Source organism: Ictalurus furcatus, chromosome 2, assembly GCF_023375685.1.
Source record: "Ictalurus furcatus strain D&B chromosome 2, Billie_1.0, whole genome shotgun sequence".
Taxonomy (NCBI): domain Eukaryota; kingdom Metazoa; phylum Chordata; class Actinopteri; order Siluriformes; family Ictaluridae; genus Ictalurus; species Ictalurus furcatus.
In genome coordinates, this window is record NC_071256.1 from 23,586,340 (window position 1) to 23,701,237 (window position 114,898).

At 38.4% G+C, this 114,898-nt stretch overlaps 2 protein-coding genes and 1 long non-coding RNA gene across 5 annotated transcripts; all 3 read right to left on the reverse strand.

The window, feature by feature from the left end:
* Nucleotides 1-8,564: 8,564 nt before the first annotated feature.
* On the reverse strand, nt 8,565-10,795 carry socs3a (suppressor of cytokine signaling 3a). Its single transcript, XM_053654001.1, has 2 exons — nt 10,638-10,795; nt 8,565-10,070 (listed from the first exon to the last, which is right to left on the reverse strand). Exon 2 carries the CDS (start codon nt 10,019-10,021, stop codon nt 9,416-9,418), a length of 606 nt encoding a protein of 201 aa, XP_053509976.1. The 5' UTR covers nt 10,022-10,070; nt 10,638-10,795; the 3' UTR covers nt 8,565-9,415.
* A 19,938-nt stretch (nt 10,796-30,733) lies between these two features.
* cyth1a (cytohesin 1a) lies at nt 30,734-102,352 on the reverse strand. Of its 3 annotated transcripts, none has more exons than XM_053654012.1 (13): nt 101,852-102,345; nt 61,261-61,343; nt 57,692-57,756; nt 56,209-56,275; nt 56,006-56,124; nt 50,251-50,331; nt 49,739-49,851; nt 47,800-47,948; nt 45,697-45,808; nt 40,521-40,597; nt 38,813-38,881; nt 36,368-36,522; nt 30,734-34,272 (listed from the first exon to the last, which is right to left on the reverse strand). In XM_053654012.1, exons 1-13 carry the CDS (start codon nt 101,925-101,927, stop codon nt 34,194-34,196), a joined length of 1,245 nt encoding a protein of 414 aa, XP_053509987.1. In that variant the 5' UTR covers nt 101,928-102,345; the 3' UTR covers nt 30,734-34,193. The 3 variants fall into 3 exon arrangements, with proteins under 3 accessions (XP_053509987.1, XP_053509996.1, XP_053510005.1); XM_053654021.1 differs by lacking the exon at nt 101,852-102,345 and adding an exon at nt 87,554-87,968 and having other exon boundaries at nt 30,737-34,272; nt 40,521-40,599; nt 45,696-45,808; XM_053654030.1 differs by lacking the exons at nt 30,734-34,272; nt 36,368-36,522 and adding an exon at nt 38,208-38,656 and having other exon boundaries at nt 40,521-40,599; nt 45,696-45,808; nt 101,852-102,352.
* Nucleotides 75,254-87,547, reverse strand: LOC128625590 (uncharacterized). Its single transcript, XR_008388975.1, has 2 exons — nt 77,975-87,547; nt 75,254-77,357 (listed from the first exon to the last, which is right to left on the reverse strand). It is a non-coding gene; the product is annotated as an uncharacterized LOC128625590 (long non-coding RNA).
* Nucleotides 102,353-114,898: the final 12,546 nt, after the last annotated feature.

A 114,898-nucleotide genomic window follows, 5' to 3' on the forward strand; every position in this document is an offset into this window, starting at 1 on the left:
CCTTGTAACACTAACAAGTCACATGACACCGGGGAGGGAAAATGGCTAATTGGGCCCAATTTGGACATTTTCACTTAGGGGTGTACTCACTTTTGTTGCCAGCGCTTTAGACATTAATGGCTGTGTGTTGAATTATTTTGAGGGGACAGCAAATTTACACTGTTACACAAGCTGTACACTCACTACTTTACATTGTAGCAAAGTGTCCTTTCTTCAGTGTTGTCACATGAAAAGATATAATCAAATATTTACAAAAATGTGAGGGGTGTACTCACTTTTGTGAGATACTGTATGTATATATATATATATATATATATATATATATATATATATATATATACATACATACATACATACATACATACATAAGTCAATCCTATTAACCAAGATCAGCAATGAGAGCAATGCAAAACCCACACCACCTGACTTCTGGGAAAGCCCTTTCCACTGAATTTACTAATGATGATACATTACAAGCCTTAATATAGTCAATATCCTATCTAAAATTGAGTCATAAACGAAAGCATAATAATATTCCATAGAATTTCACATAAACCTAACAGGATGATAGAGGTTAAGGGGGTCTGCTGACCATCATATAATTTAAAATCCAGATTATATGCAGCATAAGAGCAACATGGTGGTGCTGGGGTAGCGTTGCGGCCTCACAGCTGCAGGGACCCCAGCTCAATCTTGAGCTTCGGTTATTGTTTTACATGTTCTCCCCGTGTCTGTGTGGGTCACATCCGTTCTCCCAAGAGCAGGTAGGTGCATTGGTTATACTAAACCCCCTTAGGTTTTTTTTTTTGTGTGTGTGTGTGTGTGTGTGTGTGTGCTTGTGCATGCTTGTGCATGTTGCCCTGTGACAACCCGGCATCCCATCCAGGGTGTATTCTCTCCTCACACCCATTGTTCCTGGGATTGTCTCATAATTCACCACAACCATGATAAAGCATTTACTGAAGATGTATGAATGAATATTTATTCACAGCTTTTGAGAGCTATGATCTCACTTTGGATTGATGTGTTTCACTAGGGCTGAGAGACGTTTTACACTGAAGACATCAGTAGCGGGAACCGGAGTGTAAATGTTTGCAAAGTCACAGGTCCACATAGGTTTCCTCCAGGTTCTCTTGTTTCTTCCCACCTCCCAAAAACAAACTAGTAGGTAGATTGGTGATGTTTTTGTCCCTATGTCTGAATGTGTGTTTTAATGGTGCCTTCTGATGGAATGACTTCCCATCCAGGATATATTCCTGTTTTGTATCCAGGGTTCCTGGGATAGACTCTAGATCCACTACAACCCTGACCAGGATAAAGTGGTTAGTAAAGATGAATGTTTGCATGGGCATGTGTGTATGCAGTGTAGGAGTGGCAGTAGGATTGGGCTGTTTCACTGAGGCATTTCTGAATTTAAACTGGTAGATAGTTTAAATTCAGTTTGCTAAGTTAGTATCTCAACTGTATATACTGTATACTGTATAGCATGTGTGTGTGTTCATCTGACTGAGACAGCTTCTGCCTGTCAGTGGTTTAAGACCGGTACAGTGACATTCACACATATCTCATGTCTTGCTGCCTTTCCCCTTGTGAAAAACTTGTGTAATTTCTATAATCATATGTGGAGACACATTCATATGACAAATATGACGACAGGCCACACATCAGAGGAGGGGAATTCCTACATTATGATTAACCGTTTTCTACTGCAGATTTGTCAGGTTACTACATATGTTTTTATCACAACACTCTTATCACTAAAACGAGATAAGCTTCCGAGAAGTGCTTTAAAATGGCGGACATGAGTTCTTGACGGCAAGTATCCCTGCAGCATGTTGATCTATTGGGACAAGTTTGTGTCATGAAGTCATTTAGATCCCGCTAAAAGAGTCTTCAGCGATATTGTTCAGCATGCTTGTACGCTTGGACACGAATTCAGATACACTGCAAGAAAAATCTGATTGAATCTGTTCCACTGGAAGTGGTTTTTGTAAAGGTGGAGCAATGTTGGTTGCATCACTTGTCTTCATTTAGGACATCTGCAACATTACCAGTGTAAATATGGCACTTCTTCAGAAGAGAAAGAGAATCAGGAGGCGTGTATTTATATAGAACAGTTAAACAAAGGTCACATAAGTTGGCAGAGGGTGAGAGGGAGGAGGGGAACGAAAGAGAGGAAACAGTGTGAGTGACACAGAGAGAGATAAACAGAAAGAGGGACAAGGAGGGAGGGAGTGTGAGATAGAGAGAGTGAGAGAGAGAGAGAGAGAGAGAGAGAAGGAGAGAGGAGAAAGACATTATTTGTGCAATCATGTTTGTACTTCTCTGGAATTTCATGCATGAGACATTTACCAAGGAATTTTAGTGTAATTGATTAATAGATACTGAGGAACAGTCTGGAGGCACTGTTGTGCCACTGATCCCCTTAAACTCAGAAGTCAAAGAATGGAACATTGGACTTTTTTTTTTAAATCCACTGGAATCCATATTTTTGACTCGCTCTTGTCCTATACCAAATCTAGAAATCTACAGCTCTACTGTGTGTATATATACAGAGGTGGGTAGCCAAAAACTTTACTCAAGTACAAGTAAAACTACTTATAAAAATAATTACTGAAGCAACAGTAAATGTATTAATGTTAATAATTACTTGAGTAAGAGTAATAAAGTATCCACTTAGAAAACTACTCAAGTAGCAAGTTAGTTAATTCAGAAATGATTCCAATGAAGGGAAAGTCCTGAATCTTGAATCAAGACCACCTGAACCACCTGAACAAGGTGCAGATTACACAACTGCATTTTGTGTAATGCAGTGAACCACTGTGCTGTATCCTTAAAACAGTACATGAACAGAACACTAATCATTAACTGTGTAGGACATTTATGCTTGAGATACAACTATATTTAGATTATGACATTTATTTTACAAGAAAAAGTGTCTTTCGAACACTTACGGTATCTCCTGTGCTATCTAGATTGCATTCAGCCGATTGAGTGCACAACTGGATATGTATTTCCTGCATTTAGCCTACTGCGCGCTCTCATGCATTGACAATAGTGTGCCCCATTTTAGGGGTGGTCAAATTTATATACTGACATTTTCTTTTCAGATAGCTTGAGCAGTGCAAACTATTTTTCACTAGCTATTAAAACTTAGCAGTATGTGAAAAATTGAAGACCCATTGTGTACACAGCACCGTGCAAAAGTCTTAGGCACCCTATTTTTTTTTTAGTACACACTTTATTATAGATTTTTATTTCATGGTTTCTAATCATTTAGTCAGTACAAACACATTTTAGATTTCCAGCACAAAATTTTATTTTCAGAAAAACGTTTGTATGTCATTAAAGAAACCAGCATATTAAGTGATGAGACAATTTTCAGACAAAAAACACAATGAAAGCTGCCGGATTTTGCTGCAAAAATAAGAAGTCTCCAGAAGAACCGTGGCTGGTTCTGCAAGATGCGCAATAAAACTTACAGCTTATTTCCTTATAAAACTGCACTAATTCTACCTGAGACTACCTTTTTTTTAAAGCGAATGGTCGTCACACCAAATATTGCCTTTGTTTCATTTATTACTGTTACTGCTCTTTATAGTATTTTTTTAATGGAGAAACATTTAATTTCATTATTTTGAAGGCATCTTTGCTCTACAGCATTTCTTTGCATGTGCCTAAAACTTTTGCACAGTACTGTATATACACTCAGAAAAAAAACATCTTTTTCATGAAACTGTATTTTAAAGATGTTTGTAAAATCCAAATAAGCTTTACAGATCTTTATTGGAAAGGGTTTAAACAATGTTTTTCATGCTTGTTTAATGAACAATAAACAATTATTGCACATGCTCCTGTGGAACAGTCCTTAAAACACGAACAGTTAGGCAATTAAGGTCACAGTTACAATAACTTAGGACACTAAAGAGACCTTTCTCCTGACTCTGAAAAACAGCAGAAGATGCCTAGTGTGCCTGCTCACTTGCGTGAACATGCCATAGGCCTGCTGCAGGGAGGCATGAGTACTGCACATGTGGCCAGAGCAATAAACTGCAATGTCCATAATGTAAGACATATTAGACGGTGCTATAAGGAGACAGGAAGGACAGCTGATCATCCTTGCAGTGGAAAATTACATGTAAACGTGTCCCCCAGACATGATTGGGAACTTGCAAATGCCTTGGTGGAAGAGTGGAGTAACATCTCACAGCAAGAACTGATAAATCTGGTGCTTAAAACAGCTGTTAATTTTAATACAAATATTTACATGTTAAGAAATTTGATGGAAATAAAAGCAGTTGAATGTGAGAGGACATTTCTTTTTTGCTGAGTATATACATATTACACACACACACACACACACACACAGACGTTTTAAGATGTGCAATTATTTTTCAGTTAATGCACAACTAAAGTAGTTCCAGGCAGGTCTTGACCACATTACAGTTCCATATCACTTCACCGAGTTAACTGAAATAACTGAAAGGTTAGCCTACTGTCCACCACAGCACACGATCTAACAACAAACATATATATATATATATATATATATATATATATATATATATATATATATACAGTGAGGGAAAAAAGTATTTGATCCCCTGCTGATTTTGTACGTTTGCCCACTGACAAAGAAATGATCAGTCTATAATTTTAATGGTAGTTGTATTTGAACAGTGAGAGACAGAATAACAACAAAAAAATCCAGAAAAACGCATGTCAAAAATTTTATAAATTAATTTGCATTTTACTGAGGGAAAAAAGTATTTGACCCCCTCTCAATCAGAAAGATTTCTGGCTCCCAGGTGTCTTTTATACAGGTAACGAGCTGAGATTAGGAGCACACTCTTAAAGGGAGTGCTCCTAATATCAGTTTGTTACCTGTATAAAAGACACCTGTCCACAGAAGCAATCAATCAGTCATATTCCAAACTCTCCACCATGGCCAAGACCAAAGAGCTCTCCAAGGATGTCAGGGACAAGACTGTAGACCTACACAAGTCTGGAATGGGCTACAAGACCATTGCCAAGCAGCTTGGTGAGAAGGGGACAACAGTTGGTGCGATTATTCGCAAATGGAAGAAGCACAAAAGAACTGTCAATCTCCCTCGGCCTGGGGCTCCATGCAAGATCTCACCTCGTGGAGTTGCATTGATCATGAGAACAGTGAGGAATCAGCCCAGAACTACACGGGAGGATCTTGTCAATGATCTCAAGGCAGCTGGGACCATAGTCACCAAGAAAACAATTGGTAACACACTACGCCGTGAAGGACTGAAATCCTGCAGCGCGCGCAAGGTCCGCTGCTCAAGAAAACACATATACATGCCCGTCTGAAGTTTGCCAATGAACATCTGAATGATTCTGAGGACAACTGGGTGAAAGTGTTGAGGTCAGATGAGACCAAAATGGAGCTCTTTGGCATCAACTCAACTCGCCGTGTTTGGAGGAGGAGGAATGCTGCCTATGACCCTGGAACACCATCCCCACCGTCAAACATGGAGGGGGAAACATTATGCTTTGGGGGTGTTTTTCTGCTAAGGGGACAGGACAACTTCACCGCATCAAAGGGACGATGGACGGGGCCATGTACCGTCAAATCTTGGGTGAAAACCTCCTTCCCTCAGACAGGGCATTGAAAATGGGTCGTGGATGGATATTCCAGCATGACAATGACCCAAAACACATGGCCAAGGCAACAAAGGAGTGGCTCAAGAAGAAGCACATTAAGGTCCTGGAGTGACCTAGCCAGTCTCCAGACCTTAATCCCATAGAAAATCTGTGGAGGGAGCTGAAGGTTCAAGTTGCCAAACGTCAGCCTCGAAACCTTAATGATTTGGAGAAGATCTGCAAAGAGGAGTGGGACAAAATCCCTCCTGAGATGTGTGCAAACCTGGTGGCCAACTACAAGAAACGTCTGACCTCTGTGATTGCCAACAAGGGTTTTTAAACCAAGTACTAAGTCATGTTTTGCAGAGGGGGTCAAATACTTATTTCCCTCATTAAAATGCAAATCAATTTATAACATTTTTGATGTGCGTTTTTCTGGATTTTTTTGTTGTTATTCTGTCTCTCACTGTTCAAATAAATCTACCATTAAAGTTATAGACTGATCATTTCTTTGTCAGTGGGTAAACATACAAAATCAGCAGGGGATCAAATACTTTTTTCCCTCACTGTATATATATATATACATACACATACATACATACATATACATGCAGTAATGTGCAAAAGATTTAGGCACATGCAAAGAAATGCTGTGGAGCAAAGATGCCTTCAAATAATTATTATTTTTTTATTATTAATGTTTCTCCATTTAAAAAAAATAAAGGCAATATTTGGTGTGACAAAAAATAAAAATATAAATAAAAACAGTTTTATAAGTTTTATAAAGCAATGAGCTGTAAGTTTTATTGAGCATCATGCAGAAGCAGCAACAGTTCTTCTGGAGACTTTGACTATCGCTCTCGCTGTTGAATTGCATAAATGAGAAATATATATATATATAAATGAAATTAACAAAATATATATTATAGCATACCTACCATTGAGGATGTTTATAATATCAATAATTAAGTGCTAGGATTAAGGAAGTGTACAGATGTGAAGGTACAGTAAGTCTATATTTCTGGAAGGTATGACAAGTTGAAATAAGCTATTGTTGACTGACTGGTTGCTGAGTCTTGTGTGGTTCTTCTGAGAAGCTATGCTGTAACGGGAATACCTGTTCACAGCAAGGTAGTCACATTCCTGTCTGTTGTGCCACACGGGAGAGACGAGAACAAGATCAAAAGCAAGTCTAACAATTCTAGTTGACAGGAAGTAGTTGGCAGTAACAATTTTACACTTCTTACATTTTGCAAATCGGTTCTGGTTTTTGGGTGAGCCGTTTTTTTTTTTTCTTCTGGTTTTTGTTTTTTACACCTGCTTCCTAGTATCAAAAGGACTCATAGTTCACATGTGTTTTGAAACAGGTTGATTTTCTTCTCTTTTTTTGGTTTCCTGTAATACCCCTGAGCAACAGGAAGAGAACAGTGTGTGCAACGTAAATGCAGAGGAAGTGATACAAGGTCTGCTCACTCCTGCTGCAATGAAACAGCCCATACATAAATTTCCATGGGGTTATTGAAATTAATGTGCAAAAAAGTGAGTAATCATCTCATGAAAATGACTTTTCAGTAATTTAGCAAGAAAAAACTGTGGAGTTTGGTGGAATTTTATTTGTAATAGGCTTATACAACTAGAATTATTAGCAACTTCTAAAAATGTGTGCTTACACTGATGAATCTCAGTACATTGACGTCACTTTTTGGGGAACATCCTATATAGAAAGGGGATTATCGATACCTTTCAGACTGTATACATCTTCTAAAACACAGATGTAAGGGCTCTTAGCCACTTACAGTCCCAGGCCATGAGTGAGTGGGGGAAATGGCAGCTATATTCTATTCATATTGTGTAGACCACAAAGCAGCTTTGACTGTTTATCAGAGTAAGCCTTAACTGGTTTCCCAGCAGACATGCCAGACCTCCTCATACAAACCACTTCAACACAGAGACGAGGAGCACCCGCCTAAGGCTAACAAGCACACAGCGGCAGCAGCACTAATCCTTTCTAGAACACGCCCCTTCCCAGCTCTCTTCATCTGAAATCATTATGTGTGTACTGTATACACTATACAAACAGGCAATGGGTGTGTGCCATGTCAGCCTGTGAGACATTTTTAGGGCTCTGATTGTGGGGTGTGGCCATAGACAAGCCTTTTTTTAATCATTGACAACAGGTTGAACAGTGGGAAAGTAGAAGTGCAGGTTATATTTAAGTGTCTAATTAAATACAAAGGTATAGCAACAAGTATTATAAAAGCGAAAAAAATAACTAACAATATCCTTTAAATGTTACTGATAATAGCAAGAATGCCAAATGCTGTCATAGTTAATTATACTGCTTTATCACACATCCCATGGACCAGCAGTCACACAGGTGCAAACTAAGTAAGTCATGAAGTATAAACCCATTCTGTTTATTTCCTACTTTTCATTGATGTATTTTTCAATGTTATTTTTAAAATCATATTATTGTATGATACAGCGATGATAATCTTATGTGGACAAAGACAGTCTTACTCATTCTAGTTAAAGTCTTACTGGAAATGCTGGGGGGGGGCAAATTCCCACTTTTAGCAGTGAATATCTCTGAATCAACACTCTGATTCATCCTGACAGGATGGGTTGCTTTGAGATCAGAAGTCTAAATAATTACACAAATATGTTCCTGTGTCAATGTGTGCGAGAGACAATGTTACTTGGATATCTTAAAAATTGAATTCCATATAATAATAATAATAATAATCACATTTTATTTGCCTAATCTAACTTTCAGTCATTGTTAGCAGTGTTAGCACCACTAGTATCATTTGTGAAGCTGAAGGAGTCACCACAAAAAAACAGAAAGAATCAATTTGTAGAAAAATAGTGCTCTTTAATATAACTTACTGAAATTGCTTAGAAATATAAATATGTGCAAAGTATTTTCAGTCTGCTTACTTTTGTTGCTGTTTCAATGTATTTTTTTTTCAAGCATTAATATGGAGTCACATTAACAAACATGGCATTAAAACAACAGCAGATTTTTTTTTTTTAAATCTTCACACGTAAACAATGTAAACAAGTACAAGAATAATACGAGTGTGGACATTGGCCCATTTAAAACAGTTAAGTTTCTCCATCTAAATACATTCATAAGCAAGCACTTTCTACTACTGCCTTCTCACGTTCTACAAAATACACTCTCTACAAAGATTACTCAATGAAGTAAGTAAAAAAAAAATTTAATAAATAAAAACCTCAACATTACAGTGCTTTTTTCCTCTTTCATTTAATTGCCTATTTCTCCATACAGGTTTTGATCTAAACCAGTAGAAACATTTCTTTTTTGTGGTTCTTTTGTGATTTCTCAAACTTATCTCCTGGCTTGCAGTTGCTGAAAGTATTAAACAGTGGACCACTGTCTTGATGTTAATTTATTGTGCAAATAAGAGTGTCCGAGAGAGTTCAGGGGGTCCGTCTCTCCCAACATGACAAATAGCAGCACTCTTGGTTTGTGTTGACTAATCCAAAACTCAAACCAACTAGTTACACACCAAATCTCTGCTCCCAGAAGTTAGATGAGTTTGCAGAGTTTCACCTTTCGGAGTTCAGTCTCCTGTTGACCTAGTCTATCTACGCCTAGCTTGTTTACGTTCATCACTTCAGTCATTCTCGATCTTCTTGACCTTCTCCCATGTGCTTGATGGCAGTGAGCCCACACCACACTGGTCATTCCATTCCCTCATTTCCATTCTCTTAGCTGCTCTACTCAAATCCTTGATAATCAGTGCGACTACATCACGTCACTTGTACTTGTCATTTAAATTGGAGCATCATACTCCTGCAGAAAGTCCTTTAGAGGCTGAGGCAGCTCATCCCTCTTGGCCAAAATATCCATGTGGCCATTGACTGTCTTTCTGCACAGGTGCTGCAATGAGGACATGTTGCAGGAGTAGGGTCTGCATAGTTCCAGAGGAACCTTCTCTCCTCCTGTGAAGATGTAGCATGCACTTCGCGAGTTGTCCTTGGGCTGTTTCGGTGAGTTCATATAGTGGTGTACAAGCTTGAGCACACAGTCAAACCGCGGTGCTGTCCTCTCACCCTCTGGATCTGTCTGCAGGAAAAAAGAGCGGTTGTCACACTGCACACGGACATTCTTGGTGCCCGATGATGTCTTGACGCTCAGCGTGAAGAAGTGCCGCCGGTCTGCGCTGTCACGGATCAGGAAAGTGCCACTCGGCTCTTGTGCCAACATAGCACCTGCCTCCTTTCCGCTAATCGAGGCCCAGTAGAAGCCACTCTGCTGGAGTCGACACCATGCCTGCTGCACCAGCTGGTACTGCAGCTTGGAGCTGAATGTCCTGTAGCAGTGAGGAGTGATGGCGCAGCTGCTCATTGCTGTGTCAAACTTGCTGTGTGTGACCATGGTGCTATACACACATATAATCTGGAATAAACGTCAGATGGAGAGGTACCTACGGAGAAGGAGGGGAGATGTGTTACAACCATACAGTAAGACAAAGTAAGAGGACAGACAGCATATTATGGATATTTTGGTAAGGTATCTCAAGCAGGGTGTGAAACAGGGAATAACAGACTACTCAAGACAACAGTGAAGCTGTTACGCTTAGATGGAGAGGTCTGATGGATCAGAGACACTACTACTATTACATAGATAAATGAGGATCAAGGTAACACAATAATCATCATCATCATTATCATCATCATCATCATCATCATCATAATGGGGTCAATGTTTAAGAAGGGAATCAGTTAGGAATATAACCCAAGGTTATTTTTAATAGGTGTTTCCAGTACAATAAACTGTAAACATGACCGTTCATACACATACATGCCTGTATGTGACTTAAACAGTTAATTATTTGAAATATTTAGCATTATTACGTGTCAAAAATACATAGGGGAACTTCTAGACAATTCGACAGTTTGTTAAGACTTCACCGCTACTTCAGTTCATTCAAACATATGCTCTGTTAAATATATTTCGGAAATAAATGAATTCAATTCCGGCTAAATCTTACCTGTAATGGTCCTTAGTATTGAATTATATCCGAAGAGTGATTGAAATCTGTAGTACTCTACAGGCTGCCCGGACCGCTGAGTAAAATCCTTCGTGACTCTGACGTTTCTCTGTGAACAGAAACGAATCTCTTATAACCTCCTGTTGTAGTGAGCTGAAGCGCCGGTGGATCTCTATATACACTAGTGTGAAGCCCCGCCCCCTGTGCACACGCCCCGCACATGTGTACACGCCCCGCCCCGCGAGTTCCTGTAAATTCAGACTGTCAGTAAGTTCTTTTAATGCGCAATTCCTGGTATTTGCGGGCGCTCGTCCTCCTTCCTCCATGTCCCTCCCTCTCTCTCTCTCTCTCTCTCGTTCCTCCTATGAGAAGGCAGCTCTTTTACAGGAAGTTTATATGTGTGCGATTATTTTTTCTGAACCAAAAAAATAAACACGCGGTGCGTTGGTAACATGGAAACGAGATGGTTGGGTAATCACAAACCCAATTTAGTTGCTAATACAAATTAGAAATATAAACAAAGTTGTATACATAAGAAAATGTAGCCCTACATCTAATTATTTTAATGACTCAACAAAAACAGAATTCCGAGAAGTTAACAATGAAACGTGGGCTTGTCCTGCAACAAGACAATAATCCAAAATGGAAGTAAGTAAGTAAATAAATAAATAAATAAACAAATAAACATAAATGAATAAGGGGTTTAGCACAGCGCCTCAGTTGAAGAATCTGACACAGTTAAAGTTGTTCACAGGATATGAAAGACACTGGATAGAGTTATAAAGGCAAAAGAAACAGGCATATATTTTATTAGATGTTTATTAGATATGATATTAACACATACAGGACTGCTGAAAATCCAACTTGGTCAAAACCAGCTACAGCTGCCACAACACAGGCAGAGCTGGCCAAATTGGTAAAATGTTTTTGGTTTTTTTTGGGGTTTTTTTTGCCAACTGTTAAGTTATTTTCCAGCTTCTTTTTTAAGTGGATAAATTGGCTGCTCCCCTTTCAGGGTTGCCACGGTGGATCACCCATCCGCATATTGATTCTGGCACAAGTTTTACGCCGGATGCCCTTCCTGACACAACCCTCCCAATTTTCCAGGCTTGGGCGTGGCACTGAGAGGCCACCGGCTCATGCAACACTTCAGTGGCTGAGGTCGGATCCCTGACCAGGAATCAAACCCAGGCTGTGGTGATGAGAGCACCACATGCTAGCCACTAGTCCAGCAGGCAACTTGTATTACTGTTGTGGTATTGTTAAACTTTATAAAATCGCATTAGTAATGGTAATTCATAGACTTTTTGCCACCACTTTACTACCAACTGGCCAAGATGGTCTACCAACTAAATAGCCGCCAGTCAGACTAAAGCAGGAAGAGAGAGGCAAACTTTTGAACTGATATCTGTTTGACCATCATCTATCTAAACCAGTTCATATTCAAAAAATGTGATTTATTTCTATTATCAACTATCAGTGATGTGCATTGTTTTTTTGTTTGTTTGTTTTTTTAAACTTTGTGTGCCACAGTCACCTGCAAATGTCAAATGAGAATCACAAATTGACATCTGTATGAATGATAAAAGTTGCTATTAAGTTGCCCTGGTTGGTTTTATTAAAAATAAATTTTTATTGTTGCATTTTGTTACAAATGCCATGGCAGATGCTAAAAGGTCAAGTTAAATGTTTGCATATGAAAGGTTTAGCTTGTTTTTTTCTAAAGAATGAGAACCACAAAGAACAAATATCCATTAAATTCTACATACCGTATAGCATCGTTAATAATGAGTTAATAATATGTTACAGCAGAGAATCAACCAACTGACAGAAAGGGGTAGTTCTTCCCTGAAGCAGCACAGCTGGTTCCTGTGACAAACACTGCTTACGTGAACTGCTTTGTATAATCCTGATAGCATGCCTTCCTTATTCCCATGTCGAATGTCACACGTTTGTTCCATGCAAATGATTAACTTACAGTACATAAATGTTAATCAGCAAGTCTCGGAAATACTACACCTCCCTGTTTGCCTTACTTACGTGCTTGGTAAGCAGGTTACTCACTGCATTCAGTAACTTGGCCTCATGGTTGTGGTAAATATTTGTGTGTATATCTATTTTAGAATGGGCATCTCAGAGTCTAAATTACGCAGGGTCACCAAACACGTGCACCTTCACACCTTCACACCATGTTTAGATTTTGACACGGTCCTTGCCAAAAGCACAAGCTGCCAGAATTACAACAGCTGTCGAAGTAGAAAGTGTGTGGTGCTTCGTCAGTGGTGTCTGTGCTCTATGGGTCACTGTGCTGTGCTTACGTCTCAGACATGGAAAGTCCTGTTTGACTCTCTAAAAAAAGAGTCAAACTTTCCCGTGGTGGGTAGATGGAATATTGGCTTTTCAGTGTTAACTACCTGATTCTCTTTAGTCCAGTTTCTGCTAAAACACTCAGCCTGTTTCGGTTCCCCTTTCTTATTTACATTATGTTTTCAGGAGCAACTACTCTAAAAATAGCCAATATGTATCTCTATAAGTATCATTACATGTTTCCAAGGTGTTACTAAGACAGTAATGAGAGGCATTCAAAAAATGAATGACACTTCTTAGCATGCTTGTTCATACTTATCATGTAACTGTGTCTTGTGCTTCTCAGCCCTCTAAACACAGCTGGTCTTCTGACGTTAGACCTCTCTCATAGCAAATAGTCTGGGCGAAAGAGCACTCTCAGATAATGTCTACTGCCCGAGAGTTGAAAACAATGTACAGTGTCAGCTGATTAGAGGACAAGCACTCCATTAATTTCATATGTTGAATGTTTGTTATTATTATTATTCATCCATCCATTTTCTGTACCACTTATCTTATGCAGGGTTGCAAAGGAGCCTGGAGCCTATCCCAGGGAACTCGGTGCACAAGGCGGGGGATACACTGGACGGGGCGCCAACCCATTGCAGAGAAAAATCACTCACACATTCACACACTGCAGACAATTTAGAGATACCAGTCAACCTACAACGCATGTCTTTGGACTGGGGGAGGTAACCGGAGTCCCCAGAGGAAACCCCCAAAGCACAGGGAGAACTTGCAAACTCCACACACACAGGGCGGAGGTGGAAATCAAACCCCTAATCCTGGAGGTGCAAGACAAACGTGCTAACCACTATTATTATTATTATTATTTTTATTATTGTTATTATTATTATTATATGTCTCCGCTAAAACAATTGTACAGAACAGACTTCTAGCTATACGGACTTGAAAGCTATAAATGTTTTAGCAGTAGTTAGTGTGTTGGCATCAGTGTTGTTAATTCTTATTCATATGACGTATCTGTACTCCCCTGTGTTCATGATTAACCAGTTATCACTTATCCTTTTGTCTGTGTCTCAGGTGTCAGCAGCTGGCTGGTGATTACTAAGTCAGATACTGAAAACTCGGTTAAGAAGGTCTAGTAAGTGTTGCCATTTACAAGAAAAAGAGACCACCCTGCCACACACACACACACACACACACACACACAACCAGACAATTAACACACCCACACACACACACACACACACACACACACACAGACACATATTACCATGGCTTTTGTGACTAATATCAAATCATGGCCAAGACACAGCACAGCATGTATCAGTGATCTTGATTACACAAAGATGAGCACTGTAACAGTCACTGACATGATTCAGATTTCTGGTACTTCATCTTATATTACCAATGTATTTTATGAAATGGGCTTAGACGTACACCGATCAGCTATAACATCTAAAGCCATCTGCCTATTATTGTGTAGGTCCTACTTGTGCTGTCAAAACAGCTCTGACATGTCGAGACATGGCCTCCACATGACCTCTGAAGGTGTGTTGTGGTATCTGGCGCCAAGTCATTAGCAGCAGATCTTGTAAATTGTGAGGTGGGGCTTCCATTGATCTGATTTGTTTGTCCAGCACATCCCACAAATGCTCGACCAGATTGAGATCTGGGGAATTTGGAGGCCAAGTCAACACCTTGAACTCTTTGTCACGTTCCTCAAACCATTCCTGAACAATTTATGCAGTGTGCCAGGGTGCATTATCCCGCTGAAAGAGGTCACTGCCATTAGGGAATACCGTTGCCATGAATGGGTGTACTTGGTCTGTAACAATGTTTAGGTAGGTGGTACGTGTCAAAGTAACATACTTGTGTGGGATTGGACCAGAGGCTAGCCTTCACTCCCCACGTGCATCAATGAGCCTTGAGTGTCCATGACACTGTCGCCGGTTCACCAGTTGTTCTTCCTTAGACCATTTTTGGTAGGTACTAACCACTGCATACTCTGAACACCCCACAAGACCTGCCATTTTCGAGATGCTTTGACCCAGTCTGACCCAGTCACAATTTGACCCTTGTCAAAGTTGCTCAGATCCTTATACGTGCCCATTTTTACTGCTTCCAACACATTAACTTCGAGAACTGACTGTTCACTTGCTGCTTAATATAACCCACCCCTTGACAGGTACCACTGTAGCAAGATAATCAATGTTATTCACTTCACCTGTCTTTGGTTTTAATGTTATGGTTGATTGATGTATATGTTTTTTGGCCAGAAATAATACAACCCCCTAAAAAAAAAAATACTCCCCAATTGTATACCTACAATTTGGATATGCTTGCTGCTGCACTGTTATTACTGTGTGGGGATTGGGCCACCACTTGAACGGTAGCTAATACACAGCAGTACATTTTGTGTTTATCAAACACTGTATGTGCACTGCCCTATAACTGAACGCCCTGCTAAGTATTATTCCTTAAATACAATACTGTTCTTTTTTGCCCATGATGGAGCCACCTGTTGCTGCTGGTCTAAATAATAGTTGTTCTAAGGAGTTGCTTAGGTTAATTAGGCAGAAGTCACTTGTTATTTGAGGGAAATTGGAAGGTAGAAACACCTAGACCAAGGGGAAACAACATTAGGTCCAATATTAGGTCTACATCTGCTATTAAGCCCTGAAACATGACACCTCTAACGCATCTGGCGCTGATCTGATACTCTGAATGATTGCTTATGTTTTATTATCCTTTATTATCTCTTCCATATTAGACTACATTAACTGCAAGTTCCATATCACACAGCGAGGTTTTGGAAGTGATTTATTACCTTCCTCTTGTTTGTGTACTCAGTCTATCAGCATCTTCCTGTTCTGTAATATCATTCTCTAACTTTACAGGAATAGGTTTAGCACACAGAACCGTAAGGACAGTCATCATGAGGCTTGCTAATTTTCCTTGTTCCTGTAAAGGGAGTTGTGCTGACATGTCAAAGTTAGAAGCCACACACACACTATCAAATTTTTTTTTGCTGTTCAGTAATGTTTTACCTTCTTTCTTTTCTTTTCTTTTCTTTCCTGTTACCTCAGTTGCAGGACCTACATCTACTGCTATAAATTGAAGTGTTGCTGATTCAGATGTTTTGAGACTGAATGGTTCTTTTGTAGCACCCTAGCTAACTGAGATGTCAATTGAAGGACAGATGGAGACATGAAAAACCTGTTGTGCTTAGAATGAATTATAAATTGTGGGAGAAATAACATGAACTGCTCAACAGGCTATACTTAGCTTATCACAGCATGATCTTCTGTGAATGGAAAATAGTGTATTCAGTTTCTCATCTGAACCAGTCCACTGACAAACAATATATAATAATGGATGCTGAGGTTTCTAACAGCAGGTCTGTGAGAAAGACATTTTTTCCTTTCATTTAACTAATAATCCAGTCATGTGGCAAAAGCACAATGCAAAAAAATCATGCAGATACAGGTCAAGAGCCTCGGGTAATGATTACATTAGACATCAAAATGAAGAAAAAGTGTGATCTCTGTGATTTTGATCATGCCTCAGATTCTTGTTCTTGGCTGACAGGAGTGGAATTTAATGTTGTAGCTCATTCATGTGTTGTGCATGCTGAGATGCTTTGCTGCTCACCACGGTTATAAAGAGTGATCATCTGAGTTACTATAGACTTCCTGTCTGGTCATTCTCATCTGATCTTGCTCATCAACAAGATGTTTCAGCCTATTTTTTCCCCCCACACCATTCTGTATAAATTCTAGAGACTGTTGTGTGTGAAAATCCCAGGAGATCAGCAATTTCGGGAAATACTCAAACCAGCCCATCTAGCACAAACAACCGTGCCACAGTCAAAGTCACAGAGATCACAGTTTTTTCCCCATTCTGATGTTTGATGTGAACATTAACTGAAGCTCTTGACCTCTATCATGTAGGGTAGTTCAGCGGTTAAGACGTTGGACTTCTGATTGGAAGGTTGTGATTTCATATCCCAGCACTGCCAAGCTGCCACTGTTGGGCCCTTGGGCAAAGCCCTTAGCCCTCAATTGCTCACTTCTATAAATGAGATCATTGTAAGTCGCTCGGGATAAGGGCGTCTGCCAAATGTTGTAATGTAATGTATCTACATGATTTTATGCATTGTGCTTTTGTCACATGATTGGCTGATTAGATAACTGCAAAGGGATGCAAATGTTCCTAATAAAGTGGACAGTGAGTGTACAGAACACGTAATAAAAATATTCCTTCCTGTTTTTCTGCTTCTCTGTCACTACCTTTCAAGGCAAAGCAAATTTCAGGAGAAATTTTTTTTAAGTATCATGCGCAGAAAGGAAAGTTTTCCTTTCCATGTTATCAGGTATTATCTCTGTCACTAACCTTTGGAAACCAATTATGCAAATTATGTAACTGATGGCTTCCCATTGGACCAGAGACTAGATACAGGAGTAGTGACTTTAGATCAGAAAAGGGAAGAGTTTTCTCAGATTTTCATATATATATATATATATATATATATATATATATATATATATATATATATATATATATATATATATATGTATATATACACACACACACACACACACACATTTTATTTGCCTCTTCTGGTTTGATTAATGAAATGATGACAAAAGCATATATTTAAAAGATTACTGGACAAAGAAGACTATGTTTATTTCATGGATTCCATGGTGCTAGACAAATGTGGTAACATAAAACACAGCTACACAAAACAAAACATAACCACTGCAAACTTATTTATAACCATAAACTAATTGTTCATTGTTAAGTTTTAAAAAGTATGTTGTCACTACTCTGTCATGTTAGTAGCTTAACCAGACATTTGTAAGCAAGGAATGGCATGTAGTTGGACCTTCAGAAATTTTAGTCTAATATTCCTTCTTTAGGGCGCACAGGGGCTTAGCGGTTCACCTCACACTGGCAGTGTTGGGGATTCAATTCCCGCCGCTGCCCTGTGTGTGCGGAGTTTGCATGTGCTGTGGGGGTTTCCTCCAGGTACTCCGGTTTCCTCCCTTAGTCCAAAGACATTGGTATGAGCAAAGTGTCCGTAGTGTATGAATGGGTCTGTGAATGGGTATGTGATTGTGCCCTGTAATGGATTTGCACACCATCCAGGGTGTACCCCGCCTTGTGCCCCATGCTCCCTGGGATAAGCTCCAGGTTCCCGCTGACCCTGAAGGATAAGTGGTATAGAAAATGGATGGATGGATGGATTCCTGCTTTAATCAAAGAGAAAATTCTACCTTTCCTCTACTTTATGCATGCTGCCTGTTTATTATTTTGTGTAAGGGGTGCTTGATCGCACAAACCGTGTGATTTTTATTTGTGTTCCTTTATTTCTTGCTAATGCATTATATTCTAATCATGTCTGTGTTTCATTCATTCATTCATCTCCAGTAACCACATTATCCTGGCCAGGGTCACATTTTATACCTGAGTATGATCAGACATTTATTTCCTAGTCATCTATCTGCCACTAATCATGTTTTTAAGCAAATTGATTTGTTCTTTTGCATCCTTTTGTCCTTACTTCCTATATTCTGTAACGCAGCATTACTGATACTAATCATGACTATGCCTGTATGACCTTTCAACCTCTGCACAGGCCATCATAGGGTTTCTGTCAGTATGAATAAAGTTAATGTTTTGGAATAGCCAAGTCAAAATCCTGACCTTAATCCAATAGAAATGTTTTTGAAAGATCAGAATGCAGTTTATTGAGGAAATCCACCAACATCCCAGAGTTTAAGATGCTCTGTACTGAGGAATGGGCTGAAATTCCTCCAAGCTGATGTGCAGGACTGATCATCAGTTACTGGAAACGTTTAGTTGCAGTTATTGCTGCACAAGGGATACACACCAGATACTGAAAGCAAAGGTTCACATATTTTTGCCACTCACAGATATGTAATATTGGATCATTTTCCTCAGTAAATAAATGACTAAGTATAATATTTTTATCTCATTTGTTTAATAAGGTTCTCTTTGTCTACATTGAGGACTTTTGTGAAAATCTGATGATGTTGTAGGTCATATTTATGCAGATATATATAAAATTCTACAAAACTTTCAAGCACCACTGTGCAGTAGATGTACCAAAGCTCTGCTTATGGTCATTTAAGATATTCTTCTCTATCTTTCTTCAAAAATTTTGAGATCCAGCACTATTTTAGTAATGTACTGGAACACGTTATATATTTAGTGCCAAATTTGTTTTTCATATTTAAACATGCTCCTACTTCCTTGTTGAGGTGATGTCATCATACCAAATGGATTGCCTTGGAAAGACAACCAGGAAACGATGAGTTCCCAGCACTGCTGCTCTCTTCTGCTTCTTATAACAGTAACTTTATTTTTACAAGGCAGCAAGTAAACCTTAAGTCATTACCTGAAATGGATCCAGTGTGACTCTCTAAACAGCAAGTGTAAATAAATTAAGAGCTATATATTGCCAGCCCTTAAACATTTACAAGACAGTGATAGAATCTTAGCAACATGGGGCTCACTATTTTCCATGCTTTAGCTAAGATACTGAATTAAATTTTTTTCATGATTCATGGGCAGATAAAAGAAAATACAACAGGTTTTACCTGAACTGCAGTGATAAAACCTCATGGTTTACATCAGTTTTTTTCCCAGTGAAATGTTCACAAGATTTATGCAAATTTCCAAAACAGCACAAAAAGTAATTGTGAAATGTTGCTTTCCATCATCTACTGTTAAACAAATATTCTGGAGAACTTAAAATGTTGGAGCACGCATTGGCCATTTATTTCCAAAAAAAAAAAAACCATCACTGTTTCCATCGTGCTTTATCAGCTTTTATTAATACTATAACTTGGAAATCATCTCTTCCAAGAATAAAGTTTCAATATTTAGGGGTTTTTTTTTTGTGTGTTTTTTTTTTTTTTTTTAATTTATGGCTTGGTGCTTTTCTTATTCATAAATTTAACATTTGCATAAAAACAGGTGAATGGAAACCATGCTAATGATTGAGGAACTTGGCTATCACCTCATACATGCATTGTGCTCAGTTTAGTTAAGGTCATTCTCATGAAGAAGGAAGTGGTACATTCTGTCAGTTCGGCCTTATGATATCTGTTCATGTGTCTGGTGTTTTTTATAGAGGTGTTAAAACCGAAATGAGACAAACTACACTGGAAGCACATGATGCTCACATCACTGTTACAGAGCACACAGAATTGCCTGAGATAGAAGGCGATGCTCTTACTGTGAATTATTAACTATAAAAAGTAGCCCGGTCAGTTTATTACTAGAACCTGATTGCTATAATTACAATAAGGAAGTGAATGTAACTGAATTAACATATGCAATAACTATTCTGGGAGAACTATCAAATCAGAAACTTCTTCCTTCTAGCACCACACTTTTGAAGTTTTGGAGTTTTGATGAAGGTTCTCAGAACTCAGAACATTTCCCCAGTTCTACATTTTGCATTAATTCCACAAGCCACAAATGATTAACTGAAAGTGTAGTCTGCCCTTTAAAAGTCATACTTATTTAATTTGATCATTATTTTCCTTGTTTATTAGTGTCTAGCTAAACTGAAAGTTTACAAACAAACAAAGTTACATAAAACAGTGGAAAAAAACAAATGACATCTGTGCTACATTATAACTGGTATTGTTTTTCAATATGAATAATCACATGCAATAACCTAATGAAATAAAAAAATAATAAGCACCTAACAAATGCTTCCATACTGCCACACCTAAAAATACATTGTCAACAGATAATGGCTGTTGACTGTAATCAATATAACAGAGGTTTTTCCTTTACTTTAAATGAGTCACCTATTTACAATCTTTCTACCCAATCTCTATCGCTCTCCCACAAGCACATTCATATTATTTGTATCAAAAAATCCAGACACCGCTATCCAAAACTCCAGCTGCAATGTATGCACTATACTCTGTTTCTAATGCCTGAGTGCCTCATGGGTATGTATTTCATCCTGCCGAGTTTCTACAGTTCGTGTGTTCTCAGGCTTTGCTTACACTGCCATGTTTAGGCTTGTCTTTTTTTGGTCACACCATCTGTAGGAGCACAGTGGAGCAGTGTTCTACACACACAGGACGTTTTTCACTGTCGTCAAATAATTTTACCTAAAAAAAGGTTGTTGTTTTCCCCCCCAACCAGTTACGGTGCAGCACTTCCTCACAGCACGCCCTTCTTTTCAGTGACCTAGTGAACATTGAGGCATGTTACCCTTTTGCCTGTTCCCTTTCTTCCTTCAAGTAACCATTTACCCACTGGATTTGGATAATTCTGGAAGGCCTCCAACTCGCTGTGTGTTAACTCAAAACAGACTAAAACAGCCAGTAAGGTTGGCCCTTTATAAGAACATTCTCTACTGTGTTATCAGCACTGTTCAGTAGTACTCTGGATTCCAGGCTTACTACATGAGAGTGTGTTGGTTTGCAGCAAGCAAAATGTTATTCCCTTGGGGTATTTCTGGAAAACCAACTATAATTTTCTCCTCATATAGCTAACCAGACTCAGTCATGCAGGTTCTGCTTTACAGCATGATGAGGATTTCTACCCCTGCAAGCCACACTTGTGCTTGTTCAGCAGGACAGTGGACATTGCTCCTGCGCTCTATTAAACTCCTGTACCGATCCAGAATAAAGCTGCTCAGCTTGTTTTCAAGTTCTTTTACATCACCCCATTGCTATGTCCTATTTACAGGCTTCCTATAGCTTAAGTGATACTTGCCTACAAATCCAAAAGTGGACCCCACTTACCTGAAGACACCCCGCTCTGCACCAATTTCACTTTGAGCTTCCAGCAAGGCTCGACCCACCATCCCTCAATAGTGAACTCTCCTGGCTGTCTGAACAGCTACGTCACTGGCAGTTAAATAAAGACTGACAACCTACAGCTTCACTAAGCACTTTAATGAACATTAATTAAAAACATTTAACTTGTATTGTTTTTCCTGCTGTACAAACTCCTCTCTAACAGAGTTTTTAGCTTGATGGTATTCTTAGATCCTGACCTATTTGTACTTGTGTGGGAATTTTTGTTTGTTATTGATGGAGACTACAAAGCACTTCTCTACTTTGATCTGGATAAAACCCATCAATCCATCCATCCATCTTTCCATTTTCTGTACTGCTTATCCTACACAGGATCAAGCCTGGAGCCTGGAGCCTATCCCAAGGAACTCGGGGCACAAGGCGGGGGACACCCTAGATGTGGTGCCAACCCTTCGCAGGGCACAAACACACACATTCAAACACTACGGACAATTTAGAGATGCCAATCAGCCTATAATGCATGACTTTTGACTGGAGTACCTGGAGGAGACCCCCAAAGCACGGGGAGAACATGCAAACTCAGGCGAACCATGTGCACACAGGGCGGAGGTGGGATTCAAACCTACACCCCCTTAGGTGCAAGGCAAATGTGCTAACCATTAAGCCCTGGATAAAAAACAAATGTTGTAAATGGTAGTCAGAAAGATACAGTGCCCTCTGAAAGTATTGGAATGGCAAGGCTAATTTTGTTTTTGCTATACACTGAAGGCATTTGGGTTTCAGACCAAAAGACTGGCCAAGTCAGTCACCAGACCTTAACCCAACTGAGCATGCATTTCATCTCCTGAAGAAAAGACTGAAGGGAGAAACTCCCTGAAACAAACAACAACTGAAAGAAGCTGCAGTAAAAGTCTGGAAAAGCATCACAAGAGAAGAATGCAACAGTTTGGCGATGCCAGTGGGTCGCCAGCTTGATGCAGTTATTGCAAGCATGGGATATGCAACTAAATATTCAGTGTTATTTACTTTAAGACAGTCTGTTCTATACTTTTGCTCACATAAAAATTGAGTGCTCTGCCACCAAAGGTGCCATGTTCTAAGCTGTTTAACACATCTAGATGTAAATATCAGGAAATGAAAGCTGAAATTCTGATCTATCATTTTATATTCATCTTTTGAACTCAAAACCAAATGTCTTCAGTGTATAGCAAAAACAAATGAACTGTCCTTACTGTTCCAATACTATAAGAGGGTACTGTATTTGCTATTGTTTATGAATGCCTTACTCATGAATCTATGTTCCGGTAAATTATTAATATTTGTGAGCAGATTAACCCTGTGCTCTAGCTCTTTCATGCATGAATTATTTAAAGACATATCCAGATAAACTGCATGTAATATGAATTGTCAATATGTAGGAATACCATGAGTTAAAAAGGGTACAGCATTATGCCTATGTTTAAAATTGCTGCTGTTGTTGACCAAAATTATAGAAAATGTCATTTGTTTGTTTTTAACCATATTTTGGCATGAGATTTACTGTTGCATGATGCAGCTGATTTCAAAGGTAAAAATCTTAAATAATAAAAAAATAATAATAAAAAAAAAACTAAAAAAAAAACCCCTAGTTTTAAAAAAGCTAAGCTGCTCACTGGATTATAGCACAAAAATATTTGTTAAAATTTAATTTGTGATTTTTTTTGTAGAAAGTTTGAAAAGAAATACAAGAGACATGCTGCTTTGAGAATGGTATAAGATTTGCATCTTATACTGTATTTTCCTAAAGACTTTAAATTGACTTTCCATAAATGTGGAAACTATACATGAAAGGGCCATGTTTTGTTTGCCTGCCACAGTCTATTTAAACTAGTTTTGGTATATATTTTTTTATCAGCTAGTGTTGGTAAAATGAAGAGAAGACTGAAGAAAAACAAACAAACAAACCAAAACACTATAGGCCTTTTTGTTTGCTAAAGGCCAAAATATGAACGCTTGTGATTTAGCAATCGGCTTGTATTGTACCATATCAACAGCTTTCTAAAAGGAGAAGGGGCCAGGTCTGAACTACTTAACTACTACTCAAGGCTGTATTTTATAATGAACCTTATAATATATATTAATAATAATAATTTTATAATGAACCTGGATTATTATAGTTTATTGGCCTGTATATGTTTTATTTCTCTTCCTGGAAAAAAAAAAAAAAGTTTCTGGAATAGTATTCCTGATTATGACATCCATAATGCACTATACGTCGTTCAGTATTATGCATAAACCTGCTTTATAACACAATAAGAAATTACTCTGTAAATCAACACTTTCAATAAATGAACCTGAATTACAGTCTGGTATACAATTAACATTTGGGCAGTTTCCAGAGGTGAATATCTTCTAAAATATTATGGTGCAAAACTATTGTACAACAGCATAAAAAACTATTATGGTGGAGTTTTTAAGAAGCTAAGCCAAAGTATTCAAGACATCAGAATTAAATGTAGCAATATTACATTAAAGGGTGTAAAGTGTATTTGCTGACTTATTGGTTGTAGGCCAAAATGACCTGCAACAAATCCCCTTGGCCAGTTACTGAAAAACAAAGAACATTTTTTTTTACTGGTAAAACCCTGTAAGATGAATTGTGGTATGATTAAACTACATTCTTGGAAAAAGAGGACGTGTTCTCCCACTGTTTGTGTGGATTTCCTCCCATGCCAGTAAGTGGACTGGCAAGTAACTTGCTCCTAGGTGGGAATGAATGTGTGTGCATGGTGCACTGTGATGGGCTGACATCCCATCCAGAGTCCATTCCCACATCACACCCAGTATTTCTGGGATAGGATACTGATCCATTGTGACCCTGACCAGGATAAAGCACTTACTGAAAGTGAGTGAGTACATATTTTGTGTTTCGGTCCTGGTGGTTTGTGTTGGCCCAACACCTTACTAAAACTCTTCATGTCGGTCTTATACTACACAAATTTTAGATTAGTATCAACTTCGGCTTATGGGCGTAGATTTTGGTGGGGCAGGACAACATTTAATAAACCTATAGAATCAAGTAAAATTAAGTAGAGAGGTTATTACACTTGCCTTATAGGCTACTATCTAGTGATTTATTTTGGAGTAACAGGAAGTTGAAAGTTGATAAGAATGTAGTTAAACATACAGTACTGCACTCCTGTGCAAAAAAAAGTGTACTAAGCCCAAAATGGCAAAAATATGAAGCTTTTAATAGTCTTAACAACAAATCACTGGTCAGAAAATTATCAAGAATTAAACAAATGAGCTACCATTTGCTTGTTTACTTTTGCTGCAGTGAACTGTTTGAACGGTTTGCAGTAAAATTTGTGATTTAAGATTCAAACTAACATGTCTGGATGTACAAAATGTCCCTTGTTCCTTAAAGATTAGTCGTAAGAAGACTATATATGTGAATTTCCCTGTTTCTAGCTTTTCCCCAAACAGTTCACTGCAGCAAAAGTAAACGAGCAAATGGTGGCACAGGAGGTCTCAGGAGTGCATTTGTTTAATTCTTGCAAATTTTCTGACCAATGATTTATTGTTAATACCATTAAAAGCTTAATATTTTTGCCATTTTGGCCATGGCCCATTTTTTTTTCTTCCAAGGAGTGTATATACACCAGTTTTTAATGAGTGAACAGAAAGATGTAGTCTGGCCTAAAACCCAGTGCCCCAGCAGAGACAATTAACCTAACAAAATGAAACATCTCATAACACTGCCACCTGACTGTTTAAGTTTCCTCATTTGTAAAGACATTTTCATCAATCTTTCAGAGGCACACTATTTCTTTTAATCATGGGTATACTGAAATCAGACAATATAATTTTATAATCAATTGGTGCAATTCTGATGATTTATGATTGCTGATAATAGCTATGCAAAGACACATTAACAACCTAGCTAGTTACAGCATGTAGCTATCTAGATAAAAGTGTAGATTCAATGTTTCCTGGCCTCTATTAGCACTTCTGCAGTTCCCATTTTGACCACTACGTACAATAATAACTCTCTGGAACTAAATGGGGTAGTAAGCATGCTGCCCCACAATAGAACAACATCTAGAAAAGTAAACAAGTCAACAAAACATTGGTTTATATCTGGCAAATAGCATTTTGGCACAGCACCAGGCTCTGACGGAAGAGCTCTGGTACCAACAAGTGTGACTGAGAGTAAGAGCATTTTCAGGATGAAGGCAGTAGGCAGCCTAGCACACATCCACCTGGCCTTCATACACAGATCACTGCATTCACAGAACTTAAAACATATTAAGTGATATTTATTGCACTATTATTATATTCCTTTTGTTTACTATTACTATATACACTATATGGTCAAAAGTTTGGGGACATCTGATCCAGAATATCTCAGTCCAGACTTAGTTCCCCTTTTTGCTGTTGTAATAACCTCCAGTCTTATGGGAAGGCTTTCCACTATATTTTGGATCATTGCTGAAGAGATTTGTGCTCATTCAGTGACAAGAGCATTAGTGAGGTCAGAAACTCTTCCTGGGAGAGGAGGCCTGGAGTGCCAGTTCATCCCAAAGGTGTTCAGCAGGGTTGAGGTCAGGACTCTGTGCAGGACACCTGAGTTCTTACACTCAAATCATGTTTTCATGGATTTCGCTTTGTACACAGGAGCATTGTTATGTTAGAACATATTTTTGCCCCTGAGTTCCAGTGAATGCAAACCTTAATGCCAAAGGAAACAAAGACATTCTAGAGAAGTCTGTGCTTCCAACTTTGTGGCAACAGTTTGGGGAAGGCTCACATATAAGAGTGATGGCCACAAAGTGTCTACAAACTTTTGGCCATATACTATATTAATACTACTATAACTTTTTTTTTTTTAAATAGTACTATAATTTTTTTTTAAAGATTATATATATATATATTACAAGTATTTAAGTATTTCATTTGAATTTAATATAAATACATGCACATTCTCATTCTGACAGTGGGTGTTTCTTTTAAAGTATGATGTATGTGTGAGAGTGTACACCTCTGCTCTGCGCACTTTGCTTCTTCTGGAACTCAATTAATGGATCTTGTATGATAGCACTACTTGTATTGTTCTCTGCTTGATATATCGCTTTGCTTACATTTTCTCATTTGTAAGTCGCTTTGGATAAAAGCGTCTGCTAAATGAATAAATGTAAATGTATGTAAATGTGTAATTGTGCTGAAAATTAAAGCAATATTATCTCTTCTAAAACTCCCCAGGGCCAAAATCTTAACTGGCAAAAACCTGCCAGATGAGGTGCGGTATGATTAACTCCAATGTAAGAAAGGGAGGGTGTGTGTGTGTGTGTGTGTGTGTGTGTTTTCACAGGAACTAAACAAAAACTTTATCTGACTCCCTATTGCATTGTCTTCAGGCGTGGGAGTAAATTTCTCATACAATTTATTAAATGTTACTTACTTCATAAGATCATCCATTAGCATTTAGAGATAAAAAGTAACTATAGTTCTTATTTGTCATCTAAAATAAAAGAGAAAATGTATATTGTAAGGTAAGTGTGTACATTGTTTTTACTTTCAAAAAGTTTATTTGTGTTTGAGTATAGTTCAGAAAGCAGCTAAAGAGCTAAAGCATTCAGGGTTACAAGTTATAATGTTTTGTTAAAGTATGCTGTAGTAGTGTGAGAATATGTGTGCTGATTTGCTCATGGTAGCCCAAAATGACCTCCTCCTGACATACACTTTTTCTTCTTCAGTAACCGTTTTATCCTGGTCAGGGTAACAGTGGATCCTGGAGCCTAGGGCATGTAACAGGAGTACATGGCACCACACAAACCCACACATTCACACACTCGTTCACACCTATAGGGACAATTCAGAGTAACCAATTAGAATTTTGAGAGCAAGTCAGGACTAGTCTGAATATAATGATCCAAGCCAGACAGAAAAACAAACCGCTCTTACATTCACTACAATGTAGATCCACAGGCACACATCACAAAGACTAATCACCTGGCTAAACAAAAATCAAGTTTTTTTCCTGAGTGTTTTGAGAGAGAAGCCACAATGTAATACCTGGTATTATGAAATATAAATGTATTAAATGTTAACATCAGTACACATGTAAAAGACCTAGACAACAAAATCCACACCACCTTAACGAATTGTTTTAACACTTCAGGAATTCGTTTGACGCTTTCAAATTAAAACACTGTGGAAGATATTTTAACTTTAGAGTAGGAATTCAGTGCTGAGGTTGTCAACCCTGTAAGAGTTCACTGAAGGTTCTAGGCATTCATTCGCCCTGAGGGTTTAGATACAGCATGTATTATGGCTTAGGGTGATATGATGTGATGATATTCATACTGTAATGTAATGACATCATCATACTCTGCTGTAAGTCAGAAATTCTTCATTACTCATTGTAAAAAGTCACTGATTGCACATTCACAAGGAACCAAAATTGCTTAATTTTTTTTTATATTGTGATACATATCGTGTATCAGGAAGATGATCATGTACCATAAAATTTTGTTAAAGTATTTAATATTTTAATATACAGTACTGTGCAAAAGTCTTAGGCACGCAATTTTTTTTTTAGTACAAAGTTTTAGATTTATAAATATTAGTTTTCCAGTGGTAAGAGACACTTTTCAAAACATAATGATGGATTTTGCTGCAAAAATAAGAAGCAAGTATGACAGTCAAAGACTCCAGAAGAACCGTGGTGGGTTCTGCAAGATGCTCAATAAAACTTACAGCTCATTTCCTTATAAAACTGCTCTAATTCTACGGCCAAAAAAAATATTTGACTCGATGCCGAAACTCCCGCTTCACTGCTGCTCACTTAGGTGTAAAACTTTAGCAGTGCAGAGCTTACAGAGCTTACAAACTGCAGTTTTGTCATCATTACACACAAGAGACATCTTCTTTACACACAGCACGAAATCGATGTTTTCCCACCCTCTTTTGATTGACAGGATATAATCGGCCCTGATCATCGGATGTTTTTAACTGACGTTCCTCACACCACGAGACAAAAAGTTGCCACTTGAGTGCATACAATTTTCTTGTGGATGGTGCTGTAGCACTCAACATGGTCTCTACAACCTCGGTTGATGCCGGAATCTATGAACTGGGGCCAGACAAACAGTTTCCATAGTTCTGACCAAGGGTGATAAATCAACCCTCTGGCTTGAGACAGTAGATTCCAAGGAGTGCTAGAACTTGTGGGAGCAGAGCGATCCCAGGAAAGGCGTACAGACGTGACCTTGGCCACGTGTGTACCATGGCTTCCAGCCCTAATTTTGTGGGAGGAGAGAGGGCAAACCACAGCAGGCAGTGTGTTGTCTCCTCAGAGGCGAACACATCCATTTCTGCTTGGCCGAACTTCCACTATATGGACTCCACCACTTGCAGATGGAACCTCCAATCACCAGGCCTCAGCCCCTGCCTCAACAGGATGTCTGTCCCTACATTCTGGTGGCCCGGAATGTACATTGGTCTATGGTCCCTTTGTCCAAGAGAGATATTTCTTTCTGTGCTAATGTCGGGCTCTGCTCTCGGGGATGCTGGGGTGAACTCGACATGATGGGGAAAGACCTGGCTGAATGCCGCCGATTGCTGTTTCACCTCGCAAAACCTGTCGGCAATGACGTTAACTGTGCTGCCGAACAGGCCGGAAGATTCAACTGAGGCGTCCAGCAGAGAGACCTTATCCTTATCCCCCATGTCCAAGAGATTGAGCCATAGGTGCCTCTCTGCCACGACCTCGCCCGAAGAGACAAATCTGTCGCCCGGTGAAGCTCCGCCACTTCCTCAGGCCCATTTCCCTTCCCATTGTCAAGCTCTTGCAGCAGGTCTGCCTAGTAGGTCTGCAACACTGCCATTGTATGCAGTAACCCACAAGCAAGAACCACTGCCACATAGGCTTTGCCAACCAACACCGACGTGGTCTTACACAGCTTGGATGGCAAAGCCGGCCGCCCTAATTTCCCTGCCGTCGATAGAGAGAGGTACCGCACAAGCTCCTCCTCCACCTTCGGTATAGCAAAATACCCGTACTGTTAATCCTCCACGATATAATCCGACGTTGTGTGGTTATAAAGATGGCTGGTGTACAGCTTTCCCCAGAAAGCAATATATTTCGTCATGCATTTCTGGAAAAAAGGGGAGTTTTCTGCAATTTATGGGAGAGTTACTTTCACTCGTCCAGTCTGCCATGAGCCACTTCCTCTACCCCAGGCCAGTCTAATTTCAGTTTCTCGGCAGCCCTAGTGATCACTTCGAGCAGCTCTTAAAAGGATTGAGAGCTGCTCTCCATTTTTAGTGCACTGGCTCCCCTCTCTGGCTCCTCGGAGTCAGAGAAGGTGGGTTGACTCTCCATACCGGAAGGAGTCACTACGTGAGCTCCAAAACCCGGAAGCGGAGAGTCAGATCCAGAGGAAAGAGCAAGATATAGAGCAGCGGTCGTTTCCAGTTCCTCCTCCACATCCATACGGGATCCCCAAAGCCCAGAGGTTCCGAAACCCAACTCCCTCCAGCTGAGAAGAGAGCATGCTGAGATTGGAGCTGGTTAATTGTGAAGCGTTCACAATATGTGCAGTCAGCCCCTTCAAGGGCTGCCACAGCATGCCCTACTCCCAAACACTTCACACAAAAAGTGTGTCCATCCTCCTCCCCTGTAATGAAACAGGAGCAGGGAGTAACACACTTTCTGAACTCTCTATGGCTCATTCTGTTTAACAGGATAGTGACAGAAGAGAAAAGAAATATATATATATATTTCCTGAAAATAGAGAGAAGTGAAAAGTTTTTAGGAATGTCCACACAGACAACCGACATGTGGATTCGCTGAAGACAATAAAGCTGATGACGTGGTTTACAGGCGCCTTCTTATAGTCACATGATGCGTGAAATGCCACGTCACGCCTATAAATAGGCGTGATTTTACACAGACATTAGATACCAGTCACATGCGAGCGCACTTCACACAGTTTGAAGCTCACGCAATGTTGAGTTCCCTTTGAAAGGGAACACTGTTATGAATTTAGAATCTAAAATAGTTTTATCCTAATTTTTCAGTTTTGACTTCATAATTCCAAATGTTATTTGATAGAGTTAGTGTCTTTATTATCATTATTATTATTATTGTTATTATTATTATTCTAAAACAGTACATATGAAGAAACCCCTTCAGTGTGTATGTGTGTCCAGACTTTTGATTGGTAGTGTACATAGGCACAAATTGTTCCTGATGTCCTAGACACACCCTTGGTAGTTTGTTTTCTTCCACTAAAATGCACAGAGGACAGTGGAAACAGCTGGCCCTCATGGAGAGTCACATTACAAAAGCAAAACAAAGGCATTCTTCCAGGCATTCACCCTGTGCACCCAGTGAAATGAAACCTACGCCTTGGTTTCTCGAAAACCATCCTACTGACCGTGTCATGTATAAACAAATATGCAAAACAGTTCTAACCAGCCCAAATGTAAAAGCAAGAATATGTGTAATAATGTTTGTCACTTTTATAACTAGTAGCTAAGAAAGAGGGGTTTCAGAGATGACCTAACCAAGCATCTCATCTAAACAGATAGCAGATAAAAGATCAAACTGAACATTTCTTCAGTGCCTCCTTCCTCCTTATCAGATGGAAAGGGGATGGAAATGTAATTTTAATTTCCTTTGTAGTGCATGAATTATATCTAAGAAGGATAGCAATTTCTGTTGAATTCCATATTTCATTCTACACAAGAAGTGCTTTTCATAACCCATCCGTTCATTCATTCAATTCATGACCTGCATGTCTGTTTTCTCTGGAAGAGAAACAAAGCTGACCACAGAAGCACTGTGAAATTGAGTTAGATGTGAGGTAATTACATGTTGCATTTTAAATCAACTTCCATTCACATGAATCTGGCTTTCCGGAGGTGTAGAGATTCATCTTTTGTTTTTGGTGTGTCATTGTGACTTGCAGTAACCTGAGATCGGTGTAATGATTATCATGGTGAGATAATAATAAAGGTCATTGCTTATCAGACAGGCAACAAAAGAGTCCTGAATTATAGCATCTCATGATTCGAAAATGTCGTATAATGAGTGTTTATTGGAGTGAAGGTGGTGAGACAGGCAGTAACATCAAGATTAGAGTTTGGTGAACAGGCAAATGATTGTTCTTAGGAAACAAAATTAAGATGGCTTATTTTTATTATTAAAGGGAATTGCCTTTAAAGGGACTTTTTCTTTGTGATGCCACTCTGTGCTTGGGGCTCAAACAATATGGAAATTAATATACAGTGCCACCTTGTGATCACCTTTTAATGTTTTTAATTGTTTTTTATTTCTTTCATGAATTTATTCATGTTCATTAACCTCTGTATCCTGATCGATCTATAACATATCTCAGGAGCACTGAGTACAAGGCAGGAATACACTCTAGGTGTGAAGCCAGTCCACCAAGCACACACTCATTCACACCTAAGGCAATCTGAAGGTAAACCATGTTTTTGGGAGGTGGGAGGAAAACAGAGAATCCAGAGAAATGTTATCAAATCCACCTATTGAAATCATAATGCAAGTTTAGATGATTACAAGACAAAGCGTTTGGTGTTTAGATTTTATTTTGCAATTTAATTATTTTTTTTTTTTTTACTAAAAATGACTGAGCTCACACACACCCGTGAGGCCAAAGGTACACTTTCAAGATAGACAAAAAGAAAAAAAAAAGAAAAAAATGGCACTCAGCTAATAATGTATTTGCTACACACATATTTATATAAAATGCATAAAGATAATCACTATACAATGAAGTATATACATCCTTGATAAATAAACCAATACTGCTCAGATGTATGACTTTGCTCAGAGAATGGAAACTGCTAGCTTGGTAAAATCATAAAGAAGGACACAGAAAGGAAAGAGTGACGTTAAAGCATGCACTCTGTCAGAGCAGGTAAAAAGGGGCCAGTAAGCTATTTAGAGCACACATTAGTTCAGACATGAGGGATCAATAAAGGTACAGGAAGTCTTGTCTGTGATGATGTGAAATTATCTTGGGTTTCATCCCTGACCTTAGATTTGATGACAATTTGCGGATTTAAGTTTTAGGCAGATTTAGAGTTCGGAACTCGCGGTTGTTGCAATGTTTCAGTACAAGTGACATGGACAGCATTCACGAAGCAGCCCAAAAGGAGTATGATTGTTATTTCTAAAACAGTTTGGCCTTTTAGCATACAGGAAGCTGGAGAAGCATGCACACACACACACACACACACACACGGCCTACATCGGCATTCCCAGCTTGACATACACTATATAGTCAAAAGTACATGGACACCTTCACACATTCATTTGGAGCTACAACAGCCTTCTCTCTTCTGAGAAGTTGAACCGTGGCTGTGGGGATTTGTGCCCATTCAGATTCAAGAGAAAGGACACTAATGCTGAGAAGGCCTGGCAATTAGTCGGTGTGCCCAGAGGCATTGTCATGCTGGAACAGGTTTAGACACCCTAGTTCCAGTGAAGTGAAACCGTAGTGATACAGCATACAAAGACATTCTACACAATTGTGTGCTTACAACTTTATATCAACAGTTTGGGGAAGTCCCACATATGGGTATGATAGTCATGTGTCCGCATACTTTGACCAGATAGTGTACGAGTGTACAACTGCTTCACATCCTGCATTGTGTACACTAAACACTGCCTCTTCCATTTCTCCTGAAAGCCATGTGGTGCTTTACAATGACATTTATCAAATCGACAAGAGAAGAAAATGAATATACAGAGGATATAGAAATGTAAAAAATACACTTATTGCCTGTACATAACTAAAGAAAAAAAAGCATTCAAGGGTCTTTCCTGTTTTGAAATCAAGGAGAGGCTTTTTTTTGGTAACCCACATTCTGTCAGACCTGCTGATTAAACGTGAACATGTGTGTGTGTGTGTGTGTTTTAAGACATGTTTAAAAGAGAGAGAGAGAGAGAGAGCATGAGAGAGAGAGATATGAAAGAACCAGGATAGATAGAAACTAGATAGAAACAGGGTAGACAAAGTGTGCATTTTGGTTCAGCATTAGGACTGAGATTGATTCTTTGGGGATTTTCAAGAGAAGAGCCTGAAGCAGAATGCCCTTGACGTGCACACACGCGCACACACACACACACACACACACACACACACTGAGGTGAAGGAGAGGTGAGGGACATTTAAACAGGAAGAGGAGCAGAAGCACAGTTCCTGCTGGGCACTATAGAGCCTAGTCCTGGCTTTTTTCAATCTCCAATGTGCTACTTAGTCCTTAAACCCCATTCTGTCCCAGTACAGACACAACATTATTGAAAGGGGGTAAGCAGTGGGAAGGAGACCAGTCTCATCCTCCCACTGCAAGTGTTAGTTCTCTCCACCAGAGGGAGCACTCACACAGCCCTGAATCACCCTGAGCAGATTTAGTGCCTCTTCATAGAGGAGACTTTCTTCTTCCTGGCAGCCAGCATCTCATAGAACGGGTCCCTGCTGATCGCTGCCCTGAGGGGGAGAAAACAGAAAATATCACACAGGGATCTAATTCCCTACAAAGAAGAAAAAATTTTGTACAATATAATAATGGATAATATAAGGCTAAATAATTGTCTGCATACACCTAGTTTAGTTTAGATTATTAACTCCCTGGATTAAAGGTTAGTTAAATTTACCAATAACAGTGACTTATTGTACATTATTCCATGGTCTGTCTGAATTTTAATCAGCAGTCAGTTTAATCACCGTTCTAAATTAATGCGCTGCCTATAAACAACTGTAACCATGGTAACATACAGTTACAGTTGCATACAATAGTTAAACTCACAGATACATTATTAGAAGAGACACAGCATAGTACAGGTCATTCACACACTCTCTCTCACTCTAACTATTTATTGTAATTCATTCAAATATATATAACACTACTTCACTTTATCACACTACTTTATCTCTGTGTATGACTTAGAGTGGGCAGAATTCTAGATCTAACGACCAGCATATAAAATAACTAATGAAAATTAACCGTTATTTTAATCCTTTCAGTCAAATTTTACACTGAAAACATCAATGACAGCTTTAATACTGGCAAGTGACCATGGTATAAGCGGGATAATCCATGGCTTGGTGTGCAATACATGATTTTAATGCACTCCATGGATTAAAATCATGTAACGCACACCAAAAAGTGGATTATCCCTTACATACACCACAACCCTGCTGAATTCTTCAATCTGATTAGTCAGATGGTGTTACTTCAGTTTAACAGCTGTAATTCAAACCACAGGTTTATTATTTATAGTAATAATGTGAATAAATAAATTAAAAAATGTTGTTTTTTTTTAACAAAAAAAAAAGTATAATCATTTTTATTTGTCATAATAATAATAACAAATATTATATAATATGATTATATTCAGAAAATAATCATTCTTTCTGTAAGACAAACGTTTTGGAAAGACTTTCCAGTGTCAGCGCTTTGCAGTCATTAACTGTAACTGTAGAAAAACACTTTGTTTTCTGACAGGGCAGAGAACCATGTCTAAGCAGAACACACCACTGACACTCCTACATTCTGGCAGAACAACTGCACAGTGCAGTGAAAGCACGATGGAACACTGGGATGCTCTGACTGAGCAGACCTGAATTCCATAGAAAATGTGGGATTATTTGGAACAGCAGATGAATCACCCCATGAACACAAGCTCAATTGTGTAGCAGGTCAGTGGACACTTTTTGTTTTTTTAACATTTGGTGTTTTAAAGTTTTATCTCCTTTAATTCAGGGTTCACACTGATGCCCCAAATTTGTAGTTGTAAAACTTTCCAATCACTATTTTTTTTAACTACCCAAGAGATGAAACTACGGCTGTCAGTTGCCAGTGTTAGGTCTGTTTAAGTACAAGTACTGATCATTTAGTTTGTGGGGCACATGTTATTATTTTATTTTTCATAATAGCACATTGCATATACCTATCATATTTTGACTTAAGAATTTTAAAGCACTTTAAGCATTTATTATCAAGGGCTATTTTTCAGGATGTACAGTACATACAGTTTAAAAAGTAATTTATTTAAAAAAAAAAAAAACATTGTATAAACCCTTGTCTAAAACAGTGGCAACAAATGTAAGACATGCTAGAATGACATACTGTAGTTTTTATATATATATATATATATATATATATATATATATATATATATATATATATATATATATATATACACACACACACACACACACACACACACAAGATCATACATCATATAAGAGATACATGCTATACTGCATACCGAAAAAGGGCATTTAATTATTTATTATTTTTTTTTAAATTAAAACCCATCAAAGTGTTTGTCCTGAGACACTAAACCTGTGTTGTACAGATCATATTTCATTTGTCAGATCAGCAGAAAGGATTATCAGGAAAAGTCATTAGTGACCCCTAGCAGTCCACATCACCACATACAGTATATAAATGGCTTTATTATGCTTCTTAGATATTAACTGGATTTTTCTCAAATCCAGATGATTGTGTTGGACTTAAACTAACTTCATTAATCCTTTATTGTCAGTAATAAGCGTCCCTACTGATGTGTCCACTCACTTGATGCTGTTCATCCACTCGTCCTTCTCCTCAGTGGTGGGAGCGGAAATGCGGTAGAATGTGTGATTACCCTCCACCACGCGCCCATCTGCCTCCGTCTTACACGCCTTAATCACCTGATCCTTATTGTCCGGTATGAAGAGCTCGAAGCAGTTCTGAGGAGCACAAATATAAATAATCAAATATAGATCCACAACAGGAACACTTGAGGCCTGATTTATACTTCTGCATCTGTGTATTTGTGAACAAGTGATGATGTCATGCACTTCATATTTGTACATAATGTGAACATGTTCACTAGGGGGCAGAAAGTAAGAAATGATTGAAAGCCTTACATTCCACTGTAGAAAAGAAAGTAACCGCAAGTGACAACATTGACGATCAATACGACTTACTTCCCTGTTCTAAAGCACAGATACCATGCAGTTAGGTGTAAAGATTAAATTATAGGAAACAGGTTGGGATATTTCAGATACTCTCCACAGAAAAATACAAGACAAGTATAGATATGTAAGGGATAATCCATGGCTAGGTGTACATTACACGATTTTAATGCACAACATGGAGGCAAAGAACCACCCAATGGGAAGCAGAGTGCATTAAAATCATGTCACGCACACCTAGCCATGGATTATCCTGCTTATACCATGGTCACTTGGCAGCATTGACAAGGGAAAGCTGTGTTTGATGTTTGCAGTGCAAAATTTGACTGAAAGAATAAAAAATATCGGTTCATTTTCATTATTTTACATACGGGTCATTAGATCTAGAATTCTGCCAACATTAAATCATACACAGAGATAAAGTAGTGCAAAAAGATTTATTTGAATGAATTATAATAAATAATTATTAGTGGGAGAGAGGGATTGTGTGTGTGTGTGTGTGTGTGTGTGAATTACCTGCGTCTGTCTCTACTAATAATGAAGCTGTGAGTTTAACTACTGTATGCAGCTGTAACTGTATGTTACTATGGTTACAGTTGTCTATAGGCAGCACATTAATTTTGAACAGTGATTAAACTGATTGGACCTACCAGTGCATTATAGGCTTTGAACGCACACCTTCCAGCCAATCAGGATCGACTGTCCAGACAGACCATGGTATAAAGCATTTTAAAAGACAATATGTTATCTAGCTTAATTACTTTCACTTAGTGAAAATGTATCTATTGTGCTTTCGTTTCTAATTCAATACAAATGTTTTCATTACAAGTTATATTATCAGCAACAACTTGAGTTAAAAGTAGAATCTTAGAAAGATTTCCATGAATTGGAACTCCAGATGGACTCCACAAGTTTGTGTAAAAACTGATTATCCAAGTTAGATCAAATCCATTGCCGTATCGTCTGAATATGTGCTTTAACAGAAGAGATAGGACGCAAATAAAATCTGAACTTTTGTACAAAGGAGTTAACATAGACAGCATCAAAATACTGAATATTTCTTTTCAAAATTCTAAAACTTTCTGTTCGCTGCAAGTGTCAGAGATATTTTTCTCTTATTAACGATGAGATGGCTTAAGAGGCTGTGTGACTGCTCCCTCTAATGGCGAGCACTGACAATTGCAGACTGAGGATGAGACTTCCTCTTGTTTACCCCCTTACAAAAAAAAGTTTATATGCTTCCAGATGTTGTGCAGATGTTTCCAGGCAGGTTTACTGCACAAAGGAATTAAGCATTTAACATCCTACCATGCTCTCTTTTATGGTCACTTGCATAAAAATGCTGAGCAGGCCCAGCTGATCTCAATTCTGGTTCAATGTGGCAAGAAGAAAATAGATCTATGTGTCAAACAAGGTTGGAAATTGTGGTTGAATACGCACTTTCAGTGACCGTAATGCTGTAGAGTGCAGCACTGTGAGGGTTTTTATAGTTGGGTTAAGTTCAGTGGTACCAAAACCACAGGCGCTAGAGATACGGAGATATATATAGCATGCATATCGTGCCTACACTGATAAGGAGGGCTCTTAACCTTCTTATCGTTTTTTGACAGAACATTCCAGGTGTTCATTATAGTGCTGGGTTTGCTCTCAGATTAAACAATTGTACTGGATGGAAGAGCAGTTTTTACTATAAATGAGCACATGAGAAGTTGCAAAATAACTTTATTGTCATTAATATACCATGTATGATTTTACTGTATTCCAATAAATTTCATTGTATTCCAAAAAAAACCATTTAGTATGAGATGTACACAAAAACAAAAGAAATCAGGATGAGGGCAAATACTTTTTCACAGCGCTGTACAACCAACTTCATCACTTACTTCTGTCTATGTGCCTCTGCAGTCTAAATAAACAGAAAATAGCTGTTTTATTACATTATCTAAGCCTATTTAAATTAAGGGACAGCCCGAGTATGAATGAGGGCCATGTCTTGAGCAAAAAGATAGCTTTACTTAAAGACCAATGCCAAAATTAGTTAAAGACCAAGAAGAAACCTCACCGGCTTCTTGTCCTCCACTTCTCGGATGCTCAGGTTTTCCAAAGGAATGATTCCTCTGGGTTCTTTGTCCTGGGAGGAGAAGAGTCACTATTAATGCATGTGTAGCATATAAAGTGAGAATGATTCCAAATTTAATGTGCAAGAATAGATTTTATCAGATGTAGGGTTTTTAATCACTTATTTTATGCAAAGTTTGTATTTGTGTACAGGAAGAAAAAAAAAACCCTGCTTAAAGGTATGTTCAAACATAGAGCGACTTGCAGTGACAACTCAACCGGAGACCATTTATTTTCAATGAGAGCTGGCGACTTACAGCGACATGAGCAACTGTGACCGTTGGCGACTAGATGTGGGTGTGACAAAGCTGAGAAACATTTTACTTGGAGCGACTTGGTGTAACGACTACCAATGGAACTGCTTCTCCTTCATCTCGTAGGATATGATGCATATATACACTGGTGAATTTTGTAGCCACACACTCTCCCTCCAGAAAACTGATTTGTTGTCAAAAGTAGAATGCTAGATGTGCCACCCACTGATAAACGTTACTATGACAACCAGTTGTAGGACCGCCTACTTACGACTTCATAGTACAGTGACTGGTGACTTGCAGCGATAAAATCTCGATAAAATGTTAACGTATCTTAAGTGTTCTGCTAAGCTGAGGTGAAAAAAGCTGAAATATTAATAAGGAAAACTTGTTATAAACAGTGATGCAAACAGATTTTCCAGCTAAATTATGACACATCATGGTTCTATTTGATTATGCTGTGTTGTGGCACCCTCTTAAGGATATTTACATTGGTTGATGAAAGCCAATTTAATTTGGGAAAACTGATCAAAATGCAACCCATCTCTATACAGACCTAGGGTTTTAAAAACAAACAAACAAACAAAAAGAAAAAAAACGGTGGGACTGAAAGTATTTTGCGTTATTGAATTAAATTTTATTTGCATAGCAATTTTAATAGACATTATCCATAAATCTAGATGTAGATCTCTAATGAGCAGGCCAGAGGCAACAATGGCTAGGAAATTAAAAAATTCATGAGGTCCTCAAGTTGTAGAATGTGGAATATATTACAATAACATTTTATTTACCTGACATAGAGCTTTCTCATTTGTGCACAGCATACAGTGTTTTTGAGAGAATTAATATACCTTTTCAGTACAAAACTAATTTGCCTTTGCACTGTAAAAAAAGTCATCTTAGCAAGTGGAAATATCTTTAACATAGACATTTCTTATTGTATGATTACAATAACCCAAATATAAGATCATTAAACCAATTTCTGGACATTATTACTCATTTCAAGCCTGAAGTGTTCTTATTCTTTTGGCAGATAGAAATAAATGCTAAAAATGAGCAAAATTATCTTCATATAGAACAATACTATTTCAAGCTTGAAACGAGTACAAATAGCTTGAAATAGGATTAATAATCTTATATTTGATTTATTGTAATCTTATAATAAGAAATACTTGATACATTTGACTATATACAAGGCATTTACACTTGCTAAGATGTCGTTTTTTTTGCAGTGTACTTGCTTCCATGTGACTTAAAATATGTTTTGTCTCTTTAGATCACATGACCTTTAAGCTGGTAAAAGACGCATCATGTGATACAGTCTGGTGGACGGTGACAAATCCTATAATGTGGTAGCACAGATATAGGAATATCAAAATATGCATTAAGTGCACTTACAGTAGTGTACTCAAAGTAGTAAAGGCAGTTGTCTGTGAGAATGAACCATCGTCTCTTCCAGGTTTTGACACGTCCACCTGTGAAGCGGAAGGAGTGGGGTTAGTTTGATCATGGCACCGCGTAACAAGGGAACCTCAGAGCACCCAGCAAGTTGAAGAGTGGAGCAGCCGGCAAGCAAGACAGACAGATGAGCAGGCAATTGAGACAATGAGAGCATTTCTATAAATATCTCCATTTCCCATCATCCCCCCAAGTACTCCATTCCTTCCCAATCCTGTATTATGGTCCAACAGTCTCTGTAGAATCTGGTCTTCAGGTAGAACCTTTAATTCTGGTTCATTCTAAGATACTGATCTTACTGCAAAGCGGAGATTATAATCCGGGACGGTTCAGTCATTTTTGTATTTAAAAATACCCGATTCAACTCAGCTGCATTATCAGATTTAAGACAGACGTTGGAATTGCATTGACTGCTAAATGGTATACTACAGTATATTAACTCTGACCTAAGGGGCCTACATCTTTTGCTCCATGTGAATGGAGAAATAAAACTCCCATGTGTAAATCTGGGGGCAAAAGCAACAAGTTATTCATAAACTCTAATAGCAGCAACCAGTGAGCATGCCCATCCCACTCGCTACTAGTCATTAATTATTACCACCATAGACTTGATTTTTATATTCTGTTAAATGCAATCTGCTAATCAGCTGAAGCGACTCTGTCAATGCAATTTAAAATGCAGACATTCAGCAGTCCATGGGGCTAACAACCTATACTGGGATAAGAAGGGGTCCAGCCATACCTGAGAATGGGTACAGTGCAATAACGGCCAGACACACTCGTCAACATGATCACCAGGCAAAAACATCTGTAGATTTCTTTCTAGCTGAATACAAGAGGTTCAAGACTATCCGCTGGGGTTCAGGGCTTAACGACACAGGAGCTCAGTGATCTGCAGTTAAGCTCTTAAGGGTTCCAAAAAAAATGTAGGCTGGAAATCCTCCTCTACAGTATATTTAAGGGATAATCCACGGATAGGTGTGCGCTACATGAGTGGAGTGCATTAAAATCGTGTAATGCATACCTAGCCGTGGATTATCCCGCTTATACCATGGTCACTTGCCAGCACTGACAAGTTAAAGCTGTCATTGATGATTGCAGCGCAAAATTTGACTTAAAAGTGAAAAGTAACAGTTAATTTTCGTTGGTTATTTTATATACGGGTCGTTAGATCTAGAATCCTGCCCGCTCTAAATCATACACAGAGATAAAGTAGTACAATAAGATTACATTTATTTGAATGAATTATAATAAATAGTTTTAGAGTTACATTTACATAGCGCTTTTCTAGACACTCAAAGTGCTTTACATAGTATGGAGGGGAGATCTCCTCAACCACCACTAGTACGTAACATCCACCTGGATGATGCAACGGCAGCCATAGTGCGCCAGAATGACCACCACACACCAGCTATTAGTGGAGAGGAGAGAGTGATGTAGCCAATTCAGAGAGTTCTTAGAGTGAGAGAGAGAGAGATTCCAGCTGTTTATAGGCAGCACATTAATTTAGAACGGTGATTAAACTGTCCGGAATTACTTGTGGTATATACGGCTTTAACGCAGACCTTCCAGCCAATCAGAATCGAGTAATCAGACAGACCATGGTATAAATACAGATATCCAGGCAGTCATGATCAGCTATCCGTCATAAGGGAGAAGTAAATGTAAATGCAAAACTCTTTCTTAATCCATATCTAAATAATTAATTAAAAAATTTTCTATAATTATTTTTGCAAAAATAGATTTTTAGAAACCTGAGTGCCTGCTCTTTCTAAACAAGGAATAACCAGTTTTCCATTTTCTATAATCCAGCTACAAACAAGCACACAGAGACATCGGGGAGAAGCATCAGGGAGAATATGTCCCAGATAGTGAGCTGATTGGTTGATTGGGTAGATGATTACGATGAATGATCTCTAAGAAGCACTAATGAGCACAGTCATTTGGCAGCGGGACCTGGTTAAGGGTTAGGAGGAGTGTCCTGGACTGTTTGGGATTGGAAAGTAACCCAGAGCACTGCCTAGCTGATGGAGCCGAACAGGGATACGGGGAATAGCAAACAATGTACCTACAGTACATGGGCCACAGTAGAACAAATGGGCTGCTAAAATATGAACGGTACTGATAACTAATCAGCCTTCTCCAGACAAGAATGTGCCAATGCTTTATATTTCTCTCACGACAGTTGTGTACGTTTTTATCTGGTGTAGGGAACGACACCATGTTTATAGTTGCTATAGTGTAAGTGATAACTTGTCTTGTGGATGTTCCACAACATTAAATATAACCATAAACTATTAAAAGTATTATTTCTAATGTATAAAATAGTAAATTATTCCATTAAAATTCATAGTAGTTGTCAAATGGCTGTGGTATAAGAGAAATAAAACACCTATTTGAAGTGGTTTACTTTCCCATAAGAGCACGTCTTGTCGCGTTTTATTCCTTATTTATAAACAAGGACAAGTTTAAAGAAATAAACAATGTGGTCTGGCAGCAGAAGGAGACAACTGCAAGCTTGAAATCTGAGACAATTTGGGTCTATAAATTGGCTTAATAAACTTATATAATATATTATTATAATATGTGATAGATAAATTAGCCAATATTTATGATGTCTTTTACTCAGATATCATTATTGCAGTGCAGTTATTTGTTTATTATATCATATAGCACATCCTTTTTGTGTATGTGTATGTTTAAGTGCCAACAATAATGCTCAGAATTTTCATTAATGCATTAACTATTGACACTTGCCCACCGTAAAACACAAACACACACACACACACAAACACACACTCTCACACACGCACACTCACACACTCTCTTGCATGCACGCACACACCAACTGCAACAGGGCAGGCCACGCACAAACATACGCAGACACACACAGACACACGCCTCTGCTTCATTGACAGCATGAAGAACAGCAGCACAAGCACATTGGTCTAGGTGCAGCATTTCCGCTCAGTCCAGATTAAGCATGAACACCACAAACTATCCTGATCAGATGAATATAAAATGAAGCACTAACATGAAGTGCTAATGATATAGTCATTCTTAATGCTATATTATGGGTGGTGCTTAGTCTTGCTAGGTGTTTGCTAGATATCCAGACTGCTGATTAACAGAAAATACTGCAGCTCCCAAAGTGTAAATAAACAAAATTGAACACCACAGGAAACAGTGAGAACTCTTTACTAAGGTGGTCACATGGAACCCAAACTGCAAGCACCCTGCAATCAACCGACAGAGAGAGCGAGAGAGAGAGTGAGAGAGAGAGAGAGCAGGGCACATTGGCAATCCACCAGCTTGATGGAAAACAACAATAACAGACAGCAAACAAAATTAGACCAAACTGATGATAAGGCTTAACTAAAATAAGGAAGAGTCCTAACACCAGAGAGAGGAGAGGAAAAGGAAAGCATGGCGGACCACCAGAAGCACCCAAGAGCGAGGAGATGGACTAGTTTTCTTTAAGGGGAGAGTGGAGGGAACAGGTGTACATACCTCCTGAGGGAAAAGACAACAGCCAAAATCATGGGAACAAACGAACACACGAGGAAGAAAAGAAAACAAAAAAAATTAAATTAAATCAAATCAAATGGTAAATTATATCCACTGCACACTGCTGATCAAAGGAAGTGCTTTTGTTTCAGAAAACTTTTTAAACAGCAAGCATGAGGGTAAGAAAGCATAACAAATGAACCAGGGTAAATAAATCTGAATGGGGAACTGTCCTGTGTGTCTGACCTATTCTGACCACAAGTGGGCGCTCTTATTTTACAACAAACGTCACACTTTATGTATTGACGTTACAATATTGGAAAAGGACAGCTGGAACCAATTGTGTTGCATTTTTCATCTCTGCACTCCTCGTCACAGCGGCAGCATTCTGATCAACACCCCGGGAGATTGAAGGGATCTGTTTCTCTGGTCTGGGACCAACTTAGTTCCTGACAAAACAACTGCATAACACTGAATCAGTGTCCAGTGAGTCACCTGAAGTGGTTGTTTGGTGCGGGCTCCGAAAGCAACCCAGCTTAAATCATTTGTTAACCAGAGGAACAGGACAGAAAGGACCAGTGAGAAGTGTTTTGCTGTATGTCAGCATAAAAAGATGCTCACATACAGCAGAGCAATGCACTGGAGTTCAACAGGGGTCACCAGAGGTACTGAATGTGTGTGAGTGTGTGTGTGTGTAAAGAGAAAGAAACAGAGCAAATATCTGTACCTGTAAATGCAATACACTTGCAATCAAAATTATTCAACCCCCATTGCAAATCAGGTTTATTGTGAAAATGTACAGACTTTCAGCTGTTTGCAATGAACAGCTCAAACAAAAGCAATTGAAATAGTTAAACACAACACATTTTCCAGTGGTTTACACAAATTCAACTGAGAATGCAACTTATAATGATTTCTCCAGTTTCAAAATTATTCAACACCTTCATGGCAAGCATCTTTAGTACTTAGGAAACCACTTGAAGCATTCGTTGTGTTGAACTATTTCAATTGCTTTTGTTTGATTTGTTCATTGCAAACAGCAGAAAGTCTGTAAATTTTGACAATAAACCTGATTTGCAATGGGGGTTGAATAATTTTGATTGCAACTGTATACAAATGTATACATTTGTAAATGTACACAATATACAAGTCAACAGTTCTGCTTAGTGCAATAGCAAAACTCAGCAATCTCAAAAACAGTAGCAAGGAGTGGTTCCAATATCACAGTTCATCAGATCTCCACATTAGGGCTGCAAATGCACCTGCTGGTGGGTTTACGTCTTCAGATGATAATGCAGATATATGAATTATTAATGATTCTCTAGATGACGTCAAGGTAACGTCAATTATGAATGTAGGGGCACGTGGCAGCCCTGTGATAACACATCTTTCGTTAAAATACACACTTGTAGAGAATTCATACAAGATGTTTTTATCCAGGCATTCTGCTAACAAAAGTGTACTTGCAAAATTTGAATAATTACTATTAATGTTAGTATTTGTAGATGAATATAACCACTTGGGGGAAAATAATATTATTAATGATCAAATATTACAAAAAAATAGAATTAATATTATAAGAGTACTAAGCTCCTTGCGTTTCACTCACCCAGTTTGAGCAGCCAGCCCTCTCGGTCAGGGTTAAAGAACGTGTGTGTGAGGTCGTTGCCGTCGTCCTCTGGGATTTTGAACGGCTCGTTTTTGATGCTCTCGTACAGGTTCTGAAGAGGATCAAGCCGAAGAGGACACAAAGACGCAGAAGGGGGAAAAACAGTGATTTTAGCAAAACAATAAGAATTCCAAGAAACATTACGAGGGGGGACCCAACAATTCCCAGAATTCGAATGTGCATCAGGAAGCGTCAATGAAACATATCTGGAGAAGTGGTGCACCCAGAACTGGATCTTGCACCACGACAATGCACCAGAGACAAAGTGGTTATCGGTTCACATCCACCATATTCGCCAGATCTTTCTCCTTGTGACTTCTTTTTGTCCCCGAAATGAAAGAAGAGACTGAAGGGGGAAACGATTCGCCACCATGGAAGAAATCCAGAAAAAATGCAGGAATCTCTGGACATGACGACAAAACATGACTACGGGAAATGTTTCCAGGAATGGGAGAAATGCTGGGACAAGTGTATTGCACCACAAGGATAGTACATTGAAGGGGATTAAAGGAGAAAAGCTGTAAGTTTTATAACACTCATTTTTTTTTTTTTTTTTTTTTAACAATTCCGGGAATTTTGGGGTCCCCTCTCGTACACTGGGGAAAAGTTATTTGAACAGTTAATCATGTGTATAGGATTAAAACAAAACAGTGCTTCAACTGGACAGGGACAGTGGGTAGTGAATTTGAGACTGAATATGTTTGTACATGGAGTATAGGCTGCTCGAAACACCCTAAACAAAGCTTCAAGTCATCGATTATGTCATTACAGAAAAACATTGATACAGACTTTCATATTGATATAGTCTTCTCAACACACACATCAAAGCTCTGGTCATCAGCAGAACATCACTAGTGCACACTAATGTCTTACAAATAATGATGAGAATTATGAAGGCAGTAGCATAGCCATAAGGAGGATAAAATCCCTGCATGATCTGCACAATTAAATTGAGAAATGCAACATGCTCATGTGCTTTGTGTCAATGCCAGGCACTAGTAGGAGCGGTGATGTCACGAATGTGTCCTTTAAGGCACGAACTACCATCAAACAATCTTGCCGTAGTAATAACATTGCCAAAAAATACCTGTATGAGAGTTCTTATAAAAGGCAGATCTACCCTTCTTTTTCTCCTTCTACAGAAGATCTATAGTGGTTCATTAGCAGTCATCTCGATATCCCTATGTTCAGTGAGTAGCTAGCTGGCTAGGAGCTTTCAAACAGAAATGGGAAAAAAGCATGATCCTGATTGTTTAATCCTGTTTCTCATTATAGCACCTGGTAGTCAATGTAATTGTAAAATGTAATTAAACAAACTAAAGCATGTGTCCATTTGATGCCTGGGCTGGTTATATATGCCAGTCCATACAGGATTTCGAGAGCTTTTTATTTTGTGATTGTTGCGGCCAAAAATGCTCTATTTTGCTGCGGCATTTTTATGATGCGATTTGCAGAGTTTTTGTTGCTTTTTATTTTTTTACATGAATCTACTTGAAATCTGCAGAAAATTTGAGGTAATGTTGAAAAATTGCAAGCTCCTCTGAACGCTGTGGAATTTGCTTGATTTTGCATTCATTTCTGCGATCGCAAAATCCTGGATGGACTGATGTGCGGAATCATAATGATTTCTTTATTGAACTTTTATCAACATCTGTATAATACAATTTCTGTGAGGAACAATGTTATTTCCCATGCTGTGCTGTATGCACAGTATGTTATGATAACCACCCAAAATCAACATTCGGATGGAGACATATGACAGACTAAACACCAGACATTTTTAAGCTTCACTACACCTTGGGACTGTCGGGTCAAAATGGCTTGAACACAATCCGTAATATAAATGTGCTTTTTCACATTGTTACACAAATGATATCTAATTGTTTAAGTTTATTATACTTCTTAATATCATACAATTTTTACTAAGCAGCTCCCTGCTGATAGCTGTAATAATAATCATGCAACGTCGAAAGGAGTCTTTTCAATGAAAGCTGGAGACATTAAGGGAGGAGGAGGAAAAAAAAATAAAAAAGGCAGACTGACTCGTAGCAGTTCCTCTGGTAGGTCTCCACCATCATTGATGCCTCTGTTCATGGAGATGAAGCGCTCCACTGTGGGCTTGTCTTTCACGTTGGGGTTGTGAAGGCTGGTGTTCAGCATGATGATGGCGAAGGAAAGGATGTAGCACGTGTCTGGAAGTACAAACATCAAATGTCTCTTCCTTAAAGTCATGGCTAAATGCATTATCGAGTTATAGTTAGTTCAAATAGACTAATGGGATAAAGGAATCAATAATGAAAAGCTACTTAACAGTTTTAGAAATGGATTTATAATGTGTCATGGCGGCACAGGTGATCAAGAAACAGTAATGGATTACACAGTATTAGATTTTCTGTTGTGTTATAATTCATTAAAAAAAAAAGGGAATGACTGCATTCGAATGGCAATATTCGGCTCATGTAAAACCAGAAGCATGTTTGTGTTTTGTTGTTGTCACTGACATTTATTTGTATCGGTGTTAAAGTCTCAATGAAGTGCCTTGAAACGCGTAGAATTAGTCGATGCGTTGACGTAACTTCCACTGACACAGGAAGTCAGGGTGAGATATATTGGGTGGCTCCTCCCACTTTTTAAATAGCCAATAGCGTTTAGCTTACCTCACAGCCTCACCGGAAATTTACCTCACAGGAAAGTTATGCTTCAGATTCTAAACAGCATTTGATTGGATAGAAAATCTGATGAGAAGCCGAAGTGCAGAATGATGTCGTTAAAATTGTTGATCTGTATTGGTGGTAGAGAGAGACTGTAAATTTTGAATGCAGAAAGAGAACTATTACTTAGTAATCACATACTTTACTGCAAATACTTTTTGTCCTAGTTTTTGTCAACAAAATGATTTTTTTTAAAAATCTGGTATATTTAGCTGAGTCTCATCTCATACCATACTCCAAATTCATGTTGATGGCTTGTCTTCAAAACTTTCTCATAGGTTGTCATTGGTCACAAAGCAGTGTTTCACACATATATGTAATACTTTCATGCTGTGCCCAGGTATATTAAAGACCAGCCAAGTATATTTCATCCCATTTTAGCTTTGCCCTAATGTGCAGTGAATTATATTATGTTAATTAGGATAAGTGAACAGACTGGACACTTCAAATCATAGACAGCAATGTAGTATAAGTGTTGAGAAGAGTAAGGAAAATCATGTTATATGAGATTCAGGTTGACTGGTGTGTGTGTGTGTGTGTGTCTGTGTGTGTGTGTGTGTGTGTGTCAAGCTGACACAGCAGCACTTTATCTTGTCTGCGCATCTCAGCAGAACATGAGCACATGAATAATGTAGTTCAATCTGTCTACAGTAAGACTGTCAGTCATGCACACACTGCCACAACTGAACACACACACACACACACACACACACACACACGCACACAAACGAACATAACACCTCCTAACCACACACAAGAATCAGAATTACACAGGCAATGTTCTGTAGCAGAGGTGTGCATCAGGACTGAGACCCTGTGAGACCCAACACAACAATGTCACAGTAAACGTTGCGGTTTTTACGTTCAGGGCTTAGGGAGGTCAGGTGACAAAGAAAGGCCGCATTCATTAACATATGAGCATGCCAGGCTTGCCTGGTTGCTCATGTGCGGCTTGTTAAATGCGTTCAATTATTCTTCTTTAGTAAATGGTTCAGATGGCTGTAGTTTAAAATAACTAATTCATTAGAAAGCATCAACACAAATATATGCGGAAATAACTGAGGGAACAGGCGGGATTGCTCAGAATTCCATCGAAAGTAGACAGGATTTAAAAAATAGTCCTGTGAACACGTTTGCGCTGCAGTGAAAAACTATATTCCTCTACGTTTCTAAAAATATATTCATGAATATTTGTAGGTAAGTGACATAATGACTCAGTAGGCACACATAAACCCAGACATAGACACATACACACACACTCATTGACCTACCAGTGGACTGGAAGACTCCCGGGTTGCACTGGCAGTAGCGTTGGGCAAAAGCCTCCATCATCCTATCGATCTTCTGTGCCTCGCCTGGCAGTCTGAAGCTCCAAAGAAATTGCCTGCACACATCACATCATTCAGAGCAGTCAGTTCAGTGTGTTTCTAAAATAGTCATGCTGACAGTACATGATCAGGAGAGTCCATCCATCCATACATCCATTTTCTGTACCGCTTACCCTGGATGGGGTGCCAATCCATAGCAGGGCACAATCGCTCACACACTACGGACAATTTAGACATGCCAATCACCAATCAGCCTACAACGCATGTCTTTGGACTGGTGGAGGAAACCAGATTACCTGGAGGAAACCCCCAAAACACAGGGAGAACATGCAAACTCCATGCACACAGAGCGGAGGTGGGAATAGAACCCCCAACCCTGGAGGTATGAGGAAAATGTGCTAGTGTTTAGTATTTGCTTATTTAGGTCCATCAAAAGGGCAGGGTGTTTGCTTTACCTGAGCGCCTGAACAAGGTTCAGATCTGTGAACTCGTGCAACTCCACAAACGCGTGCAGCACCTGGATGTTGAAGTCATCCCTGGAGACCAAAAAAGACAGGAAATTAGCCTAGTACATAAGAACCTGAGTTTTGCAAAATTCAACATCAGTATTTGTCTCTGAAGTCTTTTTCTTTCTAACTTTATCCATCATGTATTTATATTAGTCATGATCAACTGAGCCATACAGTATAGTCTGTGTCAATCAAGACGTCAGTCATGTCAACAAATACACACTCATATGAATTAATGCAGAGCTATCAAAGAACGAATGGTGTTCTATTAAATATGTTTTCACACTTGGTCCGAATACTCGAGTCCGCACTCATTCTGGACTGGGGCGGTAGGCCTGTCACGATAATTACGTTATCGACTTATTGTACGATATATGGACATGGCCTCAATCATTTCTGCTGGGCTTGATATTGCAGATCAGGTGACAAAACAGAACTACGATCAGTAAATTGGAGAATAACAACATAAAACAAAATGCTCAGCAAAGTCAAGCGGCAAAACACTGAACTGCACACAGCTCCCAGCACGAGGCGGAGATTCCTGACACACCCACATTTTAGCCATTCACTCTGCATCTGTCCTCTTGTATCCTCTAGGGCTGTAAAATGAACATTCGAACTTTGAATAGCCGTCAAATTTATAATAAAATACACATTTGAATGCAAAAACTGTGCATTTGAATTTAAGATGTGTAGCGAGCACTACCACTGATTTCAATTAAAACGTACTGTTGAAAAAAAATGACATGGAAGATATTAATAATGCATTAACAATGTTTTTTGAAGAAAACTCTAAGAGTTTTTATATAGTTTATATAGGAAAGAATAGTTCTAGTGTTTGAAATAATCCAGTCAAAGTCAATAACGTTGTGGTATTGAGCCGCTTAAGCTGCGTGAGCTGAAGCTGAACAGTGAATGAACACCAGTAGCGGGTTACTAACTCTCCCAAACGCATCCTATACAAAGGGTTCGTACAGATGCTTCATAATGAAATTCCAGGACTTTCAAGAACGTTTCAAGCACTATTTGTTTTTGTTTTCAAGGACTTTACAAGATATGTCATTCAAACATATTCTTTATTTCTTCTTTTCAAAGGAGACGTTTTATGCAAAATTCACTTATACATGGTGTTTGAACATAAGTGTGCATCAGCAGTGTGTGTACACAACATATATCATAAACAATGTCTCAAAACAAGTCATTTTCTCTCCAATGTGACGTCACATTAAAACAGGCCCCGCCCACAACTGGTGACGGACTCTGCCCTATTAGCATATATCCTCCCCTGAGTGAGCTGCACACAGTCCACTATGTTTTCCGCCCTGGTGCAGCTACAGTAAGCGTTGTAAGTGTTCTGTTGTTGGCTGTAAAAATTAACATAAGAGCCTTCATGTACTCCTGGAAAGTTGATTCTCAAGCATGGATCAGTACTAACTGTTCCCAATCCAGCTTCATATCCGGAAGATGTGAGTATCGCATTTTATATTTTGTGAATGTTGGCAAATCGACTTTCCGAATGTGCTTGTTAGCAGATTCCACGGCTAATGTGGCTAAAGTTACCATTGTCTCTGATTGTATTCACACAGTAACCATTCAGAAACGTCCTGGTTCATTCTCACAGTTGTTACTTCTGCCGGAGTCTCTCCTTCTGTCCGACTCTGGTTCATACATATAGGGCTGAACACCGGCATTCACGGTGTCAATCAATCTGTTTCTCCTGATTGGTTACCATAGTAGCTGACGCATGAGCTGTAAAGGCACAGCCCCCTTCCGGAAAGGGGGCTCACGATTTGTTTTAGGTGTTAATGGTTGTATATAATGCAGTGTTATATACACAAGTAATATATATCACGTGATAGCTCTTCTCATTCTAAACAACTTTGCCTCAAGAAGCATTGGTGTCAGTAAATACAGATAAAAACCTACTTTTGCAAACTAGTCCTAGGTTTTTCACTCCACTGAAATAAAACTATTGCTGGACAATTCTTTGGACTTCTTTGATAAATAGTTATCAAAGATGAACCTTTTCTTTACCCTTGCAAGGGCACATCAAAGTGTTTGAAGTGGGCGTGGCTTATTTTACTTAAATGGCTATAACTCTTAAACGAAATTAGATATTTTCACCAAACTTGATATACTTATGTAAAGACTCAGTCTGAGTTCACCTGACATAAATAGTTTGGCCACTTGGTGGCGCTATATGAGGAAAAAAAAAAACATGAAAATGGCTGTATAAATGGTGTGTAAAGGATTGTATATTATCTGATGTTTCAGACATTCACATTTTCTTTGTATCATATGTTAGATCTCCTCATTCTGATTAAATTTCCCTCTAGGAATACTGCTGTCAATCAAATCAGTCGTTAAATATTTGAGATTATTTAAAAAAACAATTTCGCGAAATAGTCCTAGGTTTTTTGCTCAACTGAAATAAATCTATTGCAAGATAATTCTTTGGACTCCTTAGATCAATAATTCTAAAAAAAAATGGCTGAACTTTTGATTTACTCTTACAAGGGCACCTCAAAAAGTTTGAAGTGCGTGTGGCCACTTTTACTTAAATGACTATAACTCTTGAATGGATTGAGATTTTCACCAAAATTGGGATACTTATGTATGGGCTAAATCTGAGGAAAGAAGTAAAAAAAAAAATACTGATTGTAACCAGTTGGTGGCGCTATAACAGAGAAAAACATTAAATTAACACTAAACGTGGGACCATTGGCCCAATAGACTTGATAAATAAATATTGCATGAATTGTCCTTGTCCAAGGTCCAATCAGCATATATGAGGACAATTGAGAATCTTGAAAAACATTGGTCGAGCAATGTTCAGCAGCTATTAGACAAGCTTAATGAAGGCCGATATTTCTTAAAATGATCTTGGTTTTTCTTTGATTTAGAGCTTAAAAGATTGCACGATAATGTATTTAAGGGCCCGAAATGGCTTGAACCCTGATAATTGCTGCTTGCAGCTATATTTTCTTGTTATTTCTCCTCTCTCCCCCTCACTGAAGAGAGTAGCCACAGAGAGAGGTGTACCTGTGGCAGGAAAGCAGGACCTCACAGTCACAGGGCAGTACTAACGACTCTCTTCTATGGAAATTAACTAAGGTTTGCTCAAAATGTCACTAGATTTGTCGCTAGGCGCTGTTTGGAAGGGGAAAAGAAAGTCACTAAAGGGGTCTGAAAAATGGACCGGAGCTATCTCTATCAAAATGAGTAAGTGAATAGCAGGAGGAGAGGGAAAGGGAGGGGCTGCAGCAGGGAGTCATAGTTTAAGTGAAAGGACTGTATTCGTGTTCTACAAAAAATAAACCCTTTAAATTCATTTAGCGATTTCGTATTTATTTACTTTTTATAATTCAAGCACTTTTTAAGCACCGCTAGATAAAAAATGGCTATTTTCAGTACTTGAATTTCAAAAAGCCAAATTCAAGCACTTCAAGCACCTTGTACGAACCCTGTATACACATATGAGATTAATTAGACATATACACAACATAAACCTAATATTACAACTTGCTTCTACACAAAATGACACAAATGCACAAGTGAGCCTGAACGTAAGTAAGACAAGGTAGAATGGTAAGTCACATTGTGCATACACTCTTCCAGAAACCATGCACTAAAACCCGGACAATGAATAACTAAAGCATAAAGAACAATATAATATTACAATAGTGTACCCATTGAAATACTTCAGGAGATCAGGTTTTCATAACAAGGGAGTGTTTATATTTTTGTTGATACATGATTAAGTTAATACATAAAATGTGTGAATATTGGGTTCATTTTTGCATTTTCTCATCAACTGAAACGCTGTTAACTAATATTTGATGCTATTCAGGCATTGACTAAAATGAATAAATATAATAACCAAAATACAACCAACCAACCGCATGCACGCATTCCTTTTATCAAAAGCATGACATCACATTTGACCTGCGCTATACTCAGGCAATGATATGCCCCAGGGGGGATTGTGGGATGCCATAATAGAGCTTTCTCTGACCCTTCTGCCTTTCCTTTCTTTCCGCTGGTATCACAATCTCACGGATTAAGTAATGCAGACCTCCCATCTCACCATCCGTCCTTCCCTGATAGACTAACTATGAAATGGAGATACCAATTTGCTCTTTTCCCTACATCTCATTTGGACACACCCACACACTGTGGTCAGTAAAAGCAGCAGAATCAGGGGAGAGGGAGAGAGGGAGAGAGAGAGAGAGAGAGAGAGAGAGAGAGACAGAGAAGTGGGGAAGAGGACGTGATATACTGTCCGTAGACAGAAAGAGAGAGAGAATGATAGAGGTCTACAGTCAATACAGAGTCACTGCATGTTGGCTGAAAGGAGACAACTGGAAAATATGTGGCTACGGTTTATTATTAGAACCAACATTCTGAAGTAATTTGTTCAGAAGGAAGCAAAGTAAGAAAATAAAACACAATTGGAGATGGGATTAATAGAGCAATCCACACCATCTGGTTCCGTCATCCCAAAGAAAGCAAGGGGAAGATACAGAAACAGAGCTTTCTCTTATTATGAGGAACTGAAACACAAATCTAAGTTAGATGAGACAAAAGGTCAATGGTTTAACACTGTAGAAGAGTATGGGTGGCTGATACGGCAAAAAATATCTTATCATAATACTTCATGACACATAACAGATAATTCTGCTGAGGTTTTGCCAACAAAGAGACAACAAGGACTACAACAGGTTCAGAATAGGGCTGGGTAACGTGATGATATAATACCGATATCATGATAAATTATGATAAATTATTCATACATGACTGGTTTCAACTGATTCACATTTTTGGTTAATCAGCTTCACTATATAAGTCGCGTTTTGCACTGCACAGTTCGTTTTGGGTTTGTCTAATGTCGCGTTTCTTTGTTTCTGTTTTTCTCTGCCTAGATTCCATAGTTCATGTTATGTGTGTTTAATCAATTGTGTTTGTACTTTTGTTTCGTTCAATTAAATCTGCACCTGCATCCAACTTGCATGCCGTGTCGTGACATTTAATAACAATAAGAAACTTTTTTTGATGGTAAAATATCATACTGAATCTACAGATTTACATTTTGTTTTATTTTATCTTCTTGTTAAATAGTGTTATTTTTAAATATTAATCATATAAAAATTAATGTTAATTCTTTTTCTAGAAATTAAAAAAAAAGGATAATAAAATTCAGCTGTTTTCCTACTTTCCTATCCCTACTACCCTGCTATACAGTAGGCGAAAAGCGGTATGCCAAAGGAGTAGTATGTCCAAAATCGCAGTATTCATAAAACAGTAGGCGGATGACCTTCTCCTTCCGCTGAGATTCTGCAGTATGGAGCCAATGGACATTGCGCTATCCCACAAGGCAGTGGAACTGGCGCGGAAGAGCAGTCTGATTCAAAAATGGCGGAAGGCAGTGTCGGCTCTTTTTAAGTTGTAGGTCACTGGACAGTGCCAACATGGCGGATGTTGTACGTCCAGACTGTATTCATGCTACACACTTATACTGACCAGTAGGTATTGTATCAACAGCTGAGCAGTAGGTACTGTCACAGTATGTGATTTCGAACGCAGCCATAATGTATTTATATCATAATATCTATATCATATCATATCATCATATTGGCCAGCCCTAACAAAGAAATCTTCAAAACTGATTTAAAAAACCTACATATAATACAAGCATACACACCTTTCTCCGAGGTAGTCCCCTATTGCTGTCTTATTCAGGCCCTCGCCCTTGTAGAGGAACTGAGCGATGTCATCACTGGTGTTCTTCAGAAGATCATTTTCAATCAGGAATTTAATCCCCTGGGAACCAAAACGGAGTTCATCATCAATATACTGCACGCCCTGCCCACATCAATAAAATCTTTAACGGCTCTAATTAATCACCTTCTTAGGGTCCATGTTGAACTTCTTGCGGCCCATTGCCACCTGCTTGTTCCTCTGCATGTTTTTCCTGATGAAGACATTCAGAGTTAGACAAAGGTAAGGTACATGAAAAATAAATAAATAAATAAAAATTGAAACAGCCATAGGTTTACTATCAAGAAATGGTTTCAATTTATAAGCTGTCAAAAGCCATGTTTCCTTCCAAGCTGTGAATTTAACTTATGCGAAAAACTGGAATATCGGCGCTTAAAACATTTGCAAATAAAGCACAGTTTCCGTCCCATGTGTTCAAGAGAACAAAATCTTCACTTCCATGGAAACTGGCACAAAGTATCAATACAAATGGAAGTTGTTGCAACCGGAAAAAAGGAAGCCTTTTTTTCCAATATAATTAATTGCTTGCGCTTCAACGAGCGTTTCTTTTTTCTCTCTCTCTTAAAGTTAATAAGGCAGTCACGTTTCTGAGAAAGCAAAGCAAAGCCCTCCATCCTGAAGACTTTCTTGTGTTGGAAGACTTAAAGGAACAGATTTACCTCTGACTGCTACGATGTACTGACACTGGAGATTCCTTCCAAAAATGCTAAATAAAAGTTTCCTCATAGAATGATTCACTATATCAATGATTACACTCGTGTTTTGGGCATCTCACATGTTGAACAAGAACAATCATGGCGGAATGCGGAGGATAGATTATGACACCAGCGAGTATTGGTGTTTGCAATTTTAATTTCTGAATTGAAATTCATATTCTGTTTTTTAGCCTACGTGATTGGTATAGTTTAGTGCTCAATGATCTTTTAGTCAGGATTAAGTTTTACTTTTTTGGATCAATGTTTGCGTTTGCGCACCTCTGAAGACTGTATGCTGATGTGACTTCTGGCCAAAAAAGATAATGTTGAATGTTACCATTTATATCGTTACTGCAAAAACATACCATGAAACATCGTGATATAGTTTTAAGTCTATATTACCCGTCCCTACTGTTAATATAGAAAAATATGTTTAATGCAAAGCATATTTTTGTACAAATCAGCTACAACATACTGGCTCCTCCAGGCAGACACAAAAACCACTGGTGGAACATTAGACGCAGAAAGATGTTCCATTAGCTAAAACAATCATATGCTTCTTTCTAACATGGCCAACTAATGGATCCTAAATGTGCTCAAATCCACTATGGTGCATGAACAGATCTAAAAAAAAAAAAACATGACAGCTTTGTAAATGGCTGTTTTGTGAAGGTAGAATCGTCCTGCACTCAGGCTCTCCTCTAGTGATTCCCTATTGTCTGTTTGGTGTAAATTATTCAAGGGGTTCCCATCAAAAGAGGGATTGAGCTAATGAAAGATTTACAGTGCTGTAGAACGTATGGGAATTTTGCACGAGAAAGTCATTTTGGAACAGGTCTGGAGGCCGGCGCTCCTGATTTAAGATTTAAGGTTAATGGCGAGGTTGGAGGGAACAAAAAGGACTAAAGTACTACCTCTCCTCAGTGGAGCCCAGGTTCTCGATCTCGCTGGTCACCTCGGCTATCTCATCCTTCAAACGCTGCGAGGAAGACAGGAAAGATGGTTAGTGTACAAGAAGCATAAATGGCATTTTATAGATAGAATTCATTTTAGGCTGAAGAACATGAATGAGATGGTGGAATGTGGGGAATAGACTCTAACAGGGCGTGCTGTAATATGAAAACAATCAGTGATGGTGTGGTGTGATGTGTCCCAAAGTTAATTACTTTCCACTAACTGCATGTCCTGAAGTTTTTATACCCCTAACCCTAACCACAGCGAATAAAATTTTTATTTGTTAACAACTTGTCATACTTTTTCACCATTTTATAGGTCAATATAATCCTGTTATCAGTTATTGTTCTCACTTACGTTAGAATGAGTTTTTTGTGTTAGTTTTTTTTTTTAACTTGAATTGACGAAATTGCAATTTGCACGAAATTGCTTTGCACGTTCTTTCACGGTGATGTTTGTTGGTAAATGAGACCTTTTAGATGTACTCATGTTTGATGCATGTGATTCGAAGAGGGCTTTGAGTGAATGTGCACTGTGATGACATCACATGATGATGTTGTAATGATGCAGTGGTGTAAAGTTTTATTACATTGTGACAAAGTATATGTAGAAATTCTGATGACGGAAGGCCAGTCAATCATCAGTTCATCAGCGTGATGAGAATGAAGAGTGTGTGGTACAGAGAGTGGAGGCCACGCACTCAGGACTCTAAAGAGTCCATGAGATCAAGAGAGAGAGAGAGAGAGAGAGAGAGAGAGAGAGAGAGAACTATCTATGCATTATACAGTTTTAATGCACAGCCAATCAGAATCGAGTATTCAGACAGACCATGGTATAATCAGGGATAAACCAGTGCTAAATTATTGAAACTCCCTCAGGCTTGTTTGATAGCTATATGAATCATAGGGCTGACATGACTCATGACTCAATTCAAGTCGTGATTCATTGTCAGTTTGATTCAAAAGCAGCTTAGGTGAAGAATGATTTAATGCAATTCAATACACTAAACATCAATTTGATTCAGTGATGCTTTAAGAAATATTATAACGCATTTTGAGCATGGTGGTGGCTCAGGGTTCCCCGTTCGATACCGAGCTCTGCTTCACGCGTTCACTCTGTGTCTGTTTCCTCCCACCTCCCAAACACACAACAGTAAGAGATTTATCTCTGCTAAATTGCCCAAATTGTGAATGAGTGTGCAAACACAGGTGTGTTTGTGTTTGTGTGTGTGTGTGTGTGTGTGTGTGTGTGTGTGTGATGGCCTGCATACACCATCCAGAATGAATCCCAGTGTTCCTGATATCTACTGGGACCCTGAGCAGGATAAAGAAGGTATTGAAAATGAATAAATGAATGAATTAAGCCACTTACATGCTGTACAGCTAGTGAGGTTTGTAAATGATGTGTGTTTATTTGTTTTATTCCATTTATTCGCACTTAAAAATATATATTTTTGACCAATGTGTTTGATTCATCAGGAATTGTATTCAGTGCACTGAGAACACGAATCATTACATCCTTTGCTTCTTCACTATTCTACCTTTGCTGCTTCCTGTGCGCTCCATCCCAGCCAAAGCAGGTCTGACTCAAATCTAATATTAACAGATGAAGCCCTTCTTTGTGCCCCAGGTCAGCTCCTTCAGATATAAATTACATTAAAGGGAGGAAAACTGACCAAGGGTTTCAGAATGATGGTGAAATTGGATTACTCTTTCTTAGGGTGTCTTTTCTGAGCTTAATCTCCTGCTACAGATCCTCTGTTATCCTCTGTCTGGAGACCACGTCTCACATTTCACAAAAAAGACCTCCCTCAGGACTGTAACAAAACACATTTATGTCTCACTTAGATTTAAACAAATATAATAAGTGGAATTTTCTGCATTTTTTTCCAATGTCCATTTAGATATAATCATCTTTTCTTTGCCTTGGATTGAAATTCACCACAAGTCAGAAAGGAAATCACTGTTTAATTCTGCTTCTTGTTTCCAAGACATTAGCAATCACAACAAATTCCTCAGATGCTTGTGTCTGCAAACAAAAGCGATGTTTGTAATGCCAGACCTTGACCTGCAGTTGGGAGGAGGAGGAGGAGGAGGAAGAACAGAAGGGTGAGGAGGTTTTTGAGACAGGGACACAGAGAGAGTTCCGTCACTCTCTCTGTGTCCCTGTCTCAAAAACCTCCTCGACAACCATAAAACTTTCTGCAATAGATACAATGGGCTAAAAGAGATGAGTGTTAAGACAATTTTGTCTTCACTGGAATTACTTTAAGACTGTGGAAGGCGACTTCACATAACTGCGTCTGATCAGAGCGACTTGGTTCATGTAATTGGTCTCTTGTACACATCTCCTGGATTCCTCTTCCTGTTACACTGACTCACGTCCTTGACATTTTGAAAGCTGTGTCTCTGCACTTTACTACCATTACTGGCAAAGCCGGTGTTTGGCAAATCCGAAGCACTGCGTGTTATATTCTTCAGATCGCAATCAGTACTTACAACCTCGATGCTTTGTAAACTGCAGCTGGTTAAACCTGAATGCAATTTTGACAGCTGTCTGAAATTTTTAAAAATTAGGAAAAGCTAATTTGTTGCTTGGTGCTGTATTTTTTTAATTCTAGTGAGAAGGTAGCAGTTGTGTGCTGTGCCGATATTACTAGTGAAGTTGCACCCATCCATTTTCCATACCGCCTACACAGGTCGCGGGGAGCTTGGAGCTCAGGGCACAGGGCGGGGAGGCAACCTGGACAGGGTGCCAACCCATCTCAGGGCGCTATTGCACACACATTCACACACTACGGACAGTTTGGAAATGCCAATCAACCTACAATGCATGGCTTTGGACTGGGGGAGGAAACCGGCGTTCCCGGAGGAAACCCTCAAAGCATGGGGATAACATGCAAACTCTGCACACACAGGGCGGAGGCAGGATTCAAGTAGCTTAGTCTAACCACTAAGCCACCATGCCACCCTAGTGCAGTTACAATGGTGTGTAATAGGAGAAAAAAAAAATGAAAGACTCTCAAATAGAATTATGCACCAAAAATTATGTTAGCTGTTAGCTCCTAAAAACAAAAGTATTAGAGTATTATTTTCCCACTCACCATTTTTTCAGAGACAATCAATGTCATTAATGACAAATCCAACATAGAAACAGTGGAGAAAGTAAACGGTGGACCCAAATTCCAATACAAAAATGTTAGTTATGAAGGAGATTCAGCTCGACTAGATAGTAATCTACCTTTGAGTGTACTGATGAGGAGGTAAGAGAGCTGGACAGGTTAAAGGACTAAAGCGCTGCTGCATCACTCTCTTTATGTAGAAGACACTGCCATACTTTCAGTATCAGTCAGACTGAGCCATTTCATGCTCATCAAATACAGATAATCTATTCAGAACAACCACAGAAACTAGGCTGCCCTTTAATTTTCAAATCAACTGACCCATTTTTGAATAATGCTGCATTCTAATAAACATATGTTCAGAGACTAAATGTCACTACATTTTTAGTTTAGAGTGAGCTCTGATACCTGAATGTCCTCCAGCAGCTCCTGCTTGCGTCGCCGGATGTTCTCCAGCTCTTGCTGCTCCTCGGGCGTGAGGTCGTCTGGCACTGGGGGGAGGGGGAGAGAAAAGATTGTCATCAGCACAAAAGCCAAACACACCATTAAGGCTTATTGAGACATAACAGGTCACTGATACTAAAAGCAAATACAGTTCAATTCAAACTAGTTAATATTGATTTGTGCAAAAAAAGGCTGCTTGTTGTCAGACACTTTGCTACTATTAGGTAACAGTTTCCATCTCTTTTGGTGAACTGGATTTTAAAATGGAATGAACATAAACTCTAGTGGTAACACGTCTGGCCCACATTAAGCTAACCACCTAGGCTAATTATTATGGGGAGAATTACATGAGTGTTAACAGCGCACTGAAATTATTGCAAATGTCCGATAATGTCACTTTAGATTTTTTGGTTAGAAAAAGTAAGCATTTTGAATGAAAAATGTATGCTGTTTGCATTTTTTAAAGATTACCCAACACCAACAGAAAAATATAAAACAGTTAATTTCATTCTTAATGGGAAAAATATGGTGCACTTCATTGATGCATTCAGACAAGGCCAGCAGCTCGTTTGTTTTTGCCAGATTATGCAAGATTTCCATCAACTGGCCTACTTTGAAGCACCTTGAGTGGAAAACAAAAAAGGCCTTGGGCTACAGGAGTGGAAAAATCACTAGCCTGGGTGGTAGGGACAAGCAGATTGTGTGTCTGGGATATTAGTTTCCCATTCACAGCTGCCTGACAGTTGAAGAGGAGGTTGATATAATGGCCACCAGTGTTTGTTGGTTACTCCCTACTGACTTTCACAAAAATAAACACATAAATAAAAACTGATGTTTGTTGAAGCACACTCCAATTGGTTCATAAAGCACCTTCTATGGAGTGTGTTACTCTTTTTTCTCCCGTATCCCACCAACTACTGACCTATGTGCTAAAAACAATTAACTACATCCATCCATCCATCCATCCATCCATTTTCTGTACCATTTATCCTACACAGGGCCACTGGAGAACCTGGGCCCTATCCCAGAGGACTTGGGGCACAAGGTGGGGGACATCCTGGATGGGGTGCCAACCCATCACAGAGCACAACTGTCTTTAGGTGCAACAACACCAGTGTGTGCCATTTTGTTGAGGCTGCAAACACGGTGCATCAGAGACATTATCTACAAAGGGATCCTACCAGGCACCTACCAGGGATTCAACTGCTCTCTTATTTCCTATAGTTTGTATTAATGTGTATAATTAGTCAAACTTTTACATTTTAAACTTAAATTACGTTATCATTTGTCCATCAGTGGGGTAATAGTCATAATGGTTCAATTTACTTTTCAAGGCTTGTTTTTTGCTTTTAATCTGGAAATCTACATCACTGTAGGTCAGTCATTAGTAATTAGTGACTTTCACATTTTTAGGAACTACCTAATTTCCACTGGGCTTGTGTAAACATTTACTGTGGTGGATAGTGAGTAGTTGTGATTTAGGCAGGAGCTGCTCTGAAACAATTTCCAAAGGCTACTCATACCAACAACAGAGCAAATAAAATATAAAATTATATATTGACACCTAAGATATTTAAACTACTAAGACGACTAACATACTACTTACTCGTCACAACAGACACTTGTATGATGATACACAGGATGAATGTAACCCTGCTAAACGTGAGAATATCTTTCAGCTCCTATGTTATATGAGTTTGCCCTTTCAGTGGCCCACGCAGGCTAACTGTCCACCATGACCCCATTTCTTTCCTTCATAGATACCAAAGGGGTCAAAGGTGCATCCAAGCTCTCAGGTCATGCGCTTAGTGGAAATAACTGGTTAAGCAACGCTGTGAGTTGTGGGGGCAGGGGGGACACATCGAGGCTGGCTTCTTGTCCTGCTTCAGACAATGAGGACAATCTGCTTAATGCACTCATTCCCTAATATTTTATCTCTTACTCTGTCTCCCACAGGGATGTTCTCTCACCCACCCACTCACACAAAATCTCTCCGCTATTCATAATTTATCGAGTAACAAGTTGCCTCGTTCCCACAGTTCCTGAACAGCTGAGCAATGTGTGTTTGTACGGGAAAGTGAGTAGAATGCAGGTTTCTGGTGGCTATGTTGCACTCATGAGGCAGATATCTTCTATTTAATGTTATATATATATATACATAATTTTGCCTTGTAACTTGGTGTTAATTGCGTAATTATTCTTCCAAATTCATAGAATACCATTCAGAAAACTAATTTTCCCCTTTTAGCCTGAGTCATCCTTTCAAGAATTCTCATGTGTGTTGTGTGGTTTGAAAATGCACTTAAGATGTTAGAAATATTTTTAAGACTGAATCATACTCTCAGGCTATATCCACATTATTCCGGATAGATCTGAAAACTCCATGGGTCATGTGACTGCGTCACTGTTTTTGAATATCTCAGTTTTTTCAGTCCACACTAAGACTACGTCTACATGAATCCGGGTAGGTTTGAAAACGCATCTTTATCTCTACGTTTTGGCCTTCCGTCTACACTGAGGTGGCGTTTTTTTCCCAGCGAAAATGGAGCTTTTCAAAAACTTTCTCCCAAGTGGATACATTTGAAAATTCCGTATTCACGTTGTAGTGTGGACTGAGAAAACTGAGATATTTAAAAACGATGACATAAAAACGATTTTTAGTCATGTGACCCATTAAACTGAAAACAAACAAGATGGTGAAGGATGTTGTACTCCAGTGTTGTGCCTGCTATCCAGTTTTATAAGTTGTTGAAGATTAAGGACACTTTGTTGAACCTTCACTTTGCATTTTTAAACAAACACCTGATGGAAATGACGCAGGCCAAAGCTTCTTACTTTTTATGCATGCGCAGTATAGGGATGACAGACGTTTCACTGTGGACAAGTAATTTTTGGAAAACATTTGAAAATGCCAGTAGTCGAAGAGCGTTTTGAAACAAAAATGCAGTTTTCAAATTTATCCGGATTAATGTGGATGTAGCCTCAGACATCCATTTTGTCACTTGAGGGTGGTTTATAATTGTGGCTCTTGGATAGGACAAGAAAATTGTAAGCAAGCACAGGCCTCAAGCGATGACTGCACTCATTTGCAACATGGCTATCCAGAACAATGGCACAATGTTCTCTGCACAGTCAAACAGATGGCATTATTATGCTCTCTGATCAGCTGATCATGGCTCTCACCTGCTCCCCCTGCCAGACTCAATCAACATAGACTGTTCCAGAGCTGCCTTTCCAACTCCTACGCTCATTGCAGCACTCAAAATGCTCCTTTTCCCTCAGACTACTGAAATCCTATAGAGCTCAATCTGCAAAATGTGTAGCCTTTCACTGGCCAAGCTTTTTAAATGCACATATATTACAGGTCAGTGACAAAGAGAGAAAGAAATGTAACGAGTAAGTCGGATCCTTTCGGGTACTTTCGGAGTTACCAAGTTAAGCCTCTGCTTTATCCCAAGAGCAAACACACATCTTAATGATGTTCCATTATTGGCCAGTACGGTTTACAGCTGCAGATGAGTTTGCCTTTGGAAAACAGGAAGTATTTTTGCCTCTCCATGGAAAGAATGAGGTCATCCTGGGGCGTGCACACCTTCTCAAGCCACCACATGTCCACCCACAGCATTTTCAGATGCTATAGTGGCGAGGATGGACCACAAGCTGGGGCTTGGATGAAGAAAGATGTCCTGTGGCTGGGCCCCTCAGGATGCTCTAGCACCAACGCCTAGAGATATTCATGGACCACTAAGAAATGGCACCCTTTAATTTTTCATTTCAGGCACTAGATCATTAGATCAAAAAATGACTTCAGAATAAGAAGATCATTTGTGGCCCAAATTAAGTGACCAACAGGTTTCCTGAAAGTTGAAGTTCCTGAAACTTTATCTACTGGAAAATGTTGCTATAAGGATTCGAGTCCATGTTCTTGTCTAGGAGTGGACAAATCATTAGCCCAGGCAAGCATATTTCATGTCAAGCTATTAGTTTGTTATTTGTAGTTGCCTGGTAGACTAGTAAAAAGCAAGCAAACCATACTTTTTTTTTTTTAACCAATTTTGCTTAACAAAAGGTGCCTTTTGGTACATTTAAACTTAACACACTTCATAGTGTTGTGACATACCTCAATGCTGTAGCTATAGCACAGGTGTCTGAATCCCACACTTGCTGCAGTAGAACAATCTTTATCTTTGATTAATTCTTCCGTCTAATGACTAACGACAAACAATCTTTTCAGATTCAGGAACATGCAGATATTTTTATATAGGATGTGACAAGAAAACACAAAGGTGTTGGTGATGATGTGATATAAACTTTACCTGGGGAGTATAATGACTATGGCTACATTGTCACCCTCTCCCTGGGAATTCAGTTCATTTCCATTTGTCTTTGTTAATGCACTTTAATAAAGCTCACTAGCTCTCCATGTTTCATTTTGCATTACGTTATTAGCTACCATTTTTTAATCAATTAGGTTTCCAGGCAACCAAAACATGGGACAGGGCAGCACATTGGAGATTTCACTTGTCCAATGGGTTTGCTGTTGAATTGATCATTTGTCCATTATGATATTGTGCATTAGTTCCAGTAAGTGATGAACGTCTATGAAGTTTTGATGGAAATCCCCCCAAGCTATAAACACATTTTACCTTCAAGTCTTCTTTCCCTTTTAGTGTGCTACATCGACAGATATCAAACAGTACAATGCTTACCACAAAGAACTGCATAGAATGTCAGATATCATCTCTGGTTACATTGAGGAACCTAAAAACTAACATTTTTATCAACCAGTCAGTGCATTTTCAACGCTTTCAGTCCTTGAATTTCTGGGTGATCTCAAACTCATACTGCCTTGCTGACCACAAATACATGAATAAATTCTTTTTACCGTTCCACAGAAGAAAGAAGCTGAAACAGACTTGAAACTTGATTATGTTCCAGCAGATGAGCATCATAGTGTGGGACTGCCCACACATTCTCATCTGAAGCACCAAGTTCTCAAAGCATGGGGTTTTTCCAAAAAAAAATTTCACATTTACCACAAAGTGCAAAATGTCTGTAGGCTTTGTAGGAAGTAAGCACATTCTTCCTGTTAGGCTGCTGTCTAGGGGCTTATACATGAAGAGCTCTGAATTTATTTTACGGTAACTTGTGTAAAGTGCATTTAAACAAAGCAGAGAACAACAGGAACTATTCAATAGGTTCTATGCCACAAACCAGTCTCATTGACTTTCAGATCATTGTTTTCAGCTCAATAGCACATTTATTATAAACAAACAATTGTTCTATTTGCAATCCCCTTCTCAAACACTTTTTGAGAAGCAGTCCACAAAAAAAGGAAATTGAAGCTCTTGTCCATTTTGGAGTAATCCTTTTGAAATCAGTTTAGCAACGAAAAATGTCAATAAGCTCTCATCTCTGTGATCATGCACATCCATCTCTTAGGTCAGTGACAAAGAGTTAACATCTCTGCTCCATCTCAGACATGATCATTAGGGTTTTAGTGATATGGTGTCTTGTCTGAACCTTTCGTTCCCCTGGGGATCCCGCTGTTATTGGACAGTCTAAACAGTGCCGATTTCTGTATAGTACAGCCCAGATTATTTAAGAAGTCATATCAGTATGGAGGAATATTATTTCAGATCATTATTCATTATTGTAAACAATTTTATGCTTATTCAGGTCATTTTAGCTCTTTTTTCCAGAGGATTAAAAAATGTAACGTCCACCTGTTTTGGGAAGTTTATCATTTCTGCCATGTTGAATTAGATATGAACAATCAAATCCAATCAATAGACCAATCAAAACACAGACCGCTTTTGATCCCGTCCTCCTAACGTTTTATGATGGAAATGACCGTTGAAATTTCAAGATGTATTTCAGGTCCCATGAATAGCATCATTCAAATAAATAAACAATTAAATACGTAAATAATGAAAGAAATCAATAATAAAATACATATATTTGTGCAACATTTCATTATTTATGCTCACATTTGATTGTATTGTTTATTTGTTATCACATTCCATAATATATTTAATCATTTACCCAAAAGATCCCTCAATAAATCAATTTGTCCTGTATCCATTTTATTTTGAGGATCTAAATCAAATATAGTTTCTATTTTAAGTCAAGAACTGAGCAGATTTGCTATTTCAAACTGCCACATAGTTGAAATCCCAACCCTAAGCTTTTTGGGGGTTTTTTCTTTCAATGGTTCAAGCTTTCATCAAGATCTGCTCTTCTCCCAACTTTTATCATGCTCCATTTTACTGCTCTTAAAAGCTATTTATGATTTCTTATTTGATCCACTGCCATGCGCTCTATACAATCTAACCTTTCAGATAAATGCCCATCTTGATGTCTTCAGTTTCTGTTCAGTCCGACCCCCTCCTCCTCTCATCTGTCTAAAGGCTTCTGAGCTTCAGCTCACTACTCTGGAGAGGGAAAACATGGACACATCTGCCCTGCTAATGACACTCTCTCGTTTAAACCAGCCTCATCCATTAATCCAACTTGAGCTCAGGTCGGTTTCAGAGCTGTGGACAAACTGGAGGCTGGAAAGCTGAGACTGTACTACAGTGAGAACTTGTGTGGCTTGTTGGCAAAGTTAGCTTTGTATTTTCAGTTTAACACAGAGAGACAGAAAAACACATAATGAGCACCATTTGAGATACCGTAGTTTATAAAATTCTGTATTGTTGAGTTTTATGACAGCTGCATTATTCTCTCTCATTTTAACAGCCTATCACAGCAAGCCAGGGGGTGATTGGTGAACAGTGGCAACAAATTAAAAAAGGTCTTGCAGCACCTTAATAAACACCTTAAAGGGATAGTTCACCCAAAAATGAAAATGATCTAATAATGACAATAAAATCAATTACTCTACTACCCTTGTGTCATTCCAAACCCATAAGACTTTCGTTCATCTTCGGAACACAAATGAAGACATTTTTAATGAAACCTTGGATATTTCTGTCCCTCCATTTACAGTCCAAGTAACCAAAACTTTCAAGCTCCAAAAAGTTCAAACAAAATATCTTCACTTCAGCATAGATGCGTGTTAATGAGAAAACCACGATGCATGTGTATTGTGCTGACACGAGAGCGGACCAAAAAAAGGCAAGTCCTCCTTAGGGATGTGACGCCTATGAATGCCCGTGCGGCCATGTAGATTTTACTTTCACTTCCGAATTAGCGGCAATTCAGGGTCAGCAATTGTTTGAATGGTGGGTTCATTATTATTCTTAATGAAAAACACAACAACAACAAAACAGTACAATGAAAAAAGTTTCATTAAAAATGTCTTTTGTTTTCCGAAGATGAACGAAAGTCTTATGTGTTTGGAACGACATGAGGGTGAGCAATTGATAACAGAATTCAATTTCTTGGGTGAACTATCGCTTTAACTTAAATACATAGAATGAGTCTGCTCTAGCACTGTTCTTACAAAAAATGAAATAATATCTGAAATGCTACTGCTGAACCTCCTTCTGCTATTAAATCCATTAGTACATTTTTTTTTTTTTTGCTTACTTCAATAATTCAATGTGATACCTGGATACAAATTTGTAACATATCATAAAGCATACCATAATGGACATCACACTATTTTTCTTAATCCTTTTTTTTTTTCCAGATCAGCCAGATCTATACTCTTCAGTAGACACCTTTCACTTTAAAATGCTGCCTAGGAAGATGTCTGCATCAGCCATGCAGCGTAGGACTTTAAATGACCCTCACCTACAACCTCTTGCACTTGGACTGACCCGAGCCAAAAACACACAAATGGTGACGGTTCAGCAGAAAACAAGGCCGTTAGGGACTCAGCCTTGCCTGCAGTGGAAAAGAGAGCTCAGTGTTCAACAGGAGAGGTGTGGGCCAAACTGGCAGAGGAACACACAAGCAGTGGGTAGATCACAGATAAGATGCACCCACACAATCTTCACTAGCATTATTGAACTTTGTTTATTCTGGGAAAGACTGATGATGAGATTTTGTCTTGTCTTCCTTGTGTCCTCATTCAACTCCCCCAAACAATGTATCCTATACAAGATAAAGTTCTCTCTTAAAAGACTGTTTTAAGGAAAAATCCAGTTTACAGAAATGTTCCACTCACTCATTTCCTCAAGCCTAGACATTTGTTTCAATTATACATCTTGTACCTGGGCTACAAAGCTATTATAGAATCATATACAGTTGAGGCCATAGGTTTACATAGATCTTGTAGGATCTTCAAAATGTTAAAAACTAAAAAAAATAAATAAAAGGGATCATAAAAAATGCATGTTGTTTTTTAATTTGGTACTGCCCTGAATAAGCTATTTCACGTTTGCATATAGTCCACAAGACACGATAATAACTGAATTTACACAAACGAACCGGTTCAGAAGTTTACATTACGCCTGGTTCTTAATACTGTGTGTTGTTACCTGGATGATCAATGACTGCTTTTATGTTTTGTGATAGTTGTGCATGAGTCCCTTGTTTGTCCTGATCAGTTAAACTGCCCACTGTTCTTCAGAAAAATCCTCCAGGTCCTGCACATTCTTTGCTTTTCCAGCATCTTCTGCATATTTGACCCCTTTCCAACAGTGCTGTATGAAGTTGAGACCCATCTTTTCACACTGAGGACAATTGAGGGACTCAGACACAACTATTAAAAAATGAGCAAACATACACTGATGCTCAAGAAGGCAACACGATACATTAAGAGCCAGGGGGGTGTAAAATTTTGAACTGAATGTGTAAATTGTTATTATTTTGTCTTCTGGGAAACATGTACATGTCATAAAGCTTCGGAAGGGCAGTACTACATGAAATAAAGGAGCTCTTTAAACAAAGTAATATCAATTTACACGATCATCCTGTTCAAAAGTTTACACCCCCAGGCTCTTAATGTATCGTGTTGCCTTCTTGAGCATCAGTTGAATGTTTGCACCTTTTGTAATAGCGGTGTACGAGTACCCCAGTTGTGAAAAGATGGATCTCAACATCATGTAGTCACTGTTGAAAAGGAGGCAAAAATGTAGTAGATGAAAAGCAAAGAATGTACAGGACCTAAAGGATTTTTCTGAAGAACAGTGGGCAGTTTAACTGATCAGGACAAACAAGGGACTCATGAACAACTATCACAAAACATAAAAGCAGTCATTGATCATTCAGATATCAGCACACATTATTAAGAATCAATCGTAATGTAAACTTTTGAACTAGGTTATTTGTGTAAATTCAGTTATTATTGTGTCTTGTAGACTATATGTAAACTTCTGTTATACAAAATAGCTTATTCAGGGCAGTACTAAATGGTAAATGGTCTGCACTTATATAGTGCTTTTTTAACCTTAGCGGTTCTACAAAACGCTTTATACTGTTTCTCATTGACCCATTCACACACACACACACACATACACACACACACCAATGGTAGCAGATCTGCAATGCAAGGTGCTAACTTGCCATCGGGAGCAACTTGAGGTTCAGTGTCTTGCCAAAGGACACTTCCACATGTGGAGTCACGTGGGCTGCAAATTTAACCGTCAATCCTGTAATTACTGGACAACCCTCTCTACCACCTGAGCCACAGCACAAAATGCAATTTTTATTATCCCTCATTATTATTATTATTATTATTATTAACATTTTGCAGGTCCTGCAAGGTGTCTATAAACTTATGACCTCAACTGTAGAAGCTTACAGCCACTGATCATCATCATACAAACTGAATGCTGAATGACATCATGCTTACTGACCCCACTTTCATCCACACAGTCCTTAAATGACTGATAACTGATTACGTACTTAGCTGCAATCTCTAAACATCCCCAGTAATCTGGGCCTCTATGTAAATAACTAGAACGTGGTCCATAATGACTTCAGGTCACAGAGCCGGACTACAGCTAGTCTCATTTTACAGCCCAGCTATAAACCTGAGCTTTATTACCCAAGCTTGACACTATAGAATCAAAATAACATATATACACATACATAACCCTCACCTGAGCCACTAAAACCTGAGATCTCACTAAAATGCTGTAATGTTTCAGGGCTTAAGGGTGAAGAAATCTCTGAAGAATGAAAAATGTGTGTGTTTCTCAATCTTGTGGCCCTTTCCTAAATGGTCTGCACTTATATAGCGCTTTTATCCAAAGCGCTTTACACTGTGTCTCATTCACCCATTCACACACCAATGGTAGCAGAGCTGCCATGCAAGGCACTAACTTGCCATCAGGAGCAACTTGGGGTTCAGTGTCTTGCCCAAGGACACTTCGGCATGTGGAGTCATGTGGGCCCACAATTAGTCGACAACCCGCTCTACCACCTGAGCCACAGCCGCCCACAGCCTTATTTCATTTATAAAGTAACATAACAATAATAAATCCAATAAAAACAGAGATCACTGCCATATTTTTCAGCCAGATTTTAAATGTACTGTGAAACATCTAGGTAGTTAGTTATTGAGTAATTGAGTTTTTAACTTTATGGCTTTAGCTAACAATAAGTAGGGTCAGCTAATCAATAAAGCTTTGTGTTGCTGTAGTCCATGTTTTCTGACATCGATTACACAGGTAGTTGCTGACCTGCTATTGAATTACTGTTTGTCGTACCTCCTCCGGTGCCCATATCATTACCACTCTTCCTTCAGCCTTGCCACCATGTCTAACACAACCAGAGTCATACAGACCTTTCCAGTGACTAAGGCTGTGACAAGGCCCACTGGCACCATTAATGCATATGGCATAGGTCAGCTGCAGGGTCATCAGTAGGGTACCACCGCTCAACAACATTTCACTCCTTTAACCCCAGAACGTCTCTTGGTGGCAGTGGCAGGGATGTCTCCAGGCCACCACCTGCAACTAGACCTTGGCTTAGATGTTACTACCCCAACACTTCTCCTTTCACCGCACCTAGAGCCAAAAGCTCCTTTTCTCTGCATCTTCAGTTAGGTCTTTCAGGGCCTCCTGCTGGTTTGCTCCAGTTGCTCCCATATCTCTCGGGTGGCGAAAAGATGATGTTCCAACCAAGCCACGGCATCCTACTTCTGCCGGGTAGATGATGGTTCTTCAGTCAGCCTCCTTACACTCAGTGACGAGATCTGAGTACTTCAGCCTCTACCTCTCAAAGGCAGCTTCTATTCCTTCCTCCCATGGGACAGTTCGCTCGATGAGGAGCATGGTCTTGGTGCCACTGGACCACATCACTATATCAGGGCGGAGACTTGTGCTGGTGATCTCACTAGGAAACTGGAGCTTCCTGCCAAGATCTCATTCTCCAGTCCTGGGTGAAAGGAACTATCCTTGAAATTGGATGTGTTGACACAATGATGGAGGATGACCTTTGCTTATGACCTGTCTACACCCCTCCAGCACCTCTGCCAATCTGCTCAGGACTTGATCATGTGGCCACCTGTAGTGCCCTTTGGAGAGCTCAACCTCTAAGCCTGACAAGATATGTTGGAGACTTGTATTTGGACTGCTACAGATTGGGCAGCATTCTTCCTGTCCAAACCACTGGTGCAGGATCAATGGGCAGCGGAGTGTGTTCAGATGAGATTCTTGTTGCAGACACAACTAAGAAACTCCCACTTTTGAAGCAAGTCGTCAAAGTAGTTTGCCTAAAATACCCATACCTTTTACTTTACAGCAAGTTCTGCTGCATTCCACTTAACTCTGAAGTGACAAGTTAGACCTCACGGCATTTTCAAACTACGTGCATTCAAGCTTCAGCGTAAAAAACATGGAGGCCTCCATGTACGTGTTTTGCTATCAACAATCTAGCTAGCTAACTTTGGTGATATATCACGTCCTGATCGGAGACCGTCCCGACTAGCCGAGAAGGAACTCCGAGTTGAGGGGGTGTATTCTTTGTCTTTTCCTCGTTAGAGGTCAGAAAGGCTGAGTTGCGAGCTTTAGTTGAATGCAGAATTAGCCCTGCTCAGTAACTTTTCAGCAGGTTAGCCCTGCCCAATGCAGGGTTACTGGAGTGAAAGATGTTGTCGCAAGCAGTTAAACGCTGTGCTGTTCCTTCAGTCTGGACTGCTTTTTGAACAAGGCACAGTACAGGAGAGACTATGTGTATTCAGCATGAGCACTGGCTATGAGGCAGCTTAATCTACATGGTACATACATAGTACAGAATGTAGTGTTCTCAATGTGCTAATGCTAACATTTTCTATTTGCTTATTCTATTGCTAGTCATAAAGTCAACATCGGTAGAGTAAATACTTGCCTCATTTTAAAAAATGGTTAAACAGTTATGAATTAGCAGATGCCTTTACTGATTTCTACTTGTGTTCCAGGTGAGGTGAGCATCCAATCAGGACAGAGGCCATTAACGCACAGCAGTCTTAAAGACACAGAAACCAAAACAAGATGTTTAATTCTAAGGGATAAAGAGAGGTTAGAAATTTGGTCTAGTAAAAAATGAATGATGACTGGTTTTGTACAGCCACACAAATGTTGTAAGTGAACATTGTACAATAGAGGACTTTTAACAGAAGGTGCACTTCCAATATATGAACCATTCTACTGGCTAACAAAGTGTTAGCACTTTACATGGTGCTATTAAGTGGTTTTTGAAAGAAAAATGCTGACCTGTTTTGTCTAATCCTGGGAAGAATTTTGCTTCTTCAGTCAATCTTGGTGTACTTCTTCAATGACTGTTCTATTTTGCTCAGTGATGAGATGTATAACTGTATAAAAGATACGTCCCTTAAATAGTCCAGAGACAATGATCCAGCTTCAGCGAAAAAGATGCTTCAATAACACACTTGATCCAGAAATTATGAGAAATTATGTTAATAAAGAGAGAGAAAGCGAGAGGAACCGATAGCGAGGCTTCTATCCGAGTTGTCACTTAGTGAGCATACTGCTGTAGTCCATCTGGACATCCCTCTCTCTGTTCATCTCCCTGCCTCCCTCGCTCGCTCCCTCTCTCACTCCCTCTCTCTCTCCCTGTCCATCGCTGAGACACTGCTGTCACTAACGCAGAAGCTCCATCCAGTGGACACTCTCTGCGCTTCATCTTACCACCCAAACTGGACTTCACAATACATTTCCGTTTCTAAATCGCAGCAGTTTGGTTTAGTTGTTGCGTCTTCTTTTATGAGCTATTATCAAATTTAGAGGTAGGGGTGACAAAAATATATCACAATTCTCAAAGGCATTTCTGTCGTTCTACCAAAGAATGGTTAAAGAAGAATAAAGTTAATGTTTTGGAATGGCCAAGTCAAAGTCCTGACCTTAATTCAATAGAAATGTTGGACCTGAAGCAAGCAGTTCACATGAGGAAACCCACCAACATCCCAGGGTTGAAGCTGTTCTGTACTGAGGAATGGGATACAGTTCCTCCAAGCCGATGTGCAGGACTGATCAACAGTTACCAGAAAAATTTAGGTGCAGATATAACTGCACAAAGGGGTCACACCAGATACTGAAAGCAAAGGTTCACATACTTTTGCCACTCACAGATATATAATATTGGATCATTACCTCAATAAATAAATGAGCAAGTATAATACATTTGTCTCATTTGTTGGAGTGGGTTCTCTTTATCTACGTTTAGGACGTGTGTGAAAATCTGATGATGTTTTAGATCCCATTTATGCAGAAATATAGAAAATTCTAAAGAGTTCACAAACTTTCAAGCACCACTGTATTTAATGTCTAAAAAAATACATTTATGATTATTTTTTTGTAGATTAAAAAAGATTTTATCAAAAAATAAAAACAAAATATTTAACACTGAAAAGAAGAAAAAAATTTACAAAAATGAACATTTTAAGATCTTAAAGATTAACTACAAAATTTTAACATCAAATCAGAAGCTTCCAGGCAGTTTTATACAAAAAGATATCACAATATCCATGATATCTTAGAAAAGCATATTGTGACATCATTTATATTTGACAGCATATTCTATTTAGAAGCAGGTGACTACACTTGTGTAAGGTCAGGAGGCAAATGCCCATTAAAAATCCACATTAAAAACTAGAAAACAAATACAATACACTGAACATCTGAAACTAAGAAGTTACAGTAAAAGACAAACAAGGGACTTTTGTGTGAAAAGACACATCTGTAAACTGCAATGAACTCAAAAAGACTTCACAAGAATTAGGTGGGAAACAGTGAGCGTAAATAGAGAAGCTGGAAACAAAACCAAACCAGAGAGAAGCATGTGTTATTGAGAACAGGAAACCATGACCAAATAAGGAAAATGGAAACCAAAAATAATAATAAAAAAAACCCCGAGGTGTATTGGTAGACAAAGGGGTTACAATCGTGCGCGTGTGTGCGTGTGCGCGAGTGTATGTGTGATGTACTATTAGCAGTAGTAGAGGAAATGGCCCACTCAGGTCAGTGAGTCACATTCGTCATTCCTCTAGACATCTTCTGCAATTTCCCTTGGGATTAAGGAAGTTTCTTTCTATCTATCTATCGATCTATCTATCCAGTGTGTCCCCAGTATTTGCTATCACACATGTGCATATACACACATTGACTCAAGTTGATCCTCATGACTACAACTGCATGACTGCTACAATCCCAAAGGTGAATGAAGCATCCCTAAATTACTCATCTTTACCGTACCTTCTCACTGATCCAGAACAGACCTGAGGCAGTGTGATTAGGGAGAGGATTACTTCACTACGAGGTCAGCGTATCATCACTCGCTTTAAAAAGATGACAAGACTCTTAGTCACGCAGTAGCTGTTCTCTCAAATGACCTCAATTTATTCATCTGCATGCGTCGTCAATGGGTTCATCAATCTATATTAACAAGTTTATTTCCTAACTACTCTAATATATTTTTATTCCTTGTTTTCTAAATAACAAATGTGAGAGATTAGAATATTGCCATTAGATCTTGAAATTTGCAGTTTATTACATAATAACTTCATGCTCTATCCCAATCAATAATAAAACTACAAACTGCTATTTTCAATTTGGAAACAAGCCCTGAAGTAATTGAGTAACTTTCCAATACATAAAACAAATGCACGTAACACTTTGTTTTTCCACGTAATGCGACGCTGCTAGCTTTAGCAGATACCCAGAGGCATCGACAATGACTTTCTTCAGTTTACTGTTTATGTCAATGTTACCTTTTATGCCCAACATGACCTCAGTCACCATCAGACGGAGGCGAAATCATCAAGTGACTGAGGAAGAAAGTGTGCGACCTCCAATTCCTCTAAGGCAGGGTAGCATTTTATATTAAACACCGTGGAGATGATCAAACATTGCGGAGATTGTGTAGCACGGACACATGATAGCGATGCACGAGCACATACCTATGTTTGTATCCGAAATAATATGTCTAAAGGCAGTGAGGAACAGAAACCACAAGGTGCAGTGAAAGTGAGGTTTTATTATTAATTTAGGACTGTAGTTTAATCCATTGGTTTTTTGGGCATCCATAAATGTAATGTAAATTATGTAATATAAACTTTAAATATATTAGTTTATATTATATATAAGTATTTATCCAATATTTTTTATGGATGCACAAAAATCACGAAATTAAACTACAGTCCTAAATGAATAATATATATTCTGGTGTGTGTGTGTGTGTGTGTGTGTGTGTGTGTGTGTGTGTATTGGGTTCTTTTCAGTTTTATATAATTGGACAAACAGCTGTGCAAAGTTTTAGTCTGAAGTTTATATTTGTAACACTCAGTTTGTGGATTTTATTTTAAATAAACGAAAAAATGGTACTGAAAGTTTGCCCCAATCCGATTAATCGATCAATCGGAAAAAGTAATCTAAACTAATGGATTATGAAAATAATCGTTAGTTGCAGCTCTAGATTACTGTCATATAGCCGCATTGTGTCGAGTGTGTTGTTCCACTTATACATATTCCACAGCGATTTGCCAGCAATTACAATGTTTCATTTATTAATAAATGACACATTGCATATTTTAACGATTTATAGTTAAGATTTAATATTGTGAACCATAAAAGAAACAAACGGTTAGTTCCTGCTATCGTTTACGTTATAGCAATTATAAACAGTTGTTCCCTCTCACCAGCATCACCTTCATTTTTCTCTCTATCTCTCTGTATAAAAAAAGCAGCTTGTCATTTTACAGTGAAATAGGAAGTGTAAACTCATCTATCCTGAAGACTTTCCTGTGGGGAACTTTGCAAAGCATCATGACTGTTAGAAAGAACAGCCTTTTTTTTAGATTATATAGAACATCTGCTGTACAAATCCTGTGTATGAACTGTTGCTATAGAAACAATAACGTATCAGAATGAGCACATTAACATTAGCATATCTTTCATGTTACAGCTGAAACTACCATCCAAGCCCAACTGTTATACAAAAACAACGCACACCTTCTGACCAGTCAGATTCGAGAACTGAACCACGCCGCAGTATAGCAAAGTGTAATACTTTACTTTATAATAAGATGTAATTAAAAATGTAAGAATTAAGGAACTAATAAGTTACTTCCTGTTATCAGCTATAAACAGCTGCTCCCTCACCACACTCTATTTTTTCTCTTTCTTGAAGATAATACGACAAAAACACACAGTTTGTCATGTTACAGAGTAACCACAAAGTTGTCCATCCTGAGAACTTTCTCATGTCAGAAAACATGAAGGACAGATTCTCATACAGCTCTGACGCTGGAGACTACTTACGAAAATGCTAAATAAATGTGTCTTACCAGAAAGCTTAACCGTATCAATGATTACACCATACAAGCGTCTTTGTACATTGTTACAATAGAAATGATAATGTATTCAAACAAGCACATTAATACAAATCTTACAGACGGCGGCACTAGTGTCAGAGCTGTTGTTATTGGTTATCAACACTTTCTGACCAATCAGATTCGAGAATTGATATAAACTGCATTATTCTACACATGGAACATTGTAATAAGTGGAGGATGCTTAGGAAGGTAAGAATTTGTGCTTCTGTGATAAATGCAGCATTGTGTAAACCCTTTGTGGAATCATCCTGGAAATTATTTTCACCAAAAGCGTATAACGTTATGTGATGAATTTGAAAAATACTACAAACAGAACTGTGCCTCAGGTCAGAAAATCATTTAGCAATAATAATGTGATCGTGTTATAATAACAATATAACATATATTAACAATATAATAACAAGTTGAACTATCATTGTGGTATGAAGCTGAAGCTTGATCAGTGTGAGAAAGGGAGGCTGGACAGGCAGGGCTTCTCTAAAGCAAACAGTCTGGGATTTGCAGTGTAAACACCCTGCAATGTGTGTGAGCAGAGGAAAGCCCTGGAAAGGCTCAGTCAATCCAGAACACATACTATACATTTAAAGGGCCAGAGCATGGCTGTGGTGCACCAATGTCACCAATGATATTTACTTAATAGAGCCATCCATCCTGCTTATCCTGGGTGGTGGGGAAGCCTAGAGCCTATCCCAGGGGATTCAGGGCATGAGGTGGAGGACACCTTGGACAGGGTGCCAACCCATCGCAGGGCACAATCACACACGCACACCCATTCACCCTACGGACAATTTAGACATGCCAATCAGCCAACAACACAACTCTTTGGACTGGGGAGGAAAGCAGAGTACCCAGAGGAAACCCCCAAAGCACAGGGAGAACATTCAAGCTCCGTGCACACAGGGCAGAGGTGGGAATCGAACCCCCAACCCTGGAGGTTCGAGGCAAATGTGCTAACCACTAAGCCACCGTGCCCCCATTTTATAGACTTAACAAGACAAAACATTTGTATGTTGATTGATACAAAGCAAATACTTGTATATACAGCATAACTCATTTAAAGGTAAGAAGTGCTACTTTGTATACTGCTGATGCTGTGAGCGGCCATGTAGATTTGACATCACTTGTTGATTTGACATTACTTGCATCACATCTGTGTGTACACGCAGTCCATACACAGCTCTAACTAAAAAAAAAAATACGCAGATGAAAAAGAAAAGAGTAGGACCAAGCGACAGGGTAGACAAACATGATGTGAGCTGACATCATTAACTAAACTTTCCTCCTGTCAGTAGCAGAAATATTAAAAGCACAGTACAAGCTTCACAGCTTACTATTCCAGCCCTTGTCCTACAGCACTCTATTGTATTGGGTAAAATCCAAATTCCTTGAAAATTTGAAGTTCATCATTGTAGGAGTGAAAAGCTCAATGGATTAATAAACTGATCACAGTGTGATCACAATGACAGTGGATAACTTAAAGTCCCTGTGAAGTGCTTTGAAACACGCAATGTTATTCGATGTGTTGACATAATTCCCACTGAAAAACAAAGTCAGGGCAGGACATATTAAGTGGCTCCTCCCACTTATTTAAACAGACTTATTTAGCTTATCTCACAGCCCGATCTAAGATAACACTTGGCCCAAAGCTGTAATCTGGCACAAATACCTCAGTCTTCAAAGTAAATTAATTCAAGCCATTTCGTTCTTAACCACTTACAGTTGGAAAACTGAAGAAAATACGCATGTTCAAACTAATATAATGTTGGGGGCGGGACACTTCTAGAAAGTATTTTATTGGACAGAAAAATTGATGAGAAGCAGAATGATGTCAGGAAAATTGTTGATCCGTATTGGTGGTAGAGAGACACTGTAAATTTTGAATGCATATATCTTCTAAATGCTAATTTTGTTGTTGTTTTGGAGCAAACTCACTTATAGATAACCTTAAGGCTAACATATTCATACTAAAAGCAACAAAACTTCAATTTTGATTTCATGGGGACTTTAATCTGCAAACCCATGGGTCCCAAACCCACAGAGGCTTTTAAAGGAGCTGTGCTGAATGTTACTGAAAAGAACCCACCCATCCACGTGAGAGGAAAAATGGCCCATCCAATATTTATTTTTGTTCTGAGACACAGCTCTAGCTTGCACACCATGATGATGCAGCACTCTGCATCAAAAACATGCCAGGTGGCTTTTCTTTTTCATAGTTTTTCACTGATTTTAATGTAGGCATAACAATTACAAGTGTGTTCAGGATCTAAACACCTTTACACACCTCTAGCGGAAAGATGAGAGATCTGAAGCACTTGAGAGATAATAATTTTTTCATTAAAGCTTCTGGTATAAATTGTTATGCTCTAAAAAAGTAACATTATCTTATAACAATTAATCGCTACTTTATAATTATGCAAAACCTTCTTACAGGTTGAATTAGTCTGTGCATTCATATAACACAGTAAACCTCCATAGGTTCAACTACAACCACCTTACCACACTGTCCTTAGCCCTGATGGAAAAACCCTACACACATCCGGTACACATCAGATTAACCAGCGGAAGCCACAGGCTCAGGTTATGTGACCAAACTCGACATGGTAGGCTGTAAACATCTCTTGTGTGTAGACAGGAAACTGAACTGAGTCAAACACGCAAACACAATTCAAACCCGCCCCCTTTGTTGTTGTCTTTTTAGTGACGCTGGGCATCAAAACTGCTCCTGACTCCCATGATCCCTTGCTCCACAGAGTAGTCAAAGGGCTCGCTAATGGCACTTCCTGACCAGACATATGCGCAAGACACTGCTTCCTGTTGAGCGTTAAGTTTAGACCTACACTCGGTGAGAGAGTAAAGTCCACACCTTGTCTGAGAGAAAGCTAACTCTTACAATTTCCCACTTCATTTTCGTTTTCTGCCCTCTTTCAGGTTCATGTTGCTATAAAAATTAAGTATCTCTTACAATGGGTAGAAGAAACATTTAAAGATGTTGTGTGTAATATTAAGCGTGAAATTGCACTTTTGGTTACAAAAGAGTCTGTTTTTTGTGTTTTAATACATATGCATGTTTGAAAACAAAACCTCTAAAAAAAAAAAGAATTAAAAAAAAGAAAGAAGAAGAAAAAAAAGCATATCACATTTTCCTGTTAAGTACATGTGTGGAGTTTGGTGCCTGATGATGAACTCTTCCTAATCAGGGCTTTGGAGAAAATATGATAAAAATATCCTTTGTGATAGGTCTAAAGATTGTTTGTCACTAAGCATAAGACTACATTCACAAGCTAAATTATATATCCTTAACTACAATTTCACTGTGGTTAAATGTTAATGAGATAATAAATGTTATCTCATTTGCACATGAGCAGAACTGTATGGGTGTGGCAGATCACAAAATGGCTGGCACTGGTGTTTCCACAACAACATAAACACCTAATGACAGAGAGAGAAACAAAGTTAGGAATGGCATGAGTCAAAAACATATGTCGAGGGGCCTCAAAAGACCGAGTTTGTATTCAGTATACTGTATTCAGTAGATATCTAGAGTGAACGCTGAAGAGTCCGGTGGTGATCCTGTTTATTTGTCAAAATAAAAAATAAAAAAATTTTAAAAAAACAGACAGTCCCTCAAAGATTTTGCAATTTTTCAATCACAGAAATGAATGCAGAATTAAGCACTCAATCAAAAACTCTGCAATATTCTAAGGAGTTTGCGATTTTTCAATTTTACAGCAGATTTTGCGCAGATTTGGGTCAAGATGTGTCATGTGGCGTCATCACAACACGCATTTATGGCCGGACTGAAGTCCTGTACAGACTGAATAGTACTCTACCGTGGCTGGGTTAGGGGTCGATATGACAAAAAGATCATGTTGATTGGAAATTGGAGAAAACCTATCGGACATCAGATCCTGTAACAAATAGCAAAGATTGGTACTGGATTTGGAAAAGAAACCGACTTGACTGTTTTTTTCTTAGGATTGATTTGATTATATTTATTCTTCATAATATTCACTATATTTACAATGTAAGTGATTTTTGTGTGAAAGAGTCGAATTGTGAAGCGCTCAGTCGTTTGAAAGCTTAGAAGTTTTTGCAGAAAACAATATCGAACAGGTACCGGTAGAGCTGGGCGATATATTGATATAACATTGATATCAAGATAAATGATTACGCTATACACTTTTCTGTGATATTGTTGGTATGGTGATGTATTTTTTTGTTTTTGATAATTACAAATTATTTGCTACTGAATGGATGTCATTGATTTGAGGTAATTAAAAAAAATTCATCTTCCTTGTCTTTGTGGGTATTAAAGAAACGGACCAACAAAGTCAGTTTAATGTTGTTTTGGTTATTTTACTACTGTTTTGAGGATAGTTTGTTGGCTAAATTATATATTGTGATGCCCATTGTGCATCGTAGAAATGTCCTCAAGTATCGTGATATTTCTGTCATATCAGCCAGCCCTAGGTACTAGTATCGGCGGGTACTCAAGGTTTCAGTATCGGTATCGGAAAAGAAAACGTGGTATCGTGCCATCTCTAACTAATCACGATTCCTGAAGGCACTTCGGCACACACAATATGTCCTGCATTGCAATATATAGGACAGCAACACAGTAGTGATTAATTTAAAAAAAAGAAAAAACCTGTTCAATGATTTATCTTATATCTACAAATATAAATGTATTTTTTATTAAAATAACTAATGAAAAATACGTAAAATATAACTGAAACACGTAACATCACATCAGCCGCTACTAGTCACTTTGTAATTAATAAAAAAAATTATAAAAGATATCTCAGAATTGTGCACTGTGACATCATCACAATATCAACATTATATGGTCGTATTTCCCAACCCTAGTTGGAGTAAATTGGGTAGCTAATGTGGGACATGACACTCTGTCTGACACCCTCTACTTCTAATATCCCCTACAATGCAGATAATGTGAGGGTATCCTACATGGATTCCCTAAAGATTTATACTTCCCAAAACCTGGATCTCTACAGAAATCTCAAATGGATTCTGTAAAGTTGTACCTAAGAACTGCTGCTGTAATCTGAAAGACTCTTATTCACAATATAACACCCTTTCAACACACTTAGTACTGTATACTCTACCCCGACAATGTCTACTGTTAAAATGCTGCACAAATAAAACTGAACTGATCTGAATAATAGAAGCTAAGCATACAAAATAAGTTGATGAGTAGAAAAATTACACCTTGAAAATGGATTCGTATTCAGATTCTCTGATTTAAAAAAAATCTTTATCATGGTAGGGACAGCTGGCCTTTTCAGTCCTCCATGCTCCTCAACCATCAGCATTCAAACTCACACAACCCCCATACCACCAAACACACACACACACACACACGCGTGCGCTCACACCTGCTCTGTAATGCTCCCATAATCTTATTCTACCCATACTGAAATGCTCTCAGATTCCCTACAAACCTCTGATATTGTGCAATTCATCACAGTTACAATGTAACACAATAGTAAAAACATTTCCAAACTACAGGAAGTGTTCTTATTAAGCCTAAAGAAGTATAAATTCACGTGGCTTTCAGCTGCTTTGCCTCCTGGCATCCTCACGCAAATAAAAGCAAATGGTGTTCCTGGATATTTCAGTGCGGTTTTGTGTCTTTATCAGCAAGACAATTGATGAACATCAAGTCAGTGTTGTGTAAAAAGTGTCTGCAAGTCAGGGAGAGTTAGGACTTGCAGCTGCTTGTTCTGGTGTTTGGAATGGCATAATACTGGTTGGTGAAAAATGGAAAACAGATACAGAGCCAGAGAAAGACATAGATAGTAAGAGAATAAGACAGAGATAGTGTGTGTGTGTGTGTGTGTGTGTGTGTGTGTGTGTGTGAGCGAGAGAGTGAGGGAAAGAGAGAGAGAGAGAGAGAGAAAGCAGGACAGGGTCCTGCACACATAAAAAATCTGGAACCTTGCGAACTTTCTAGCAATGCTGTCAGTTCTTACACACAGTCTGTTGCTATAATATTACTGAATCCAGCGCATTCACACAAGAAGAAAATTCCAGGATGACAGGATGCGATGGTTTCATTTGAACAGCGCTTAAGCTAACAATGCTAGTCATTTTTAATATGCTTTACCGGTTAATTGCGTCCTTGGCTCAGGCAGAGTTTCTGAAACCGTCCATTTTGCAACTGCTTGTAACTCACCTTTTTTTGTTTAACAGTCGATTTAAATCTCTAACTTCATATCTAGTGCTGGGATTATCAGCAACTGTGAGACACTGACAAGTCAGAACAAAATTATCAATAAATATTGTCCATTTTATTGTTCAGAACTACAGGTTTATACAGTTTCCATATATTAATGTTCCATTATTTTACACCGATCAGCCATAACATTAAAACCACCTGCCTAACATCATGTCCCCTTGTGCAGCCAAATCAGCTCTGATCCGTCGAGGCATGGACACCACAAGACCTCTGAAAGTGTGCTGTGGTATCTGGCACCAAGACGTTAGCAGCAGATCCTTTAAGTCCTGTAAGTTCTGAGGTGGAGCCGCCATTGGATCAGACTTGTTTGTCCAGCAAATCCCACAGATGCTCGATCGGATTGAGATCTCAGGAATTTGGAGGCCAAGTCAACACCTTGAACTCTTTGTCATGTTCCTCAAAGCATTCCTGAACAATTTATGCACTGTGGTCTGACCCAGATGTCTAGCCATCACAATTTGGCCCTTGTCAAAGTCCAAATTAAGATCCTTATGCTTGCCCATTTGTCCTGCTTCCAACACATTAACTTCAACAACTGACTGTTCACTTGCTACCTAATATATCCCACCCTGTGACAGGTGGCACTGTAATGAAATAATGAATGTTATTCACTTCACCTGTCAGTGGCTTTAATGTTATGGCTGATCGGTGTATACCACAACACTATGTAAATATAATAATATTGAATAATATGTTATTAAATATGAGTTTCCATGGTGATTAATTAAAGAATAACACAGGACAGACCATACGGTTATAAAAAATAATCCACGACGGGGTGGTGTAAAGCGGCAAGACATGAAGCGGAGTGCCGTTACCGTGCATCAATATGGTTTTTAATCAGGTTTTGCATTCATTTCTGCGATCACATAATCACAAAATCCTGGAGGGACTGATATTCATGCACTATGGACACACCAATCAGATACTGAGCATCTGATCTAAAATGCTGGATGAGTAACGGATCAAATTTGACATATCTTATGATTTGATCCAGTGATGTATTTTATGCCGTGAAGGCGTCTGATGCTGACTGATGTACAGGAGGCAAACAAGACAGCTCTAAGCACGATGTAACAAAACTTTGTAGAGAGTCGACGTGGGTATTGCGAGAATGTCAATATCGGAACATTACTGGGTGATTCTCAGTGCTTTACTATAGATATTGTACCGGAAATTACAAATCATTGCATGATTTTCATGCATGACAGTTACACTAGGTTTATACACTGTTCGAGCTCCTCTCATGCACTGTTGAGAGACATGGCTGTGTTAAAGCAGCAATTTCTCTATGACAGCATGATCACAGGATTATGGATATTGTGTAGATATGATTTGGTTATGTTAAACATGAACGCAAACATACAGAAAAGTATCTTTGTACATAGCAAACAGATAAGTGAATAACACATTGCATAACAGAATATCAAGCTGCTATTTAAACTACAGGCCGTGTCTTGCTTCAGCAGACATGTTAAGCTGACTGCACATAAAGGGTTGTGCAGCTGCTAATTTTGCAGGCTGGCAAGAGGTTTGTTATGAGTTTGTGTTTTTTGAGGCTGAGTGTGTCTGATAAAGATATGATTCAAATTAAGTTGTTACTTCTGCTGGGCATGGGCTGCATGATTCATTTCATCAAACTACCATTAACTGTCTCTGTTGGTCACATTTATTCTCATTCTGCTTGCAACAGGTCCAATGTTCAGAGCTCAAACACTGTCAGGCCAGACCTGTCTCACTGCTCATTCAGTCAATGAGCCATTTTTGCCTTTTAATTCTTTAGCTACAAGGTGTAGGTCTCACACCGAGACAGCTTTGTTCTTTGGTCTGCAAACGCAGTGTCAGCCTGAAACACTTTAGATATGCACTTGTATCCAAAATGTCCTGGGAATTGTCTAGGATAAAATATTTGTTTAAGCCAGATAAGATGATAATGTTTTGTTTTTGTCTTCAATAAATGTTTTGTTTTTGTCTTCATAGGACTCGACCCATGTTGTGCTGAAGACATCACAAACAAGATTATGGATGTTGAAATGACAAAGTGGTTCAGTTTCTTCTTGAGTATAAAGCTTCGGTTATCAACTAAATACCGTATATGTTCCGATAACCATTTTGCATGTAGTTACTGTAAATTATACTGATATATTGCTCGTAGTACTGTTGATATTTGTACTATATATTACTGACAGTACTGTTGATAATGGATAAGGAATATTTAAAGGACTATAAAGGATATTTCTATTGGTTGGTAGTTGAGTCTGCGTTATTATGGCTTTGGCGCAAACGGAAACTGTACTAGAGAAATGTGTGATTCTAAACAGCCAAAAAATCTTTTAAAAAAGAATAATAATCATGTTTTTCAAAAACGCGTATCGTCGCAGCACTAGTTATGAGGTCGGAGATCCCAAACTTTTTAACTCTTCCCTCTATGTATCTTGTATTATACTACTGTCACATATTATTTAGCAGGACACTATGTGGTTTGGGACAGAGCCAAACCTTGATGTACAGTAGTAGCTATGACCACAGGACCCTTTCAGTGCCCGCCAGGAAAGACGCAATCAATGACGCAATCGAGTGAGCAATTACATCACACGCCAGAGCGAGGGACAATATGGCACTGTTATAGTCGGTGTTACTTATTAAAGCATGCTGACATACAAATACAACAGCGTATTCATCATCTCAGATTAGAAATGCCATGGAACAGTATTCGATTTACGAATATGCATTTGGTTCAGTGTGTTCGACAGTCACTTCAAATGAAACCAGTAGCCACTGATCATTACACTTTCAGCAATATCTACAGCAAAATGCCCAATATCAATTACCTTAAAACAAATGCACAGTTGTACTAATTCGTTTAATTAGACAATAGGGGAATTTACATGCTTTACAATATTGATGTTTAAATCTTGCGTACACATGATATCTAGGTGATTTTTTTTTTCTTATGCTGAAATCTCTATCACAGAAAGCTATAGTGAGTTTGTACAGCCAAATTACCAAAAATAAATAAATAAATAAATAAATACAGGATAAAAATACAGGACAGAAGTATGAAGGGCCTGGAATCAAATGTAAGCCTGGTTCTAACGTTAAAATACATCATTTACATTCAAGCTAGCTACAGATTATAACACGGAACAAAAAGCCACACTTCAGTAACAACCCTCTGCATCTGTGTTCATTTACTGTTAAATAAATCTGCCTAAACACACACGAGCGCGCGCGCACACTCACACACACACACACACACTTGTTGGCCAACTTACCGACACCGTCCTCTGATTTCAGCACCATGGCGCCTTCTTTGGTAACGTCTTCTTGTTATTATTTGTAAACACTCACAAAAACCGGTGAACAAACACTCGATTTTTACTTGTGGAAAACTTTTAAACACCAAACAACAGCAACAAAAACACGACTCCGGATATGAGCAGCTGCGGAAGGATTTTCAACCGCGTGCAAAATGAGTGGCTTCAATTCTTAACTCTCGGAAGTTGTATCCTTTTTTTAAAAAAATAATAATAAAAAGAAATATTTGATGTTTAATATATTCTATACTCGTATAAAGCTGGTTCTCTGTTTCTGTCTGTTGTTGTCGGTGAAAAGATGAGGAAGTGTGTCGTCGGGTGTAACAGCACTGCCCAATGACGTGTTTAACTGCGTGCACGTAACAAGCCTGTGTAATTCCGCCCTGAACCTCGGGCCACACACACACACACACGCAAATGCGTACTTTCCTGAGATTCAGTGCACGTTATTAAACCAATTAATAAATAATTAGGCTTGGGAATGTGACGTCATTACTTATGGCTGGCTGATCCGCCATTTTGACTTCTTGTCACACAGCCAGGCTAGTTTATATGTAATTACAATTGTGCCAAAAGTATTGATTGTAGCTTTTCAAGAAACGGACCAAAACATACAGTGAGAAATAAGAAAAACACTCTGAAAAAAATTGAACATGGTCTTCAAATAAACAGTTTGTACCAGAATGGTGAATGTAAACTTGCGGAACGTAAAAGAAAACGTTGAAAGCGTAAACGAAAAACTCTTGGCAGCATGTTCTTAAACCGTGTTTAGCAAAAAGGGAAGCTTAGGAAACTGCTATTATTTAATAATAATTGTTATTAAAACTGTTATTTCGCAATCCGTTGTTTAAAACGGCAACAAACGCATACCATGAGGAGTAAAACTGCTCTGAAGATGGTTATGGTTGAAGTGGAAGGCTATACTTTTCCACTGGAGAGCAAGACCTGGGCTAGATTGTCCTTCATAAGCAGTGGTAATGGTGATACTGCTGTTTAATGTTCATATAAGATCAGTAAAATGTCCATTCTGATGAAGCACATACAAAACTAACAAAATGAATACGGTTAGGTTAACCATTACATTGTTTTCAATACCCCAAGTTATCCAGTTACAGCTTCTCAAAGAGAACAGGACACTTGCGTAACACTGGTTTGCAACATTGGTACTTTTTTCACTTTCTAAATATCTAGCAGGAAACATAAGAAAACAAAATAGCATGCAGTTGGTAAGGGATGTGAGGGGAAAATGGCATTATGTATGCTGCTGCTGTTTGAAAGCTACTAACAATTAATGCTTTAATACAACGTGTTTGTAATTAAGTGGTTGTCACCTGGTGGAACACAGTTAACTGGGTTTAGTTAGACAACCTGGTTTATCAGACTAGTTATGCAACAAGTTAGAAAATCATATGCATTGATTATGTATAATAGTTATTACACTGACTGCTGTACCAAATGTGATCTGGGAATCTATTACTATAAACATTTTATTACACATATCATAAATACTATAAAAACAAAAATGTATAGGCTATCTCTCAGAACTGTGGTAATTGTGCTTAACGATGATCACTCTCTCTCTCTCTCTCTCTCTCTCTCTCTCTCTCTCTCTCACACACACACACACACACGCGCACACACACACACAAACCATGCTATTTTTTCCAATCCAGTTACTATATCTTGTTCCAAAAAAGAACCTCACTGTCAGGATGTTCAGTAATTCATTTTCTGGAAACCAGTTTTCCAGAAAACCTTTTTCGGTAACCAGTGTATGGAAGTGCATACACACACAATCATATTGTCACCTTAAAGATTCTGAAGCTTGTGGCCAGCTAAATGTACAATGGATATCAGCCATGGACAGCGGGTATGAGGCTGAGGCTATGTGCATCGTGATGATGTCATATGATAGTTATTACACAGAACATACTACATGTGTCCTAGATACATATTCTAGGTTTTCTTTATTCTAAATATTAGATCTCTGTGTAATGCAAGATACTGAACAGATATTGAATCATTTCATGATAATAACTGAAAAAGCTGTTTCAAAGCTGTTATGTGCCAGTGCACTGCCATTATTTTCTGTTACTTAATGATGCACTTAATGATGATCTTAACTAAGCTGCTTGAGTTTGCTGTTTTTAATTTACAAATGTGATAAGAGCAGTTTAATCAGTTCACACTTGATAAAGCTTGATCCAGATTGTGGCCTAGCCTGTGAAGGCCTGTGGGAAAGGACTCCTATAATAACAGAGGCTATTCTCCAGTGTAGTGACTTTAACAAATAGGATCTCCAGAGAGTCAGTCAGGAAGCAGATAAGTCACACTTTGATGAGCATAGCAGACATGCTTGTCTCGTTCACAAAAGCGACTGTTGTGCTCTCACAATGACATTCTGGGACAATGTAGCCTCTGTCCAGGAGTGCAACAGTTCCTTCACAAAAACGACCTTCTTTTTTCCGTGCGATACACCCACTGACCTGAATAAGTATATATGTAAAATACACTGGGACAAGACATCCTTACAATTTTATCTACGCTTACGTGCTAGTCATTGTACCCGTTCCCGTGGCGTATCTAAATCTGACACTAGGGATTGAAAGGAGTACAAATGTCCTTAGAGTAATGTCATGTTAATGTAAATGGTGAGATATAAAGTCTTAAACAAGCTCTGTTCTCATTTTCATTGTGTATGGTAACATGAAAATGGTCTTATTCCTGACTAGCATCTTCCATTACTACTAAAGTTCATGTGATTTAATGTCTCTCTCTCTCTCTCTCTCTCTCTCTCTCTCTCTCACACACACACACACACACACACACACACACATTGCCTGATTAACATAGGCTGCTTGTGATTATGCCTAACTCCATTTCTAAGACTTTACACAAATATATAAAATTACTGGGGAAAAAAATACAAACGTCTTGCAAAAATGCTGGCATGGCTTACACGGACCTTAATTTGACCAAATGAATGAAAATGTCAATGTAATTAAGAGCTCTTCAAACCTCCCTCACAGTAGACTTTTCCTTGCTATTGTCGCACTACACTAGCACATATGGCTATTTACGGAATGTTATTTTTCCCTTTATTGTTCCTCCAGACTGTGACAGTCCTTATTGTCTTCTGGAATGTGTCCATCCCAATGTGGGAAAATCATTATCTTTGAATTTGAACTCTCACACTGCTGAAATATAATAGGATATCATTCCCATGTCTTAAAAACAGCATTTCTAATAGCACCAGAATGTTTCAGACAGTGACCAGGTTTACAAGCAGAGATTTATAAATTGATTTTTAGTGCAGATTCATAATCAACGTACAGTATATGCAACCTAACATCAGTTAGTTAAAAATGCTATTTATACAGTACTGTGCAAAAGCTTTTGGGTACATGCAAAGAAACGCTGTAGAGCAAAGATGCCTTCAAAATAATGAAATCAAACGTTTCTCCATTTAAAAAAAAATACAGTAAAGGGCAGTCAAAAGTAGTAAATGAAACAAAGTCAATATTTGGTGTGACAAAAAAATAAAAATAATAGTCTCCGGTACAATTTGTGCAGTTTTATAAGGAAATGAGCTGTAAGTTTTATTGAGCATCTTGCAGAACTAGCATCAGTTCTTCTGGAGACTTTGACTGTTGCACTTGCTTCTTATTTTTGTAGCAAAACCCAGCAGCCTTCATTGTGTTTATTCTCTGAAAAGTGTCTCTTACATAATACGCTGCTTTCTTTAATAACATACAAACATTTTTCTGTAACTTTTAATATTGTGCTAGAAAACTAATGTTTGGGAATCTCAAATGTTTTTGTACTGACTCGATAATGTAGAAGTCATAAAATAAAAAATCTATAACAAAGTTTGTACCAAAAAAAAATAGGGTGTCTAAAACTTTTGCACAGTACTGTATATAAAGTACATACATGTGATCTTAACTATAGAATTACACAATACTGTATGTGCCATTTACTGTAACATAACAGGAAGCTTGTGAGGTGTGTCAGAGCGTAGGATTCGCTAGCATTACTTCAGGGTGTTAACGGAGATATTCATCTGCCTGGCTTGTGTTTTTGTGTCAGTCTCAGTGAAATGTACTTATTGAATAGAAGGTGAGAAGAGGTTTCATGTCCCACATTCACTCTGATTCAAAATATCAATTCCCCATTGCACCAGCCAACCAAAAAGGTATTTTTGATACATTTCAAATCATTAGCCTTAGGTGAATAAGTGTGTAAATGTGCCACATGGTTCCCTGTGATGGAGTGGCATCCCATGCAGTGTGCTTTCGTTCCTTACACTCACTGTTCATGGAGTAGTTTAAATACTGAAGGTTGCACATAAAGTCGCATAATGTTGTTTTCGTATTAAATGACATATGAGTTTAGTTCGCAAATAGAGCGCAAAAAAAGCACAAAGAGCAAAGCTTTCAACAATCAACTAATCAGGTGTATGTAAAGTCTGGATTCTGCTTCACCTTGAATAAGAGTTGCTCCAAAGGACTAGATTAAAATGCTTCTCATATCTGTATAGAGGTTCACAGATTCAGTTCAACGAATCTGTATGATTAGACTGATACAATGCAAAAGCCGGCAAAGGCAATATTAATGCAACACAACCATGCTTTTCTTTTATCACCCCCTAATGGTTACAAGAAAGCAGTGCAGAATTGCAGGGATAAATATACTACAGTATATAACAAATTAGCAAGAAAGGTCAAAGAGTGTGTCTGATCCATAAGCAACGCAGAAATTATGTATTATACACATTATACTCTTCTTCTCTTTTCTCCAGTGATTAAAGTCTGGGTTAAAGCCATCAGATTGTTCAAATTATGCAAAAAATTAATAAAAATAAATAAATCTAAAGCCAAGAAGACCATTTTCAATAAATACATGTGCATAGATTACATGTACTGCAGGCCACACTGGAAAAAAGAAGCAGTCAAAGACCAAGGACAATCTCATTAATCATAAAATAAATATGAACTTATGAGGCAGCACCATAATAAAAGCTTGCCAAACCAAACCAGAGCAATTGCCTTATTTGTCTTTGACTCCAGACATCTTAATTTGCTGTGTGGGGTAATATAGGAGGATAATAAATGCACTCTGTGTTAAAACCGGAGGAGATGTCAGCAACTGTCCCTCCAGCAAGGAAAGAGAAATGTTGTCTTGAGGTGAACGTTATCCTCTCTGCAGGGTGATCTACCAGAAGAATTACTGTAATGATCATGCATTAGGTTCGATTCCTGTTGCTTTTATGGTTCTATTTCTCAAACAGTTCTCAGTTCGAGATATGAAGCAAAGGCTCAGTGACACATCTGAATATCTCAAATATCTGTCCCACAGAAGTTGTGTAATAATACAAAGTCAACTAAATTTGTCTGCCTTAAAAAATGTCCTCATTGTTAAACACAATTGGGAAGAACCTGCGCCAGCCACACTGCCGGGAATAAGGACGTGGGAGAGTCTGGGTAAATTACATAATGTGCTAGTTTCACAGCACATTTAATGATCTGGTTGGGGAAAACCCTAACAATCCCAGCTTTTCTCTACACATTTCTCAGAAGTTACAAGAACTGTCACAGAATGTAGGATTTATAGGTCGAAGGGTGTAGGGGCGTCATTTATGACCTTCCTGTAATGCTTATCTTAGTCTGTCTACATCTGTCTAAATGATATCCTATTAAACAAACAGTGCCTTTTTCTTCTGACTAGCCATAATTTCAACCCCAACTATAACACAATCGCCTATTATTACATTTAGTAACTACAAAATATCCAAATAATTCCTAGAGACAAACTGTTTAAAAAAAAGTGAGGAAATATTATTAAATCAATAATAGAGAAGCGCCCACTGTTAAGATAAGGTCATAAGACTGAAAAATACTCAACTTTGCATTGCAGATGCAATATAACATTATCAACCAAAAATAAATACTGAGCCGGCGCACCAAGACGCCGCATAACAAATCCTGATTATCCTTGACATTTCACAGAACACTACCACATTGCTCAACACGCCACAGCTTAAAAACAAAGTCTCACAGAACTGAAGGGTGTGACTAGATTTACTAATGCCAATAATAATTCAAACTCTGGACACTGATAAAAGTCATATTTGCAGAGATACTGTATAATGCTCGTGCATCACACTGAAGTTGCATATTGTTATGCCTCCTCCACTAGGTTATTATGTTTTTTTCAGGTTGTCTGTCTGTCCATCCAGCTGAATTGATCCAAACAGGTTCAAGGTCATAGCAAGGTCCGATGTCTGAAATTGTTTTTCTTCAATAGTTTCCTTCATGTTTGAAGTATATTGTAAGGTTATTTCAGGAAGACAGAGTGGAGCAGCGGAGGCATCCCCATCGACGCCAATGCCGTTGAGCCTACTTATTTTAAATAGGTTTAATCCCAGGATGCGTTTACCCTTTCATTTTCTACCTACATTCTAATACAATGATTTTCACAGATTGCCAACACTAGTACAACATGAACATGTGAGAAGGAAATTCAGATATTAGTAATATAATGCAATTATACTGTATATTACACATACAGTTGAGTGCAAGCCTGCATGTGTTTAGGATTTTTAAAAAAAAATCATTTATATCAATTTCACAGATGTCCCTTCATTATTATAAATAATATTTGGTTACTAACACTGATTTAACCATATGAGTACTTGTGAATATTTGTTGAAAAGTGTGCATCCCTCTTTCTTATTGTGATATACATACTCTCTAATAACTTTCTCCAATGTCCAGGTTTTGACTTTATAACTTCCTCAATATTTTCACATTTTGAATCCTCTTAGTACTAATATTCACCCTTTCATTCTTCCTAACATCTTAGCTCTAAGTGTGCCAGCTGTCATACCTGGCCTTTTGTAAATCAGGTCTGGAGGTTCCATGACTGCTTGCTTTTGGTTCTGTTCAAACTATTTATTGTTGATTTTGCCTTGGATTGTGGATTGTTCTCTTGCTGAAGGATAAACCCACACACCTATTTTCATTAATTTATCTTCAAATAGCCGATCCACCTACTGTTTTTGGGAAGAGACTGACGAACCTAGAAGAAACCCATGTGGGCATGGGGAGAACATTCAAGCTAATGATCAAACCAGGAACCCTGCATGCAATCACTTCTTGAATTTAACCTAGAATACCTGGGGGATTGTGAACCCAAAAGTGCATATAATAATACATAGAATGACGTATTCTTATTCAGATAGATAATAAATGTATAATAAGTATAAGTATAATAATAAGTATCAACGTGAGTAAAATTGAACAAAATTGACATTTATTTAAATGTTATAACTGATGGGTTGATAGTTTTGACCCATACAAACAATCAACAGACAAACTTCACTGGAAGGCTAGGCTGCTAATGCTGAAGCAGCTGATGCATGCTTCTGTGTGTGTGTTACCTAATGAATCAAGCCTTTATATCTGGAGTGTGAAATAATTTGATCAAGCCATGTCCTACTAACGCATAAGAGTGATAGCCATTCCAAATTCCACATAAACGACTTGAACAAACACGGCAAGTACACTCTGCGTTTCCAAGAACGTCCACATCCATGCAATGAGACACTTCCTATATCTGTAACCCTCTTATATAATTCAACTTCATTTGAACAAGTTCACACCTATACCAAACCTCAGTCATAAGATTTAACTGACAACATTAGTGTAACAAAGGAGACTCAGAAGCACAGTGATCCATGTGGAAGAGTTGTACTGCAGATCGTAACAAAGTGAAATCACAATCCAGAATCCAAACCTGGTGAGGCAGGCAATGGTTAAAACTAGTCCGATACCTGGTATCAGTATTTGGACAATACCAATATAAACAACATTAAAAAAATTTTGGAACTGGAAATATTTAAATAAAGAGACTTGATTGTGTTTTCTTTTCTTAGGATTGATTTTTATTATATTTATACTTTATATTTTAATTTACTTATTATATTTACACTAAATGATTTTTATGTAAATGAGAAGCACTTCTTTAAAAAAATTAAAAGCTTAGTAGTTTTTAAAGAAACAAAATATTGGATGGGTATCAGTATTGACTGATACTCAAGGTTTCAGTATCGGAATCGGAAAAAAGTGTTAATTTGCCATTTCTAATTAAAATACAATTGATAAAGTTCAACAAGGCTGAAGGGCAATCCAAAGAGAAATCCAATAACACAGCAACAGTTCAAAACACAATAAGGCAGTCACTAATAACCAGGCTCCGAAATGTCAAGCCTTCTCAATTACTGGATATACACGAACAGTTTAAATATTCTGAAACCAGAAGGTAAACAGGAAGTGATTTTTAGGGGTTGCGCTAGTGTTCCGGTGATCACAACCTCTGCTGGCAGTGAAGGGAAATGTCCTCATTACTATTAGTAAGATACACTATACACCAAACGTATGTGGACACCTAACCATCACAGCCATATGTGCCAATTGCAAAACCATAGGCATTAACATGGAGTTGGTACACGCTTTGCTGTTATAATAACCTCCACTCTTCTGGGAAGGCTTTGCAGTAGATTTTGGAGCGTGGCATTACAACTTTTTATAAACTTTGGGGAAGGCCCACATACGAGTATGTGGGTCAGATGTCCACATAGGTTTGGCTATATAGTGTTTTAACTAATTATGTAATTAAGACTGCAGAAAACCTGTAGACACTGCTAAAAATAAATAAATGCTGAATGTTACAGTGAACAATTTATCCACTCACTATCTTTCTAATTCATTGTAGGAAAATATTTTTTCCATCCATAATATATAAACTAAATGCAAAGAGTGGATGGAAGAAGGAGACTGAGACACACCAAACAGGCTTTGAAAATCAGCTTTGAGGATCCCAGTCTGGATTCACTTGCAATGGATTCTCTTTGAAGTAGCTCTGAATCTCTTAGTGCTCAGCATGAAGACTCAATACCCTTCACCCCCAGCACAGATCTGTCCCTCCCAGTCTGCCATCACAAATATTTCAATACATCTAAAGAGATTTATAAATATGAATAATTTGAATTGGATTTTTTCACTTTTTTCAGTTATTGTTAGACTAAGGAAGGCTGATGTTTTAGTAGATATTATTGTATTACTACACTATTGTAGTACTGGTGTTCAGTGTTGGGGAGTAGCTAGCTTAACTATATTTTTAGCAGCAACAGCAATCCAGACTTTATTGTTTTTATTCATATTTATTCAATTAACATCTTTTTTTAAAATTAGTATTTCTATTCTTTTGCTCAACACTGGTCGACAGTTCAGTTTCAAGGCTCCCGGCTGCTCAGTAGGTACAAAAAATATATAACTGTATACAATTCAGCCTTTTTGTGAGTTGTCGCATATGAATACCGTTTTGACTCCATATATTAAAAGGGCATTCTGTTTAATCCACAAACATCATATCTAGAGCTGCAACAACTGATCGATAAAATCGATAATAATCGATTATGAAAATCGTTGTCAACGAATCTCATCATCGATTAGTTGGTCTGCGCGCAGCACGGGGGAGATTTACTCATTATGTTACTTCTCTTCCGAAAACACGCTTCGGAGAGTAAATACTAAAGTTGTGTCCCAAATTAAGTACTATACAATTACACTATGCACTGTGTACTCTACCGTCTAGTGTGTGGATTTTAGAAAGGTAATATCATCTAAAATGGAACACTAGCAGATTTTTTAATAACAGGAAGTATAAGCTGCTTTCCACATGACGTCATAGCACATAATGCGATGGCGCTAGCTTTAGAGTAATACCCAGAGTCACTGTACAAGACTTTCTTTCCTCTCAATGATCATCAGACGGAGGCGAAATCGTCAAGTGACTGAGGAAGAAAATGTGCGACCTCCAAGTCCTCTAAGGCAGTGAAGCATTTTATATTAAACACCGCGGAGAAGATTTATAAACTTTTTAAAGCAGAGTTAGTGTAGCATGAGCACGACAGTGATGCTGTTGCGAGTTGCTTAAAAGGTTTCTTTTAATTTAAGTTTATTGTCATTATATGTTGTATCAGTGTAACTTATGTTCTTTATTATAACAGAAGTGATCTATTAGTAATGAGGCTGCGTTGCTCCTCACACGTGGTGTCGACGCGCTGATACAGAGTGTAGCGCGAGTAAGATCTGTAATGTCTAATTAAAACATGATCAAAAGTATACACAAGTAAAGTAATATTCCTAAAGACAGTGAGTTTTTATTATTAATTTAGGATTGTAGTTTAATTCTGTGCTTTTTGTGCATCCATGAAAAGTAATGCATATATACTATTATATTGTATATTTTATATATATAATGTGTGTGTATATATATATAAACATATAAATATATATATATATATATATATATATATATATGTATATATATATATATATATATATATATATATATATATAAGTATTTATGCATTTTTTATGGCACTGAATTAAACTACAGTGCTAAATGAATAATATATATTCTGATGTGTGTCTGTGTGTATTGAGTTCTTTTCAGTCTTATATAATTAGACAAACAGTTGTGTAAAGTTTTAGTCTTAAGTTTATATTTGTAACACTCAGTTTAAATAAATGAAAAACGGTACTGAAAGTTTGCCCCGCCCCAGCTGATTAATTGATTAATCGAAAAAATGATCGGCCAACTGATCGATTATGAAAATAATCATTAGTTGCAGCCCGAATCACATCCCGAGTTCAACCAGTCATATTATCATAGTATGGGCCTCATTTGAATTCTGATGGGGCATATCTCAGACTGTGTTCAGGTAAACCAGAGATCAGTTTTCTGGCCTATTCCTTGGTTCAAAGCTTTCACCAGGGAGCTTTCACATTTCACCAAACATACTGAACTCTTGGAGCAAATGGCTATGTGTTAGGAAAAAAGCTATCAAATGTCTTAAGTAAATGTCCTGGTTTCTGGAGTATAAAATGCTTCCACACTAGTGTCTAATTAGCCTAAGTCAGTCTCACATCTGGCTCATTATAAATAGAGATACATGATTTACACTCCCAGCTGTATGATATCCTAGGAATAATGTACACAGCACCCTGATACATTTAGAGAAACAAGGTCCTTTTGATATAAATGAGCATACTGAGCAGCTAATGAGAGGTCCCCCTTAGCATTAGATCAAAATTCACTCCAAAACCCCCCAAAAATAAACTATAGACGTTAAACCTTGAATTTCAACAATACCACAGCCTTATGTAGCAGAGAGTTGTAGACAGGGAGGGATGGTGTTTCTTTCTCCATTGTCAATCAGAGTGACACTAACCAATGTGGGCTCATGTATGTAGTAGAGGGCAGAGTGCTTTCTTCAGAGTGTGTTACACTGCCATGTGATGTAGCATGAGCAGCACTTTATAAAGATGCATTGGCTGACTCGATGTGTCCCAGAGATCACGTTAACTACCTGGTGATACGGGAGAGCTGGCTGGCGGGTGGGAATTGGCACATGACTGAATTAGGAACAAATGAAGAGAAAACCCTGTTAAAGAAACATTCTAGATTAGACATTACTGACCTCCACTCATAGAAACCTCCAGTAGTCCAATCATTTTTTACCATCGGACTGGCAAAAATCACATGCTTCTGTCGGGCAGCTCATTATGTTCCTGTACCACACAGCCCCGGAGCCATGTCCACCCTCAATAAAAGCATAGCTATCAGACAACCCCAAATTACTGCTCTCGGATGAACGGTGCCTTCCTGCTGCTCAAACACATGCTGCCATGAGCTAATCACTATCTAGTGTGATTTTCCACTTCTTTTATTGTCCTCGACCAACCATGCCGTCATTAACTTTTAATTTGTCTTTCTGCACACTGGCAGCAAGAAGCAACAATCAGATCCCAAGAACAAACATAATGTCCTGTTTTTGTTTGTGGACAGCTTCCTGTATTATTTTGCTGTGGAAAGCAGCCATTTTCAGCTGGGTTGGCCAACTGATAGGCAGTAAACAGCCCCTATGCATTTTTGTGCAGCTGAAATGCAGAGCTAGTGATTAACGCTAACAAGGTCTTCCAAACATGTGCTTCTGATGAGTATTACAAAACATTCAGATTTGTTTGCTACCAGAAGCACAATCTTAAGAGATCTAGGCTTATCAGGAAAGTTCAACCTGAGGGCTTACAATGCTCTGCTCTCCTTGACAGCTTTAGCTGCTTTACCATGGAATTAAGCTCACCATAATGAGACCATGATTGTTTTGAGATGTTTTGAAAAATGACAACATCCAAAATGCATACAAGAAAATGTGTTTCAGTATGTATGTAAAGAAAAAGTACTGATGATTTAATGATTATATTGCAATGCATTTGTGATGTACTCAGCAATTTTGGTGCTAATGTGTTTGTCGATGCTGCATTTTCGTTGTTCTATTATTATGATTTATATTATTATAATGAAAATAATCTTTAATGATCTTTTTTAATGAGATTTTTAAACATAAGAGATAAATGTCATCTTGTTTTCCAGACAACATTGTGCAAAAATCAGTCATGTGAAAAAATAAGTACACCCCATGGAAATTCTTGGCTTTTTTGACATATTTAGACAACCAAACATTTGAGCATCTTTGAAACAGTGCCCATTAATAAAGCTGATATACTTGAACAAAGCCACAAGGAAAATTAGCTTTTTAAATCATTTATTCAACAGAAATATCAATAGATGTGATATTCTTCTGTGGAAAAATTAAGTATACCCTTGGCCTCAGAAGTTAGTATTGCCCTTTTTAGCAGAAAGAACTTCTTGTAAGGTTAATATATGCATAATTGTCTACCAGTCTCTGACATCGGCTTGCTGGAATTTTTAATACTAGAATATCAAGCAAGGGCTAATTCTCACTTGCACCAGTATTGGTGAGTAGGTGAATAGCATTGTGGGTAATGCAACGAAACTGTTAACGAAAGTGAAAACAGAATTTCAGTATAAAATAAATCTTGGACACCATTAAAGATGGCATCTTAACTATGAATATTGAGTGATATCATGGATTTATCTTGTAATGAAACATTTAGAGTGTTACCTATCCATAGCCCTCAGAGGTTCCTGTTTTACTGATTGTGGACTGGCGAAAGGTTTCAGATCTTCCCAGGTTACAATCTCAGTGGTTCTCTGCACATCCATGTATGTTTACAATTATATCTTGATCTGAAAAGCTTATTGTGTCACAGTCTTCAAAAGGATGTTTTCCTGTCAAAAACCAGTGCACTGAATTTCTTATACATGAAAAGACATATACAGGAAGTACATATGCATGAAGGAAACTGATAACACTTCCATGTATAAGCACTTCCTGTATGTACTGGCATACATATGCACTTCAGTTTATATGCACTCTCGCCATTTTTGATCGAAAAAATATATATAATTTTAATCCTCTTGCTATGCCCCTTTATTAAAATTCATTGGTGTTTCAAACTAATAAGCTAACAACAAAAAAGGTAGAAATTATTTAAGGTATAAATTATCTAAAATCAATACCTGGTATTTTCTTCTTGTTTTTTCCCAGTGTATTTCAAATGACACTGTATTTCAGTCCGAAGAATTTTTAATAGAGCCAAATATTCCTCCAGGATTTTTTTTTACTAACCTTCAAAACCTTTTCTTTTAATATACACACCACATGAATTTAAACCACACCACCATCAGCTTTAAAACGAGTGGATACCAATGGGTTCTCTTCATAGTATGGCTTTCCAAAGCCCAAAGAAACTTCACAAAAATACACTTCACAATATGAATAAAAAATCAGCCCAAGACAGAAACAGGAACAAACAAGATGAGACATGATGAGAGGTGTTATGAGAAGAGGTAGTGCACAATGTAACCATACCCAGTACCTCCTACTCCACTGATTCTCACAGAAACACACACTCAACTGTTAATTGTAATTTCACAGATCTTGCACATGTATATAAATACTGAGGATATTGTACATGTACATATACAAATAGAACTGGAGCATATGTACATACACAAAGATCTGTTTTATTATTTCTATTGTATAGGTAGTTATGGACATAATTTTCTTTCTTTGATGTTACTCATCCTACTTGTGCTGCTGTGTCAATTGGAATTTCCTCTATGGGGGATCAATAAAGGTACACCTTATTTGATCTTATCTTATCTTATCTTAGTAAGTACATTGTAAGCTGGTAAGAGCTTTGATGCAAGCGCTACAGTAAAAATAAACAGTAAATTAACTTTTCCTGCCATCGGTCTTACCTGTAGATGGGCTGGTCACTGGCGGACACATGAAAGCCTGAAGGCTGGACACACAAAGTTCACTCACAGTCCCCATTATTTTGCTGTATGAAAGTCGAAACACTAAATTTTGTCCTCACTCTCGTCTCTACTGTGACGTCTTCTTTCTCTTCTCCAATTTCAAACTGTCTGAAGATAAGTGTGTATGAAAGTCATTTCAGACTTTCAGCAGATTACTCCAAGGTTACTCAAAGATACATCCTTCGCCATAAGGGTCTTTTTTAACGTCCTCTTGACCAAATGTTGTGAGACAGAGAGTGTGTGGTAATCCTAGTACGTCTTGAAATCACAGCCTTCCTCTCTATCTGCACAGGGTCTAAAACTCAGTGCTCTTTCTGCCTCCTCCTCTGCTGCTGACTCTCTCTCTCTCTCTCTCTCTCTCTCTCTCTCTCTCTCCCTTCATTCTCTATTAATTTGCTGAATGACTACACACACCTACTTGACTACACACACCTCGTTGACTACACACACCTTGTTAGAAAAACAAACACGTCAGCGGGGTTGTGCTGAAGTCAGCATACCTTGTTACACAATTAGGCGCAACCCACACAACATTTTCTGTCTTTCTCTGAAATTGCACAACATGCACGCAGCAGAAGTTACAGCAAACAGTCCCACTCATTTATCATAACAAGGAAAATGTGGTAAGAAATATCCTCGTCTTACTGAAACCTATCTAGATTTTTTAAATCTTCTGGTCTTTTATTGAATGACTGAATGACTTATTATTGCCTCATTTCTCGCTGTTTCGCAGTTCCATTATCTTTCACGATCTCTTTCCATCAGTTCTTACAATAGTCAAGACTCATGAAAATAAGGCATTACTAAAGATGACGTTGTTGCTTGGCAACAGGTGGCCAAGGCAATTTGCTCATATTCTGTAATAAATGTTCGGATCCACTCGGTACAATAGTACACTGACATTTAGGCAAATACAGTAGCCTATACTGAACCCACACACCCACCCACCTAAACTGAACCCTAACCTTAAGCGCAGTGATTTAATTTTAAATAAATACTGCAGTTTCCTTCATAGAGGCGCTTTCATTAATTTCTCAGTCATCTCTAATAACAACCCATATACACATCCCTGAATATTTTATAGCACTGTGCAATTGCCCGAGTGATGAAGCCTCATTTTGCAAACCAAAAATCTGTTCTTTTCATGAGCCCTTCTATACCGTTATTATTAAAGGAAGCAACTGATGGACACTTTACTACTAGGATTTGAGCTGTTTTTACTCTAAATGGAAAAATGGCATGGAATTTATCCAAAGATGTAGCTCAAGTTCAAGGATGAAACATTCATATTGTTTTTTTTTTTGTAACAGTGAATATTAAATAAAAGGAATAAACACCCCACTTTAGCGCTATGGGACATATGGGTCGCCTATGCACATATTTGTTCGTGTTTTAAACAAGCCTACACTCCAAAACAAGACTACATGGAACTGTAACTGTTAAACGTAATTGTTGTTTGGAGTTGCTTCTGGGTTACATCGGTGTAAGTGATTGTGTGATAGTAAAACCTTCATTATATGATGTTGAAGTGATATAAATGGGCATTGCATTCGGCATTCTCATGACAGACTATGGAAACACTGAAATGCAGATTTTCCGGGGGAAAGACAGACATTGAGAATGAGAGCAACAGAAATATACAGAAAGTCTGATAACCACAGATGATGAGAAACAAAGATAAAAGATAAGATTAAATAAGTGCCACGGCACATGCATTGGAGCTGTGACGGGAAATGCTGCAGCTGCACATCAAGGGGTAAAAAAAAAGCCATCAGAGGACACAATGTCCATTTCCCACTGACTCAGCCAGTGTCACGCTTCACATTTTAGTTTCCACTTCCAGTTTTAGGAACCACTGAAACCCATGAGTATGTACTTCCACTCTGATCTGACCTCTTTTAGATCTCACAGTGCACAAAATGTCTGCAAGAGGACATCATTTTTTACAGCTGTTATCAAAAAGTGTTCAAAAATTTCTAATGCTGATTAAAGGATTGATCATGTTGTCAGTCCACGTCCCTTAAATTAGAGGTTCTCAAACATTCTGAAGCCAAGGATTGTAAAATTAATTCCATAGAACAATACACGTTTCAAGAACATTTTTTAATTTGTTTACAATTGGCTCTATATTGGGAAAACAAATATACAGTAAAATAATATTCTAGTACAAAACATTCAGCCAAGATAAGCAATCAACACATTACTCTCCCAACAAATAAGACTTTTTAATTAACAGCTCTAAGACCTCTATAATTTTCTAAATTCTAAGTCTAGCACCTGCTGTACTCCATGTTACTAACATAAGGTTGCGAGTTCAAAATCCCAAGACTCCCAAGAGAGCCTCTAGTCTAACCCTAAAATTCTTGGCTCCTTGTTTGAAACAATGCTAGAATGTTGCCTCCTGGTGGCCATTATATGTACTACTATTACAAAGAGGCCTGGTTATACTCTGGGTGTGTCTCAGTCAGCTCCATATCTCCCTAGGTCATGAATCAGAATATCCAGTACACGAGTTCGGGCACTGGTAAAGACCCTGGCTCACAACAGAGTGGAACACTGATAACTCAATTTCTGATGACATGACTACATACACAAGTACGTAAAACGTCACCAAAATTTAAATACATAAAAAATATTTAAGTTTTATCTGTCATATAAATTTGTTAGCTTAATCGCACGCATCTCTGTCATGATACTTCAAGCAGGATCGAAGGCTAGCTAATGCATTTGTTCAAAAATCATTAAACAGTTAAAAGTCGTTCGAACCAAACAGACCCAAACTGTATATAGAATGTCAAAAATTTTAAAATCACTGATTTACGTAATCATTTGAGAGCTACAACAATGATAACTAGCTACTTACATTTGTAGAAGGAAGTTGGCTGAAAGCCTGTCCGCCATTTATTTCTAACTGAGAGCTTTAGAAAATATGACGTCATTTCCAGTAATGCTCCCTGTTTTTTTGCGGTGCATTGTGGGATTATTTAGGGACCGAACGTTCCAGTGCACTGGAAGGATTTTGCAATTGAGACTCCCTGATCAGTGCCCTGACTACTGAACTAGGGAGCCGTTTGAGACGCACCATCTGTCACCTTCCAAATAACTCTTAAAGAAGAATGCAAACTCATCAAGCGTGGACAAGCCACTGAGAAATTATACTTAAGTGAAAGGATAGACAATGTGTCAAAATATTGCTCAGTTAAAACGGGAAGTTTTCAGCCCAAAAATGTACTCAAGTGAAAGTAAAAAGGTTGCTACTTTTAAATGTACTAAAGTAAATAAATGTTTTAAACTGATGAAATTCAACTAATGTCATGTTTTTCATGTGAAAAGTACATTTTATTACTTATCTAAATGATTTTTGTTTTAAAACTGGAAAACATCATTCAGTCTTTGTACATTTGTTGATCACATGCATGACTAATGCTACACAGTTTGATCATGAATTAATCAGAAGTGCAATATCATGTAAATAACCAATACTTACCATTAGCTAAAATTTAACTTGCCGATTTAGACACTGGAATCAATGCTATAGTCTAACCTGGCATTGGCAAAGAAATTAGGTACATTTAGGCAGTTGATGTTAACATAATTAGCTAAACTTACCTCAGCATGCTTTTCCAATCAGATGTTATGCCTTCTAGGGAGGCAAAGTAGACGCCTCATTTTATACGAGTCTTTGCTTACTATGGCAAATGAAAACATTTTACTGAGGTAGGGCGAGGTAGCTACAGTGCTAACTTCATTGCATAGCATGAGAAGGTCAATGTAGATACAATGTAGTACAATTCTTAATAGCTCTTGTTGTTGATTGGTTGCTAAACTAAAATAACTGGATGCTAAACTCAGCTTGTTTGATTGATATGTATCATACAGTCCAGCTGAATGAGAGATTGAATGAAAGATTTGTAACAAGTACTTTGAGGTCTAAATAAAAATGTAATCAGTAAAAAGTAAGGGTTTTTTTTTTCTTGGAAATGTAATTCATTAAGAGCACAAGTATTCAGTTTCAATAATACTCAAGTAAAGTGTAAATTCACCAAAACTATACTTAAGTATAGTAGCAAAGTAAAATTACTCAAATATTTTCTACCCTTGAAACTCATTGCACTGAATCTCAAAAGCCCAAAACCTTTCCCCTGACAAAAAGTCACTGCCTGTTTTTCACTGTTCACATGAGTGAAGCGTTTCTCTCACCTAAGCCTCACCAGGCCCTGTTTCATTACTGTCTTCAATGTCGCTAGATTCATGTATGACATATTTCTGTATTAGATGAATTAACGTGAGAAATGAGGCCCACTGGATGACTATAGACTTTAGGAGCAGAATTTGCCCACAAGGCATTGCAATCTGATACAATTTCCTTACATAAAACACCAAAATCATGCTGAACAAAGATGTCAGTAAAAAATGTTATGCTGCAAAACTATAGAATGCAATCTGCTACAGCCAATCTGCATTATACATAGCTAACTACAACATCTATTAATGACAGCTGACAGAATTTACTTTGGTATGTTATATGCAAGTCTATACTTGTCTAGTAAATTCTTTTATGTTTTTTTTATAGACAGACAAAGAAGCAGGGAAGGTTTTAATCTGACGTGATCTGGCCAGGCCATGAAAAGCATAATATTTGCATTAACACTTAGTGTTTGCTATCAAGGTCATGTTCCTACTGAAATATTCATTATCCCATGTGCTCTCCTTCCTTACTGAAAGCTAGCTAAATAGGAAAAACAGGGCCTACATATGTACACAGCCTCTCATCTTCACTAGCGTACTGTACTCAGAGTGTGTGTGTGTGTGTGTGTGTGTGTGTGTGTGTGTGTGTGTGTGTGTGTGGTTGCATGGGAGATAATGTCACTCAGTTGTTTTGGTTCTCAACCTTGCGGTCGCAGGAAAAACTGTTATTAAGAGGTACTTTGGAGATAAACTTGACTTACTGAATAATTTAAAATAACAATTAAAACCAACCAATAATTACGGTACATTAGTCTACAATATTATTTGAGCATGGGGCTCCTCTTAAACCTGTTTTTGTCCAACATGCTTCCACGGTAATCAAAGTAGCAGCACGTGACTGTCGCACTTATCACATTTGGTGACTTAGCTGGACTCTGCTATTTCCTAGCCAGCTATCAAAGTAGTTAACACTAGACAGTTAATCACTGTTGCTATTAAACAAAGTTTTTGCTTAGTCTTGGATTTAAAAAAAAAAAAGTCTAAATAAGAACTTTATCAGTGTTGATGGACAACAGTGTGATAATTGTAATGCTTTACAGTTGCTCTAGACATGTAAGTATATTGCTTAAATAGCCTGTACCAGCCATAGTGCCATCTAGTGATGGGAATTCCAAAATGTGTTGTGTGCCATGACACAAAGATGGCCGTCGTAATCAAACCAAAAAAAACAAGAAAACCACCTCGATAAAACACATAGTTTTAATCTGGATGTTTAAATCATAAATGTGTTTTTCAGGTGACACAGTGGCACAGTGGGTAGTGTTGCCATCTCATAGCTCCAGCATGTTTTCCACGTGTTTGCACAGGATTCCTCCCACTGATTGTCCCTAAATTGCTTCTGTGTGTGTGTGTGTATGGGTGTGCTCATGGAGTCCTGCAATAGACTGCTGTCCCGACTGGGGTGAATTCTCCTGCCTCATCGCCAGTATTCCAGGGATTGGCTCTGGACCCAGTGCAACCCTGATCAGGATAAAGCGATTACTGAAGATGAATGAATTCATGAGTTTTTCTTTCTGGTTGTAAAAATGGTAATTATGTCTCTGAACGCTTGCCAGCAGGATCCCCTGACTAATATACAATGCCTTATTGAAGTCAAATTCTGGCCAAACCACTGATGCAAACACACACCTACACACACCTACATACTAAAGCTGTGTAGGTGCAGAAAACATCAGCTCAGGAAAAACTGGTTGCTTTGTCACACTGTAGGAGGTATTTGGAAATACATGTCCCCTATGAGGGAAGAGACACAGCAATCCCATCAATACAAACTTATTCTGAATGAACACCTTTATCGTACAAAACTTTACTATCCTGATGAGAGAGGGCTTGCTGAATGGTCTGATGAGCAACACAGTGATGTAAATCACATGCTGTGCCCTTCACAATCACCAAATCTCAACTCAGTTGAATACCTAGGAGAGATTTTGGCACAACAGTGTGTTAGACAGCATTGTCCAACCATCATCATCAAAACACCAACTGAAAGAATATTTTTTGGAAGAATTGTGTTTATCTCATTTGTACCATTACAAACATTTGTAGAATCTATATCAAAGCCCAATGAAGTCATTCTGGCAGCTTGTGGTGGCCCCAAACATTATTAAGACACTTTATATTTGTTTTTCCTTTAATTTGTCACTCCTTTATCTGTATTTATATCTTCTGGCTACGCACAACATTGTGGCATGTTGCAGTCCTGAAAGCTTGTCTCATATGTCTGTGCCTGTGCAGTTTTAAAGCTTCACTTATTCCCTTAGTAATGGCTAAATTGTAATTAAAATACAGATGCTAATATTTCTAATAATGGACAAAAACTAGCAGATTCACCCACTTTTGGGTGGACAGTTCCTTCAAAACTGAATGATAACGGTTAGGCTAAGGAAGCGAGACAGCCATAGGAGAGCATGCTGGATATTGAGTAAAACTGATTAGAGCTTGAATTTCAGGGCTTAATGTCAATTATAAGATTACAGTATGTTGTAATGGAGAGCCATCTCAGTGAGATACAGGCAGAGAGACGACTGCAAAACGTTTCGGGGATAAACGGACACAGGAAGTCAAAGATCCGCTGATGGAGATAAACAGTGCTTTTGCTTTCTGTGAGGTCAGCCAACTTGGTAAACAATGCATAGCATGATGTACTTAAAGTGGACTGATGTACAGTCATGTGAAAAAATAAGTACACCCCATGGAAATTGGTTTTGTTGACATATTTGTACAAGCAAACATTTGATCCTCTTTTTAAAATGGTGCCTATTAATAAAGGTGTTACAGTCTATCAAATGACACATAAAACTGACATTTTGTAGTAATTTTCATAATTTAAATTAACAAAATATAACAGATCAGTCACATGGAAAAAGTAAGTACACCCCTACATTTATCACACCTTCAAATCCATAAAATTAGAATCAGGTGTTCCAGATGGCGTGCCAAGTGATTAGAACTTGCTTAGGGAGTGCAGGTGGAACCTGTCTTATTTATAAGACAGGTTCCTCTCATATCTAGTGTCTGGTGTTCCCTTTGCTATTGAAGTGTGTGGTGTCATCATACCAAAATCTAAAGAATTCTAAAAGGCCTTCAGAAAAAAAAGGTTGTGGATGCCTATGAGTCTGGCAAGGGATTTAAAATTAATTTAAATGGATTTAAAAAGTCTGGCAATGGATTTAATGGATTTCATTCCACTGTAAGGAAAATAATCTCCAAATGGCGCAGATTTCAAATTACTGCCAATTTGTCCAGGACTGGCCGTCCCAACAAATTCAGCCCAAGATCAGCCCATCTGATGCAAGGAGTCTCCAAGAACCCCAAAATTTCATCACAGGATCTGCTAGTAAGTCTTGCAACTGTTGGTTTCAAAATGCATGCTTCTGCAATCAGAAAGAGATTGCACAAATTTAACCTGCATGGTAGGTGTGCCAGGAAAAAGCCTCTGCATTGCCAATGAGCATATAGGCAAAGACCAGGCCTTTTGGAATAACGTGCTCTGAACAGACGAAACAACTGTGAAGCCAACAGTCATACCAACTGTGAAGAACAGTGGTGGAAATGTTATGGTTTTGGGTTGCTTTGCTGCCTCAGGAACTGGACATCTTACATTCATTGATTCAACTAAGAATTCTGCATCATATCAAAGAGTGCTTGAAGATAATGTGCGTCCATCTGTCCAAATGTTGAAGTTGAACCAAAAGTGGACCTTTCAACAGAATAATGATCCTAAGAACACTATCAAATCCACCAAGGAATGGGTCATACAGAAGAAATGGAGGGTTATGGAATGGCCTAGTCAAAGCGTGGATTTGAATCCCATTGAAATGTTGTGGGGGGATTTGAAACTGGCAGTACATGCAAGAAAACCCTCAAACATCTTGCAACTGAAAGAATATTGCGTGGAAGAGTGGTCAAAAGTTCCAGCAAGCCTGGTAAACAATTTTGCAAAATGCCTACAAGAAGTTAGTTCTGTTAAAGGGGGCAATACTAGCTTCTGAAACCAAGGGTGTGCTTATTTTTCTACAGAAGAATATCACATCTATTGATATTTCTGTTAAATAAATGATTGAAAAAGCTGACATTCCTTGTGGTTTTGTTCAAGTATATCAACTTTATTAAAAAACACTGTTTCAAAGAGGATCAAATGTTTGTCAAAAAAGCCAACAATTTCCATGTGGTGTACTTATTTTTTCCACATGACTGTAAATTAGGGGATTAATGGCATTTATTGCACATTAATTTGACACCCACTGAGTAGTGTTAGAGAGTGTGTTGTGTATTTTGGTAAGCCAAAGGCCAAAACTGTTGATTGTTATCCATTATAACAGACAGGAAGTGATATAATAATTTATATACAAAACAACCTGAAATGCTGCACTGTGAACCTGGAAAAGGCTTATTTAAATAAATAAATAAATAAATAAATAAAGACCAGGTTTGCAATGTTATAAAATGGGGTGTTTGGTGTCTTTGGTGATATGTTTTATGCAAATAAAAACTGAATAAACAAAAAATCTCCAATGAAACATCCACTCACTAGCCACTTTATTATGAACACCATGCAGTTATCCAATCATCTGGAAACAGCACAATGCAAAAAAAATCATGCAGACACAGGTCAAGCGGTTCCGGTAATGTTCATATCAAACATCGGAATTAGGGAAAAAATGTGACCTCAGTGATATTTACCCATGGCATGGCTGGTGGGCTGCTTTGAGTATTTCAGAAACAAGAATCCCAGATTTCCTGGGATTTTCACACACAACAGTCTCTAGAGTTTCCACAGAATGGTGCGGAAAACAAAAAACATCAAGTGAGTGGCAGTTCTGAGGCTGGAAACACCTTGTTAATAAAAGATTTCAGAGGAGAATGGCCAGACTGGTTTGAGCTAACAGAAAGGCTACAAACCTTGAACCTTGAGGTGGAGGGTCTACAAAAGCAGAAGACTACATCAGGTTCCACTCTTGTGAGCCAAGAACAGGAATCTGAGGCTACAGTGGGCACAGGCTCACTGAAAATGGATAGCTTCTGCCTGGTCTGATTACTCTCGATTTCTGCTGCAACATACAGATGGAAGGGTCAGAATTTGATGGCAACAGTGGACTATGGACTCAACCTGCCTTGTGTCAACAGGTCAGGCTGATTGTGGAGAATGTTTTCTTGGCACACATTGTGCCTCTTAATACAAATCAGCATGAATGTGCAGCTAACACTGTGATGTAATCATGCCAACATGGACCAGAATCTTTTATCTTCCACGCCATAAAGAATTGTGGATCTTCTGAGGGCAAAGTCAGGTCTTACCCAGTATTAGTATGTTGTTCCTAATAGTGGCTGATGATCGTATATTAAGCATTTCAAAAAAGTGGTCTTGCTGTTGTATTCTATGTCCTCTGAATTAATTTGAAAATGTTTTAGTCACAAGACACCATACATCCATCCATTTTCCATATCATGCACACAGTCACGGGGGAAGCCTGGAGCCTATCCCAGAGAACTTGGGGCATAAGGCAGGGGACACCCTGGACAAGGTATCAAGCCATTGCAGGGCACATTCACACACTACGGACAATTTGGAAATGCCAATCAATCTACAACGCACGTCTGTGGACTGACAGAGGAAGCACAGGGAGAACATGCAAACTCCACATGCACACAGGGTAGAGGTGGGATTCGAACACCCAACCCCGGAGGTGCGAAGCAAACGTGCTAACAACTAAGCCACCGTGCCCCCACAAGACACCAATATTCAGATTTTCTCTGAACAAATGTCTCTTTCCCATTGTTGCTCATTTCTTCAACTCGTACACAAATGTGTGTTCCAAATAATTGTTGTCATCATATTAAATTACCACAAAATCACTAATCATATTCGAGAGCCATTAACATGCAGAAATGTTGAAGATTCTATAACAGAAGATCTCCTGCAATGGACCACTGCAACCACAGTCTCTATTCTGAGATGTGCTATTCCGAGATGCAACGTGCACTCAGCAAGCTGGCCAATGAATAATTAAGATCTTTTCCATCTTTGATATAGCACAACAATACAGTATGGCCATTATGACAAAACGAGCACTTTCAGTCAAATGTTCATGCTGTAATACTATAATACTATCATAAACCACTGTGGATTATACAGTAATACATTAAGGATCAAGAGTCCTGGAATGCCAGTTTATAGCACTGCCTGAAAATGTCTCCGCATCGCATATGAGGAGTTAGACAAAGTTCTAGGCCACAGGTTCTCAAAGCTGGTCTTGGAGTACTCCCTGTCTTGCACATGTTATTGCGTTCCCTGCTCTAAGACAACCCAAGAAGTGCTGTTAATTAGTGGCTTAGTTGTATATTTGGGAGCAGGGGGGAAACAAAAATGTGCAGGGCAGAGGGGTACTCCAGGACCAGGACCAGAGTTGGGAACCTGGGGAAGAGGGGGGGAAAAGGATCATGGTTATAGAATGTGATTATGAAAAAAAGCACTAGGGTTGGGCACGGTCTTGAGGAAAAAGCCTTGACGCAGAATCAGTTCAGTTAATAATTCACACCTCCTGTCTTTTCCATCCTCTGAAACTTGGCGCGCGCCGCGAGCACTTCGTACGCATTAAGAAACAAAACCCACAGGAACGATAGAGTGCGTGCAAAAACGATGCTACAAGAGACGATTCCCTCAGTCACGACTCTGCATCATGAAGAAGTGCGAATGTGCGGTAAAGATGCGCTCTTACCGTGGCTTTCCGCCTCCATGCCGGCTGTAGGAGCCTGGGAGAGTGGGAGGCGCTGCTGGCGCAATGCTGATCTCTGCTAAGTGCAGTCTCTCTCTCTCTTTCTCTCTCTCTCTGTCTCTCTCTCTGAGATGTTCTGACCGACTATCCTGCGCAACCTCTGATGCGCTTTTATACTTGCATTATTTCTTATTCTCTATCTATATGACTCCTCCTTTTCAGCATGATGTCACGCCCTGAGTGCTGTGCTATGCATTAGGACTACAGCACATCATGTAGGCTACATGATACAGGACACTTCAGAGGAAATAGGAATGTTGTGGTTCTGTCTACTCAATCCGTAATATGTGCTTTTAAGGTTTTGATAGAAAAGAAACTTGTTTGTACACTTGGGTTTGTCATTGGTTGAGTTTAAGAGGTCCAGAGCTGCAATAATTTCATGTTGGACCCACACATTTGCGCTTAAAGTTGGGGGTTTAAGCAGAAATTCAGATTTAAAAAAAAAAAAAAAAAAAAACTCAGGGTATGGGTTTTAGGGACACGAATGATGACTATAAAAAAAATAGAAAAAAGATTTCTTAAACTATAAACAGTAATGTCAGGATGAAGGACGCCTTGGAGTTTTGAAAAAATTCTTGTTGTTTTTACCTAGGGGAGAGTGGGGTCAGTTATCAGTTGCGCCAATCAGCAAGAAGTTACAGTGACGACACTGTGCACATGCGCATTAGCAGTAGTGATGGGAAGTTCGGATCATTTTACTGATTCGGATCTTTGAATCTCGTTCGGCAAAATAAATGAATCTTTTTCCGAGTCATTTCATTCATTTCAGCAGAATATAATTAAAATGTTACATGTGAAATTCTCCAACACATCTAGTACTTACACAAACGATCATATTTGGAATAAAAAATAAACTATAGGCTAATGCAGCCAAGGCCGAATTATGAGAAACAGAAATGATTCATTTATAGCTTAGCATTAGGTCTTCAGGTGATGCAGTCTGTTAGTTCACCTCACCTCACGATCCAATTCGTTCTTTCTTTTGTCATGTCACATTTGTTCCCCGGAAACAGAAATGATTAGTTCACGTCTCGAGTCTTTGAGTTCGTTCAACCCCTGACCGCTCCACGTCAGAGCTCCATAGGCTGAATGCAGTGAAGCTGTGGTGTGATGCACAAACTACTCGAACCCGAAGACTCGAAATGTGAAATAATAATTTCTGTACAGAACCTATGGGGATGTTGCAGCGCATGCATGGTCAAAAATGAACGAATCACTCTCTGAGACAACTCGTTATTCCCAAGTCATAATCGTTCATGAACGAATCGTTCATGAATGACACATCACTAATTAGCATCCTCTGCCTGCAGGTAAAAGAAGCCAAACATATTCAGAGCTCTGAAGAACTGTTCGTAAAATGTCAAAGCTGCAATATTTTGAATGACATGTACATCTTGTGTGTAAAATGAAACGTAAATGGGTTAATTTGCCATCTGATTGATTAGTTAGCATGTTTGATAGTTAGCTAGCATATCAGATTTGGAAATGAGGAGATAGGGGCAGGTGGGACAGAGTGTTAATCTTCATAAAGTCCTCATTCACAACTCCCTTGCTGAAAAAAAAAAAAAACCCAGAAACCCTCACAGAATTTCTAATGGTTTTAATGCTTATAATGCGAATTTGTATTGGTTTTAATGGAAACTGTAATGGTCCCTGTGGGTCTCTACTGGTAATATGTTGCCTTCTATTGGTGGCATGTTATGTATAGTGGATGCCATTAAGGACCAATAATGGTAATGACACTGGTCTTAATGGTTAGCTGATGGTTTGTAATGGTATTTGTAGTGGAAACCATTAGAACTTCTGTGATGGTTTCTGTTTGGGTTTTTTTTCAGCAGGGTCCGTACATTTTAAATTCAGTTTAAATAGTAATTATCTCTTTTGAGTGACCAATGATGTTTTTAAAAATTGTTGCTATTTGACAGATGTTCTGTGGTTTGCCTGCCTATAGAAGTGCCTAGCT

Bases quoted from the DNA above. Each gene is read 5' to 3' on its own strand.
- socs3a (XM_053654001.1), bottom strand. From the start codon at position 10,021: ATGGTCACACACAGCAAGTTTGACACAGCAATGAGCAGCTGCGCCATC.
- cyth1a (XM_053654012.1), bottom strand. From the start codon at position 101,927: ATGGGGACTGTGAGTGAACTTTGTGTGTCCAGCCTTCAGGCTTTCATG. The intron at 49,852-50,250 runs GTAAAGCAAACA...TGATGTGTGCAG, and splicing joins AACCTTGTTCAGGCGCTCAG to GCAATTTCTTTGGAGCTTCA. The intron at 47,949-49,738 runs GTAGGTCAATGA...TTGTACTTCCAG, and splicing joins GGGAGTCTTCCAGTCCACTG to ACACGTGCTACATCCTTTCC.